The 144179-nt window shown below is 39.5% G+C and overlaps 1 protein-coding gene and 1 pseudogene across 2 annotated transcripts; one reads left to right on the top strand and one right to left on the bottom strand.

Annotated features, from left to right (window-relative positions):
- Positions 1 to 25796: 25796 nt before the first annotated feature.
- On the bottom strand, positions 25797 to 136662 carry ST8SIA6 (ST8 alpha-N-acetyl-neuraminide alpha-2,8-sialyltransferase 6; the record flags this gene model as incomplete). The annotated part of the gene is made up of 8 exons (XM_081147696.1): positions 25797 to 26346; positions 28324 to 28416; positions 31486 to 31598; positions 35074 to 35218; positions 63533 to 63619; positions 92321 to 92410; positions 135909 to 136004; positions 136571 to 136662. 8 exons carry the CDS (start codon positions 136660 to 136662, stop codon positions 25887 to 25889), a joined length of 1176 nt encoding a protein of 391 aa, XP_081003822.1. The 3' UTR covers positions 25797 to 25886.
- On the top strand, positions 73253 to 82237 carry LOC308562798 (adenylate kinase 4, mitochondrial pseudogene; annotated as a pseudogene). Its single transcript has 3 exons — positions 73253 to 73309; positions 74366 to 74449; positions 81733 to 82237. The product of its transcript is annotated as an adenylate kinase 4, mitochondrial pseudogene (transcript).
- Positions 136663 to 144179: the final 7517 nt, after the last annotated feature.

Here is a 144179-nt window from a genome sequence, read left to right as displayed (position 1 = left end):
ACTCCACCAAAAAACTACTAGATTTAATAAGTGAATTCAACAAGGTAGCAGGATACAAAATTAACACCTAGAAATCGATGGCATTTTTATACAGCAATAATGAACTTTCAGAAAGAGAAACTCAAAAAACAATACCATTTACCATTGCAACTAAAAAAATAAGATACCTAGGAATAAACTTTACTAAAGATGTAAAAGACCTTTACTTGGAAAACTACAGGACACTGAAAAAAGAAATAGAGGAAGATATAAACAAATGGGAAAATATACCATGTTCATGGATTGGAAGAATTAACATCATTAAGATGTCCATACTACCCAAAGCACTCTATAAATTCAATGCAATTCCAATTAAATTCCAACAGCATATTTCACAGATCTAGAACAAACACTTCAAAAATTTATATGGAACTGAAAAACACCTTGAATAGCCACAGCAATCTTGAGAAAGAAGAACAAAGTTGGAGGGATCACAAAACCAGATATCAAGTTACACTACAAAGCCACTGTAATCAAAGCAGCCTGGAACTGGCACAAGAACAGAAATATAGATCAGTAGAACAGAACAGAGAACCCAGAAATTGACCCACGCCATTATGGTCAATTAATATTTGACAAAGGAGGCAACAACATACAATGGAGTAAAGACAGTCTCTTCAATAAGTGGTGCTGGGAAAATTGGACAGCTACATGCAAAAAAATGAAAATAGACCACCAACTTACACCATACACAAAAATAAACTCAAAATGGATAGAAGACCTAAATGTAAGTCACAAAACCATAAAAATCCTGGAAGAAAACATAAGCAGTAAAGTCACAGACATTTCACATAGTGAATTTTCACTGATACATCTCCTAGGCCACAGAAACAAAAGAAAAAATAAACAAATGAAACTACATCAAACTAAAAAGCTTCTGCACAGCAAAAGAAACTATCAACAAAACGAAAAGGGAGCCGGCTATATGGTAGAACAGCCAATGACACATCTGATAAAGGGTTATATAAGAAATTCATACAACTTAACAAAAGGAAGACAAACAATCCAATTAAAAAATGGGCAAAGGACCTAATAGACACTTCTCCAAAGAGGACATACAGATGGCCAAGAGACATATGAAAAAATGCTCATCAGAGAGATGCAAATTAAAACCACAATGAGGTATCACTTCACACCTGTCAGAATGCCTACCATCTAACAATTCAATGAACTACAAGTGCTGGCGAGGGTGTGGATAAAAAGAGAAACCCAGGCCCAGCCGGGCGTGGCTAAGCGTCAACCTAGGATCCAGGCGATCAGGGTTCGGGCTGCGGGCTGCAGCTGATCAATGACTCTCTCATCATTGATGTTTCTATCTCTCTCTCTCCCTCTCCTTTCCTCTCTCTGAAATCAATAAAGATATAAAAAAAAAAAAAAAGAGAAACCCAGTACACTGCTGGTGGGAATGCAGACTGGTGCAGCTACTATGGTAAACAGTATGGAGTGTCCTCAAAAGATTAAAAATTTACCTGCCATTTGATCCAGTCATCCCACTTCTAGGGATATATCCTAAGGAACCCGAAACACCAATCACAAAGAACTTACACACCCCTATGTTCATAGCAGCACATTTTACAATAGCTAAGATCTGGAAACAGCCCAAGTGCCCATCAGTAGATGAGTGGATAAAAAAACTATGGAACATTCAGACCATGGAATACTATGCAGCTGTAAAAAAAAGAAGGATATTTTACCCTTTGGCACAGCATGGAGGAAACTAGAAAGTATTATGCTAAGTGAAATAAGCCAGTCAGAGAAAGACAAGTACCACATGATCTCACTGATATCTGGAATATAATAAACAAAATAAACTGATGAACAAAATGGATCCAGAGACATAGAAGCATGGAACAAACTGAGGGATCTCAGAGAGAAGGTGGGGAGGGGCAAGTGGATGGGGAGAGATTAATCAAAAACTTATATGTTTATAAGCATAACCCATGGACACAGACACTGGTCTGGGGAAGGCCTGTAGGTGGGATGGATGAGGGGCGGAGGGGATCAATGGGGGTAAAAACGGGACATCTGTAACATTTTCAACAATGAAGATAAAGAAACTTAAAAAAAAAGAAAAAGCTAGAAAACATTGTTCTCAGTAAGAACATCAGTGCACTGGCTCAAGGTTCATATACATACATAACAATCATGTTCTTTATCTAAAGTGGAGAGACAATCTAGCGTACTGGTTAGGAAGGAAATTTGTTCTCTGAAATCCACTGGTAATTATACTGTGCATATGAAAAGACTTTATTCTTAGAAAATACATGCTGATTTAGGGTGAAGGATCATGATATCTTCACTTTACCTTCAAATAAATAGTTGATTCTATGTGCAGGGTTATCTGAAGTACTTATTATACTATTCTTGCTAATTTTCTGCAAGTTTAAAATATTTAAAAATAAAAAGTTTAAGAATGTAGGTTCCCCAGTCTTCTACTTGTCAGCTGTATAATCTAGTTCAAGGTACTTGTATTTTGAAACCTCAATGTTCTCATCTACAAAATGAGAATAACACAGGTGACAACCTCAAAAAATTCGATGAAATAATAACAAGAAAGTTAATGATGGTTTATCATAAATCTTTTTTTTTTTTTTAATATATCTTTATTGATTTCAGAGAGAGGAAAGGAGAGGGAGAGAAAGAGATAGAAACATCAATGATGAGAGAGTCATTGATCAAGCCCGCAACCTGGGCATGTGCCCTGACCGGGAATCGAACCCTGATTGCCTGGATCCCAGGTCGATGCTCAAGCGCTGAGCCACGCCTGGCCGGGCGTTTATCATAAATCTTAAAAATTATTTTCTACATATGCTTAATTACAAATTTTGATTTTGACCAATTAGAAGGAACTTAGTACCTACATGATATCCACTATAACAAAGCACACTGGTATAATCTTTATTAAGTGACTACCAGTGCTCAATGATATTCAATTTTTATAAATGCAAACATTATATAGGAGGCTATTATTGAAATACTCTGTTTAACTACAAAACAACTATATACATCCAAAGATATTTATTAAATAAAATTGAATGTATTGGGAATTCATGAGACATTAAAATTTATATGGAAACTGGAGTTTTTAGTAGTTTTTAAAAAAACAGAAAAGACAAAAAAACTGGAAGGACAGTAATGTTTCCTTAAGTTTTCCTAGAGGTAGTAAAAATGCTAATTGTTCTTGGTATCTATAGGCCATGAAGCCATTTTCTGTTATCACTGTCATGGTGGTGGGAGAAATATTTTATCAACAAAGAAAATAAGTATCAACATCTCCTCTTGGGTAAGCAGATACCAGGGTTATAATAAAATCAAATGCTATTCTTCACACAATGGATTGCTTTTCACATCCTCATGAGAGCTACAACTACTCTAGCAACTTCAGTCTAACTTTCATTCTACTTGTAAATATTTTGACAAACTGACAGTACTTAAATATGTTAAGACAATGAAAATGATTGGTTGCCCTGACTTTAAAATACTGAACATATTAACCTATGAAGATATTCTGTGGGGAGATACATCTGCCTACATTTTTTAGCATTGGAATAGAAGGACATTAAGTATATTTACAGCCTTCAAAGAAAGCTGGCATTAGAATGGCCTGAGGAGTCCTGGAACTGACCACATAGCCTTCTTATTATGTGCCTTTTCTAGAGAACTGCACATTCAGAAAACAAAATCCATTCACTCTGGAGACAAAAAGCATTAAAAAATCCAAGAATTTCTCATGAAATTTACACTCCAATGAAACCAGATACCACTGTTCTCTTGACTCTCAGAGAGGTGGAAATATATCTCTAAGGGTTTTTAGAACCCCAACTTTAAACTTTTGACTACATTATATGGCCCCACCAAATCCTATTTATGAAATTCTAAGTTCATATAACATGGGTGGCCACATATGTTACCATTCAAACTGGACATTTCTGAGAATGAAAGGGGATAAACTGGACTGACTGGGCAAACCAGGGCATATTATTATTAATAATCAACTTTCAATGAACTATTACTTTAACAATGCACTATGGAAGCATGCATTCTCTTCAGAGTATACTACATGATCAACAATCCATCTACGACTTGATCTACAGTACTACAGTGCTGCTAATATATAAGAACTTGCATGATTCATAGAAGAGCAACTTGGGTAAATACCTAATGAGAAGGTTACCATTCTGGAAAGCCATCAGCACTGGGTACTTTACACAAAGTTGTTAAAAGATCACTATATTTACCCAAAGATAAGTAAGCCCAGAAAGTGTACTATACAGTAAAGTCTTAATAGCTATTCCTAAGACTCTGCACATGAGCAAACATTTCATTTCACATATTTGATGAAAATTAATCAAGACACTGTCTTACAAGTAAAACAAATAAGAGTACTGGATCCCACATATTACAATTTGATTAACACAGAAGAGAGATCAGTGCCTAAATTGAAAATTCAAAAGGTGTCAATCATATAAGAATTGTTTCTGGAGTGAATGCATTTAATGTCTAGTAACTAATTTCATGGAAAAAATTTAAATGTCACATAGCATATTTTCTCCATGATCAGGACGTCATACTAAGAGCTTCATGGCTTGAAAGACCATGAAATGTGGAGTCAGGACCACTTGGGTTCCAACTCTAGTTCAATCACTCAGTAGATGAGTGACACAGGGAAAATTACTTACAGCAAATATGGTTATATGCCTGTCTAACATCTACTTCTCCCTTCCTCTTTCCCAACAGAACCCTGAATTTGTTCAGGTGCACACTTGTTCCCCTTGATGCCCATGTATCCCAGGGACTGGACTAATTTTAAAGGTTAACTCGATATTCCATTTATTCCCTTTGCCAATGATTAGTTCAGAAATATACATGTAACCAATTTGAACTAATGAAAAACAGAGAAAGGTTTGCTGGGACATTGGAGGAAAGTCCTTCCTCCTTCTGACATAGTGTCATTTCCTCTTCTTTGGATATGTATAGATGTATATAAATGAGGCCTGAATGTACTGCTTTTGTTCAATAATTAGTTTTAAGATGATGTCAACTCACAGAGGTAAGCTGGATTAAGACTCTCACAGGGGTATGGAGCCAGAACCAAAGTTCTTACTTACCTTGTCTCTGGACTTCTAGATCTGTGGGCAAATAATTTAAGACATTTTGATAGTGCTTTTTGATATTTTCAGCTAAAGGCACTTTGATTTTCCTGAGTCAGTTTTTCATCTTTGAAAATCAGATTGATAGCTACATTGCAATCTTGCAAGAACTTATGATAATACATGTAAAGTATTATGCACAGTCCCTTGGCGCAACACGAGCTTTCAATAAATGGCATCAGGCTTGAGATGCTGGTTGACTGGCACACTGAGTGCCCACTATTAACTTTGGCAAATCTTTAACGGCCTTAATATTTCATTGCTCACTTTTTTATATCACATGAGGCTGGTGAAATTAACCTCCAAAGACCACATTGTAATAGCTGAGGTAAGAATTTTAAATCTCTTTGACATCCTCAAAAGACAAGGAATAGAGTACTAATGGGTTAGCATTTTATTGGATTACACACACATATATATACACACACAAACATACACACACATACAACTTAAAACAAATAAAATCAGGCTAAGAAAATTAATTAATTTATTACATTAGATGGTCATTTTTAAAGGAACTCAAAAGAACGCAATGTATTGGATACATCAAAAAATAAATTTCAAAACGCATATAATAAAATATGTAAAAATTTTTAGCATAAGTTTAGTTATAATTCATTAATTTTGAAAAACTAAAAATTGGAACCTATCAAGAATAATAAAGCAATCAAAAAATAAAACCCAATGTGATTAAGGTAAAATTCTAAAATTTTAAAATTTTGAGTAGTCTTATTTTTTCTAAACAAAACGACATCAACAATAATAAAACTAATGACAAGATAAAATATTGATTAAGCACTCAGGCTTTCGATATGCAACCTGAATTTGAAACTTGGCTCTGACACTTGTATACTATATAACCTTGGGCAAGTTTCTTAGCCTCCTATAGCCTCAATTTTCTTACATATAAAATGGTGATAATAAACTGTACCTCATATACTTAGGTTTAAATAAGATAATGTAAGCCAAGTTCTTATGTAGGTGCCAAGTATATAGTAGAATATTTTTATTATATTCTTATAATAAAGTCTATCATAGAACCCTGGGTTTAAAAAAATGAGTACAAATTTCAGATGGGCAAAGGGAAACCTTGGAAGAAACTTCCAGCAACATGAACAAAAAGACAGGTGGCAAACACTATGAAAATAAAATCATATGGGAATTTCTCCTTCTGGATAAGACAGAGTAATAGGACTGGATTTAACCTCCTCTCTGAAACAACAACAAAATTCAGACAAAATATATGAAACAATGGTTTTCAGACAGTGGACATTGGGCAACTCAAGGCAGTGATAGTTGACAAAAGGGAAATATATGAGGTGAGCCCAACAATTATCCAAACTTGCTGCCTAGAGGGTCTCCAGGCAATAGCACAGGAAGGAAAATTGAGGCAGAGTCCAGTGGTTTCCATGAGTTATAGATATAGGAGTCTGTGTAGGCCAAGGTACACCCACAGTAGAGAGGAGTTCACAGTTAAAAATATCAACTGAATACTAACCAGCACATGTGAGTGAGGAAGCTACTGGAATCTGGGAAAATAATTACCAAAAGGAACAGAAGGAACAACCCCTGATACTTAAAAAAACAAGGGATAATTCACATATCCACCAGACAAAAGGGAAAACTTAGCAACATGGGGTACTGAGTAGGGAATCCTAAATATATTCCCTCTGCGTGGGAAAAAAATTACCCTAGGATAAATGCTGCTCTGGTTCCACCTGACAAAGACTAAAAGTAAACATCTGAAAGTAATAAACTGTTTACAAGTAACTTAATTGCTTCTCAGAACAAATATTAACATATTTATTAAACTACTGAAATAGTCAATACCCACAAAGTAAAATTTACAATATCTGGCATTCAATAAAAAATTATCAGACATTCAACGAAACAGGAAAATACAATTCATATTGAAGAATCTATCAGTAGAAACAGATCCTGGAATTACACTGATGATAGAATTAGAAGAAAAGAACATTAAATAGGTTATAATATGTTCCAGAAGGCAGAGGAATGATCATATATGTTAAATATATAGACATGCAAAATATAAAAAGACACAGGAGAGGAAAGATGGCGGCCCTGCGAGAAGCAGGAGAGGCCCCAGCTCCCAGCCACGGACTCGATTTGCTCCTAAAATCCTACGGAGCCAGCTTGGAAAAACCTGAGACACATACCTGAGTGGACGGAGCGCGAGTGGGGAGCACTGAAGACACATCACGGAGTCCGGTAAGAGGGGGGCGTAGGAAGGGGGAGTCCCCCTGAAGCCTGTGCTGGGCTCCGAGCCCCGAGGCCTGGAGGCTGCGGAGCTCCCTCCCCTCGGGAGCGTGGACGGCATCCAAAAGCGGGGACCCCACACCCGGAGCGACGAGAGGGGAAGGAGCGCCCCGCGCACAGGGCAGAGGGACCCCGGGAAGCGGTGAGTCCACGAGGAGGGGACGGCGCCTTCCTAGGAAACAAAGCTTCTAGTGGTGGCTGCGACCAGCGTCTAATGCTCAGGGTGCCCACCATAGGGAAGGCTGTCCCAAGGTCTGTGGTGCCCAAGTGGTGAGGGACCAGAGGACTGCGCTGAGCAGCCGCACACGGGGACCCTCTGCCTCCCTGGGGGGCATCGTGTTGAGCCCCAGAAAGCACTGAATCTGCGTGGCGTGGGGGAGGGAAGGAGCCCTCCCGCCCTGAGCTCCTGACATCGAGAGGCTGGGATCTGTGACCAGCCCTGAGGGGCCCCGTGGTGGCGAGTGAAGCCGCCCCAGCTTTGCCGAGACCAGTGGTGGGGGAGCTGCGTGGAGCTGACTTTGGGTCCCCTCCCGCTGGGGGCCTTAGTGCGCGGGCAGCGGGACCTTGTGGGGCAGACTCTCTGCCTGTGTGTTGCTTTGTGCTTTTGTGAGTCTAATTGGGGAACTGGCTCCCACCTACCCAGCATGCACTGCACAGACCGACCAGCGGAGGCTGGGGTTGGGGTCTGCATAGTAGACGGTCTGAGGGGCGGGCCTGATGCCACCAGCCAACCAGAGCTGAGCAGGGAGGGGCGGAGCCCGCCGGCCTCTCCTGTAGCCAGGAGCACCGCCACCAACAGGAAAGGGGCCGGTCCCACTCACTGAGGCCCCAGACACCCCGCAGGGCACAGTCCTGAGGGGGAAGGGAGAGCAGCTCACAGGAGGACTTTACAAGAATAAGACTCTCAGGGACTGTGGTTCGGGAGCTGGAGGAAACAATGAAAACCCCTGCTGGGGGCCGGGCAGGCAGAGGGCTCACCAGAATGTGTTTTTAATCAAACCCACTGAGCCCAGGCTGCTGAAACAGCCCATATAGAAAAGGCAACAGGCTGAAATCAATCTGAAGCTGCAGCAGGACAGAGCCTGGGGAACTAGAATCAGAGGACAGGGTAGGGACTGAGGAGCTGGCAGTGCGGCAGAGACTAACCCCTGCAGAGTGAGCGCCCGACAGCGACACCTCTAAGGGGAGTGATACCCTGGGCTACACTAGCCACCCTGCACCCTAAAGACTCTACAGAAGACTCTGGACTAAGACCAGGCAACTACAAGGTTGCAAAATAGCTGACAAGAGGAGGTGGCCCACGGAGAGCCTCAGATCAACCATCTACCTGAGGACACCAGAGCCAAACCTAGACGGCTCCTCACATTGGGTGATACACAAGCACCTCCCAGGAGAACTGAAATCAGCACACAAAACAGTGACCCTCAGACAACATAAGTTGCCCAGAAGAAACTCACCTGATTGACTATCTTTTTCTCTTCTGATTTTTTGTTTGGTTTGGTTTTGGTTTTGTGGTTTTTGGTTTTGTTTGTTTGTTTTTTGTTTGTGTGTTTATTTTTTCTCTTTTTTCCTTAGGAAGAAGAGAAAGGGGAGAAAATTTGTTTTCTCTTTTTTAAATTTTATAATTTTTTAAAATATATATATTTTTAAAACATTTTTTAACTAAACTTTTTTCTCTTTTTTATAAAAGAATTTTGTCTTACTTAGCTTGTTTTTAGTGTTTTTTTTGGTTATTTGCCTTTGTTTTGTTTTGTCCTTGCTTTTACTATCAGGACTTTCTTGATATCCTTGCTTAAAGACTGGGACTTTATCATTATAACCAAGTTTACTGCTTTCCTCTATAGTTTCCCCCAAATCTCTTACCGGACTCCCTCCCTGCCTGGGCTATATCTCTCTCTCTCTCCTCTCGATCCATTGGCATAACTTTTTTCTTTTTCTTTTTTCTTTTTCTACTTTCCTTTCGTTCTTTTGTTATCCTCCCTTCTGTCTTCCTGTCTTTTTGTTCAATTGGTAGTTTCTCTTATTCTCTTTATTGTATTTTTGTTTTCTCATTTTCAACAATTATCCTATTCCTATTTTCTCCCTTAATTTTTTGCTGGCCCTTCTTTCAGAATCTTTTCTCTACTTCTGTTATCTCCCAGTAGCTTCTCTATTTTTTACATTTTAGTTTATTATTATTTTCTAAATTTTCACCAGTATTAACAACAATATACCTCTCTCTCTCTGTTACTTTTCTTTCTCTCTTTTCTTTAAGAATTTGTGTGTGTGTGTGTGTGTGTGTGTGTTCTCCCTTCACTATCCCAATCTATTTTCACGTGGGTTGTTTTCATTGTGACTGTCAAGATATTTCGTTAAGATACCTCTTGTTTCCTGGAAGTTTAGTTGTGTATTGTCCTGCCTTGCCAGCACCCGTACAACAGCTTACATGACGAGGTTGGGGCTGAGACACAGTTAGCCAACCTGAGAGGAGGGTCCTCCCAAGGACTTATCAACAACAATCTAGACCCAACCACACCAGGAGAACACAAAGAAACCACAAAAGGGACACCTATAAGAGGGGCATGCCTAGAGCAAAGAGCTCAGAGGTATAAGGAAAACACACCTCTGGTCTCCACTGGACCCACAAGACAAAATCCCATCCCACAAGACTGGGAGACAGCAAATATATATAATATATAGATACAAACATTAAGACCTACAAAAATGGGGTGACAAAGAAACAACCCCCAAATTAAAGAAAAGGAAAAATCGCCAGAAAAACACTTTGATGAGATAGAGTTAAGCAAGTTATCAGAAACGGAGTTCAGAGTATGGATGATAAAGATGTTCAAGAAATTCAAGAAGACACTAGATGATAAGATCTAGGACCTTAGCGAAAACGTGAAAAAAGAGATACATACCATAAACAAAACTCAGACAGAGATAAAGAATGCTGTATCTGATATCAACAATGCACTGGAAGGAATTAAAAGCAGGTTCAATGAAGCAGAGGATAGAACAAGTGACTTAGAAGACAAGGTAGAAAAAATCACACAGTCAGTGCAGCAAATAGAAAAAACACTTAAAAAGCATGAACAGACTAAAGGAGATTTGGGACAACATCAAGCAAAACAACATTCGCATTATAGGAATGCCTGAAGGGGAGGAAAGAGAGCAAGGGATAGAGAACTTGGTGAAGGAAATAATGAGAGAAAACTTCCCTAGGCTGGCCAAGGAGAAAACCACACAAGTTCAGGAAGCACAGAGGGTTCCAAACAAGAGGAACCCAAAGAGACCCACTCCAAGACACATCATAATTAAAATGGCAAATGGCAAGGACAAAGAGAAAATATTAAGGGCTGCAAGAGAGAGACAAGCAGTGACCTACAAGGGGACCCACATGACAGCTGATTTCTGAACAGAGACTCTTCAGGCCAGACGGGAGTGGCATGAAGTTCTCCAAGTAATTAAAAGCAAGAACATGCAACCAAGATTGCTTTATCCAGCAAGGCTATCATTTAAAAATGAATGTGAAATAAAGAGCTTCCCAGACCAAAAAAAAAAAAGGCTAAAGGAGTTCAGTACCACCAAACCAGCATTGCAAGAAATGCTAAAAGCACTGGTTTAAGAAAAATAAAGAATAGTGAGAGAAAGGTACATCAGCATAAAGGGGAAAAATGGAATTAAATAAGTTTCTATCAATAGTAACCTTAAATGTAAACGGAATAAATGGTCCAATCAAAAGACATAGGGTAGCTGAATGGATAAGAAAACAGGACCCAAATATATGCTGTCTACAAGAGACCCACCTGAGAGCAAAAGACTCACACAGGCTAGAAGTGAAGGGATGGAGTAAAATATTCCATGCAAATGGAAAGGAAAAGAAAGCTGGTGTAGCAATTCTGATTTCTGACAAAACAGACTTCAAAATAAAGACCATAACAAGAGACAAAGATGGTCACTATGTATTACTAAAGGGATCAATCCAACAGGAGGAAATAACCCTTATAAACATTTATGCACCCAATATAGGAGCACCTAAATATATAAGAAATTTCTTGGTGGACGTTAAGGGGGAGATCGACAGCAACACAATCATAGTGGGGGACTTTAACACCCCACTGTCAGCACTGGACAGATCATCAAGACAAACAATCAACAGGGAAACCCAGACCTTAAATGACTTACTAGGCCTAATGGATTTAATTGACATTTACAGAACATTTCACCCCAAAGCAGCAGAATACACATTCTTCTCAAGTGCACATGGAACACTCCCAAAATAGACCACATGTTAGGGCATGAGGCAAGTCTCTACAAATATAAGACTGAAATCATATCAAGCATCTTCTCAGATCACGATGCCATGTAACTAGAAATCAACCACTATAAAACAATTCAAAAATATTCAAACACATGGAGGCTAAATAGCATGTTATTAAACAATGAATGGGTTACCAATGAGATCAAGGAAGAAATCAAACATTTCATGGAAAATAACAAAAATGAACAGTCAACAACCGAAAAGCTATGGAACACGGCGATAGCAGTCCTGAGAGGAAAATTCATAGCATTACAGGCCTATCTCAAGAAACAAGAAAAAGATCTAATGAACCATCTAACACAAAAACTAAAAGAATCACAACGAGAACAGCAAGAAAAGCCCCGGGGAAGTAGAAGGAAGGAAAAAATAAATATCAGAGCAGAAATTGATGACATAGAGACTAAAAAGACAATACAAAAAATCAATGAAACCAAGAGCTGATTCTTTGAAAAGGTAAGTAAGATTGATGCACCTTGAGCCAGACTCACTAAGAAACAAAGAGAGAGGACACAAATAAATAAAATCAGAAATGAAAGAGGCGATATAACAACAGACCCAACAGAAATACAAAGGATTGTAAGAAAATACAATATAGTTGAGCAACTATATGCCAACAAATTGGACAACATGGGGGAAATGGACAAATCAGTAGGATCATAGAACCTTCCAAAGCTGAATCAAGAAGAGGCAGAAAACCTGAATAGGCAGATAACAACTAATGAAATCGAAGCAGTAATCAAAAAACTCCCAGCAAACAAACATCCTGGACCAGATGTTACAGGAGAGTTTTACCAAACATTCAAAGAAGAATTAACACCTATTCAAACTATTCCAGAAAATTCAAGAGGAGGGAAAACTCCCAAACTCTTTTTATGAGGCCAGCATCATCCTAATCCTGAAACCAGATAAAGACACTACAACGAAAGAAAATTACAGGCCAATATCCCTGATGAACACAGATGCTAAAATCCTCACTAATATACCAGCAAACTGGATCCAGAAATTCATTGAAAAGATCATACATCATGACCAAGTGGGATTTATTCCAGAGATGCAAGGCTGGTACAACATCGGCAAATCAATAAATGTGATACATCACATAAACAAAATGAGTGACAAAAATCACATGATCATATCAATAGACGCAGAAAAAGCATTCGACAAATTCCAGCACCCATTTCTGATGAAAACTCTCAGCAAAGTGGGAATAGAGGGATCATACCTCAACCTAATAAAGGCCATGTATGACAGACCTACAGCCAACATCATACTCAATGGGTAAAAACTAAAACCATTTCCATTAAAAACTGGAACAAGACAGGGATGTCCACTTTCACCACTCTTATTCAACATAATACTGGAAGTCCTCCCCATAGCCATCAGACAGGAGAAAACATTAAATGTATTCAAATTGGAAAGGAAGAAGTAAAACTGTCATTATTTGCAGATGGCATGATTTTGTATATAGAAAATCCTAAAGACTCCATCAAAGTACTACTAGATTTGATAAACGAATTTGGCGAGGTAGCTAGATACAAAATCAACATCCAGAAATCAATGGCATTCTTATACACCAACAATGAACTTTCAGAGAGAGAGAGAAACTAAAAATGCAATACATTTACCATTGCAACTAAAAAAATAAGATACCTAGGAATAAACTTAACCAAGGATGTAAAAGACCTGTGCTCGGAAAACTACGTGGCACTGAAAAAAGAAAGAGAGGAAAATTTAAACAAGTGGAAGAATATACCATGCTCATGGATTGGAAGAATTAATGTCATTAAAATGTCCATAGTACCAAAGCAATTTATAAATTTAATGCAATTCCTATTAAAATACCAACAGTATATTTCACAGACCTAGAACAAACATTTCGAAAATTTATATGGAACCAAAAAAGACCCCGAATAGCTGCAGCCATCTTGAGAAAAAAGAGCAGAGTGGGAGGGATCCCATTACTGGACTTCAAACTGTATTACAAAGCCACTGTAATCAAAACGGCCTGGTATTGGTACAACAACAGGCATATAGATCAATGGAACAAAACAGAGACCCCAGGAATAGTCCCACGCCATTATGGTCAGTTAATATTTGACAAAGGAGGCAAGAGTATCCAATGGAGTAAAGACAGTCTCTTCAATAAGTGGTGCTGGGAAATTGGACAGATACATGCAAAAGAATGAAACTAGACCACCAACTTTCACCATACACAAAAATAAACTCAAAATGGATAGAAGACCTAAATGTAAGTCACAAAACCATAAAAATCCTGGAAGAAAACATAGGCAGGCAGTAAAGTCATAGACATCCCATGTAGTGTACTTTTCACTGATACATCTCCTAGGGCAAGAGAAACAAAAGAAAAAATATGCAAATTGGACTACATCAAACTAAAATGCTTCTGCACAGCAAAAGAAAACAGCCTCAAAATACAAAGGAACACCACAGTCTGCGAAAACATATTTGCCAAGGATGTATCTGATAAGGGGCTAATTTCCAAAGTGTACAAAGAACTCATATTACTCAGCAAGAGGAAGACAAACAACCCAATTAAGAAATGGGCAAAGAACTTGAATAGACACTTCTCCAAAGAGGACATACAGATGGCCAAGAGACACATGAGAAAATGCTCAACATCGCTAATCATCAGAGAAATGCAAATTAAAACCACAATGAGGTATCACTTCACACCTGTAAGAATGGCTGCCATCAACAAATCAACAAATGACATGTGCTGCCAAGGGTGTGGAGAAAGGGGAATCCTAGTACACTGCTGGTGGGAATGCAGACTGGTGCAGCCACTATGGAAAACAGTATGGAGGTTCTTCAAAAAAATAAAAATGGAGCTGCCTTTTGAGCTAGTGATTCCACTCCTAGGAATGTATCCTAAGAATTCTGAAACATTCATCAGAAAGAATGTATGTACCCCAATGTTCATAGAAGCACAGTTTATAATAGCTAAGATCTGGAAACAGCCCAAGTGCCTATCCGTAGATGAGTGGATAAAAAAGCTATGGGACATTTACACCATGGAATACTACGCAGCTGTAAAGAAGAAGAATCTCGTACCCTTTGGGACAGTGTGGATGGGCCTGGAGAAAATTATGCTACGTGAAATAAGCCTGGCAGAAAAAGACAAACATCACATGATCTCGCTTATACGTGGAATCTAAAGAAATTAATAAACTGATGAACAGAATAGATTCAATGACATGGAAGCATAGATGATGCTGACGAATGTCAGAGGGATGGAGGAGGGCCGGTGAGTGGAGGGGGAGAGAGTAACCAAAGAATTTATATGCATATATGGACAACCCAAGGACATGGACAATAGTGGGGAGAGGGACTGGGGAGGGGAAAGGAACGGGGTGGAATGGGTCATTGGGGAGAAGAAGGGACATCTGTAAAATTTTAAATAAAAATAAAATTTAGAAATTAAAAAAAAAAGACACAAACCAAACTTCTACAATGTTTGAAATGGAAACATACTGGATGGGATTAACACCACATTAGACATTGCAAAAAAATATTAGTGAAGTTGAAGATAAAAGAATAGGAACTATACAAAATGAAGGACAGACTAGGGAAAAAAAAGAATGAATAGAGAATCAGTGAGCTGAAGAACAAATTCAAGTAACTTAATTTATGTGTAACTAGAGTCCATGAAAAAGGGGGTAGGGGGAGGAGGAGAGAAAGAAAAATATTTTGAAAATAATGCCAAAATCTTTCCAAATTTGATGAAAGCTATAAGCCCACAGATGCAAGAATCCAAAGAACCTCAAGTACAAAAAATATAAAGAAAAGTACATCAACACATAATTTTAAAAAGTGCTCAAAACTAGTGATAGAAGAAAAATTTTAAAGGAACCAAAGGTAGAAAAAAAAGATACAGTATGCGCAAGGAAACAAAGATAAAAACAGCAGACTTCTTTTTGGAAACAAAGCAATTCAGAAGAGAGTGGAGCAACACCTTTAAAATACTGAAGGTAACATACTGCCAATCTAGAATTTCATACCCAGCAAAAAAATATTTTTGAAATGAAGGCGAAGTAAACACTTTTCAAACATACAAAAGAATTTATTACCAGCAGTTGGGCTCTACAAGAAATGGTAAAGGAAGTCCTTCAGAGAAATAATACCGAACAAAAGTGGAAATATACACAAAATATCAAGAGCACTGAAATCAGTAAATAGATGGGTAAATATAGTTTTAAAAATTTTTTTATAAAGAGATAACTGACAGTTTAAAGTAAAAAATATAATAAGGTATTGCGTGGTTTATAATGTATGTAGAAGTAAAATGTATGACATTAATCTAAATTGCATAAACACCAAGTAAAAGGTAAATGTTCAGATTGGATTTTAAAAAAAGGCAAGACCTAACTATATGCTGTCTATAACAAAACCACTTTCAATATAAAGAAACAAATTTGTTCAAAGTAAAAAGATAAAAAAAGAGATATCATGCTAATTCTATATAAATAATTGGAGTGAGTATACTAATACCGGACAATAGATTTGAGAGAAAAGAATATTACTAGCAATAAAGAAGACAACTTCAGAATGATATTAAGGGAACAAAACTGTATGTTTATCATGAGAACATAACAATGAAGAGAACATAGTCTTAAACATTCATGCATCTACTAATTTATCAAGAGAACATAACATTTATCAAGAGAACATAACAATCTTAAACATTCACGCATCTACTAATAGAGCTTCAAAATACACGAAACAAAAATTGATAGAGCCCTGGCGACCAGGTGGCTCAATTGGTTAGAGCATTGTCCTGATACATGAAGGTTGTGGGTTTGATACCTGATCAGGGCACATACAAAAATCAACCAATGAATGCATAAATAAGTGGAACAACAAATTGATGTTTCTCTCTCTCTTCTCTCTCTAAAACCAAACAATAAATTAAAAAATTGATGGAACTGCATGAAGAAATAGATAAATCTACAATTATAGTTAAGAATTTAATATTTTTCTCTTAATTGACAGAACAAGTACACAAATATCAGGAAAGACACAGAGGACTAGAACAACAATGTAAACCTATGTGATTTAATTGGCATTAGCAGAACACTACACCCAACAACATCAGAGTACACATTTTTTTTAAGTGCACACAGAATATTTATCAACAAAGACTATATTTTTGGTCCATAAAAATAAAGTCTCAATGAATTTAAATTGATTCAAATCATATGAAGCATGTTAATGACTACATTGAAATTAATTTAAAATAATCTATAGTAACATACCCGAAACAATCCAAAAATATTTGGAATCTAAATAACACACTTTCTAAAAAGGCCAAGGTACAAAGAAGATATCAAAAGTCAGAAAGTTTTTTGAATTGAATGAACATGAACACATGACATATCAAAATTTGTAGGAAGCAACTTAAGTTTTTAGAGGAAAATTTATTGCACTAAAACCCATGTTAAAAACAAAAGGAGGTCTCACCTCAATTACCTTAAACAACTATAAAAAGGAAAGTAAATGAAACCTCAAGAAAGGAGAAGTAAGAAAATAATAAAAATCAAAGCAGAAATCAAAGAAACCTCAAAGCTGGTTCTTTTAGATGATCATTAAAATTGATAAATCTCTAACCATACATATGAAAGATAAAAGAGAGAAAACAAACACAAATAACTAATATGAGAAATGAGATAGGGGACATCACTGCAGACTCTACTATATTAAAAAGATAAGAGAATATTATGAACAACTTTATGACAATAAAATCCACAGCTTCAATGATGGGTATAAATTCTCTGAAAGAAACAGACTACCAAATCTTAAAAAGAAGTAGATAACCTGAATGGCCCCATATCTATTAAAGAAACTGTTCATAATTAAAATTTTTCCTTCAAGGGAAATTGTAGAGCCAGGTAGCTTCGCTGCTGAATTTTACCAAATATGTAAAAAAGAAATAATAAAAATTTTACATAAACTCTTCCAGAATAGCACCCCCAAAAAACTTCGTAAAACAATAAAATTGGAGGATTCACAGTTTTATTTAAAGTCTTATTATAAAGTTACATTAATCAAGATAGTATGGTATTGGCATAAAGACAAATAAATCAATGGAGCAGAACAGAAAACACACAAGTAAACCCAGATATAAATTAGTTGACTTTCAACATAGGTGCCAAAACAATACCATTGGGGAAGTCTCTTCAACAAATTCTACTTAGACAATTGAATGCAAAATATGAATTTTGACCTCTGCCCCACACCATAAACACATAAAAATGTAACTCAAAATGGCTCATGGAACTAAATATTAAGAGCAAACTATAAACCTTTAGGACGAATGCATAGGAGAAAATCTCAATGATCATGGGTTTAGCAAAGATTAAAAAAAAAAAATTTGTTGACTTTAAAGAGAGGAAGGGAGGCAGAGAGAGATACATCAACTGATTGCTTCCGTACACGCCCTGACCTGGGATTGAACCTGTGACCCTTTGGTGTATGGATGACATTCCAACTAACCGAGCCACATGGGCCAGGGTGAAGATTTCTTAAAGTTGATACTAAAAATTTAAAAATCAATAATCTAGACTTTAGTAAAATTGAAATATTTTGATATTCAAAATACACGATTAAGAAAATGAAAAGGCAAACCAAACACAGACTAAGAGAAAATAGTTGCAAAACATATGTCTGACAAAAGACTTGTACTAGAATAAAGATCTCTTATAATTCAATTATGAGAAGACAATCCAATTAAAAGTGGTCAAAATATTTGAACAGACACTTCACCAAAAAAGATATACAAAGGCAAATAAATATATGAAATACAATCATAAGGGAAACTCAAATTAAAATCATGAGACACTATACACCCAACAGAATGTCTAAAATTGAAAAGACTGACCATACCATTGGCAGTTATAAGACAGTCAAGGGGATGTAAAGTACAGAATAAGGAATATAGTCAATCATATTTTAATAACTATGCATGGTGTCAGGTGGATACTACACTTATCATGGGGATCACTTTGTAAGTTATATAAATACCTCATCACTCTGCTGTACATTTGAAAGTAATATACTGCAATACTGAATGTCAACTATAATTGAAAATTTAAAACAATTTTAAAATAAAAAAATAAAAGACTGAACATACCAAAATTTATGAAAGATGTGAGGCAACTGCAACTGATATACACTGTTGATAGAAACCCAAAATGTTACAACCACTTTGGAAAACAGTTGGTAGTTTTTTAAAAACATGTTAGACATACATTGACCATATTCCCCAGCCATTCTAATCCTAGATATTTGCAGCAAATAAAAATATATGTCCACACAAACATCTGTATATGAATGTTCATGACAGCTGTATTTGTAACAGCCCCAAACCAGAGACAACTCAAATATACATCAACAGGTGAATGGATAAACAAATGATTCTGTAGCCATATGATAGAGTTCTGCTCAGCAAATAAAAGAATAAACTACTGATGTACAAACAACATGAATGAATCTTATTATGTTGAGTGAAAGTAGCACAAGAAAACATTTTGGGGTAATGGACACACACATTGTTTATTGTGGAGATGGTTTCATGGGTGTACACATGGCTTTAGAGTCAGACAGGTGTGAGTTTGAATGCTAGCTCTGCTCTTATAACCTTACAGAAGTTACTTACCCATTTGAGTCTCAGCTTCTATATTTATGTGGTAGTAAGACTATTTTATGTATGGATAAGAATATATGTGTCCAAGGCTTGCTCTGTTAAACATGATGACAGATATAAAGTACCCCGCATAGCACTGGCATAACATAACTGTTCATTTCCATATAGTATGTATTATCTTCTCCTGCTCATTTGTATTCTATCTCCCCCCTTCTGTAGCAATACCTCCTTAGCACTTCTATTTTTCTGCCAAAGGATGTCTCTTCTCTCCTCTTGGAAAACAGAAAATTTATTTTTTATGTTGTTTTAGAACTACTCTTTTCAAACGAACATATGTTATTCCTTCTGACCTTATTTTATTTTAGCCTCAAATTGAGAGTTAACCATTAGGCTCTTTGTTCATGGCATTCTCAGTAGCCACTGTCTCTGCAAGGCACTTTTCTTGTGTTATTTATTCATTTTTTCCCCTTTATCCCTAAAACCACTCCCACCGCTCTCTACTAAATGGGCACTGTTCTATGTTTAATATATACCCTTGAATACGTATGTGTATGCATGTGTATATGTATGTGTGTATGTATGTCTAGGCTGTAATGTATTCAAGTGGCATTGTGCTATAGCTCTTATTTTTCCCTTTACACTATATTTTAAGGATCTATCCTAGCGGCTCTATATACATCCAGTAAGTTGCTTCTAACCGCTGCTATGTATTCCATACTATGTATTCATCAAAGTTAACTCATTAATTCCCTGAGACATAGACACCTGTGCACCCAAATTCCTGCTACCACAAACAATAATGAAATAAGTATCCTAGTATTAGTCTCCTTGTGGACCTTTATAAGAAGTTCTCTGGGGCATGTATGCAAAGGTGGTATTGCTGGGCCATAGGACAGACGAATAATTAATTTGACTAATTCAGTACTTCCAGACTGATTTCCAAAATGGTTGAATAGGTTTAAACTTCCACCAGCATTTAGAATTAATGACCTTATTATTGCCAATATAATTAATATAATATATAATATAATATATAATATAAATCTTTTAATTTTTATTTCTCAGATTCTAGTAATCTCAAGCATCACTCTATCTTATTAGCTACTTAACATTTCCCTTTGTAGACCACATGCTTATTCTTTGTTCATTTTTATACTGAGATTCCTGTCTTTTACTTTATGATTTGCAGTTCCTAGGAATGTTTCTCTATTTATATTAATGTCATTAATTTACACATTGATAAAAGCTATTCCAGTCTGTCACCAGCCTACTCACTTTGTTTAAGATGCTGCTCATTGACTAGAAATCTGTCATTTTAATATAGCCAGAGACATCATTTCTTGACTGAATTTAAAAAAAATTATTTTTAGGTTATATTTAAGAATTACAGCCCGTCACTAACAATTTAGTTCTATTAGCTTTACAGTTTACCTTTGAACTTGTCTTTAATCTATCTGGTGTCCAACTTTTTCTATTGTGCAATGTAGGAATTTTTCTCCATATTGTGAGATAATGTTCTAATACCATCTACTAAAGGGTTTGTCTTTCCTCCATTATGTGAGCAATGCATATTTATCATATGTCATTCACATTTTTTATTAAAAGCTGAATGGTCTTAGAAGAGATGACCCAGATAAGATACGATGGACAAGAGAAATTTCCCTGCCCATACATCTTCAAAAGGGTAAAGGTGACTCTTTGCCATGGAGTCAGCCTTTGAAGCCACATGCAAATAGGAAACTTGGAACTCACCCGCAGCTCTAAATGACTTTTTTTAAAAAAAAAAAAAAATCAAGAATAAAAAAAGAAATAGTCTTATTAGGTCAAATGCTTAAGATATTTTATGTGACTTTCTGCAATTCCTTTACTGTTTAAGAGCATAACAATGTGTTTCACATCATGTTACATAAATAAAAGTTCTGCTGTAACTATCCTTCTGCAGTAGCTATTTAGGATGTGAACAGAGCCATTATCCACAAAATTTTCCAGTTTCCCAAAGATTCTGGAGATTCATGGAATGGTTTAGGGTACCTGACATCATAATCGTATTTAACTGGTAAATTTTTTGTAAGCAAGGGAAAAAAAATCTAGCCCCAAACAGGTCTGATTTATGGCTTAATTCAGTATTCTATACATAGAAAGTCCTCAAAAAAATGTCCTTGTATGAATACCTAGCTGAGAGCCCACATATTTACTGGGTTGAAATTTACATGTAGAAAGAAATCTTCTTTCATGAAAGTTATAATCTATTAGGCTTTGCCTTTTGTTAGGAGGGAAAAACACCAGAGACTTCAAGTACTAGTTTAGCACGTGAAATTTAAATCTATACAATTGTTTATGGAGTCCTTTTCAGAAACCATAAAGCCCTGTGGACTACATGCTTCAATGACTATGTCTGCCTTACCTTCAGATTTGGGTGGAAATTCTTTTAGAATCTTGTTATTCAGTTACATTGCCCAGTGATGCTGCTCAACAAGCAGAAAATAGAATCAAGAAAGCCAGTATTTCCCTTAAAAACTGGTGGCATGGGGTTTTAGGAGCCCGAGTCTCAACTAAAGGTGTAGTACTCTATAGCACCCATGTCCTGGATGTACTTGAAGTTTAAGAGCAGATCAAACTCAACCAATCTAACAACATTTAAGCAATGCTCGTTACACCTGGAGAGTGTCACAGTCAGATCTGGTAGTGGTTCATGTATAAATCTATAAGATGGAGTGCATAGTTTTCCTTTCTGTTTTGATCTTGGCGGAAAAACTTGTAATAATTCACCATTACAGAACAAAAAGAACTGTGACTTACGATTTACATTTTTCATAAGCTGATAGTTACATAATAAAATTCATGCTCTCTTTTCCTTTAGAAAAAAATTTTAAATTCTGTTTAGGAACAAAAGGACATTATTGGCACATCACAATGGAACAAGTAGAAGGTCATCCTCTGCCAGGGAAGAAATGCTCTGATGTGAATAAGGCCACCTACTCTCTTTATTTCTCCATAGCCCACTGACTACACTACAGAGAATGAAGGAGAGTTTCAGCTCATGGCAGGTAACTACAAGGTGTTGAGATTTCATAACAGCTACAGACCCACTTGGGAAACAGATAGAAAATACACATGTTCTTTTTGACTAATATGAATCTAACTGGGATTGTTGTATAATTTCAACATGCTTTTAGAATGACAACACAAATGTTAATATAAATGTTAAACAAGAAATCAACTTCAGTTGTGTTCAGGTTGATAGGTCTACAATTTTCTCCACAATTTAAAAATTTGTTTTCTACTGAACTTTTACTGGAACCATTTTGAATATTTCTGAAATCCTGATCAGTGGCATTGAAGATTTTGTTTCATTTTATATTCTAGAAAAAATTTCCAAAGTTAAAAGAGCAAATTATATGGAAAAAACTTAAGTAAGCTCTAAATTTACTAATCATATGTAATTTTTATTAAAATAACTAATAAAGTCTCTATATTTATATTTAATCATTTATTTCAATACATACTTTTACTCAATTATTTATTTCCAATACCATCAAAGAAAAATGTTTAAGTTCTTACCAGGACATATTTGGAAAGAAACATTTTACTAACTGTAAAATATCGGAATGTTTTGATCTGTTTTTAATAATCCATTGCTAGTAACATGATGGAGACATTACCAATACTGCTAGCAGGTTTTAAAAGCTAATGAAAGACAGTAGGAGGAGTAAAAATCAGCAACCTATTCATCACCACAAAAAGAAAGAAAATAATTAGACTTTATGTAATTAGAAGCATGTTTCTTTTGGAAAATATTTACGTATGAACTTTTAATCAATTTATGGGCATAATAGGTTTCATTTGCTACAGAAGAACAAATGAAAGTATAAACTGAGAATAGCATCACAAATGTCAACTACAATCAAATTAAAGATGTACTTTATGAAAATAAGCAATTTATAGCAGGGTGTTTATATAAGTGAACATTTAGTAAAACATTTATCTAGCTAGGTAAGAATTTAGAATTAAGAATTGTAATTAATTCAGCATGCTGCCCAGTCTATTCCACTCCTATTTCTGCTCACCTTGCAATGATACAAAGACAAGCAGGAAAATATGCACATAATTGTTATAGGCACCAGAAACACCAGAAAAGGTGCTATTGGACAGCCCCATGAGTTGAAGGGAGCGGGCTGTCCCCTCCTCAGTTCTTGTCAGATTCGTAGAAATAAATTCAAATGAGTGATCCCGGATGACTGAGTTGTAGAAAAGACAATTTATTAAAGAAGTAAAGCAAAATTTATTAAAGAAGCAAGGCAAGCAAATCTATACATCTGGCTTATGAAGCACAGATGGACTTCCCAGCTAGTCTTGAGAAGTGAGCTTGGTAGAGGTTTGGTGTCTTATATTTTTCTGTCTACAGGTTTTTAAATTCCTCTGTCATATATCTCGGTACAGATGAACTCTTAACATCTCCCTTTTACTTTGTTGTGGCTGTCCCAGAATTTATGAGAAGTATCTGGTGATTTTATCTTTAACAAGCTCAGAGACTGTTGGCTTCTCTGTTTAAACAGTGAGAAGAAAACTCCCTCTTCTTTCCTTCTTCCCCAAAATGGCTAACTTCTTTGTTTAGTAGGTGAGATAAATCTCTCCCCTCTTTCTTCCCCCTCCCCCCTCCTGCCTTAAGAGTTCCAGGGTGATTTAAGCTATATATTCTCTGGTTAGAGAGAAGAGGCATTAAAATTCCCCCTTCTTTCTTGCATTCTTTGGTTAGTGAGGAGCGGTATTAGACATTTGTTCTCAAGATTTTGCTGCAAATTGGCTACAAGCTGTCTAAACTGTTTGGCCTTCTTTAATTTTGTGTCAGTGTTTGTGTTCCTTCTGCCCTGGACTTTTCCTAGCTTTTTACTATCCTGTAACATAATTACTTAAGTCAAATAACTTATTCAGTAGATGCCGGGATGATATGTGTGTTTCTTCTTAATCCTTTCACCTTTTTCACCCAGCCCTGCAACCCCCAGGGATGACCCATATTAACACGTGTCATCATAATGTAAGGGAGTGGTGTGAAAATGCTAATATTCCATATCTACACAAGCTTCGTTTTAGATTGATATTTAATTGATTAGTCTTATTTCTCATATAAACATACACCATTCCTTATGAGAATTAAGTTTGCATGTTTTAATCCTTACAGCTTTCCTATAAAATCTGTTAGGTTGGTATTATTCCCACTTCACAGATGTGGGCGCAGGCCAGCACCCCCACACTCAGTATCCTACCCTCATGTAGAAGTTTTTTGGGGCAAAGACCATGATCTACCTTCAAATGTGTTAGTTTTGATGAATCTAAATCAAGGGGACAGCTTTTTTCTCTATCATATTCCCTCTACCCAGGATTGTCTTCATTTGGTAAAACCTTACTCATCTAGGTTTAATACAGAGATCACCTCTTCTCTGAAATAGATTCCACTGAAGTAGATTTAATTATTTCTGCTTCTTGTTCCTCATAATTCTCTATCCATAACTATTGTAATAACATTGGTCACACCATATCATAGTTGATGACATGCATGTCTGCTTCCTCCTGCAGGACTTAGTCATCTTTGTATCCCTCTCACAGAGCTTGTTGCAGGGTTGGCATGAAGTAGCTATTCAATAATTTTTAAAACATAAACTGAGTAAGTGATCCCACAGACAAGTCAACAGGTAAGAAAAACTGGATGTTGTAACCATTCATATCCTTGAAGTAGATATTGTCAGTGAGAGAGGAAAAGACTTAAGAGTGAAGCAGGAAGTTAATATAAAAAGTGATTTTAAAATGTAGATAAAGAAAAAAAAGAATCGGCCTAAAATCCAACCAACGCAAGTCATCACAGCAAATGACACAAGTGAATGTAATCAGAAGCAGGCATATTAGCATACAAAGGGAAGGATTTCATTCCTGAATAATCAAGGGTTTCTTGTTTAAGCACATAATTTTCTTATATGCACTCTAAGACAGGAAGAAATAAAGATAAGAAGGATATTATTGATAATAGAGAGACCTGCCCGAGGAAGAACATCCGTGAGTGCTGGCAGTTCAGGTGTTCTCTCCAGAAAGGGTTTCCAACACAGCACACCTTTTATTATCAGTTAGGCGAGGGTGGAAATGTTGTTATAATTACCAATAAGGAAACAGACTTTGAGAATCTGCCTCAGGCAAATACTTCATTAAGAGTTTTCATAGATTTTCACATTTTCCTCATAGGAGTTAGACATCCTGGTCCCCATTTTACAGGCAGGGAAACTGAAGATCAGAACAACGGAATGAGTTTCCAAGGTCGCACACTTAGTGGAGAACTTGGATCAAACGAAATTTCGGGCTCCTCCTATTACACCTTACAACGACCAATTTTTGTGCTCGGAAACACTGTTACTCACCTAGAGCATTACATTAAAACTATTCCCCTCTTCAGTCACTTTGGTTAGGCTGTTTAACATTTGCTGAATTGTAACTGGAGGATTCCTTTCATGTGAAGTTGGAGAATGTGGCCGTATTCTTCGGGCATAAAGTGGAAATTGAGCTTCGGCAATCTGTTGTCGTAGTAGTGATGGCTAACGGGCGCGTGCTGCAAGGTTTTAGAGAAGGGCCAAAACCCATAGAGCTTCACCGTCTCACACAGCTCCACGGCCACGCTGGCAATCATCAAGCCGGAGGACAGGCGGTACTCTTTCACGCCTTTAGTTCTCCAGAAGCTGGCCAGATTCTTCAGGTAGCTGGGATGGAAATATATAACCTTCTGTCTTGCATTAGACTCGTTCAGAGCGTCGTACACTTTAAAGGAAGGAGCGGTGTTGATCTTGAAGGAAAACGCTGGAAATAGAAGAAAAGCGTCTCCATAGGCTGCAATGTCCTCCAGAAATTCTTCTTTCTTTTCGTTTAAGTTCTCATATCTGCCAAATTAAAAAAAAAATCATAATAACCACATTAATCATCAAAGTAGTGGTTTTGGTGACACAGGCTAAATGTACCTCTGGCCAAAAAAAGGAACCATGTATATCCCTGTATATAAAAAGGACAAACCACAGAGTCAGACAAAATGCACAGTATCTTGTAAATATCAAGGGTTAGGCCTTAATCTCTCTTTCTTGATATTTCTTGGATTTAATTTCTACTTTCTTACTGGGCTGTACCCTTACTGGACACACATTTCTTACATTCTTTTTTTAATTTTATTTATTTATTTATTTATTAAATATATCTTTATTGATTTCAGAGAGAGGAAAGGAGAGGGAGAGACAGAGATAGAAACATCAATGATGAAAGAGTCATTGATCAGCTGCAGCCCGCAACCCGGGCATGTGCCCTGACTGGGAATCGAACCCCGATCGCCTGGATCCTAGGTCGATGCTCAACTGCTGAGCCACGCCTGGCCGGGCACATTCTTTTTTTAAAATATATTTTTATTGATTTCAGAGAGAGGAAGGGAGAGGGAGATAGAGACAGAAACATCAGTGATGAGTGAGTCCTCATTGATTGGCTGCTCCCTGCACGCCCCCAACTGGGGATGAGCCCGCAACCCCGGCATGTGCCCCCACCGGGAATCCAACTGCTATCTCCTGTATCCTAGGTTGACACTCAACAGCCAAGCCACGCCCAACCGGGCCACATTTCTTATATTCTTTGATCTTCAATCTCAGTAATTTTTTCCTAAGGTTGCTTTGTGATGTTGAAACACCTTCCAAGTTTATAATGATGAAATATTTTCTCAAACATAAGACATTCTTAAAATATCTACACATTTTAAAAAACTCATTTAACTGTACTCTTTGTGCACCTTTTGTAAATATGTGATTATAAAAGTTTCACTTAGAAAACCTAAAAAAATACACACAGACACACACACACACGCACACACACACACAAACACTTTTTAAATTTCCTCCAATTTACCCAGCCGGGTGTGGCTCAGCAGTTGAGCATCAGCCTAGGATCAAGGCGACAGAGCTTCGATTCTGGTCAGGGCACATGCCTGGGCTGTGGGCTTGATCCCCAGGAGGGGGCGTACAGGAGGCAGCCGATCAATGACTCTGTCATCATTGATGTTTCTCTCTCTCTCTCCCTCCCCCTTCCTCTCTCTGAAATCAATAAAGACATATTTAAAAATAAATAAATAAATAAATAATAAATAAATAAAAAACAAATAAGTAAATAAAAGTTTCCTCCAATTTAACTGATACCTCTACATGTTTAATTTAAATAATAATCACACAATTGTGTGTATTTTGAAAGTAAGCTTTTGGGAGATGGATACAATGTTTTATATTCTCTTAACAGACACTAGAACTATTTGAGGGGTGTATTCAATTAATAATGATTATTAGTTACTTTTGATTAAACTAATACAGTAAAACTACTGAACAGAATTTTTATTAACCAACCTACATTTCATGGTTAATTATACTGTGGAAAATGAAATATGGGAATAATTCTTTAGTAATATACTATCCAAAGTGAAAATCAAATTTTGCCAGGTCCTCTTAAGACTTGCTCTCTGAAGTTTCCAAATAGATTAGGTTTTATCAAGAAAATACTACCAAGATAAAAAAGTAACACTAACATTCTAAAAGAAAATAGAAAAAAGTAACTTCCCTATTGCAAAAACAGATGAAGAGATAGTAAGTTTTCATTTGATGAGCAACATTCAGCTTAAAACATCAGAAATACAACTGGTCATAACCTAACTTATTATGAGCCATAACCTTGATAGAAATTTAAAAATTACAAATATATTCTTATATATTTCTCCCAAAAGCCATGCCAGCTGTATTACAAGTCAGTCTCAGCAATAAAATTGGTGCTCAGACTAAGAAACATGCTAAACAATGAACAAATGTTCTTGAACTGTTATGTAAATTGGAGGTACTTACTTTATTTTTATGATACTGGGATTTACAGTCACAAGGTTGGTTTTATTGCCAACATCTTTACTAACAATTCCTGTTGTTGGGGGGAGGTTACACCTGAAATTTAGAAGAAAATTATTTTCAAAATACAACTTGAAAAAATAAAATACACACACACAAATACATTCATACATATATGATCATTGTCATATTTTTTTCTTTCTATTGAATTTATTGGGGTGACACTGGTTAACAAAATTACACAAGTTTCAGGTGCACAATTCCACAACACATGATCTGTGCACTATATTGTGTGTTCACCACCCCAAGTCAAGTCTCTGTCCATCACCATTTATCCTCCCATACCATCCTCCACCTCCCTCGCCCATTATCACTTTTTTAAATTTATTTTTAATATGTCTTTATTGATTTTGGAGAGAGGAAGGGAGAGGGAGAGAGAGATAGAAACATCGATGATGAGTCAATGATCAGCTGCCTCCAGCACTCCCCCTACTGAGGATTAAGCCTGAAACTGAGGCATGTGGCCTGACTAGGAATGGAACTGAGATCTCCTGGATCACAGGTCTATGCTCAACCACTGAGCCATGCTGGCTGGGCTTTTTTAAGAAAATCATTGCTGTTAAGAGTTCCTCAGAACTCATCTGATTTTCATTTAAAACTATTTAATAAGTACTGAACTCTTAGTTGATTCCACATTGCATAAAATATACAAATTTGATAAATATTTCAACATTAAGGCCTTTATAAGTAACAAAACTAGAAATGACAATTAAACCTTGCCTAGCTTTTGGGGAGTTCATACTCCTCTTATTAAAATTATTATTTATATTAATTATATTCCCACAGTGGTATGATGACCATTTTACAGATTTTAAACATTGAGGCATTGTGATGAAGGTTATAGAGTCTGCCAGAACAAAGATTATATTAAAAAAAATGAAAATCTCCTGATTCCCATATGGATAGTTTTCCTACCAAATCATGCTGTTAATAAAATCCTAATGTTCTTTTAATGATGTTTAGTACTCTTTTACTCAAAAGAGTAAATTTGTTTTTAAATTGGAAAACAAATTAAAAATTGTAATTTTGAGTAATTTTATTCCTGTCACAAAAAGAGGGGAAAGTTAGTTATGACTCTTTAAGTAACACTTACAGAATTTCAAGTAGACTAATTCTTTAAAACTATACATACAAAGGGAGTATCTGAGTATTTCCTTAAGAAAGGCAACTTAAAGTTCAAGTGTTCTGAATAATGAAGTTGAAAATTCTATTCCATGTTCTATTAAACATACAAACAAATGAAACATGCACATCCTACCTTGATAAAAAGATATATCCAAAAATAATCAAATATAGCACTTCAGGAAAAATACTAATCAGAGATAACAGACCAGAAATGACCTCATTAGTGGGCTTCCTGTAACAAATCTACTTTCTAGGACAGTCCAATGTTCTGTTGAAGAATAAAAGGTTATTTCCATATACAGTAGTATCAAAGGAAACTTCTAGAGGAAACCTTGGGTGTTGTATACATACAGTAGTATAGGAAAGCCACTCATCACCTTTTTCCTTACATTCTTAACTGATAGGTCCCAATCTTTTAAAATGAAAAAAAAAAAGTAATAAAAAGTAAAAAGATTGTTTTATAAAATGTGAACATGTACAGCTGAAATAAGTACAGGCTTAAAAACTAAGTAAATTTTAATGACACCAATCATGTCTAGCTCTCATTTTGCCTTTTACTTTGAAAGGTAAACTTCAAAGGAAAATCTATATGCAGAAAGATACCTGGAATCTAGAGTCAGGAAATGTAGACTCTAGAAATATATGCATTTATTTTAAAGTTATAAATTAAGTAGCTGTTGAGAATGAAAAAAAAATTTTTAAACTAAACTTGTATCTCCTATATTTGCATAAAGTCAAATGGGTGTTTAGGCATGATTCCACAGATTTTAGGAATATTAAGTCTATAAAAAGTTTATTACAAGAAGAATTATTTATCTTCATGATGGCCTTTTAGTACTGAGTGCTTTAACTAAATGGCTAAATCACTCAGGTGTTGGCCATTTTAATATTCATCATGAGGAACACACCCTGTAACTGTTGGACTGCTGGGTCTGTTGTTCTGTCATTACCTTCAGCATAAAAATTTTAAATGAGATTAAAGTGAAGGAAGAACTACTGATCAACTTCTTTTCTATTTGCTAAAAAGGACAGCATTGAATTAATAAGGATCTAAGGATCTCCTCTGAAGTATACAATCAGTGTTCCTGAAATAGGAACAAAGAGATTTCAATATACTTTTTTAAAAGGTGCATTTCAGCCCTGGCCAGTGTGGCTCGGTTGGTTGAGCGTCACCCCATGTACCAAGAGGTTGTGGGCTCCATCCCTGGTCAGGGCACATGCTGGGGTTTGTGGACTCGATCCCTGATGGGGGGCGTGCAGGAGGCAGCCAGTGGATGTTTCACTCTCACATCAATGTTTCTCCCTCTCTCCTTCTCCCTTCCTCTCTCGAAAAATTAATAAAAATATTTACTTTAAAAAAGGTGCATTTCAACTGAAATCCATCCTCCCAGGGATGAATCACCTTTCCTTCATATTCGGGAAGTGGAGATGCCCTGTAACAGGGCTTATGAGTACAGGCACACATGGAAACCACTTTTGTTTCTATTTTTGCAAGTTAGCTAGTACTGAGATATGTTTAAAAAGAGCATAATTTAGAAGCTGCGCACATTTTTTAATTTCAAGTCAGAAAACTCAATAAACAATGATGCTGCATGGCTGTACAATGCCTAGTCTAGCATTTTCCCTCATATTATCTGAGGACAAAACTTTTAAAAATGCTCTTTGCTCCATAGAGTCCTCTCAGGGAGCCATGATATCCTTAATACACTGAAGGCTCTGACAAATCCTGCAGTGCAGACCCCCTTTACCATGATTTTACCCAGAGCTTCTGAAATGTAAATGATCACAGAACATTTTATTCTCGTATCGGCATTCGGAGGAACTAATGATCCACTTACCACTGCAGGAAAGCCTACCACAATAATCTGGAGACTTAAACAATACAGCTCAAAGGTCAACATTTACAGAGTATCTTTATACTGACCCTGTAAAATATCCAACTGATCTTTGGGTCAAAGAAAGCAGCTGAGCAGGTCTTACCTAAAAACGAAGTCAGATTTATCTATTTCAGCTCCGCAGCCAGACTTATTCAGAATCCCCCCATTTCCAACCACTGCACACTGATTGTAAGGGCGCTCCACAAAAGGCTGCGACTAGCAGGAAGAAGTAAAAACTGCCATGAAATATCTTACTTTTAGAACCATAAATATCATTGGCTTAATTCAAGTAGCTTAATTTTTACACATGCTAAGGAAAGGGAAAGAACAAGAAAAGGAGAGGTAGCAATACCATATAACATGTCGATCAACTTATGACTTAAAATAAAAAACTCTCCTAAACCTGTTATTTCTCTGCAGAGCTATATACAGCATATCACATACAATAGAATGAAATAATACAAAATATATTTGTATATGAAATGTAATATAATGCAGTTTACATCACATAATTAAATAAAATTAGAATGGCAAAATCCAACATTGTGCCTTACTAACAGGAACATTTTCAGCAAAAAAGAGGGGGAAAAAAGCAATTGGCAAGTCATGTAAAATCCTCTATTCTGGGAAATAAAATTAGTAACTAATTTAGCAAAATTTCCCATGCTTCTTAAATAGTTAGGCCTTCAGGCTCAGTGACGATAGGAGATTTATGCCTGCCATCTCCGCAAATGACCAGCCATGGCATTTCAGGGAGGCCTACTCACTCTGGGGTGATATATTTCAAATTCATTTCCCAGGCGTGAATCTTTTAAAATTTTTCCAAGGGCCCAACTTGCCTACCCTGAAAGACTCCCACTTTCACCAAATCCTCCTCAGTCTGAAACACAACTTTTCAGTTCAACACTACAGCTCTCCTTTGCTGGTCACTTTCCCTGAAGGAACAGCGTGACCTTCACCAGCAGCAAGGGTGCCAGTCATATTCTACAATGACAGGGTCCTGATTCACCTATTTTTTTTCTTTAGAATTTGAGTGTAAGTCCTCAAGGCAGAGTGTGTTTATTATTTTTCAGTGTTCCTTATCTTTCACTGCAGACCTAACATAGTGCAATGTGTGCAGTGACTTCTAAATAAGTGCTTGCTGGCTCAGTGTCCCACCCCGGTGCAGCACCCCCGCACTGTGCTGAAGCCCACTTGTGAGGAGCTTGTGAGAGCCAACTGATATATACTCAGGAATTTTGTGAGTAGGCTGTTAAACCATTGGTAAATTAAAATTGGCCACGGTGGGGGTATTTACAGCACTGAAATCGGCAGATGCTACAAGTCAGGGCACCCAACACCCCAAAGCCAGTTTACCAGCGCTACTAGCAACACCCCAGGGCCAGTGTGGTCTGGGCAGCCCAGCAGACCCCTGAATCACTGTGACGGCCACCTGTTCCTGATGGTGCACCTCGGAGATATCTAGCAAGCAAAGAGAACTCTATTTCAGCACTTCTAGATTTGTCTTTAAAAATTACAAATCATAAAGTGCTTATCATGCAAGGCAACCAAGTGAATAACTCATGAAGGCATTTAATCCACACAACAATGGTATAAGCATTTTACAGATGGGAAACTGGAAGCATGAGTTAAAGCTAGAAAGTGGCTGAGCTGGGATTCAAACCCATGCACCAGAGTCCACGCTCTTAACCCCTACACATTACACAGCTCCTGACATTCAATGCCTAAAATGTTAACTTAAGCACATGCTTTTTTTCTCTTTATATCCACAATGCTTAGCACATTGCCTAGCTCTTAAATGAATGGTTCCTAAATACCTCAGGGAATCTGAAGTCACTAAACTTCTAGCTCAGGATATCTTCAGACAGTGTTTACTAACTGGTACTACAATAAATTCTGAATTTTATAGATAGAGTAGAATGCAAATATGCTCTTTATGGCACAAAAGAAAAGATTACTGAGGGGAGCATATATCCAATTAAGCAGTCAAAATAATGTATGTTTTTCTCTGGTTTTTTGGTCAACTGGGGGAAAACATCCATATGCTTTGGGATCTAAGTGTTCAGGAAGAGTTTAAATAAATTACAAACATCAATATTCCCTAACATAAACCTCCTAAGAAAATGCAAATTGGTCCAACTCCAGTGTCTGTGCATTGCTCACTCTGGTTGAAATCCAACTTTGTTGTTTTCCTTTGCAAGTTACTTAGCAAAGTTTTTGGAGAAAGTGATTTCACATTTAATCAAAAGCATCTATTTAGATCTCTTGCTGCGCTACCCAGCAGTTCTGAGCTGAGTGCAGCAGAGCAGAATTGAGCAGGGAGGACTGGAAGGAGGCAAGGTGGGAAAGAGGCTGGCTCCCCCAAGAGCCACATCCATGGAACCTGGAATGTTTAAGCAACACAGAAACTGCTACGTAGCTTTGCAATTGCTGCTGGATTGACTTCAGAAATTTCTCCCCCCAATTTTTAAAAATCAATTATAAATTTGGAAAATAAATGTTGTGAATTGCATTCAGAATTATCCAACCTGTGTCAAATTATTCTTTTCAAGGTGCAAATTAGAAGCAAGAAGTACTTGCTACTCCTCTGTTCTGGTCAGTCCAAAGCAAGAAAAGCACTAGCAAAAGTTGCATAGGTGAAGGGGCTGCTCCTTGGGGAACTCTCCCAGGCCTTCCTTGATAGGAAATATATTTTTTACTTATTTATCTTTCCAATTATTGGTATTTCAGTACATCCTGAGGGCATTTTATAATGTTTTATGAGTTATTCTTTGCCCTCCTTGTCTTCCAAAAAATGTATAACTTTTTTCCTATTGTTTCTATTATTTTCGTTTATTCCCAAAAAATTATTCTTTCTTTGAAATGTAATAATTTTTAAAAATTGGAGCAACTTATATGACAGTAAATTAGTTGTAAGAAGTTAAAGGTTCAAAAAATTTAATTGTAAAAATCTAATAGTCTACACTTGGTAAATTGTATATATTAAGTGATCCTATTTTGACCATATTGATTTGGCCTAATTACTTTTAATCGAGTCAATTACAAAAGATTCCTGAAAGTGTGTTTCTAAGCAATGGTATGTTCTTCTTGACAAAAATTACCCCCAATTTTGGATTTATACTAAGGGACAGATTTCTTCTTGTAATGATACTGTATCATTGCTCATTAATTAATTTAACAAATATACTAAGGAGTGTTCTAGGAGGTTGGGATACATCAGTAAACACAGGAGGCAAAAATCTGTCTATAGAGGTTAATGTCTATTGACCAAAAATTCTTACATATTTTCTTCCCAAAGGTTAACCACATAAACCTACAGTTCTTTGTAAAGGAATTGACTCAGTCACCCAAACTGACAACTGGAAGAACCTTGTTCCAGGTGAAAAATGGTCCTCTTTCCAGGCCCCAGTAATTACTATGCAGAAAGCCCAAGTAAGTACCTCACCTCATTCAAGGATGAGTCATGAAGACTCGAGAAGTGGGAGAGCTTATCATTTAAGTTATAAATACCAGCCCCTGCAGAGCCACCAGGCATTCAAAAGAGCCTTTTAAAAATGGGCCATGTATCTTATACAAGAGTATGGTATTTTAATTAATTAACTCCTCCATTATTATAAGTTGTAACTTGAAGTGAGAGAAAATTCACCTGTGGAACAATGACACAAATAAACCACAACAAATCTTTACTCACCACGGGGAACATATTAAAAATGTTCTCTCTAATTAGGATTGTGTACTGACGTTCCGCCTCGTAAATCATGTTAGTCCCAACTGGAGTGTTTTTTTTCGAGACAATGAGGTTTTGGACAGCATTACAACAGGAAGCAAGTTTTTCTCTGCAAAAAGAATAAAGGTGAGCCATGGAATAAAATTAAGAGACCAAAGATAGAGACGACCACGGGAAATGCAAAAGGATTTTGCCATACTGACTTTCCGAAAGAGGAGAAATCATTCAGAAAGATGACTTTTTTTTTCCTTCTTAATATATCTTTATTGATTTCAGAGAAAGGAAAGGAAGGGGAAAGGGAGAGAGAAACATCAATGCTGAGAGAGTCACTGATGGGCTGCCTCCTGCACGCCCCCTACTGCGGATCGAGCCTGCAACCCGGGCATGTGCCCTGGGCCGGGAATCGAGCCACAATCTCCTGGATCCTAAGTCAATGCTCAACCGCTGAGCAACGCTGGCCGGGCCAAAGATGACATTTTTATCTCATTTCATTTTAACTGGCCCTGGATGGTGAAATGGTGACTTGGTGGGCTAAAATAGCAAAGAATGTCAGAGACTCATACGTAGGTAGGGCCGGCCCTCTCACCAACAGAAAATACTCATAAATACAATGATTTAAATATAACAATTTCCTCCTAATGGTAATGTTATAACATTAAAGAGAAAAATAACAGAATACATTATAATTATTTTATAATAATTCTAAAGTACAGAAACTAAGTTAAGAACAAATAGTCACCCAAGCAATATGCAATCATTTATTATGAGACAAGTCCAATGAAAAGAATCATTACAGTGATTTTTCTCAAGCTCTAGAGGCATAACTTACAAATACAAATTGTATTTAAAGTGTGTAACTTTATGTTTTGATATGTATATACCTTGAAATAATCACTGAAACCAAGCTAATTAATATGCCCATCACCCTCACAGTTATTATTTTTTCTTTTCTTTTGAACACTTTTTCAAGTCTACAATGCAGTATTGCTAATTACAGTAACATTGCTGTACATTAATACAGTGAATTTTTAAGTGAAGCAAATTTAACGTTGTCATTCCTTTCTTATAGAAACCCCGGAAAAAGTGTAAGGCAGTACCAAGCTATATTTCAAAACTGTTACTCTGGAGTGAAACACTGTCATTAAAATGAAGACCCAGGAAGGTCCTTGCCCAGGTCCTCTGAGCTTGCCCCCACCCTCAGGCTTTATATTACGTTTCTTTACATAATTCTCCAGGGATATAGATCCCATAGCATCTCTTGGTAATTATCCCAGACTTTAATCAACCTTAAAGTCAAGAGATTCTTCCATTTGCACAAGCGAACCAGTACTCAACTTAAATACATTTCCCTTATTAGTTTTTCAGAGGCTCTCCTCAGGAAAACACTTCATGTAATTGAAAATGGTAAACAAGCAAAACTTGGGCCTTTTCAATCTTAAAGAGTTTTATGGAATTTCCTCTTCTCTCAGATTTTCCTCAGAGGAGCAGTTTTTGGTAATTTTAGTCATCCTGCTCCTCTTTAAACCTGTACTTATTTCTCCGTATTATTTAAACATGAAAGCTGGATCCAATCATAGCACAAGGAACAGTGATTATTCAGTGAGCAGAGCTGACTGTACGCAGTGCTGACACCCTACATTCATTCCCTTTTTTATGGCTTTTTGGTCCTGAAGGGTATACTTTCGTACATGTTCCTACTGAACTGTTTCCTTTGAAAAAATACAACATTCTAAACTGTCACGGTCATTTTGAATTAGAATCCAGGCTTCCTGAATTCCAATAATTCTCATGGTATAAAAGTCAAGTGCTGTGGTATTATCTGTACCCAGAAATCAAGATTTTCAACAATACTTCTTATCAGGTCATTTAAAATAGTGCATTATCTTCTTAACTGAAGCCTAGCGCCTGCTTAGCATCCTCCTTGCATTTCAGAACCTAAAGATTAGCAAAAGAAAAAAACTGTAAATGAAAGGATGCATAGTCAAAACATAAAACTAAGTAGTTTTTAATTATAAATTTAATTTCGTAAGGATTCATGTGGCATCAGAAATCCTTATGTGTTTTATGATTTCACTTATATGTGGAATCTTAAGAACAAAAACACAATTGAAACAGACTCGTAGATGCAGAGAACAGACTGATGGGGGTTAGGGGCTGGGTGAAAAGTTAAAGGGATTAAGAAGTACAAATAGGTAGTCACAAAATAGTCATGGGAATGAAAAGTACAGCCTAAGGAATATAGTCAATAATACTGTAATAACTGTATGGGGCCAGGTGGTACTTCAAATATTAGGGGGATCACTTTGTAAAGCATGCGATTATCTAACCACTCTGCTGTACACCTGAAACTAACACAAAATAATATTGAATATAAACTAAAATTGAAAAAAAAAAAAAAGAAATCCTTATGTTTATCATTTTAAATGTCTCTTTTAGGCTTCATTTGGAGAAAAGGTAATGGAATAAATTCTCATTTAGCTTTGACAAGTAATTTAATTTCTCTAATGATAGTCAGTGCTTAAAAGCATATTATATCACCAAAAAACACTAACCAGAGTACCCTTTGTGGTTTTTTAATATTAATAGGTTTTGTTCTGAAATTATATTTTTAACATTGCATTATAAAATTTTTAAATCTACAGGAAAGTTGAAAGAATCTAAGTTTTTACTCTGTCTTATTGTGTATTTATCCATCAATCCATTGTTGTAGTTATTACAATTTAAAGTAAACTGCAGGTATCGGTACACTTTACCCCTAAACACTTCAGCATGTATGGCATTATTTTGTTTATATATTTTGGGGTTAAGTTTACATACAATAAAGTCATAAATACATTCAGTGAATTTTAAGAGCTACATGTATCCCTGTTACCCAACCCTCTATGTATCAAGATATAGAATATTAATAACCCCTAGATAATTCCCTCATACCCCTTCCCGGTCTATCTTCAGTGCTCCCCCGTCTCAAGGCAACCACATTTGTGATTTTTTTTTTTTTTTTTTACCAAAGATTAGTTTTGTCTGTTCTAGAATCTATATAAACAGAATCATACAGTATGCATGCTTTTGATAAACTCTTTTTTCTCTTGGCATAAATGTTTTTGACATTCCTGTATGGAGCTGCGTCGTAGTCCTTTCCACTGCTGGAGTGGGGTTCCACTGCACGGATGTGCTCGAGTTTAGGTTAGCCGTCCCCCTGGCACTTATAAAGAAATCGCTATCAAAAGTCAAAGTTAAACACCTAATCACTCATAATAACCTCCCCCCCAAAATAGCAAGACATTTCTGAAGCCTGCCTCTTTCACTAACTAATGGGACTTTTTAAGACTTTTTATTTAGTGGCAGAATTATAAATGTATGTTCTTTGTAACTTCCCAGCTCATCCACGTGGTAGAGACCCCTGTAAAAGTGTTAGTATAAAGCCAAGCAGTTCAGAACAAACAAAACGAAATGGAATTTTATCTCTGTTACTCCATTTCTCATTGTTACACGTGGACAAAAACTTAACATTCCTGAGGGCTCACCCCTCCCCTGCATGAGAAAGTAACTTTTAGGTGAACTCAAACAACAACCTGTTCCTTACGCTTGGTAACTTTCACTCCCTGCAGGGAAAAGTAACTTTTAGATGAACTCAAACAACAACCTGTTCCTTACTCTTGGTAACTTTCCACTCCCTGCATGGAAAAGTAACTTTTAGATGAACTCAAACAACAACCTGTTCTTAAATTTGGTAACTCTCCACTCCAGCTCAGAAAAATCAGTGAGCTCCAAAAAGTTCCCTCCCTACATCCTCTAGTCTTCCTCCCCAACCACTCCGGGCTGATGCCATTTGTGGCTCAGCCCATCTGCATTCAGATGCCCTAATAAAATTGCCTTTACCTTCTCTTCTGGCCTCATGTGTTCCTCCTACACAAGCCTAACACTCATCATCCCCCAAACAGTGGATTCTGATCCTTGGTGACTAGATATGCTCACAATAATGGGCATGGAAATTTTCTCCCTCTTGTATGAAAAGAGCAGGAAACATCAAGAAATGAAGGACATGATATTAACTAGATATGATGGTTAATTTTATGTCAACTTGACTTGGCCAAGTCGATGCCCAGATAGCTGGCAAGACATTATTTCTGTCTATGAGGGTGTTTCTGGAAGAGATTAGCATTTGAATCAGTAGACTGAGTCAAGAAGATTGGATAAGGCCAATCAATCCATTAAGGGGCAGAGGAGGGTAAATTTGCTCTCTGCTTGAGCTAGAATATCCATCTTCTCCTATCCTGGGTCATTGGTGCTTCTTGTTCTCAGGTCTTCTGACTCAGACCAGGGTTTAACATTGGCCTTCAAACTCAGACTAGAACTTAGAACATCAGCTTCCCCGGGTCTCCAGTTTGCAAATGGCAGATAATAGGGCTTAGCCTCCATGATTACATGAGCCAACCCCTAATAATAAGTATTTATCCAAGTGGTTCTGTTTCCCTATAAAACCCTAACAAGAGATATTGGTGCAGAGAAGTGGGGGTGTTGCTGTAACAAACACCTGAAAACGTGGAAGTGGCTTTGGAACTGGATAGTAAGTAGAGATTGGAAGAGTTCTGTGTACATGCTAGAAAAGGCCTAGACTGTCATGAAAAGAACTGTTAAGGCAATTCTGGTGAGACTTCATAAAGAAGAGGAGAGCTGTAGACAGCTTCCATCTTCTTAGAGAAAACCTCAGTGATCCTGAGCCGAAAGAACACTAGTAGATATGTGGAAAGCAAAGGCCATGCTGATGAGGTCCCACATGAAAATGAGGAACGTGTTATTGGATAACAGAGAAAAGGCGATCCTTGTTATGAAAGGGCAAGAACTTGGCTGAACTGTGTTACAATTCCAGTGTTTTGTAGAAGGTGGAAGTTGTGAGCAATGAAATTGGATACTTAATTGAGGAGGTTTCTAAGCAAAATGTTGAAGAAGTGGTTTGGTTCCTCTTGATTGCTTACAGTAGAATGCAAAAAGAGAGAAATGACTTGAAGACAGACCTGTTAATAAAAAAGGAAGTGGAATTTAAAGGTATGTAAATTCTCAGCCTATCCATATGGTAAAAATGAGAAAGTATACTCAGGAGAGAACACCAAAGGTGGGTCCAAGGTTATATTTGGTAAGGAGATTAAGGTGGGTGTGAACTACGGATTTAATAGCCACACCTGCAGGAAAAATGCCAGTTTGAACTGAAGGGGAATGAGATGGGAAAGAATGAAGGAAAGCTGTTGTACTTCTTGGATTTTTTAAGGATGATGTCATAGGGCTGTTTGGCTACAAGCACATGCAAAGATTCAGAGATCAATAGGGCTTTCTCCTCAGTTACAAAAGGGGAGACCTGCTTTCAACAGGCCAGATGGCCTCTGCCATGAGGCCAAGGCCACTGAAAAACATGGGGATCAGGATGCAGAGCAGAGCTGCAGGGGCAAGACCATCACCACAGTGGGTCCGAAAGGCAGAGCACAGAGCTGAAGATTATCTTTAGTATTAAAATCTCATGGAGTTGGCTTTACTACCTTTTGGACTTACTTGAGACCTGTCAGCCTTCCTTCTTTCCTATTTCTCCCTTTAGGTATAGGATTGCCTATCCTATGCCTGTCCAACCATTGTATTTTGGAAACACATAAATTTTTTGCTCTCACAGTTTGACAGCTGAAGAGGACTTTGCCGCAGAATGAATGGTACCTAAAGTTTCACCCACACCTGATTTAGATGATATTTAGATGAGACTTTGGACTTTAGACTTTGGAATCAATGCTGGAACAAATTTAAGACTTTTGCGCTGTTGGGATGGAACGAACGTATTTTTCTGTATGAGAAGGAAATGATTTTAGGGGGGCCAAGGGCAGAATGCCATGGACTAAACATTTGTGTCTTCCCCGAACTCATATGTTGACATCCTACTTCTTATGTGATGGTATTAGGAGATAGGATCTTGGGGAGGTGATTAGAATTAGATGAGATCATGAGGTGGAGCCCTCATGCATGGGATTAGTGCCCTTACAAGAGTCACAAGAGAGCTTGCTTCTTCTTTCCGCTCTCTGCCATTCAGAATACAAGAAGGGGGCTCTCACCAAACCCAACCAAGCTGCCACCTTGATCTCACACGTCCAGCCTCCAGAACTGTGAGAAATAAATTCCTGTTGTTTATTAGCCACCTAGTCTATGGTACTTTGTAATAGCACCTAAAATGAAACACTAGAAGACATGCTGTGACCGCAACGCCTAAATTGTCTATACTGTGTGGTTTCACATTCCATGATAGTAAATATCCAACTGGGTCAGTATGCACAAACTTTACACTTCTAAAGCACTGTGCACTCTCCAGAGCATTTTCACACCCGTTACCTCATATGATTCCCACAACAACCAGGGAGGAAGAAAATATTATTCCCATTTTAGAAATGAGAAAACTGGCGTTGAGAGAGGTGAAGTGATATGACCAAGGAATACAGGTTTTAAATGACTGGAATCTACGTCTTTTGACATTCCATTCTCTGTAGTTTACACTAGAGTATGTTGTAGTTGGGGGTGGGGGCCTAATGCCCTCATTTGAGCTTTTTGCTTTAGGATGGTTTCCATAACGGCACCATAACAACACAGTAGTCTCCCAAGTAATGTTGGTAGCACCTTGTTGACAACTTGCCCAGACACAACTGAAAGCCTGCAAAAAAAATAATAATAAATCTCTGATAAGGGGTTAATTTTCAAAATATATTAGGAACTTATACAACTTAGCAAAAAGAAGACAAACAATCTAATTTAAAAATGGGCAAAGGACCTAAATAGACACTTCTCCAAAGTGAACATACAGATGGCCAAGAGATATATGAAAAAATGCTCAAAGTCACTAATCATCGGAGATGCAAATTAAAACAATGAGATATCACCCCACACCTGTCAGAATGGCTGCCATCAACAAATCAACAAATGATGAGTGCTGGAGAGGATGTGGAGGAAAGGGAACCCTAGTACACTGCTGATGGGAATGCAGACTGGTGCAGCCACTTGGAAAACAGTATGGAGATTTCTCAAAGAGTTAAAAATGGAACTGCCATTTGACCCAGCAATCCTACTTCTAGGAATATATCCTAAGGATCCTGAAACATGAATTAGAAAGAATCTATGCATCCCTATGTTCATAGCAGCACAGTTTACAATAGCTAAGATTGGGAAACAGCCCAAGTGCCCATCAGTAGATGAATGGATAAAAAAAATTGGTGGCACATTTACACCCTATGCAGCTATAAAAAAGAAGGATCTCTTACCCTTTGAGACAGCATGGAGGGACCTGGAGAATATTATGCTAAGTGAAATAAGCCAGTCAGAGAAAGACAAGTATCACATGATCTCACTCATATATGGAATGTAATGAACAAAATAAACCGATGAATAAAATAGATCCAGAGACAAAAAGGCATGGAACAGTGTGACAAATTTCAGAAGGAAGAGGGGGTGGGGGGCGAGATTAATCAAAGAACTTATATGCACATATGCATAACCTATGGACACAGACGATAGCGTGGAGAAGGCCTGGGGACAAGGCAGGGGCTGATGCCAGGTGAAAAGGAGCATTGGGGGGAAAAAGAGGACATCGGTAATACTTTCAACAGTAAAGATAAATTTTTTAAAAAAGCAAATACTATATGCTCCCCTCTACCACCAAGAAAGAATAGGGACCCTCTGCATTGCATTGAGTTCCAAAACTGAAAACAGTTCGCATACTTTCAAAAGTGCTTAACTCTCAGGAAGTAGGCAGGTCCTGGAAGAATCAGGCTTAACAGTGATTTTATAAAGATAGAATCAAATATACAAAATCATCTTTGCATCACAGTTGGTGTAATAAATCTACTTTTGAAAAAGGGAATTTTGTTAAAATTGTGAAAATTCTACCCTAGCTGGTTTGCCTCAGTGGTTAGAGCGTCGGCCACAGAACGAAAGGTCCTGGGTTCTATTCCAGCCAAGGGCATGTACCTCAGTTGCAGGCTCCATCCCCGGCTGTGGTTGGGGTGTGAGTGGAAGGCAAACAATTGATGTCACTCTCTCACATCGAAGTTTCTCTCTCTCTCTCTCCCCCTCCCATTCTCTCTGAAAAAGCAATGGAAAAAATATCCTCTGATGAGGATAAATAAATAAATAAATAAATAAATAAATAATAAACTAAACTAAAATAAAATTGAGAAAATTCTTTTTTCTCTTACCCTGTAGGTGTTATTTCCTTTGTTTTTATTTTTTGTTTTGTTTTCGCTATTCATGTCAAGTCTCTAGTCAAAATTCTTCCTTAGTTCTAAATGGGATGCTTCCTGGATTTCCATGAAATATTAATGACTGCATAAGGTTTACAGGGTGCAACACACTATAGGACACTGAATATTAACAACCTAACTGCCCAGGCCCTGAGCTCACAGGCATCTCTTCTTTTTATCAAACTCTCTAAGATTCTCTAATGAGTTGTGGGGCACTTAGGGTGAGGCAGAGGTTACAGGCACTTTCTAAGTATCAAAGAGCTACCTTTCAGGGGGACCTTCTGTAAGATTATAATAAGGTTCCTAGGAAAAGGAGTTTTAAAATATAAGCACCTTCAGAAATTCAAGGGACTTATTTACCACCCTAATCATTTCCGAAACAGTCACATTTCTTTTTCTTCACCAAAACCACAGGGCTTAGGCCAAGCAATGCACCAATTACCTTTCTCCTGTTATGCCCTCTTTTTTGCCTTTATTCTGTCCTTACCATATATTATATAATTCATTGGTTGACCGATAATAACAATATCAAATATTTATTTAGTGTATTGTCTCTATATGCTAAACATTTTACGTACATTATCTCATTTAAGCCTCACAATAACCCTACAAAATAGGTACAGTTGATGATCATTTTACAGTTAAGACAACTCAGGCTTATAAAAGGTAAGTAGGTCACACATCACATCATTCATTCATTCATTTATTCATTCATATTTATTTAGCACCTGAGTAGATGTTAAACACTGTTGAGATGTACTGTCTAATCATTGGTAAATAAAATGCATAGTCTCTGCCTTCATGGTGTTTATGAGGTAGTAAGGAAGAAAACAGAAAGCTTTATAAGGACAAATTTTAAGGTTAGCAGAATATGCCACCCACTCCCAAATATGCCACTTTGGTATACTGATTATCTTGAGCCCTAGGTACTAAGAAAACAGCAAATGCAGAAAGAAGTTTTCTCTGAACTCACTCTATCTGCTTAGAGACAGATTCTCCCAAAGGAGCTCAATTGTCATAAATCCCCTGCTGAACAGTTACATCAACCAGGGAAGATGGGCTCTGATCACGAGAGAGGAGACGAGAAGTCCACACCACACCGAGACAAACTTTGTCACAAACTGTTATACCTATCTATTCTCCTAAGGACCCTCATCTTTCCTATAAATCATTTACACTCCTATAAAATACCTATAGTCCCCTCTCTCCTTTCCCTATTAGGATGGTATTTACATCTGAGCTCTAAGCCACCTCGGGGAGTTCCTCCGCTTTCCCTGGTTGTCTCCCATGAACACATGAGATCTATGTGTCAGTGAACTTCTGTTTCTCTCTTGTTAAGAATTCAGAAGGGTAGAGGCAAAATTATTTTTCCTCCCCTACGAAGTATAATATAGTAAGTGGTAAAGTTGAGATTCAAACCTAGGATTCAAACCCTTTAGCCTAAAGCCCACTCTCAGTCAATGCCCTACAAAGCACCATAGTGTGCAATGCTCCCTACAAAGGAATTAGGGGAAGATTAAATGAGTAAAATGTTATTGTTTGAACTACCATATCTTACTGCCCAACAGATTTTTTTAGAATCCTCAAGTTCATAATTGAAAGCACATTTAAAAATTAAAGTAAGAGTGCTGTGGTCTCAGAGTGCCTTTTATATTCTGTAGGTGTTGGTATCACACCATGTAGAAGACCTCCAGGCGGCCTCCATGCACAGCCACCATGCCCCAGTGACTGCTAGACTCTGGGTGAGTGTGTGTGCCTGCATGTGGGCTAGTGTGTGCAGCTCTGCAGAGTGGGGGCATGGGGAAGAGAGACCAAGAATCACTTGGTTTCGGACATTGAGAATAAGTCATTCCTGGTCAGAGGCCATTTAAGGAGTAATAAGATCTGTAGGTTTTAAAATGACTTGATATAACTCAGCAGTGTATACTGGCTTACTAAAATTCAAATGTTATCTGAAACAATACAATTAGAAGAATAGTGGCTAGAAGAAGTGGGGAGACATTCTACTTTATGTTACTCAAACTACACTCAATGAGCTTCGGTCTGCTGTTGAAACTTTGCTTTCAAAAGTATATTAAGAAACCGGGGCCTAGCCAGGCTGGGCATGGCTCAGCAGTTGAGCATCGACCTAGGATCCAGGCGATCGGAGTTCGATTCCCGGTTAGGCAGGGCGCATGTCCCGGTTGTGGGCTTGACCAATGACTCTCTCATCATTGATGTTTCTATCTCTCTCTCCCCTTCTCCTTTCCTCTCTCTGAAATCAATAAAGATATATTTAAAAAAAAAAAAAAAGAAACTGGGGCCTGTCAGGAGAGAACATCTGCATTGATAGAGGAATTGAAATCCATGACAGATGAAGACTGATAATGCCCAGACCAGCAAATAACAGATTCAGAGAGACTCAACAGCTATCTTCAAATACTATACCTACTTAGGAGGAATTAGATTTAACATGTAACTTTAAGATACAACACTAGGGCCAATGCCTAGAACAGTTCAGCACATATTTACTGACCACCCATTGAGGAATGGTCATGGTTCAAGATCAGGAGGATTACAACCTACAGATGATTAAATACAAATTTGAATAACATGTGGATGGGTCCTGCCCTCCAGGAGCTTACCAACATTAGAAAAGACAGACACAAAATGTAACTGATATTTCAATGTAATATTTTAAGGTGAAGAGGTTATGGTAAGAGCACAGGGGAGGGACACTTCAACTCACCTGGGGGTCAGGGGAAGATTTCATGAAAAGTGTTAGAACGGTGCCCAGCACACAGAAGGCACAGGATAAACATTTTTTCATGAAGGAGTAAACCTGTTTGGGAATGATCACTTGGATAATGGAGGATGGACGGTAGCCAGAGACCAGAGAGTAGACGACGACTGGAGGTGAGCAAGCATCTGTTATTGTACAGTTCACCTAAAAAGGGCCTATACTAAACGAGTGGCTTGTGAGTGGAAAGGGCAGGGGTGGAATGGGATTGGGGGAGATTTGAGATCTATCTAGTAGGAGGTGAAAGAACAAGGATAAGGGATAAAGAAAAGCTGCCAGGAGATAAGACAATGGCTCTGAAACAATGATGCTCTTCTCAGTCTCCCCCAACTCTCATCATTCCTCAGTGGAATTCATTAATTTACCAATATTCACTCAAAGCATTCTGTGATCCAGGCACTGTGCTGACCCTGGGACTATGTCAAAGAGTAAGAGACCCTGTCCCTGATCTCGTCTTGCCCCCGGGAAGCACAATTTAGAGAAGTAGAAAATGGAAAAAGGCTTCTGAGTAAAGCAATAAAGGTGGTTAAAGGTTTGTTCACTGTGTTTGAGAAGGCAAGGTCAACAATATAGGGCAATCTTTTTTGTATAAAGGGTCACTGATCTGCAAGGGAAGAAATCAACACAAGGCTGTATAAGCAAAGAAAATAGGATATATTGTATTCATAAGGTTCTAAAATTTTGAAAAGAACAGAAACTATTTAATGAATTCAGAAACTTTTTGAATTGTTAGTTTTCATATTACGGGTAACGGCAGATGAGAAGTGGAAAGGTGAAAGAGAAAGAGCAAAGTAACTGTAGAGAAAACAAGAAAGAAAAAAAGGAACAGATGGACATGCCACGAGACAAAGAAAAAAAAGAAAAGAGACAGATACACAAAAGTGAGGCCCAGAGGAAGAAAACCCTGAAAAAAAGCAGAGGAGATGAAGACAGAAGGTAAAAGGTAGTCACACACAAGCTACCAGGATGTAGAGACCCAGAAACACAGGTTTAGAGACAGAACATCTAACAGAAAGGGGACAGAAAGAGAGCCATGAAACAGAGGACCAGATAGGAACATGAACAGCAAAGCATGAGTTTGAAGTTCAAGTATAATACTGCATACATAAGAATAGCAGATACATGCGTGGCTCTTCCTATGCCCCAGACACTCTTCTAAGCACTTTACATAGTAACTTATTAATCGTCATCTCAGCCCTATGAGGAAAATGCTATTATTATCATTATTTTTTTATTCTCATTTTGCAGATGTGGAAGCTGAGCAACAGAAAGACTAAATTATTTGCCTGAGGTCACACAGCTAGTAACTGACATGACTGAGATTTGAACCCAAGTCTTAATGTCTGTGTGTTCTTAACCACTGCCTAGCCTCTATTATACATAAGGAACCCATATAACAGACACACAGAGGGAATAAAGCTACCGACACAGCCACTGTCACAAAACATGCAGATAAACTCCCTGACCGTCATGGGAAAATGTCTACATCTGAGACATTTTGCAAATTGTGATGAAATATTTTCAAACTGTGCTGAATTTTCACAACTATCTGCATTATAGAGTGAAACAGTGTCCAACCAAGACAGCTCCTAAGAAAAGAGTCTGACACTAAGAAGGACAGATATACACAGCAAGCACCCAGAGGATAGAGCCAGAATTCAAGTTTAGTGGCATAGAACAGTGTTCAGGGTAAACTGAAGATTTCATTCATCCATTCATGTGAACATTTATTCAGCAAATCAAGTTCTTACTACCTTTCTCAGTAGTAGGGATATAACAACAACAAAAAAGAGAGTGAATGCTCATGAAGAGCTTGTCATCTAGTAGGAGAGAAATAGCAATGACATCAGTCCTACACTGCAAAGGGGGACCAGAAAGTGAGGAGCTGGGCTAGGCCATGCCAGGCTTGCTGTATACCACTGATGCATAAGAAAAACCCCCTGCAAGGATGACACTGTAGCCCAATGGGAACCTCCTTTTATGATAATAGAATAAACCTTTGAGACTGACATGCCTACCAGTATAAAGAAGGGAGTCCACACTTTGGAGTCTGGGCTCCTTAATCACTCCCCAAGGGCTGCATAAACTACAGAATTTTAGGTGGTTCTCTGAGTTGAACAATCCACTCGTTTGAATCCTTTATTTCGCATTTATGTTCTGCTGGTTCAGTAATAAAGCAAAGTGAAAGCAAGTTTAACTGAGTCTGATTCCACATTCATGCAAACCCAAGGACCTGGGCCAGCACTGAGGGCAGGAGTATACGAGAAGGTATCCAATCCAGACTTGGGGTGTCAGGGCTCAGCTCCCCAGAAGAAGCAAAGCTTAAACCAAAAGCCAACAGATGAGTAGAAGTTAGCCAGGCAAGGCAACAGAAAGAGGTGGAGGGGTGAAGAGTGTCTGAACAGGGTATGTAAAAGCCGCAATGGGGGGAGGGGGGAAGGAGAGGGGGAGGGAGAGAAAGGAATGGTCAAAGAAATTCTGTCTGTATCAGGAGGTAGAGTACTAGGTGGGGGACACTACAGAACTATGTCATGAGAAGTCTTATAAGCGAGACAAGGTAAATAATTATACTTTCCTCTAGGGAAAGGGCAAGTCATTGAAAGTCTTAGTTATGGTGGTGACACAATGAGATACAAATTTTAGGATGTGCACCCTGGCTTCACTGAGGAGCACAAATTAGGGAGGGTCTGAATAAAGGTGGTATGCTCAATAGGAGAATAGGGCAGTGACCCAGTGCTGTAGACAAGTCTCCGAAGATGGCCACCATCAATTCCTTCTTTCCCTAGACACACATGTTACTCCTCATCAACATAAAAACAAATAAATTGATGGATGACAGACAGCAGCAGGGTTGGCAGGATGGGTGAAAAAGTGGAAGGGGTTAGAAGTACAAATTATTAGTTACAAGATAGTCATGGGATGTAAAGTACAGCATAGGGAATATAGTCAATGATATTGTAATAACCATGTACGGTGTGAGATGGGTACTAGACTTGTCAGAGTGATCATTTTGTGAGTTATATAAATGTCTAATCACCATGCTCTACACCTGAAATTTATATAATATTGTATGTCAACTGTAATTGACAAATAAAAAGTTTTTTCAAAAACAGAAAGCAAATGTTACTCCTCACGTCAAGAAGTGCAATTTAAACTCTTCCCCTTGAATCTGGGTTGAATTTTGTGACTACTTTCACTAAGAGAGCCACACAGAAGTGGTGTTCTTGGGCTTCCAAAGCTAGGTCATAAAAAGTCTTGTGGCTTCTGCCTGGGTCTCTTGAAATACTCACTCTTTGGACACTGCCTCAGAGAATTCAGCCACTTATTGTGTGCAGTTCAAGTCACATGCAGAGGCTTCTTTGAAGGTGCTCTAGATGGTAGCCTTACAAAAGTCAATGTCAACTGCCAGCTGTGTGAGTGAGTGATCTTGGATGTCCAGCCCAAGCAAGGTTTTTGATGACTCCAGCTCCAGTTACCTCTGGACTGCAACTGTATGGAAGTCCCCAATTAAGTGGTCCCCAGCTAAGCCCAGTCAGTCCACAAAACTGTGAAAGAATATTAAATCATTGTTTTAAGCATCAAGTTTTGGGGCAGTTTATTAGGCAGCAATAGATAACCAGAACACCAGTTAAGAGATATTTAGGTAAGAGTTAATAGATAATTAGAGCAGCTATACCAAGTATGGCTCTCCAAAGAAAAAGAACCAATAATTTACCTACCTATCTCTATCTATCATCTAATCTAAAGATACTTATTTTAAGGAATTAGCTCACACAACTATGGGGACTGGCAAGTCTAAAATCTGTAGGTAGCGTGGCCAGCGTGGTTCAGTGGTTGAGCATTGACCTATGATCCAGGAGACCGAGGTTCAATTCCCAGTCAGGGCACATGCCCCATAGGGGGGTGTGCAGGAGGCAGTCGATCAATGACTCTCTCATCATTGATGTTTCTATCTCTCTATCTCCCTCTCCCTTCCTCTCTCTGAAATCAATAAAGACATATTTTTTTTAAAAAATAAAAAATAAAATAAAATCTGTAGGGCAGGCAGGCTGGCAACTCAGGCAGAAGTTGATGCTGCAGCCTTGAAGTAGAATTTCTTCTCTTCTGGGAAACCTGAGTTTTGGCTCTTAAACATATCTATCAGCTGATTGGATGAGGTTCACCCACATAATCAAGGTTAATCTCTTTTACTCTAGGTCAACAATCACATCTACACTGTACCTTCACAACAATACCTAGATTAGCATTTGATTAAATAACTGAGTACTCCAGCCCAGTCAAGTGGACATAAAATTAACCATTACAGTAGCTTAGACTAGAATAGCGGGGGATAGAGAAAAGTAGATAAATTTAAAAGATGTTTAGGATGTGAAACTGCTAACGTTTGGTGACTGACTGGCATTGGGCACTGAAGGAGAAGATGCCAAGGGTAATACACAGGTTTCTGATTCAGGCCACTGGGACAGGGCAGTGCCTTCTCTGACACAAGGAGGGATGTGGCCTCTTCCTAAAGAAGTGGTGACCTATTATCGTTTTCATTTATACTAAGATTCATAAAGGGAAAAGGGGATCGCATTGCAGCAGTAGAACTAATCTAGAAGTTAGATTGTGCATAAGCAGGGTTGTGAAGTCTCTGAAAATAGGAAAGCTATTCAAGCACCTGGCTGCTTCAGATGCTATTCTGAATGAGCACAAAGCTATGATCAGCTTGACCTCTCAAGGTCCCTCCTGGTGTTCTAGGCGCATGATTGGGCCCTGCCTTTTTTAAATTGTTAAGTCAATTGTGCATTACATAAATGTGGAAAACACAAGTTCTAAAAATACAAAATCAACTGTTAAGATGAATGCTAAGATTTCTGAATATATTTTACTTTGCAGATTAAAAAAAAATCCAGGTCACTGCCACTATTGTTCAATGTGTGAAGAGAATGTAAAGAAGTCATTTATACCAAACCTTTGCTGACGGCGTTTATAGTTCTATTTAGTTAGATATTTTATAAGGAAGGAAAAGAGAGGAGTAAGAAACTATTTTTCTCCAGAAGTTGTCTGGCAACATATTTAAGATTCTGAATTAACACTGAACCCTACGAAAACAGAATTTTATCATTGCAATGCTGAATCAATTTTATGTGTAATTGCACCAATATGCCACTCTCTGAAGCATTTCCTAAGAACAATATTTCCAATGCATTTTGTGTTTACACCCCTTTCTTTTATAAAAGATCTCATTATTTCACAATCCCTTAATTTACCAAACCAAAGCTTATTTGTATTTTTCAGTAAAAGGCACACTTATGTATACAAAGGGCTCCTTCTGTGCTAAGGATGGGTCTCTGTCCCGCACAGATGGGAAGACAGATAGGAGGCCAGCTCTACTCACATTAATTTAATGAGCCTGGTTCACATGCACAAATGGGCCCTAAGTGCTCTTAGAAAGCCACTCCGAGCCAGTTACAGCTCACACTTTTCCAGGACAGCTCTCAAGGCTCAGTGTGGAATTCATCTTCTTAAGTTTTATGGCTTCAACCCCAAACTCACCTTCTGTTTCTGCCTAGACTCTAGGAACTGTGCAATCATTTTCCTGCCTTTGGCCTCTGGCTTCCCTACACATCCTGACTTTTCACCTCTGACCTCAGGTTTTGCCCAACAGGTAAGAATGATTCAATCCTACCCTGAGCTGCCTGCCCTTAGTACCAATGGGGGCGAGGGGCAAGAGGCTAAATAATCTGCAGAAAGGAAGGGATGTGGAACTCCGCTCTGTCTGTAATCAGGCTACTCCAGGTCATTCCGCCTTGGACCTCAGAACGTGCTGCCAAACACGGTTTGACCAGCCATAGATGGTTCAGATAAAGGTAAGTCTTTTCCTACTCCAAATAATATACTGGAAGATTGTAACCTAGGAGGCTGAAGCTTAATATTTTCTGTTCTCTGCGACCTATTTTTCCATTCAGAAAAGATCAAAGAAAGTTCAAACAGAACAAACTCAATAGGAAGTACTGTCCTTATTAAACGCATGGGATAATCTCCATGAAATGAACCACATGGGCCAAACTGGGGCTCAGAGATGTTTACATGCTTCCCCAGGAAAAGGATTGGAGCTGAACTTGTTATTGCATAGAAGCAGCTAGGAAAATTCCAAGACTAGGGGAATAGGGAAACTGAGACAGATAGTAAAAGAGCAGTTTTGTGGCCACCTAGTAAATTCTGTCTTCCCTAAACCAAGGACACTTAGAGTAAATGGTTTGTGTTAGATTGGCCAGGTACAGAATCCCAGGTCAGAAATTAGGGTACAGAAACTCACCAGGGCAGAAAGCCCCAGATGCGTAGCAAGGGACAAAACTGAGAAAACAAGAACTTTGTCCCCAAGGTAACCTATCCTCCCCTAGCATATGGCTGGTCATGCGATTTAGATCCCCTGAGCATTTCTCCCTAAAGATAACATCCAGGCCTCAGTTGCATTTCAGCTCTAGGCCCAGACAAGCAGCAAAACCAGACAGGTGGCACCTTGTGGCTGCCTCAGGACCAGCTACATTGACTAATGACCCCCTACCTTGGCACCAACCAGTGGAGACCACAACTCTGAAAGAGCACACCTGGAAAGCTGATGAATATTCTATTGAGACACTCCACTGAGACAGCCCTAACATTTCCCACCTGCAAGAAACAGATAAATATGCTTAGGACAAAAGACCCAGCGAGTGCCCCCCTCCCCCTGGGAGCACTCTAGCGCCATCTCCTTCTCCCCTCTGAAGAGACCCTACAAGACCAGCAGCCAGGGGAGCAACTGGCAGTGGCAGCTTGTCCCTGGCTAACCCCCTAAACTTATCTCCAAGGCCCCTTCCTCTCTCTGACTTCTCAGTGAGCCAAAGCAGCCCAGCCTAGGTTCTCCTATTACTTCTTCTATGCACCTTCCTTATTTCACTGTCCCAAGTATATTTTTGCTGCAGCCAATAAATTCTTGCTTTCTTTTCTACAGTGTCTCTTGATTGAAATTTTTCCCTCAAGAAGACAAGAACTGAGGTTTCCTCTTCATCACCCAGTAACAAACTAATTACAGCTTTATTGCTACTCAGGAATTTGCTATGTTTATTCCAGACACCAGGAGTTTAACTAGTTTTAGTAAAATATTAATTGTAAATTAGGAAAATGATATTAAACTGAACGTAATAATAGCAATAGTTTATTGAGGCTAACATATAACAGACACTGCATGGAACATTTTACATATTGAATATTCATTAAAAACTCATGGAGGAAGTATCATCTTCATTTTACAAATAAAGAGACTGGGCAGGTAAAGTGGCTTTGCCTAATAATTATAATGATAATGCTACAAATAACCATCTGTCCAAATTCTTCCTGCCAAAGGTAAAATGATGCCTTTAAGATGTTCTAGCAGGAACTCAGCCACTCCCGGGGGAGACTGAATTTAAAATAAAAAAGACTGTGGAAGACAAACAAGAAAGGTCAATAAAAAGATGCATGGAGCCACCTTGAAGCTGACTTTATGCTCCTGAGCCCAGAAACCTATGTTTTCCAACACCTTGTTCCTATATTGAGCCTTGATTTATCTTTAGAATCATCTAGAAAGATTCTGGGTTCCTCATGATAAAAATATTTTCCCATCGTTATTTTGCACTCTTTAAAATACATGGATCACAGATTATCCAAGTCTATAAATTAATCACACACAGAGAATGGAAATTGATCCTGTGATTAGTGTTATGAAGAAGAATCTCATTATAGGACAGCAGCAGTGACTTGACCAGGTTGTTCAAGGAAGGCTTTCTTGAATAAAGGCTGGCTAATTTGGAAACTGAAAGATTAGTGCACATTAACTAGGGGAGATGGGGAGGCAGAAGGGACAGCATTGTCAATGCTCTGTGGATGAAGCAAGTGTAGTACATTTGATGAAGTACAAGACCAACACAGATGGAGCAAAAAGAGCCAGATGGAGTGTGGTGTGTTCAGAAATTAGGTAGTGAACAGGCAACACAGGACCTTGATGGAGTTTAGTTTTGGTTTTGAATGCAATAATAATAATAAAAAGATTCCAAATTGGTTGGGGTGGAGGTTGCAGTAGTGGAAGTGAGTTGTAACCCAGACTGTAGTCCAATTTCCATTTTTTAAAAATCCACCTGGCTGTTGTGTAGAGAATGGATGGATACCAACATGGCATATGATGACTAGGGTGGAGGTCACCACAACAGTCCAAAGGAGAGGTAATGATGAAGCAAATTCCAGCAACCGTAGTTAGTCATGGATGCCACCTATGTGCCAGCAGAGATGCCCATGTTCTAGAGAGAGACTTCTAAAACACAGACAGGACTTGAGGATGGATTGATATGGGTATGAGGCCGGAGCTGAAAGGTCAGATGCAGTGACTCAAAAACCAAGGGTGAGACTCTTTCAAGCAATGAGGAATGGTCTGTAAATTCAAAATACTGCTAAGGGTGAGAGGTCGAGCAAAATGGAAATGGAAAATGTCCTTCGGATTTAGCAATGTGGGTCACTGCTCACCGAAGGTGAAATGTTGAGGTTTAAAGATGTGGGTGAGAGACAGAATAAGTACAGACAACTCTTTCCAGGGTTTGGCTATGTAGTGGAAGAGAAAGAGTCATGTAAGAAGTGAAACAAAAAGTGAAATCAGCTGGCAAAATAAAATACTGAGCCCAGCCGGGCATGGCTCAGCGGTTCAGCGTCGACCTGGGATCCAGGTGACTGGGGTTCGATTCCTGGTCAGGGCACATGCCCAGGTTGTGGGCTCGATCAATGACTCTCTCATCATTGATGTTTCTATCTCTCTCTCTCCCTCTCCTTTCCTCTCTCTGCAATCAATAAAGATATATTTAAAAAATAAATAAATTAAATAAATAAATAAATAAATAAATAAATAAAATAAAATACTGAGAATTTAGAATTGGCTCACAATGAATGTATATTTCAAACTAAAGGAATAGTTTGTTATTAAGAATACAATGATCAAAGAATTTCAGTGCTTTTTAGGGATTGCAAAGGCATGAAAACATGGTTTCAGTCCCAACAGATTAGAAGAATTAGGGGCTTTAAATAGATACCTAATTTAAAATACAGTCATCCAAGAGACTGAACTAGCCACCTACAACACTGGGAGAAATTCCAGCAACCCAGGGAGGATCTGTTATTAGTGTGTGTGGCTATTGGGCTGGCATCATAGTGAAATGTAGGATAGGACATTGATAGTTACCCCCGGCACAGGCTAATTTATGACACTAATTACACAGTGAAGTTTTATCTTCAGTTTCCTGGCTCTCTCACAAACTCAGGAAGTGGGGTGGTCTGTATGTTCAGAATTTGGAAGTCAAACTTTGGTGAGTATCTTTAATGCATCCAGTTAGAATGGAAGACATAACATTCAGCAAAGCCATTGATCATTCGCACCTTAATATGAATTAGCACATCACGTATCAGTGGAGAACTGGCACAAAGAAACTGGAGTTTTTGAGGAAGGATGAGGGAGAAAACATTGGAAACATGGAAACTTGACATCGTGTGGTGTTCCTGGTCCCTGGAGGCATTGCATTGAGAAGAAAAAGAGATGTGAAGAAGTTGGGACAATTTACAAAAAATCCAAATAGGAAGGTGAGGGGAAAACCCAGGCACCTGCATCTTGAAATACATGTGACATATAAAATAAATGAATGAACGTTCACATACTTTGCAAATTTGCTGAAGGTTCATCCTGGCTATAGCTCAGCCCACTCAAAGTCCTGCTTCATAACCTGGCAGTCCCAGAAAAGTCCAGGAGGGTATGTGATACACGTTCAGTATGGAACCAGCACAAGTTTCAGGCTACGGAAGAGCATGAATAGGCACCAAGTGCAGTCAGCAGCTCAGATGATGGAGTGTTTTCCCTTGTTGGCTCATGTGCAGACTGATATGTTTACATTTACCAAAGATCAGCTCACGTCTTTGAGTAAAATGTATAAACTAAACCTAGGTAAAACAGAATATAAAAGAACATGATTGTCAAAGCAAAGGACAGGAAGGCAATTGAGATGTAAACTCAGAAGTAAAGGAGCCACGCTGACACACTGGAGAAAGCTCTGTACGCTGAGACTTTGAACCAGTGTTTAAACCAGGTAAGGTACCAATGAAGACACAGCCAGCAACACGGGATCAGAGGGTTTGAAAGGCAGGGCAGTCTAGAAGGAGGCTTATCTCACATGGGAGCATAAAGCAATATAGTTAATACTGCGTACAACGTGGGAGATAAGTTTTGAAATAGAATTTAGAAGATCAGTGAATCCCACAGGGGTTTGATGCATATTTATGGCAAAGTTTATGCTCCGAAGACTAAGAGAGTTACCAGTTTCTAAATGGACAAGGGCCCGTTTCTGTTATTAAATGCCACAGGCACAGTGACACGGTGTGGTTTCTGTTGCTTTTCTAAATGCACGGGCATGCTGTATGGCGTGACAAATAGATGATACGACAGGATATTACAGTGAAAAATGGTCTGCATGCAGAGGAAACGAGGAAAAGAAGCTTTTTCAATCTGACAACTGACCCAAAACACCCATCACAAAGTGCACACATCTCCTTAAATTAAAAAATTATGTATATGTATTTCTTTGAGCCACCATCAGAGTCACCCTGCATGACTCATAAACAGCAAAAATTTAAAGGGTCTCAGGAGGAGAGGAACTCTGCTCAGAAAAATAAACATGGTCTTGTAAAAATCAAAAGAATCCCCTAATACAGATGATTTTTACTTCTCTCAAGAAATTTGTGCTATAGCATAAAATGCCTGAGACTTACAGTGTTCAATAAGCGTTAGCTGAATGAAAAAAAAAAAAATGCTAACTCAAATCAAACTATAACTATTGCTTTTGGAGAAATATATCAGAAAATAGCTGAAAATATTATTGGTTAAACAAAGTTTGGTTGTTCAGTTCTATGATTTCTTAAAAAATATTAACTTATTCATTTACTTACTTGCAGAATTTATATCCTCTCACACAGCTAAATCATTGAATGTCACTGTTTTAATCATGTCAATGTCACGTAGCAAGAATTAACATATGTGATACAGTATGTAAGTATATTTTGTTTATACTGTATTTTTTCCAAGCTGCTTAAATAAAAACGAAAGTAACACATTGGCTGTTATTTTAGAAATATCCATGAATCTACTAATACGGCATTGGAATCTTTTCCTATATATCCAACACAAAAAAAGCCAAAGGAATAACTTTCAAGAAATCATAATCTAATCAAACCTGAGGGGATAATTCAAGATTTAATAAAATGGCTGCCATGTGATAATTATCTGTAACAAAGTAATCAGGCACAAAATACCTGTCTTGCAAGTAATTTGAAAGGCATCTCATGGATGAGTCTTAAAATACCTGTATTTACCTACTAGCATTGTCTTCTGCCACTAAGTTTTCAATAAATATGTGACAGATAATATTCAATGATTTTGGATTTAAACTCACATGTGCGAACACATGGGGACATCTAAAGAAATCAAGTGGTATTAGAGGGTCCAGAAGAAAATAAGAAACGAATGGTATGAGGACTTCTGGGAAAAGGTGAAAAGTAAGCCCTGTTGCTTGTGTACCTATTAGTTTTCAGTAATTGATTACTCAAATGAACACATTTCTTTTAAGTTAGAAAACAATTTACGAAAGCTAATGCAGTAATTACCGTGCAAGTTACCTAGGGAATCTAAGACTAATTATTGAAGCTCAAAGATCTTTTGCTTGGATAAAACCTGCTTACCAGAAGTTTCCAGAGCTTCACAAGGTAAAATAGAAGTGAGAGAGAAGAGTGAAGGATGTTACATATCATATTTAATTTAAAGTTAAGCATCTCTATGTAATTCTCAAATATCTGAGTTCAAGAAAATGATTATCCATCAGTTTCGAAAAATGAGAGGAAGAGACTGTGAAGAGCAATAATTTCTTTAACTGAAGGGGGTCAAGAGGTAAAATATAAAATAAAAAGAAATATGAATGGCCAATAAACACATGTCAAGATGCTAAATGTGACTAGTTATCAGGGATATATAAATTAAAAATACCATGAGATAGCAGTCAGGCTAAAATTCTAAGTTTTGACGACTCCAAATGGTAGCGAGGATGTAGGACAAGAGGAATTCTTATACATTGTTTCTTGGAGTGTAAAATGTTATACTTACTTTGGAAAATAATTGGACAGTTTCTTATAAAGTTAAATATACAACCACCCTGTTAAAAATTGCTTAAACTGAAATCCAGGTATTTTTCACAAATTATTATATGTGTATCAGCTTGTGTTTAAGGAAAAAAGCTGAAATAGAATCAATTATGATTTTAAAAGCAGAAGTCAGACATCTCAACATTCTTAACTTTATACAAGTACATGTACAATAAATTAAATGACAAAGGAAAACCAGGGAGAGTAGGACATCTTTGACTCTTACTTAAATCCTTCTTTAAATAGGTTCAATTAAGATCTCACAGAAACACCAATTCTTTAAGAAACTTAGAATGTCCAGATTTTCGGGAGGGGTAAATCAGAGAGAGCCACCCTAAGCTTATGATAACCATGCTTACTGGAAAGGTGAAACAAGCAATAAAATCCCAAAGTAAACAAGGCCTCGGGTTCTGAAGAGTTCTTAGAAATATTTCAGTCCAGTCAGGGGTCCTAGGCTCCTGGAGAATCTGATGAAAGTTAAGGATCTTTTTCCAAGAAACACACTGTTTCACATACAATTTCAAGGGCTACATGGAACCACTGACACAGACTTCAGCTGTTTTCAGGGAAAGGCTGTGAAAAGTTAGGGACACAAGCTCCAGCTCCAAGTTCTCAGATGCACAGTTAGGTGCTGAATGAGTAAAAGCTTAATCATCTATAAAAAGAGGGCAAACACTGTTAAGTGGGGGGGAAGGGGGGAGATTGCTGAGAAGATAGGCTTTTAAAGGGCCATATTTCTTACATGAAGTAACTTTAAACAGCACTCCCCTTTCTTTTTCAGAAAAGTCCATTTTCTCTTAACATTTATATTTCCCCCAAACAAAGACAATGTCTTCTGCATCAGGTCATCCCAACGGCAGCTCAAACACAGCCTGTCCAGACGAGCTCATCTTCTCACAAGCCGTCCCCCTTTGAAATCTGTCTACTTGTCAGTAGCACCACTATTTTCCCAATCAACCTGACCTAACCGTTCCATTTGTCTTCAATTCTTTCTTTTTCTCTTCCTCCAATTAGAAAAATATGAATTAATAACCAACTAAGTGCTGCCAATTCTTCAGTCATGTAACTACAGCTAAGCTATTTATCGGTACCACCTATATGACGGGCACTGGAGATACAAAGGTAAGTAAAACACACGTGACCCCGAGGAGCTCACAGTCAAATGTCCCTTCCTTGGTATTTTTACCACTATGATTGGTGTTTTAGATCTTCATCATTCTAAAGTCACCTTTGTACAATCTGCCCCTGACTGCTCTGCTCTCCTTCAGTCTATTCATTTCCAAGACTGCAATTAAAATAACATTTTGCTGACTGACACAGTCTCTAAAATAATAAATTCACCATGTGATTTCCATGCTGGAAATATCTCTGTTGGGTTCTGGGTGTCTACAGAAAGCCTGTGGACTTTACTCTGATCACCAGAGCCCTGTGTATCATGAGGAGCACCCCTACTGACCTACAAGTATCCCCTTTATTCCAGGCACACTCTAGTATAAGTTCACTGCTTTAGTGAAGCTGTCCTGAAACATTCATGTTTATTCCTGGTCCCATCACTCCCATATTGCTCTCTCCCTTCCTTTCTACCCATCCTCAGAGTTACAGCATGAGTCCTGCCCCTTTCCAAAAAACATTCCAAGAAATCATATCCCACGGTGATCATGCATTAATATATTACAGTATTTGTATAATTCACTCATTTTGACACTAAATCATACATATTCATAATTGGGGTTTTTTTGTCTCTCTAAACTACAATTTCTTTGAGATCAATAAGAAAAGCATGCATTTTTCTTATTTACTTTCATGCATCCATTCATTTAATATATATTCTCTAGGGTCTTACATTGCACCCTGCACGGTACCAGGCTGAAGGGGTCTCCTGTGCCAAAACAAGGTAAACCCGAAACAAAGATTTGTTGATAAATAAAATGCATCCCTTCTGCTAGTAAGTGGCATATTTATTTAAGGGAAATAATTCATAAGAGCTCTTATCTTTGCATCATGTGACCACAGAAATCCCATAATCTTCAAATAGCCCCTAGATATCAGCTGCTGAGAGTTTCAGCAATTTGCAGATGGATTTAGAAAATAACCACTTGCTTCTATTCAGAATTTAATGTAACTTTTGTGATTTCTACTAAAAGAATAGCATCCCCTTTTTAAGGCTCACATTTCACTTTTCTTCAGTTTGGTATAAAATGCTGAACATAAATAAAATGAAAAATAATTTAGCTACTTTACATCTATAATAATATGGGACATTTTATAAGTAAGCCAGAAACTTCCCAGATTTGGCCAGCTGTATTAGTAAAAATTTAGGAGAGTGGGCGGTTTATTATGATTTACTTGCACAGACTTCTGTTGAGGGTTTATATAATTTATTTTCCTAAAATGCCCATAAAAAGAACATTACAATAAAATAAATATTCAAGTAAATAAATAAATAAATATCACCATGACTGTTCTCTTGAATAACAATAAGCAATAAGTATTATAGTCCCAGATGTTTACTTGAATAGACCCTGAGGGAGAGACAGGCCACTGGGTGATCATCATGGTTACTGAGGCACTTTTTATACCGAGATGATACTAAATGGAAAATGGCCAGTCTGTCTGCATGCCATTCATCATCTATCCAGCTTCTATCCATCATAATTTGTAGCAGTGATTCTCATGCAGTTTGGGATTTGAAGAGACTCCTGATTTTTATTTTAAATTTAAAAAAAAAAAAAAAAAGGAAAGAAAGAAAGAAAAAGTCTGTAAAGAGAATTCTTTTTTTAATTGAGCCAGACATTATGTGTGAAAACCTGCAGAGGAAAAGCAGCCCCAGATGGTGGGCTCACTTCCCTCGGTTTCCCCTTCTTCCGGATCTTCTGTAAATTCTCCCTGCCTCGACTGTAGCACACCAGTGCCCTCCAGCAGGTGTTGAGTAGACTTTGTTTTGTTTGCATTGTTCTCAGAGGCTCGGCCTGCATCAATTTTAGAGCCAGACTTTGATTATTGGTGTCACTACTCACTTAGTTTTTCTAGCTAATTATCTTGGATTGATCCTCAATAACTCAATTCCTTAATATCTTCCTCTTCCTTTTTTGCCTGTTCTGCACATGTAGAAGGTATCTCAGAATTGGACTCCTTTGCCACTCTTCGACCCTGTGACCTTTTAGGTTGTAGTTGCCTGTGCAGTTTTCTATCTGGTCTCCTTGTCAGTAAGGTCTCTCAAATCTAGTTTGAGTAAGACTATATATTATTCTGTTTGACCTGCTATAACAGAACACTATGACTGGGTGGCTTATAAACAAAATAAATTTAAATATTAATTTATTGATTTGAGAGAGAGAGAGAGAGGAAGGGTGGGGAGAGAGAGATACTGGTTTGTGTTTCACTTATTTATGCATTTATTGGTTGCTTTTTGTATGTGCCCTGACTGAGGATTGAACCCGCAACCTTGGCATATTAGGATGACCTGCTAACCAACTAAGCTACCTGGCCAGGGCAACAATAGAAATTTATTTTTACAGTTCTGGAGGCTAGGAAGTCCAAGATCATGGAGCTGGCAGATTCGCTGTCTGGGGAGAACCCAGTTTCTGGCTCACAGACGTCCGTCTTTTTGCTGTGTTCTCGCATAATGGAAGGCTTGAGAGAGCAGTTAGGGGGGGTCTCTTTTATAAAATCATTAATCCCATTCTACTCTAATAACCTAATCATCTCCCAAAGGCACCACCTCCAAATACTGTCACATTGGGGATTAAGTTTTCAATTTATGACTTTTGAGGGGACACATTCAGAATACAGGGTGGAGCAAAATCACGTTTACAGTTGTTTATATGGAAAATAATACAATTAATAAATAACAATACAAGAGTAAACATTGTGTTTTGCATACTCACAACTGTAAACCTACTTTTGCCCCACCCTGTACAACAGACTATAGCATAAAACATCCTGGAAATGAAACAGTTAAACAGGGATCCCCTTTCTGGTCCCTCATCCAGAAGTGACAGGAAAGATGCTACAGGAAGTCACAATATCCACATGTCTACTCAGTGGAAGGAAGATATTTATTTTTAGCTTTGACCCAATCAGAAAGTTACTTTTTCACTTAATGGGAGCTGACCAGAACCCCTCTCAAAATAGCAGCAGAATCAAAGGCAGCTGGCCCAACAGCTCCAGTGTACACTGACTGAAGGTGGGACAGGCGGAGCCCCAGCACCATGCGAACGAGAAGAGCTACCTTCCCACAGTAAAGAAAGCCAAGCAGCAGAAACTTCTTAGAGAATCTTAAGGGAAAGCAAAATGTCCTTAATAAGATTTCTAAAAGATATGATGCTTAAACTTTGAAAATATGAACCAGTAAAAATAAAAATATATTTCTGGCTTGTAATATAATAAAAAAAAAACTTCACACAAGACAAAACCTGTGTTGATGCACAGCAAAAAATCAGAATGTGGGCAAAGCAGAGTAGAGCAATACAGACCCAGCAAGTACAGAGGCCATGGCCTAGCTGCAGGTATTAGGGGGAACGGGTGCCAGATAATTATACATGCACACTCCACAGCATACTATTTTAACATAATTTATCTCTGTCTGGGTGGCCTCCAAGTTATCCAAGCACAGGATAGCTCTATAATTGTCAAATGACAACCTGGTCTTGTCAGGTTGATGACTCTTCCTCAGGTTATTACCTAGAGCAACTCACACTCCTGAATGTTGCTGGTATTAGAAAGGAAATAAGAAAAACTGTAAGAGAATGTACAGAAAAGAAGTTTTTGTTCTAAAGTGATGAGATTATGGATTTTTCCCCCTTTCTAGGTTTCCCAAACATTCCTAATGCTTAGTACATTTTATTTACAAAATAAACAAACACCAAATATAAATGGTACAGAAAATAAGCAATATGCTATAAAACATAATAAAAAGCATAACAAAAACTTCCTTTTTAAAATTGGGAATTTTATAATTAATTCCAGTAACAAAATTACAAATGTCTGTATAAATGGTGAGGATGGAGCACCAGGTGCCTCAGGAGAGGGTCTCAGAATGAAATCATCCTGAACATCACTCGGCTCCTCCTACTTTTCTTTTTAACAGCATGGTGCTTGTCTTCCCTACACAGCAAATGTCCATTTTTTCATCTCATATTAGTTATGAAGAAAACTTTACCTAAAATTCTTATATTCTTCTGCTCGTCGTTTCCATGAACAGTTCTGTATATGCATCACAGTCTCAAGAAAGTCATCCTCTGAATACCTAAGAGGCAAATGTTAACGAAGTTAGAAAATAAAGGTCTCACCTACTGTTAAACACATATATACATGTTCTAAAGGACACTTTTAAAATATGCTCATTTTAATCCTCTAAGTCTTTTCTAAAATAAAAGAGAAATAAGTAAATATGTATCCATTTCAAAATTTCTAGGAACATATAATTCACAAAGAATTGCTATGCTGATTTAAGAATGAGTAATTTACGCATATCATAAGTCACATCTAGTATTACAAACAAGGACAGCACACCAACCCACATTCGTAGCTTATGGCCATTTCATCTCAGCTTCAACTCATCGACAAATATATTTTTATAGATTTTTACCATAAATATATAGTTTATCTTTTTTTTTTTCAGAGTCTAAGTTGATAGATTTACCTTGTGATATATAGATAAAATTTCTCCAAAATAATCATCTGAAATATTCATTCTGAACAGTACATTAAAAAAACAAACTGGGCTCAATTAAGAGAGATGTATATTGGCATAAAAATCTATAGGCACAGTGGTACAGTTTGGCAGGATCCCAGTCCCCAGTAGATTTCCTTCTACCTGAAATTCCATCATTAACTATTAATTCCTTTAATCACAGAACAGCTTTTAGTCTTTAAGGGTTATCATTTAAAATGCAAATATCCTTTTGGGTGAAAAATCCCTTAAATTTTCTTGGAACTAATATCTTAGTCATTAGTTGCCAGCTATTTGAGAACAAGGGTCTGCAACAAGAAGATAGAGTATATGTTGGTGAGTGGGTGGGGAAGGAAGAAGACGGTAAAGAATCTTGTTGGGAAAATCACTCCCCCCTCAGTCCCCATACAGCAAAATTCAGCTCCTCCGAAGTTATCTCAGAAAGGAGGTATTTGTTATAGATGGGGATGGCAGTCCACCAACCAACTCCTTTGCCCCTGAAATTTACCTACCTTTTGGGTTTCTCTCTCTTTTCAAGGTTAATAAAAAATATTTTCCCTTGTTTCTCATTGACCCAGCTAAGAATAGCTAAAAAATCTTTAAAAAATTAGCTAAATATGAAAAAAGAAGCAAAGCAAATAACTACCATACAAAAAATTAAAAATAGTTTTACCTGTGCCCTGGCTGGATGGCTCAATTGTTTGGAGTGTCGTCCCATATACCAAAAGGTTGTGGGTTCAATTCCCAGTTGGGGCAAGTACAGGAGGCAACCACTCCACGTTTCTCTTTCACGTTGATATTTCTCTCTCTCTCTAAAAATCAGCATAAAAACATATCTTTGGGTGAGGATTAAAATAATAATTTTACTTGCACATAAGCTTCCAACCTTAACAGATTTAGTAATTGCCCATGGGCTCTAACACTGGTCCTAGTACACCAAGTATCTTGAAAAATATATACAGTAGCCTGAAATCTTTGTCTAAGTGTGACTCTTCCCAGCTGGAGCAAAGACTGCTGGTCTGTACATAGTGGTAGACTCCCAGAAACCCTGTGCAAGACAGACTGAATGAAAAATTTACAGAGAATCATTCAGTTGTGAAACAACTTCATGTAGCCTAATATATGTGAAATGATAGTGCTAGCAAGAAAGAACAGGCAAAAAAATTTTCTGAAAAAATTATGCTGGAAAAATTTTCCAAATCTAAGGAAAACTATAAACCCACAGATTCAAGAAGCTCAACAAAACTAAAGTGCGCGCGCACACACACACACACACACACAAAACAAACAGGTGGAAAAATACACCAAATACACATAATAAAATTTCTTTAAACCAGTGATGAAGAGAAAATCTTAAAAGTAGTTAGAGAGAAAAGACACATTATATACATAGAAAGAAAGATAAAAATTACAGCAGACTTCTTAAGAGAAACAAAGCAGTAGAAGGGAATGAAACAGTATCATTAAAATACAGAACATGATTTGGGGAAACTGTCAACCAAGAATTTTATACTCAGCAAACCTTATAAAAAAATGAAGGTAAAATATGAACTTTTTCAGATATATGAAGCCTGAAGTAATTCATATCAGCAAACTTGCAGTACGAGGAATGCTAAAGGAAGTCCTTCCGGCAGAAGAAAAATAAAACCATATTGAAAACTGGATTGACACAAAGTAATGAAGAACACTGGGAATATGTAAATATATACAAAATACTTTTTCTTATTTCCTAGGTCACTTTAATAGATAATCTGCTGTTCAAAGTAAATATAACAATAATATATTGGGGAGTTTATAACATATATATAAAAAAATGCCTAACAACTCTAGGATAAAGGCCAGAAAAGGGGTGGGATGGTGAGCAGGAAAATAGAAGTTGTATACATCACTTGAAGGTGGATGGTGAGAAGAACAAAATGTATAGTGTTCACCTAAAGCAATCCGTAAAAAAACCCAAAACCATAAAAAGGTTAAAATGTAATTATAAAATTAAGTCCAAAAAAAAGCAGAAAAAGAGAGAAAGGGGGAAAAAAGCAGGCAAACAGAAAACAAAAATGGTAGATTTAAACCCAACCATATGAATAATCACATTAAATGTAAATAATTTAAACACAGCAATTAAAAGAGAATGTAAGATTGGGTTTTTAAAAAACAGGAACCAATCATATATCAAACACAAAAAATCCATTTCATAAAAAAAAATGTTGAAAGCAAAATGACAGGAAAAAATGTATCACAGTAGAACTAATTAAAATGAAGTTGGAGGGGCTATATTCGTATCAGACAAAGCAGATTTCTGAGCAAGGAATATTACCATGAAAAAATAGGGTAAGAGCATAAATTGATGACAAAGAAAAATTTCAATAAAATTAAAAGCTGATTCATTGGAAAAATCAATAAAATTGATAAATTTCTTGCCATACTGATGAGGTAAAAGAGAGAATATACAAATGACTAATGTGTGACCAGTGAGAGAGGTTGTAGTACTAACATTTCTACAGACATTAAGAGTAGAACAACAACTTTATGCCAAAGAATGTAACTTGAAAGACAAAAACCACCAGAGCTCACTCAAGAAGAAATTGGTAACCTGAATAGTCCAATAATTATTAAATTGTGATTAAAATTCATCCTACGAAACAAACAAAAAACAAAACGCCATGCCCAGATGGCTTCAATGGAAAATTTTATGACTTCTACACAAACCCTCTTATAAAATTGAAGTCAGGGAATACATCCCAATTTTTTAAATAATAAGAGTGTTACTCTGATACCAAAACAAAAAAAGATATTAAAAATAAAGAAAAAAAACAAACCAATATCCTTCATAGACATAGATGCAAAAATCCTCAATAAAATAACAGAAAATTGAATCCAGCGATATATACAAAGGATAAGGCATTCTGACCAAGTGGGTTATATCTCAGGAGTGAAAGGTTGATTTTATTTGAAAATCAATTGATGCAACTCACCATAGTAGAATTAAAAATAATAATCATCTCAATACAAGAAAAGATAAAATGCATTTAGCTTAATTCAACATTCAGCCATGACAAACACTCTCAGCAAACTCTGTATAGAAGTGATAAAGGACATCTCCAAAAACCACCTTCAGCTAGGATCATACAAAGTCCTTTGTGAAGGGCTGAGTGTTTTCCCTCTAAGATCAGGATCAAGGCAAGGATGCCGACTCTTACCATCTCTGTAACACATTGCACTGAAGGTCTAGCCAGTGCAATAAGGCAAGGAAAAAAAATAATGCCATCCAGATTAAAAAGGAAGAACCAAACTATTTTTATTCAGAGAGAATATGATCATCTGAGAAATCTACAAAAAAGCTATTAGAACTAATAATTTAGCAGGTTTTCAAGATACAAGATCAATATACTGAATCAATTATATTTAATACACTAACAAAAAACAACCTGAATTAAAATTTGAAACAATTGCATTTATAATAACACCAAAAACATGAAATACTTAGGAATAAATTTGATCAAAGATGTGCAAGACCCATAAACTTACAAGTACAAAAATTGCTAAAAGAAGTTAAAGACCTAAATGTATATAGCCATAGCCCATATCCATAGGTTAAAAGACTCAAGATTTATTAAGATTTCAATTTTCCCCCTATTGACTTAGATGTTTGGTGCAATTTAAATAAAAAATTATAGCAGTATTTTTTGTAGAAGTTGAAAAGTTGATTCTAAAATTGATATGGAGATTTAAAGATCTGGCAGAGCCAACAGAATTTGAAATTAACAACAAATTTGGAAGAGTTGTACTATCTGATTTCAGAACATACTACAGTGCTACAATAATCAGAGCAGTGTCTTATTTATGTCCAGATAGATAAATAAGTTAATGAAAGATTAGAAAAACCAGAAAGAAAGCTTTTCAACAATGTAATTCAATGGAAAAAGAATAATTTTTTCAACAAATGTTGCTAAAATGACTGGCTAGATATCTATTTTTAAAATTCTCAACTCTTCACTCACTCCATCTACAAATATGAACCCAAATTGTACCTTTAATCTAAATGTAAGAACTAAAATTGGAAAACTTCTAGACGAAAACATTAAAAAATCTTAATAATCTTGGGTTTTGCACATCTTTGCACAAAGTGTACAAACTATAAAAGACATTTATAAATTAAACTTCATCAAAATTAAAAGGTTACTTTTCAAAAAACACTGTAAAGAAAATGAAAATGCAAGTCACAGACTAGAAAAAAATATTTGTACAACACATAACCTGATAAAGAACTTAAATCCAGGATACATAACGAACTCTTAAAACTCAATGATAAGAAAACAAATTAAAATTGGGCAAAATGGGTTGTGGGCTCAATCCCCAGTTGGGGGCATGCGGAGGCAGCCGATCGATGATGACTCTCTCATCATGGATGTTTCTCTCTCTCTCCCTCTCCCTTCCTCACTCTGAAATCAATAAAGATTTTTTTTTTTAAGTTTTAAAAAAAATTGGGCAAAAGATTTAAATATATTCCACCAAGAGGTGATGGATAGGTGGCAAATCAACACATGAAAAGATGGTCAACAACATTAGTTACTAGGAAAATGTAAATTTAAATCACAATGAGATACCACTGCATATCCACTATAATAACTAAAATAGAAAAGACAGACCATACTGAGTTTGGCAAGAAGTGGAGTAACTGGAACTCTCATACACTACTGGTGGGAAAGTAAAATATACAACTACTTCAAAAGCCATTTGGTAGTTTCTTCAAAACGTAAACATATACTTACCATGTAAGCCAGCTATTCCACTCCAGAGTCTTTATTGAAGAGAAATGAAACCTATATTCACACAAACACTTATACACTAACGTTCACAGCAGCTTTATTTGTAACAGCCCCAAACTGAAAATAATCTAAATGTCCATTCAGCGGTGAACGGATAGACAAATTGTGTATAAATACTATGAAATATTGTTACTTTTACTTGGTGATGAAAAGGAATGAATTATTGATACCTACAAAGACAAAAATCAATCTCACAGTAATTATGCTGGATGAAAAAAAGCCAGACCAAAAAAAAGAGTACCCAATGTAGATTCCATTCCAGAAAATGAAAACTAGTCTACAGTGACAGAAAGTTTATCAGAAGTTACCTGGAAACGAAGGCTGGTATGCAGTGGTAGGGGGAAATGAAGAAAAGAGTATGAGAAACCTTTGTGAGTGGTAGGTATGTTCAAATTTGATTGGAGTGTTGTGTATACATATGCCAAGACTCTTCACACTATACATTTCAGTTATAGTTTGCTGTACATCATTTATACTTCAAAAAAGCTTTCAAATGTTTCTATTGGGCTAAAAATTATATTTTCCATTGTGATATAACTAAGATAATAAGAAATATGTATCAGTCATTGTTAAGGATCAAATATCTAAAATTCAAAATTATAGTTACAGTGAACCTACAGTATATTTAAATGAGTATGCTTTTTAAAAAATGTATTTTGCAATTACAGTTGACATACAATATTATATTAATTTCAGGTGAACAACATAGTGATTAAATACTTATATACCTTACAAAGTGATCACCCCAATAAGCCTAGTATCCATCTGACACCTTACATAGTTATTACCATGTTATTGACTATATTTCCTACTCTTTACTTTACATCCCATAATTATTTTAATTGGCAATTTGCACTTCTTAGTCCCTTCACCTTTTTCATGAATGTGCTTTTTAAAGAGTTCCCTGGGTAGCCAATAAGCTGCTACTTCCTATGTGTTCTCTGTGACTTGGCCAATACTCCTATAATAGCCTTTCTCACATTGAATTTTATTTTGTATTTACATGTTGGCTTGTAGACTGTCTCTTTCCCTGCAGGATCCTCAAAGTCTAAGCATTTCTAGCCTAATACAATCCCCAGCTGACTGTTCTTGTTAAAACAGGAAATACATGTTGAAATATAAATATGAAATATAATGAGGTAAAAAAACTACACTGAATAAATTCAAAGCAACATTTACTTCTTCCATGGATTATGGCTTCTACTTAAGAACCTTCCCCAGTGCTGACTTTCACTCACTCTTTCTATTCACAACTGTAGTAAAGGCTCACCCTCCCTCCTTCAGTGAACCCGCTGAGAAGCTCAGTCTAGAGCTCAGTAGCTAGTCAGTCACTTCAGCCAGTCCATTAACCCAACTCAAACTTCCTACTTTCCCAAGTTCTTAGCATAAAATAAAAGGGGTGTGCATGTGTGTATATCCTGTTAAACTTTACTTTAAAAAAAAAAAAATGAGTAACCCATACGTTGACTGTCCCATTTCGTATTTGAGCTCCCTCAATAGTGATCAATGTGGAATTTGCTGGAGATTTCACTCAGGAAATGGAGAAAGGAGATTATGTTGCTAGGTAACAGAGACTGCAACTTTTAAAAGCAAAAAATACAGTAATTCCCTATGTCTTTATGGCCCACTCCTGGATTTGAGAGTAATCTCTTCTCTCAACCCTTTTTTTTGGCACAGGATAAGTGTAGGGATCCTCTCCTTCCTCCCTCCATATTGAGCTCAAGTTAGCTCATAGGAGCTTGTGAGAGCTGCCTGTTAACTTTTCAAGAATGTTGTGAGCAGGGTGTTAAACTATTGGTAGCTTGAAATTTGCCAAGGTAGAAGTATTCATGCTACAGGAATCAGCGAATGTGACAAATCGGGGCTCCCTCCTCCCCAAGATAGTTGTTAAATGTGAACTAGGGAGGTGCTGCTCCTGCACTTCGCTGCAATTGGGCAACCTGTTGGCCTGGCTCAAAATTTTTCACGCTTACCCCAGTCTGAGCCTTGTGGAGGCCTGCTGAGAAGGCCAGGTGAGAATTTGCTGCCACTGACTTATCAAGTGACACTGACTCAGTCTGGTTCTAAGCCTCAGTTAAACAAAACTACCATATTGGCTTCAAAGAGCAACTACTATTTCGGGAAATTAAAGGTGACTTTATTTCCACTGAGATTTTGATCAAACGCTCTTAAGTATAGTATACTTCTACTTTGGCTTCCCTGAAAAGCAAGAGTTTGTGTCATTTTGAAATCACTCTTGCCTTTCTATCAAGCTTAGTCTAGAACATTCAAATTACCATCCACTGCCAACTAGAATAAAGGTGCATTGTAAAATACGGATGGTCTTTAAACATTTTGTTTTAATGATATATATCCCCCTATAAATTGTAGCGGGCTCTAATTTTACTTAATATTGAAAGATATCTATCATAATGTATCTAATTTTACTAGTAAGTTAGGTGCATCAAGGGGCTTATGACTTTATAGCCACTGATATTTAAAACCAAGCCATATATTACAGCAGGCCTAGCTATTACAAAAGACGAGTTATTCCTGCCCATTTTACCTTCAGAAGACGGTGCTCAAGTTAGTTACTTCCTGAGGTTGCTGTGTTCAAAGAATCTTTTTAATGTTCAGTTTAAAAATAAAGCACTACCCTCTGATATAATAAAGGGAAGACTGAATAAGAAATCGCAAAGGGACTTTTTTTCTACATATTTGCTCCTTTCTACTGAAAAATATATATCATCAACCAGTTATTTTAGAAAATTGAGATAGCCACAGTACCATCATGATTTGTAAGGTGGGGGCATGGTTGGAGTGGAAAACCATCTGAGAAGGAGAAATCACACGTGGGCTACAAGTGTGGACTAATTTGTGCGATAAATGTGTCTCTATAGAAATTTCCTGTTAAATAAAATGCTCTGAAATCACATCATACCATCTGTAAATTTACATTTATAGCTGGTTTTCAGTTACAAAGGATAGCCCCCACCCCACAATCTTGAGGGACAGCTATTCCTAAAGAGAATAGCCCTGTTTTTATGGATGATAAAACTAAAAGTTCTGCGAAGACAAACAGCTTCTCAATATTGTATTATAAGTGGATGAGCTGAGAATTAAATTCATGTCTTTTGATTCACAGTCTGGCTCTCTTGCCAATATATCATGCTGCATCTCATCTATTTTCATAATGAAACTGAAAATTAATCTCATCACAAACATTTTCTGGTCCCAAGACATACAATAAATCATATTAAATAATGCAGCAAGTTACTTCTAAAAGAATAAATAATGTCTATTTAAATCATTATTAATAATACTCAAAATGAGATACAAATTATAAATAACATACTCTTTGGAGATGAAGACTCACATTCTGTGACTAGTTCTATCTCAATTAAGATAATATAGGGTTTTAAAAACATAATATATGGTTAAGTTAATCATTAAATATTTATTGGGTACCTATTAGATGCCTAGAAGTTATCTTGAGGATATTAATTCATTAGTCCCATTTAAGCAGCTGACATACTGATTCAGTTTTCTATAACATCTCTTTATGGTAAAAGCCAATCTTTTTTATCTATTGAAATGGGTGGAGGTACCCCAATAATATTAAGTCAGTAGATTTCTAAGTAGTGTTCTGTGAGATCAAACAGTCTTTTGTAGCTAGTTTCTACAAAACCCCAAAGAGCTTAGGTCTACATGAAAAGAAAGTCTTCAAATCAATACAGTGCTATAAGATTTTCAATCAATACAGCCAATCCTTTCCACTGGGCAATACTTCTGAAAGAAATGTTTGATGAATGTATTATGGCTAACAAAGAGAGATATGCAGCAGGAAGGCTGAGTTGAACCATGAATAGTGCTGACAAACTGACATTTCATCTACTAAAGGTAGAAGAATTCAGTTTACAATGTATTCAGCTTTGCATGATATGGTAACTTCTAATTAGAATGCTGCAGTTATTCTCAATTGGCACGAAAGAAAAGAATCTCAAACTTGTATTCATTCCATACCTTTCAGTTTCCCTTCAACAAGTAAAGTATTCCAAAACTGCTTCAGGAGTTCACTCCTAAAGATGCCAATGTTTTTTTTTCAGAGCCCCAGTAAAATCTCTAAATTGCCATGTTTGAAAAAATCAGATAATGATTTTTTTAAAAAAAGAACACATTCTCTGTCCTGCACAATTAACTTTTGGGGTTTTATATTAATTGTATGTTTAAGACATGTGCTACGAAATACTGTAAGCTGAGACTAACCTTAGACCAAGAGGGAATGGGGTATGCAGTTACAAAGGGGTGGGACGGGGTAAAGGAAAGGCTACACATGTGGCGAAGCGCTGCAGGGCTGGCAGCGGGCACGGAGTAGGCAAGCTCTTACCGCCGCCCTAAGTCCATGGGCTGCTCAGAGAAAGCCGTAGCTGTCGATGTAGGAGGCCGCTGGACAGGAATGGTATCCTTCAGTGGAGGATGCAGTCATTCCGAAAGCAAGCCCACAGACAGGAATCCAGGGGAATAAATACCCTAAACTTTGTCTCTTCCCATTTCCTATGCTCCTGCCAATGACTCCCACAGGCTGACCCTAACCCCAAGCCAAAGGTTAGAAGAGTCCAACCAAAGTAGCCCAAGGAAGTCAGCCTTCTACAGCTCGCAGCAAGAACAAAGAGGGTAGCGAGTAGATCTGAGAGGTTAAAAAGGAAAATATACCCCAAATGGAAACCTATCCATGGTTTATACCTATCAGAATGATTTGGGGTAACTGAATTTACTTCAGTGGGCTAGTTTTATATAATAGAAATCAAGCAGTACCTCAGAGCAAAGAATATGATTTTAAGTATCTCCTTTGCAAGTATCGACGACATGCAAATACATCACCAGGAGAGAAAGAATGAATAAATGCAGAAGGAAGCTGCTCTTTAAGGTTTTCATATTTCCTCTCCAACACAATCGCCACGAGTTCTGAAGATGAAAAAGTGATGACCCACTTTTCAAGTTTATAGACCTATATCTCCAGACATAAGAGGATATCTAGAGATGAAAATACTAACAATTCAGAGATCTTATACTGCCGGTTTTTAGAACTAGGATCCTATATATTGGAAGAAATCTGAAAGAACCAATAAATTTAGGGTTTCTCCATTTCTTAAAGAATAATATTTTATAGTTAGAGTGAGTGCATGGAGAGTACACCTGGTAAGATTTCTAAGCGAAAAATCAGTGGCCTTTCAAATTCTCCTGATTCACATAAGCAGAGGTGTTTTCTCCCTCTGACTACTACCTCTCTCTTTAGCAGATATCTTTTTGTTTTCATGTATTTACTCAATAAATACTTACTGGGCATCTGCAATGCGTGAGGTACTGTGCTAGTGACCAATTACACACTAATGAACAAAATATATATTTAAAAAAACCTCCACATTCTCATAAAATCTGTACTGTATTAAGGGATGAGAGACAAAAACCAAAATGTATGGGCTGAACTGTGTCATCTAAAATTCTTATGTTGAAGACCGAGTACCTCCACAAGTGGCTGCATTTGGAGATAAGGTCTTTGAAGAGGGGATTAAGTCAAAATGAGGCTATTAAGGTGGCCGTAAGTCAATCTGACTGATGTTCTTATGAGAAAAAGAAATTTGTACATACAGAGAGACACCAGGAGCGTGGCACAGAGGATATGTCAGGGCATGGTGAGAAGGTGGCCACATACAAGCCGAGGAGAGAGGCCTGGGAGAACCCAAGCCTGCCAACACTTTGATCTTGGACTTTTTGCCTCCAGAAAAAATAAATTTCTGTTGTTTAAGCCATCTAGTCTGTGATAATTTGTTATGGAAACCTAGCAAACAAATATATTAAATAATACATAAATTAATAGCAGGCTGACGTACAATGTGGTTAGTACTGTCCAGAAAAAGCCCCCAAAGAGGGAAACAGAGTATGTAAAATGGAGTTGCCATTGAGGCGGGTGGTCAGGGAAGACCTCACTTGGAATTAATAGTTGGGCAAACACTTGAACAAGGTGATCAAGTTGTGCACATATGGGGCATGGGAATGGGAAGAGCATTCTAGGCAAAGGGAATGACAAGTCCAAGGGCCTGAGGTAGAGTCAGGCATGGTATGTTCAAGGTAAAACAAGATGGTTAAGGTGGCTAAAAATCACCCACTAGTCACTCATGAATTCACTTATGAAGGTGGCAGGAGCTGAGGTCAGAATGGCATCAGCTGAGAGAGCCGATGGCACTGGCCATGCTATTTAAAGTGTGGACTTCAGACTAGCAGTATTGGCATCATATAGTGAGGCTGTTAGCAATGCAGAACCTCGGGCCCTGTTCAAGACCTACAGAATCAAAATCTGTATTAAAATAAAATCCCCAGGTGATTTGTAAGCACATTAAACTTTTTAACAGCTTTACTGGGATATATTTCATATACCATACATTTCACCCATTTAAAGTGCACAGATCAATGATTTTTAGAGTGCTCACAGGTGTGTACAACCACTAGTAGTCTATTTTGGAACATTTTTATCACCTCAAAAAGAAAACCTGTACACTTGTATGATTGTAAAATCTCTTTTCATTCTATTAACATTTTTTCTTTTATTTATTTACTTATTTATTTAGATTTTGAGACAGTGAAACAAGGAAAGGCTTAGGACAGGAGAAGCAATCAGAGAAAGCTTAGATGGGGCTGCTTTGGCTCTCCAGAAATCTTATAAGAAAGAAGTGAGCCTAGGCGGGAAGAGATTAACTAAAGAACTTATATGCATATATGCATAACCCATGGACACAGACAATAATGCAGTAGGCCCGGGGTGTGCGGGGGTGGGCAGAAGGGGTCAAAGTGGGGGAAAAGGGGGACATATGTAATACTTTGAACAATAAAGATAAATGAAAAATAATAAATACATTAAAAAAAAAAAAATGAGCCTAAGTGGGGCTGCTTTGGTTCACTGGAAAGTCAGAAAAAAGGGACCTCGGAGACAGGTTCAGGGCATTAGCCCAGGAAAAGCTGTGCTGCTCATTGCTCCCCTGGTTGCAAGTCTTGTGGGGCCCTTGGAGTTTGGGAGATGCACGCCTGTGGAGGAAGAAGAGGGGGAAGGTAAAGGCGTGGGCATGCTCCTGGGAGGGAGAGTGCACCACCATTTTTTGTTTTAAAAGTCTATTTTGTCTGATACCCGTATAACCACTTCAGCTTTCTTGTTGTTGCTGTTTGCATGATATATCTTTCCCCATACTTTTTACATCTATTTGTACATTTGAATGCAAAGTGTGTCTTCTGTAAATAGTATATATTTGGATCATGTTTTTTTAATATGTTTTTATTAATTTTTTTCGAGAGAGAGGAACAGAGAGTGATGGAGTGATAGAAACATCAATGAAAGAGAAACATCAATTGGCTGCCTCCTGCACTCCCCCTGCTGGGGATTGAGCCCACAGCCTAGGCATGTGCCCTGACCAGGAATCAAACTGGTGACCCCTTGGTTCATGGGTCAATGCTCAACCACTAAGCCACATTGGCCAGGCATGGTTCATGTTTTTTAATCCACTCTGACAATCTCTGCCTTTTGATTGCATGACTTAGTCCATTCACATTTAATGTTATTGTCATATAGTTATCTACCTCTGTCATTTTACTTTTTGGTTTTACATGTAGCATGTATTTTTTGTTTTTCTAGTCCTCCATTACATCACTCTTCTGCCGTAAGTGAATACTGAATATTTTCTAATGTAGCATTTTAATATCTTTAATAATTTTAAACTACATTTTTTAGTTAAGAGTGGTTTAGTCTAGAGTGGTTTACTCTAGAACTTACCATATACATATAACTTATCAGAATCAGCTTCCAATTTATAAAGTTTAATTGCATTGATACATAGAGATATTACTCTTATATAGCTCTATTCCCTTTTTCCTCTTTTTGTGGAATTTTTGTTACATAATATTACATTAATGTTATAAACCCAACCACACATTGTTATAATTACTTTATTCTTTGTAGTCATTTCCTTAGCCCACTACAGCTTTGCTTCCACCCACCTCCTTTATGTTGTTATTGGCAAATATATTATATGTTTATTTGAGAAGTGCTTATAAGGGCCTTTCAGGCTACTCTGAAGAATTTTGTCTTTTATTTTAAGTGAACTAGGAAGGCACTGGAACAGAGAAGCAACCTGATCTGATATATTAGAAAAGTTTCCCTCTGTATACTTTGTTGACAATAGTCTCTAAGACAGCAGGGGTAGAAGCCAGGAGACCAATTAAGAGATGTTTGCCACTGGGTCAAACGGCAGCTCCATTTCTAATTTTTTGAGGAACCTCCATACTGTTTTCCATAGTGGCTGCACCAGTCTGCATTCCCACCAGCAGTGGACTAGGGTTCCCCTTTCTCCACACCATTCCACTCCTAAGAATGTATCCTAAGAATCCTGAAACATTCATCAGAAAGAATATATGCACCCCTATGTTCATAGCAGCATAATTTACAGTAGCTAAGATCTGGAAACAGCCCAAGTGCCCATCAGTAGATGAGTGGATAAAAAAGCTGTGGGACATTTACACCATGGAATACAACGCAGATGTAAAGAAGAAGAATCTAGTACCCTTTGGGACAGTATGGATGGACCTGGAGAATATTATGCTGAGTGAAATAAGCAAGGCAGCGAAAGACAAATATCACATGATCTTGCTTATACGTGGAATCTAAAGAACTTAATAAACTAATGAACAGAACAGATTCAATGACATGGAAGCATAGATGAGACTGATGAATGTCAGAGGGATGGAGGAGGGTGGGTGGGTGGGGGAGAGAGTAACCAAAGAATTTATATGCCTATATGCACAACCCAAGGACATGGACAATGGTGGGGAGAGGGAAAGGGGAGGGGAAAGGGATGGGGTGGAACAGGTCATTGGGGAGAAAAAGGGACATCTGTAATATTTTAAACAAAAATAAAATTAAAAAAAAAAAAAAAGATGTTTGTCACAATTCGGGAGTGGAATAAAGATGGCTTGGACCAGAGTGGAAATGGTAGAGTTAGTAAGAAATGATCAGCTTCTGGATATGATTTGAAGGCAGCCCATGAGATTTAATGCCTGATGTTGGGATGGATAAAAAGAGAAGAGGCAAGGATGACTTCAAACATTTAGGTCTGAGCACTGGAAGGACAGGCTAACCGTTAACTGAAGTGAGCAAGACTACTGGAGCTCACAGTTTAAGGGGAAGTCCAGGAGATGCTGGGAGATGTGTTAGGTTTGAGATTCCTTACAGGCATTGATTGGGCAGAGGTACACACAAATCTAGAAAGTGGTGTACGCAGGAAATACAAATTTGGGAATCATTGGTTTGTAGGTGATATTTAAATCCATAAGACTAAATGAGGACTGAAGACTGAGTTCTGGGACACTCTGGTGTCAAAAGTGAGGGGTGATAAGGAGGAATCTGCAGAAATGAATGTGAAGAAATGAATGTGTTGTAAATATTTGACTTTTTACACACTGTGAGCTGCTAAGAAGTAGAAATAACCTCTTCTTCATTGTGTCCCTTACGCCAGAGTTCTCAGTCTCCTGTTCTCAACCATGCATACTTCGCAAAAGCTCCCAGTGAGTCTGATGCACACCTCCAGGTTGAGAATAAGTGTCATAGTGTTGGGCACATAGAAGTTGCTGTGTGTTTCTGAAACTGAAATTTAACATATGATTAGCACATAAAAATATCAAAAGGTTGTCCAGCCGGCATGGCTCAGCAGTTGAGCATCTACCTATGATCCAGGAGATCGCGGATTGATTCCCAGTCAGGGCACATGCCCGGGTTATGGGTTCAATTCTCGGTGTGAGGCATTCAGGAGGCAGCTCATCATTGATGTTTCTATCTCTCTCACTCCCTCTCCCTGAAATCAATAAAGGTATATTTTTTAAAAAACAACCACCAAAAGGTTTCAGATATTACTTTTGAACTATGATGATCATTAGCCATGAGCTACGATCTTATCAAGAGAAGCCACACTGATCCCCACGTTGTAATTAGGGTAACTGCTGTGCAAGCTAATGCTACCTAAGTATACTTACATTACAGAAGCTTAAGCAAAATAAGTAACAAATAGTGAGGAAAGTGTATAGTATTTTTGGTATGGATCACTTTTGAGTAGCTTTACATCCTAAAGTCAAATGCCTTTCTCTTCTTCTATTTGTGGCTTGCAATTCTTCTCTTGTTAAGAGTGGTACCATAGCCCAGCTGGACATGGCTCAGCGGCTGAGCTTCAACCTAGGATCCAGGAGATCGCAGCTTGATTCCTGGTCAGGGCACATGCCCAGGTTGCGGCTCCATCCCATCGGGGGCGTGCAGGAGGCAGCCGATCAACGACGACTCTCTCATCATTGATGTTTCTCTCTCTCTCTCTCTCCCTCTCTCTTCCTCTCTCTGAAATCAATAAAGGTATATTAAAAAAAAAAAAAAAAGAGTGGCATCGCACAGTGAAAACATCAGTCAGAATTTCATCCAAATCCTGGCTCTGCTATTTGTAGCTGTCTGATGTTCTGCAAGCCATTTAAACTCTCTGAGCTCATTTCTTTAACTTATGGAATTAGAATAATGAAACCTAGTCTGAAGAAATATTATAAGGACTTTAGATGCATTTAAATTATCTCACATACAGTAGGCCCACACAAATGGAAGTTGTTATTATCACTATTGATAATTTTGGTAATAATTATTATAATAAAAATATAATAATGTAAAGAATTATGAGTTGAATAGTCAATTATTTATCCATGGCTATGTAATAAACAATTATTATTGCATAGTTTCTGTGGGTCAGGAACTCAAAAGCAGCTTAGCTGGTGGTTCTGGCCCAGCAGCTCTCATTAGGATGCAAAGTTGAGATGTTGGATGGAGCCAAAGGATCTACTTCCAAGGATATTCACTCACATGGCTGACAAACTGGTGCTAGCTGTTGGCAAGAGACCTTAGTTCCTTGCCACGTGGGCCTCTTCATGTCCTCATGACATGGTAACTGGCTTCTCTCAGAGCCAGCAACCCAAGAGACAGCAAGACAGGCTATCAAATTCTTTTATGACCTAGTCTTAAAAGTCACACATCGTTATTTCTGCAAAATATCATATTTGTTACACAGGGCAGTCCCCTTCAGTGAAGTAGGGGGAAAGCATGTGAATATCAGAAAAAAATCATTGGGCGCCATCTTAGAAGTTTGGCTACCACAAGTAGTAAATAAACTATACCTTTAACATTACCTATTATACTATTTGAAAATATTCAACAAAAGTAAAATTTGCTACCTTTCTCTGTACCACTTCTAAAATTGCAAATAATTCCAATTATTCCTTAATGGCCTTAAATGTGGTTATTTTTATTGTCATTATCTTCTATTAAAGGTTTCTTTCAAATAACTAGTTATTTGAACAAGCAGGAGGAAGCTTTCTGATGTGAATACATAATTAACACTGTAATATAACTAGGAAGTCAGTATTTCATTTTCCTGAGGGAAAATGAAGTTTTGTTTCCACTGACAAACAGTTAAAATAATATAATATACTATCTCAATCTTGCAGCATGGAAAAAATGATATTAAGCAACTCTGATCAAATATTAAGAAATTCAGATTAGGATTATGCTGATTATCTTCCAGCATCAACAACACAAAAATATATAAATTAGAACAATTTAAGAAACTATTCCTTCAAGTTCTTAAATTGTATGATTGTTTCTTATGTATTCTTTGAGGTACAGAGAGATGGTTAAATTACATTTTAATAGATTTGGCATAATTTTTGTTTAGCATAAATGCAAAAAATATTCCTTGATATCAGCTCATCTGCCCCAAATTAAAAGTTATATCAGCATACACAGCCACTGCTTTGGTTACCAAGAGAGATTTCCTGAGGTACTATGGATGTACTATGTTGGTATGGATGGCTGTTTTGTGTTAAAATCTTCTTTCTGACCTCTGTACCAAGGAAAGGAAGAAATACTAGATTTTGAAACTCTTAAAAGCTGACTAGGAAAGGTAAGTTAAAGGGTCAGAGGTAAGAAGGCAAAGTATGGGAATTAGTTTCAGAAGCAATGAAAGTCACATAAAGTTGAACAGAAACAAGTCATATATCATTCTATGTCAAGAAAATCTTGTATATAACCAAAACTTGTTTTCCCTGACAGACAAGCTGAAAGTTAGGAATACCTGCTTTGTTAGCAGACTGTCAAGTGATATGCTCACATTTGTGTTTTCTGAAGTCTGATCTGCCATAATTTATACCTTTTCTCTTCAAGCTACAATTCAGATCATGTTGTACTCTCCAAGACAATAAATAGTGAAGAGAATTCAGGGCCAGTCTTCAATTCACTTTGCCTTTCACCCTGCAAAAGGGCACCTTCTAACTAGCATCTATATGGCATCCCATTAAGATGTTGACTTTCAGAAAATTCTATTGTTCTAGGTTATTTGAAATGGTATTTCATGAACTAGGTCATCAAGCATACACACTCACCAAGTAGTGTATGGTTCAAGCCACATCCAGCCTATGCAAGGCCGGTGTTCCAAACTGAGAGTTTGGATCTTATCAAAAAGCTAACTGAATGCAAGTCAATCTTTCATGCCGTAACGTTTGCACAAGAAGCTATACGGTAGTGGTTTGCACTCTGTTCCTGAGAAGATCTCTAAATCTCTCCTTTCACTAGAGACATTATTTTAACTACCATAGTGTTTAAAAGACATGGGAGTTGTAAGTGTAGTGTCAACAGCTGGGCCCTGAAGTCCTGGAATAAGATCCTGAGAGCAAGGCTCCCGACAAGTCCCCAAGCCAGTGGAGGGTGTCAGGAGCAGGCACAGAAGAAACAAAGTTCCTGGGGCCCCTCTGAGGCTGCAGTCTGCTGCCCGCGTGGCCGTCCCACTCCTCCGAAGGCAAGATTCGGGCAAGGGCACCGTGTGCCAGAGAATCGCCCAGAACTTTGGCCACCAGCATCCCTCCAGCGGCAATTTCTTGCCGGAGAACACCAAAGCCAACTTGGAATGGCAAAGCAGTACAAAGAGAGAGGTCTTTTGGTTCCAGATCATGCGATCACAAGCCTGATGATGTCAGAGCTGGCGAATAGGTAGGATCAGCACTGGCTACAAGATGGTTTTCCTAAAACATCCATTCAGGCTGGAGCCCTGGCCAGAGTCTGAGCCCTGGATCTAGTGGTCACTCTGAACATTCCATCTGAAACTCTCAGAGATCGTTCCAGCCAACCTTGGATTCACCTTCCTAGCGAAAAGGTGGATAACCTGGACTTCAATCCACCTCTTGTACCTGGGGCTGATGATGTCATTGGTGAACCACTGGTCCAGCAGGGGGTGATAAACTGGAAGCAGTTGCTGCCAGGCTAAGATAGTACAAGGATGTGGCAAAGCTGTCACTGAACTATACAAGAGCCAGGAGTTCCCACCAATGTCCTGGAAAGGAGACTAACAACATCTGGCCCTGTGTTTACATGCTTTTCTCGAACAAGATCACACCATTCAGTCGAAAGCAGCATGCTGAGCCGACTCGTTGGAAGAACCGGGAAGACAGTTGTTGTTTCCATTGTATGTGTAGTATGGTGCCACTGCCCCAATTAGAAGCTAGCTGAGAGAGCATTCTAATTTATTTTATTTTTTATTTTATTTTTTAATATATCTTTATTGATTTCAGAGAGAGGACAGGAGAGGGAGAGAGAGAGATAGAAACATCAATGATGAGAGAGTCATTGATCGAGCCCACAACCCGGGCATGTGCCCTGACTGGGGATCGAACCCCGATCGTCTGGATCCCAGGTTGACGCTCAACCTCTGAGCCACGCCCGGCCGGGCAGCATTCTAATTTAAATGGTGAACTGACGTGAAAACTAATGAGTAAAAGGAGTCAATAAAGAGGCTCTTCTCTGCCTTTTGAAAGAACAAGCACCTACCCACGTGGAAGATGTCTCTGCATGTTTCGAGCCTTTCACAAGACAGTGAGAAAAAGCTGGATTTCAAAGAGCGTATAACCCAAGCTCTAGCTGATTTTTGACCGTCATATTGTTGCCATAGTGGTAGCCTTTTTACCCGTGATGGTGGTGGTTTCTGGTTCTCCCCACCCCCTAAAGGCTGTTGAACCATAGCACCAGTAGGCCTGAGAGTGCCAAGGGCAGTAACCTGGGCTTTGTCCCACGTCCTCTGGTATTTGCCCCCTTGGAGACAATGAGGTTGAAGCCAGTGAGCAACTTGAAATGGTTGCTTCTCTAACTGAGTGACTGTATCCACAATTTATTTATTTTTGTTAGTTGTGACATCTCCCTTTCTGCATCCATGCTCCATAGAATCTCTCCTTTTCAGACACCCTGGAATGAAAGGATTGGCTTCTGCTATTTTTATTAGGCTGTGTTTTTTTATATCTGTTTCCTCCCCTCCCTTTCTCCCTACAGATACTTCTGCTTTCATCCCTCTGAAATTCCTTTCTAAGAGCTGAGAGCTAGGGGATGGTGTCAGATCACTTCAGGCACCAGGAACTGAGGTCTTGGAGGGTCTACTTGACCTGCTGGTCTGACTCTCATGAGTGGACACCATTCCTTTCTTTTTTTTTGTGGAAAAATAAAATCCTCATGGTCTTTTGTAAATCCTCAAAAGGTAAGAAAAAGTCACCTACATAAATGTTAAAAGATCACATCTTATATATAGATGTAAAGACCATATGGAATTACTGCACTAAAAGAATAGTTTACTTTTGTTCAAGATAAAAAGAAATGTATTTTGAAAATGCTGCTAAATGTTGATGCTGACAGTGTTTTTCTCCTGTGAGTGAGCCCAGCATATAAATAGTAAAGGGAATAGAGCCTGTGGGGTTGTAGAAACACGTTGCACTGGCTGTGCCTGAACTAAGTATGACAGCTTTACAGTTATGAGAAAACAAAACCTTAATTTTTTTTCTATTCCAAAGATTTTATAGGGTGGCCATAAAGTCTAAAAATACAGATAATACTTTTGTCATTCGTTGTAATGTAATATCAATAAATCATTTATGAAGGATTTGCTTGGTTTCCAGACTTGGTGGCCACCTTGTGTAATTAATTCTTGCTCTCCTCTGGGAAGGACAATGACATTTATTCCAGTTGCTTTAAGACTAAGTATCCCTCTTCCTACATTGTGATTATCTCCGGCGAGAGTCCTTGACTATTCCTGGGAGGGACCTCACTGTAATCATTGCCTTTGGAGTTTTGGGGAAGAGGTATAGGAAATGGGAAATGGCCTGATCCCTGATCCATACTCTGCTCCTCCACCCTTCACTCCCTTCCAGCAAAATAGGCAGCTACAGCCAGTGTCAGGGTCACTCAGTGTGCCTCACAGTGATTGCTGTTTCTGAGATTGCCCAACAACCCAAGGGCCCTTTGCTAGGTGAGACTAATAAAAGACAAGTACCTTTTCCACGCTCTTTGAAAGATGATTCTTGTTTCATGTTCAGTGGCTTAAATAGATCTATTTCTGGTTTTCTTCAACAAATTCCTTCAATGATGTAAAAACTTACGTTTTTAAACTTAATTTAAAAAAAAATACTTCGAGAAAAGTAAAATTCAAGGGACAGCTTTTCGTGTTTTCTATTCTACTGCCACATGCAGTTCCTTCGCTGCCCTGCAGAAATCATTTGGATGGTCTCTAGGATTCCCACCTGTACTCACACGCTGGGATCCTAACCAGTTCCCAATTCATTTTGCCCTCCATTCTCCTGACGGGCTTCCCGCTTGTTTAGAACTTGAAAATGTTGCTGCTGAATACCCTTCAACATGAATGCAAACATAAAATAGGTTCCATTTATCAAAGGCCTACCAAGTGATATGTGCTGTTTTAGAACCTTTATAAATACAGGATGGGACAAAAGTAGGCCTACAGCTGTTCATATGGAAAATACTATAATAATTAATAAATAATAATACAGAATAAACTGTTTCGTGGACTCACAACTGTAAATGTACTTTTATCCCACCCTGTATTTCATCTCTCAAGCACCCTATGCGATAGGCATGACCCCACATTTACAAAAGAGGGCAAGGTCAGAGACGTGAAGGGCGTTGTCTAGGCTCCTGCTGCCATAAACGGTGCAGCTAGAACTCACACTCAGGTTCTCCTGACTCTGCAGCCCGAGTCTGCTCCTGGATGTAAACTGCTTGTCTCCTGTCCCAGGCAACCCAGGGTGCGAGCCTGCTTGGTTTTGTTTGTATTTAAGAGTGGCCTCGCATCAAAAATCGCAGAGTTCCCTATGGTGACATTCAACTGGATATGATACCCTTCTTATTTCCCCCTTTGCTTAAGCAAAGGAAGCTGCTAGAGGAAAGGCTGAGCCCTTGATCTTCCCTCCGTAACATTTATAAATACAATGAAAGGCTGTTAAAGTAGGCTGGCCTGAGTCCAGGCTAACCTATGGAGAAGACGAGCTCATGTCCCTCACCAACCCTTTTGTGTCCATGATTCTGTGGCCTTTAAAGGGACCTCTACCCTCCGCCACTCTCAGCCAACGTGCTCACACATAGGCCTGGGCTCCTGGGAGCTCTCCAGATACTACTTGTTCTTCTTTTCTGAGATCAGAACAAATCACGCCCTCGCTGCCACCCCAAACAAGGCCCTGATAATAAACTGACCCTTCCTAAAGTTCTGGCAGGTGAACCAATGGTAATACCCTGCACCTAACACAGGGTAACCCTGACTTTATACCATCTCCCTATAACACGCTGCACATTAGCGTGATTCTGCATGCCAACTTCACACCTCAGCCTGACATCTGATGTGGGGGTGCTGCTTACCACGCACAGTTCTGGCAGAACCAGGGGAGACTGGCTTCCTGTCTTACGCACCTTCCCCGGGGTCACTCTGCATCACCCTCTCGGAGCCAAGCTCAGATGAGCTCCAGCTTCAGCCAGGGTGTGCCCCCCCACCCTAGGTAGGGAAGGGAAAAGGTAAGAAGAGCAATGGGTGACAGAGGTGCAGCTGTGGCCTTTTCCTGCAGACAGACCTTTTTGAGACAGGATAACTTAGGATGGAAAGATGCCTGTGCAAACCCTTAAATAAGGCTTTTATAAAATTGAGTTCACTGGAAACTGAGTTCAGTATTTGACTTTAGCTGTCTGTCTAAACAATTTACCAGCCTGCTGGGGTCTTTGGTCACATCATAGAGACCATAAATTTCCAAATGTTATGGTACAGACATTCTGAACAGTTTACTGGTTATTGCTATTTCATGCTAAGCGCATTACATGCATTGTCTAATTAAATCCTTAACAATTACCCTAAATGATAGATTTTAATAGATATTATTTATTATCTTGACTCCTTGTATTTAAAAACTAACATAATCCTGTTTACTGAACTTGTATTTTCATGTACCCATAGGGATTAATCAGGACATTCAAAGGGGCCTTTCTTGTACCTTTCTTTAGTTTGAGCTCTCCGTTCTCATCAATAGGTCAACAGAGTGTTTGCTCCCGGCTGGAATCTTTGTTTTCGGTGCTCTGGTGCTGACACAGGGAATGGGCACTCGATGGGTCCTGGTGGTAGTAGCACACTGTGTATGCAGTGGGCATATGTCTCATCTGTACTCTGCTGGGTTACAGGATCTCAGGAGACATCCGTATCTACCAGATGAATTTTGTTTATCACCTTTCATTTAACAGATAGCGTCTTTTCTTGCTACATTTAATTTTGCCAGAGAGGCCAAGGCAGAGTCACATTCACAGTGTGAATTGCTTCTCTCTTCCCCTCCATTTTTAGTAACTCCCTTGTCTACGTGGTGTCTCAAAAGAAGAATGTGGGCTGGTCATAAGTTTCTGCATGTAACTGACCCAGTCTGGCTTCCAGGAGAGAAGTGTGCAAGACCCAGGTGTCTGGGAACCATGAAGCCATATTTCAGCTATGAAGAAAAATCTGCTTCCTGCATCTGTTGAGATGTATTATAACCACAATTGTTTATAAATGCCATACCTTATCTTTCTTTTAGCAAACTGCACAACTCTTGTCAAAATAAATGCCATTATCTGTATGATCCCCCAGAAATCCCCCAATTTAATTAGTGTGTGAGAGAGAGAACAAGACAGAGATAGAGATGATAAAACATTTCCAAAAGGGAGAAAGCTCTGTGTGGCATGGACGTTCCTTCCTTAGTGATAATTAGGCTATCCCAGGAAGTTCAGTACCTTTGAAATAAAAGAACTCCTGTTTAAAACTTCAAAGGAGCAGTGCACCTAGAAGATTCTCCTTGCAGTTAGTGTGTGTCTAACTCCATTTCATTAAACCTTTCTTTTCTTTATTTTAAAGCTTTGGCTATAAAGCAGAAATGTACTAAATAATAAAAAAACTGATTTGTATTTAATTTAGAGAAAAGGGAAGAAAAACGAAAACTCAGTCTTCACGTAAGCTCCAATGTATCAAGTTTTGGAGGCCTTTTCTAGTTTTATGAGAATGTGTACCACTGATTTTTATATACTCTTGCTTTTGAGATAAGCAGGTCTCCGGGGAAAGTTGTTGCATTCCAATGGCATTTCACTGTGATCCCTTCTCAAGCTCAAATCAATTCTCTAACCTAATGACAAATTGTCTCTTTGGTTTACTGTCCGGTGAAATGTCAGCTCCACTTTCCCAGAAGCCACTTGTTTACGATGAGTCAGTGCTTTCCCTCAGTGTGAAAGTCATTGGCTCTCTTGATTCGGGTGTATGTGCTTAATTCAAAGTATCTAAATCTAATCTGTAAGAGTTCTTCTACGTGTTAATTGTATTATTGATTATTTTTATTATCTTGCTTGAAGCTTACTCATACTTTTTGATTTAATAGAAATAAATTTTTTTACAAAATAGACTTCAAAGCAAAGTCCTTAACAAGAGACGAAGAAGGCCACTACATAATACTAAAGGGGTCGGTCAAACAGAAGGATATAACCCTCATAAACATATATGCACCCAAAGGAGCACCTAAATATATAGAAAAACTCTTGGAGGATTTTAAGGGCGAGATCGACAGCAATACAGTCAGAGTAGGGGACTTAAACACTCCACTGACTTCACTGGATAGATCTTTGAGACACTACACTCCCCAACTCCAACCATACACCAACTCCACTCACATTCTATTGGCCAAAACCAGTCCCATGACCACAGACATCTAGGTGGGCAAGTTCCAAACAAAGGAAGTGATGTGTGTCTCCTCCAAGCTGTGTGTGCTTCTCCATAGCATCGTCATCTTCAGCAGCAAGCCTGGGATCATCTGCTGAGGATGGCTGCACTGTAAGATGGAAGGTGCCAGAATCCCTAAGTCAATACTCAGAGGAAAGCTGCCTCATCGAGAAAGAATATCTATAATGAATGTTGCATGAGAGAGAATAAAATTTTGTGTTATAACATTGTGTTTTAGGAGATTTTGCTAGAGCAGTTCATCTACCCCCGACCAAATGGTAGACACCAAACAAGTATAAATGTAAATTTTCTCAGGATCCAGGATCGCCTGGGAAAATGGAAGAGCAGCACAAGGAAGAAAAAGGCATAGACAGGGAGCAGAAAAACTCAGGAGGCGAGGAATGACTTCATTTCCTGGGTCAACCCCTAGGACATATCTGCTCTTAGAAAAATCAGTAAATTTTTGGTCTGAAGCAATGTGGACTAAAATGGACAGCTTGGTTATCCGTACAATTATCGTTTCGCTAAAAATATAGTCGGAAAAATTACAAATAATCTTTGCCATGTTGAAAATAAGCAAACGAGCAGTGCTAGGGTGGCGGTGTAGCATTTTTTATACAGTATAATATTTTATCTGGGAGATAACCTGGTGAAAAGGATTCGGCTGAAGAACAAACCCAGAGAAACATTCAAGGGGAAAGAATAAGGTAGGAAAACAATGAAAAAACTGAAGATTCAAAGTGTGAGAAAGCGTCAGAGAAGTTATAAAGTGGTTTCAAGAAAGGAGGAGAAGGTTATGGATTTCAGGATAATTTTTTTAGAGCTAGAAGTTAGAGATGGTCGAAGGACAGCTTTGAAGACGACGTAAGAAGTATATTTATTCATTCGTTTATTAAACAAATATTTACTGAGCAACTACTATGTGCTGAGTCTGTGATAGGCACCAGGGATAGGAGAATTGTGAACAAGCACTTTGGAGTTCACCGTCTTCTCAAACAGAGAATAAAAACCTGTGATACATAGTATCCTATTCCACTAGTCCTCAGAACGGCAACTGTTGATTCAGAAATATAGTCAAGGCCAGTTGAGAAAAAGAGCAGTGTTTCTCTCCCGCTGCAACTCTGTCTCCCTAAATTCTATTGTAGCACCTTAAAAGGACAAATTGGCTGAAGAAAGAGAAAATTCTAAGACTTCAACAGACCATGACAAAAATAGAGCTAAATAATTATTTCTAGGAAAATGAAATTACTTTTTATCACCACTCACTGAATAGCTTTCCTGATTGTTCCCTGTAAGTCTGTAATAGCACTGGTCACGGAACGCACAATTCCTGATAACAGACAATACGACCGAAAAAATTAGTTTCCTGTGTACAAAATAACATTCACCACAATGGACAATTCGTGCCTGCTCTCTCTGAACCTTTGCCGAACAGAATACCAGCGCAGGCTAATTGCATGAGCCAGCTGAAAACTGTTATGTGTACTGGAAAGCCATCCCCCTAAAGAATAGCAGAGAATAGGTCTTCGTACCAAATACAAAACAACAGAAAAAAAGCGAGAGCGCGAACATGAGAGCAGATGCACAGGCATTCTCATTAACACACTGCAGTTAACCATTTTTGTGGATGCACATAAAAGAGTTGTAAAATTATCTGCCTTAAAAAAGAACATCTTCCAGGATGCAAGAATTTTCCCCCCTGCTGACTCAAGTGTTTTGCTCCAGTGCACAGTATGGATCAGCCTTACATTGGGGACTTTTGTTACTCTGAGGTGCACGACAGTTCATGTCAGAAAGAGAGTTGAGTCAAAGGCCACTTTCGCACACTGATTCACATGTTGGGCAAGGAATACAACTGGCTTGTCACAAGGGGAGGCAGAGCAAGGACCGACTTTTCCATTCTTCACGGGGCATGCTGCCATTTATCTGCAAAAGGTTTAGAATTCAAGTCCCTCGGGAAAAGTTTCAGAAAGAGCTCAACAAACAGCAAACAAATGGCTCTAACAGGATCGAAACAGATGTGTAGCACCATCTATAATGCATGAGCTACTTTAGGTCCACTCCCAAATCCAGTGGATTTATTGTTTGATAGCAAGTGTTCATTCTAGCCCAGCTGTGGTAAGCAAGGGTCCTGGCAGGAATGATAGCCCAAATTGTGTCATTTAAGAAAAGCTTAAAGAAGGGATATTTCCTAAAGGCCTGGGCCAAATGTAGGGAAATCCAAGTACAGTATCAGGGGACTATTTACAGCCTATACCTAAGCTAAAGATTCCAAGGGAGGGGAGGGGAGGGCAGGGCAGGGCAGGGCAGGGCAGGGGAGGGGAGGGGAGGGGAGGGGAGGGGAGGGGAGGGGAGGGGAGGGGAGGGGAGGGGAGGGGAGGGGAGGGGAGGGGAGGGGAGGGGAGGGGAGGGGAGGCTCCTAACAAACGTCAGGGCCTTCCTTCATTTAGGATGCAACACCATCCTTCAGTAACCGGCCTGGAGCAACAGCCCAAGAAGAAAGAGTCTTTCCTTCTTCTCTTTTTCTGATCCATTTCTAGTGCTCCTCTCTGGGTCAAATCCAAGGAAAACCAGATGACAAAGGAGCCTCTAGATGAAAGTCCTTGTAGGCTGGCCTCGAAGAGCAAAGCATGACCCAGACTAAAAACTACAGTGAAGAGAGAAAGTGAACCAGATGTGGCCAATGGAAGGTCCTCAGCAGTCGGCTTCTCCAGGAAGCTTAGGGCCCAGGAGTTGGAATTGAAGGAAAAGAAAACAAACATTTTAACAGGGCTATCCTTTTGTAATAACTTGAGTTAACATACACCAGATGCACTCAAATCAGAGATCTCCCCCAGTATCAGGCTTTCCTAATAATTTCAATGATCCAGGTAGCCAAGAGTCCCAGACAAAGCAGAGAGGAGCCTGGGAAAGCAAGGGTGGCTCCCTGGTCCTATTTTCCTACACTGGACATGTCCCTTGGCTCAGAATAGTAGGTGAGGTCTCCGAGTGAGGTCAGAGGGGTTCCTTGCCCAGCAGGAACATTTAAACTATGGTACATTTCCCTTTATACCCAGAGACTTGGATGGCTTAGGAGCCACTCTCCAGGGAGACCTGCCTCATAAATTCCGGGTTCCATTTACTGTAAGTAATACTTTAGCCAGGGAACAGCCTGTTAGGGGCTTTCAACCGATAAGGTCTCTTTCTCCTAGCAAATATCATTAGCCTATAACACAGAGATGCAGTTAAAAAGAGATTAGACCAGGTTGCCTTCCTTGGTTTCTCTCCCTCACACACGCACATACATACACACAACCTCCCACACCCCTAGGGAAGGGAGTGAAAAGATTTTAGGCAGCCTTTTTAACTCCTTCCTCTCACAAACACTATATTTAACATTAAAAGTGGAAGAAATGTGTGTGTGTGTGTATGAGAGAGAGAGAGACAGAGACAGAGACAGAGACAGAGACAGAGAGACACTGAGAGAAAGACAAAGAGGGAGGAGAGAAAAGGAGAGGAGAGGGGGGAAAGAGAAAGAGGGAGAGAGATTTTTAGGAAGAAAAAGAGAAAATATATAAAAATATGGAGAAGAGAAGGTCACTGAGTGTCCCTTGCATGAGACTGGCATGAGGAAATCTGCTATGCCTCCTACTGTGCATAATCTTCCCACTTTGTCAGGGAAGCCCACAGAAAAATGCAACAGCGATCAGTTTATTTGAGGGAGATTACAGGTCTAACCACATGCCCCACCCCAAAGGCACCTTCTTGGCCAGAGTGTCAGCCTCTGTTCCTTCCAGATATGAGCAAGGAAGGGCCTCTGCCCTCTGACTCCTAGGCGACCAGTGGCTCTTCCATGTCTGAAGCTTTGTAGCTTTTAGATCTGCTTTTCCCCAATTTGGAGAAGATAGTGTCAGGAACTCTCTAAAAACACAGGATTGTAAGCAGGTGTGGGGAAGTCGAGAGTGAGCCACAGCTGGACTTGGGGTAAATCTGCTGACCTTCTGCGATTGTAGCAATTTAATACAAGTGTGAATTTTTCTAAAATCAGGTCCAGAATGTTTAGAGGTTTCTCAAAAAGTTTGAAGGCCTATAGAAGTTTAGCCAGCAGAACTACACAGAGTTCTTAGTGGACGTGTGGACCCAGGGACAGATGAAGAGTCCTGGCCGCCAGGGTCTGATCCTGGGCTGCACTGTTCTGCATCTTGTCATCTTCCGCCCCCAGGGAGCATCCAAGCTCAAGGTCAAGCCTGAGCAGGAACACAGCCTTATTTTCCAGATGATTTCAAAGATGCTATAAAATATTTTGAATATAAAAGAGTAGAACTTACCTTTTAACCACGTTAAATATCCTCTCGAAGTCATTTTGCAGATTTGTGCATCTCTCTGTCAGCTCGAGAGGCGTCTTGTTCAGATAGGTGCTGTTTCACAAAAGAGATTTTAAAGAAAGATTGATTTAAAATGAGCTTACAAGATGTTGTTAACAGAAATCAGATTTAATTGCTAAAGTATGCTCAAATGAAGTCTGGTTTTTATTCCATTATTATTCTCCATGGAAAAGGAAATTAATATTTTCACTTCTGGAGGGTCTAAATTCAAAAAAAAAAAAAAAAAGGAGTGCACACTATAATGTCAAAAAGAAAAGAGCTCCTTGTGGGAGACTTTATAATTTTATGTTTTCATATTTTGAGGTTATTATGTACAATGAATGAGTTGTTGAATAGTTTTAATCATCGTGTGTGTGAGCAGACTTTATTTTTAAAAGATGTTGTCTCTGGTAGGAGGCATGCAGACAAAGGAGATCAATAGTTCTCTCTAAAAACAACGCAAGGTAAATTTGGCCTTTTATGATTATAGTAACTGTGATACAGGGCCTGTTACTATTGCCTTATGAACTTGAAAAACTGGAGTTGGAACAAAACCAAATAAAAAGGCAAGGCCCTGGCCTGTGTGGCTCAGGGGTTAGAGCGTCAGCCCACACACCGAAGAGTCATGGGCTTGATCTCCAGTCAAGGGCATGTAGCTGGGTTGCAGGTTCTATCCCCGCCCTGGTCAGGGCGTGTGCGGCCCTCCCTCCCTTCCACTCTACCTAGAAGCAATGGAAAAATGTCCTCCAGTAAGGATTAACAACAGCAACAAAAAAGCAAGGGGTTATGGAGTCAGGCTGCCTAAGGAGCCTCATGGACATATGCATGCTACTTAACCACTCCGGGCATCAGTTTCCACATCTCTAATCCTTCCCTCATAATGTTACTGTCATGATATGTAGTGACACAGAAATGGTTGTAAAGCACTTGGTACCATGCCTGATATAGTCAATGCTCAAAAAGTGCCACATACACTTCCCTTAGCCTTCAAATTGTGCATACAACTCTGACTACCGTTGATGCATTTATTTAACAATCCTGAAGATATTTGCTGAAGACAACTTAATATGGGCTGGGAGCCAGGCACCGGATGCTTAGGACATGGGGGTAGATAAAGCAGACATGGTCCCTTTCCTTACTGGAGATTGCAGTCTGGTTAGGAAGAAAGATATATCAACAAAAATCCACACAAACGAATATAGTATAGAGCTATGAACTGTGATTAGGGCCATTAAAACAGCAGCAGGTGCCTTGAAGGAATATAATGGGGAGACCCCTGCACACGGAGGGGCCTCTGAGATAGTGTCATTTAGGTGGTAATCTCAAGGATAATCCAAATGAGCTAGATGAAACTTTGGGAAGTGGGGGGAGAGACATTCCAGGAAGAGGGAAAAACATGTGTAAAGGCCCCAGAATGGGGAGTAACCCAGAATGCTTGAGGAACTGAAAGAAAGCAAGTGGGGTTCACGGCTACAGACTAATGGCGTTTGGAGTAGTCAGTAGGGGCCAGAGCAGACAGGCCTGGTAAACCAGGTTGGGAATTTATCTGAGTAAGGAGAAGCAACAGAAGGCTTGGGGCAGGGGCGTGATGTGACCCAGTGTACGTTTTAAGGGGTTTACTACACAGAGGAATAAAATAAGGGGAAGTAGGACAACAGAAAAGGTGGTAAAGTTAGGAGGCTTCTGCTGGGTTCTAAGAGATATGATGGCGACTTAGATGTCATAAAAAACAACATCCAGTTCACAGTTGTTTTACATAACGAAGTTCTGTTACTTGCTCATGAAATGCCCACTGCATGGCGGAGTGGCTCCTTAGGGCAGCCGGGCCTCATGCAACGTGAGGGTCCGGACAGCTTCAGTCTTGGGCACCTTCATTTCAACAGCCTGCTCCCATCCCTGCTGCGGCAGAATGCCCCACAGGCAGTCTTACCCTGGGTCTGGGTGCTCTAGCCCAGCCAGAACTAGTCACATGCCCAACCTGCCTGCGGGGAATCAGAAAAGAGTGCCCATCCTGAGAGCCCCAGGAAGAGAGGGGACTGGGACACCGCCGTGGACGGTGGCACCACACTGTCCATCCATCAGCCTGAAGAGAAGCTGATTTAAGATCCATTCTGGAGATAAGACTGACAGGACTTCAAAATAAATTGGATACGGGAGGTGAAGGATCAGGAGGTGTACAGGTAGAGACATAAACAAGAAAGTTCTCTAATATTTCTCAGAAATGCCTCCTAGAAACACAGAGTCCATATGGGCTCACAAAATCCCTCTTTATCCTGATATGCTTCCTGCCCTCCCCCACTGCCTTCCCCCTTCTCCCTCCTTCTGTCTATATGTCTCACCTTCTGTGCTTCCTGAATGTATTATCATACTTTCCAAGGATTTGTTTATTTCTAATTGGCTGTGTATTTTATTCAGGCAGCACCGTTAATGAAGTGAATTACCAAGCCAGCAGTGCTTTGAATTATGATGGCTTTGCAATACTGAATTGTAAAACTGTAACGAGCAGGCACCCATAGGGTTTAATGTCATATAACTTTCCTTAAATTGGAGAGCATCTTTGTTAATAAAAAGTCAAAACAGTTCTGCTCAGCTAAATCACAGAAGACCCATGGAAGGCAAATGAAGAGTCTGGGGTAAGGTGGCCAGGAGAGAATGAAGTCATAGGAAAAAACAGGGTCTTAGGTGTCAGTAGGACCAGACTTTGAACCTGGGCTCCACTCTCTGACTGTGGTCTTTGAACCTAAGGGTTTCCTTTTTTAAATCTTTACTCAATAAATTAGGTATAAAGATGCTATAGATTGAATGTTTGTGTCCCCCTAAATTTATTTGTTGAAATTCCCCAAGATGATGTATTAGGAGGCTGGAGCCTTTGGGAGATGATACGATCATAAAGGGGGAGCCCTTGTGAATGGGGCAGAGACAACTTGATTGAGATGAAAGTAGGAATTCCACAGACCTGGAGTCAGAGGCAATCTGGTGAAAAAGGAAATTGTACAAGATGAGTAGGGGCTGACTTATAACCCAGGAAGGCTTACTGGGGGTCAGGTTAGAAAGTCCCATCCACAAGGACTGGATATCAGGGAGAACTTGCCATGGTAGAGGAAGCTATGGAGGTAAAGCACACCACAGCCTGCTGTGGGGAGCTCACGTTCAGTTAGAAGAAGTCCAGGATATAAATGGAGAGGGACTCCCTAAAACTAACTGAAGTTGGTAGTCTGAGTATTTGGGTCTGGGGAGAGAAAAAGCACAGGAGTCATGAGGGCTGCCAGATAAGTTGTAAGAACTAAAATCCCCAGGGCCAGACTCCTGTGGGTTCAAAATAACAATTATGTTTCTGTCAGCTCTGATACTTTTACATTTCAATTTTCTGATGAAAACCCCTTATAACAACATCTTATCAGAATTAGCTAAAGAAGAGAAAAAGGATCAGTCCATGTGTAATCTGCAGAACTATACAGTTGTGAGTGCTCCCAAAACAAGTCACGGGAGGAACAGTGGCCACCCTCTTGGAGGTGTACTGGGACTTGGTGGACCAAGTTAGAGCCTAAAATCTCCCAGCCCACACTGCTGAGAAGGCTCCAACTGCCCCTTCAATGCCTCTTCAACTGCTCCATTATAAGATCACAATCTCTGCCCACTTGTCACTATGTAATATTGCTTGTCTGCTCATTTGTACCATTTGTAGCATCTTACCAGCACACTCAATTTCCAGTTCCCTTGACGTTTTATCACACTCACCCAGCAAATCTGTGATAAGAGCAATAGAACTCCTGGAATAATACATTCCTATACCTAAGCCCCCAGGACTGCTGGGGGAAAATAAATCACACAGTAGGTGGGTTGGTGCTTTGATAAACTCCTGGTGTCCAATTTGCTTGGCCTTTTGTTCACCTTGACAATTCTATTACGTATTGCCAGCTACCTCCCCCTTCCATTTCCTTCAATAGCTCCTTTCCACATTCACTATTCTGCAGTCTTCACTATTCTGTGTCTTCCTAACTTACTTAATCATGCTTCCTATTTCTGAAAGAAAAAAAAAAAAAAATAGCGCTGCCTGGTGTGAATTGATGCTTAGCCATAAGCCATCCTCGTCTTCCATCTCAGAGAAAAAAGTCTCTCTCCTTTTACAAAAGGACAAGCCACCTGCCAGCCTATCCCTCCCTGTCCCCTCTAAGATCCAGGCCCATCCTTTCATTTTTTCTCTTCACTGAATCTTCAGCCTTTCCTTTCCACCATCTCCTCCTTCTCATGCTCATTCTCTACCGTCTCAAAGTTATAAACAAGCCAAACTCATTCTGCTATTCTCTTCTAACTGATGCCTTGCCCCTCCTTCAAACTGCAACCTACTACTGTCCCTTTGCTTTACCTACAAATCCACTAAGCCATTCTTTGGAAAGCATCTCCAAATTTAGGGCACATTTCCGTCTTCTTCCTTCACTCCCCAGAAGTATGCGAATCACTGACCACTCACTCTGCAGCTGTTCCCATCACAGTCCTCTCTTTGTTTTTCTACCTCTGACTGATGATTAGGGTCCTTTTGCAGGTTCTTCCTTGGACCAGTCCATAGTGTTGGTGTCTCCCATGGTTCTTCTTTTTCTGTATGTTACTTTAAAGCAACTGGTTGGTATTCCGTTACAGCATTTCCCAGGACTCACTGCCTGCTTGCTTCTCTAAACATCCCAACCAACCTCTTTTCCCTTCTGCTCCATCCTCACTGCCCCTGAGATGAGTGGCCTCATGTACATTTGATCATGTCATGTCCCTGCTCCAAGACCTCCCAAGAGCCCCATCAGCCTCAGAACATGCTCCACACTCCTTAGCTGGACATACAGAGCCCCTGACCATGACTTATCTTTTATTGACCGTTTGCTAAACATTAAATGATACAAATTCCTTTTTCTCCATTCCTTGCAAGCCATGTTATGGATTCTGACTGCTTTCATTATTTAATTAGAGAATTTATTCATTTAGTACTGGCAACCAAGACTTCAGGTACTTCAACCAAGTCTTTCATCACTTCAGTATGTTGGAGGGGGAAAAATCTTTAGTAAGACTGGGGGAAAAAAACATACACAAAAACAAACATTTCTTCTATCATGATCATCTGTGTGGTTGACCTGCTTTTTAGAAATTTTCTCTTTATAGGCCAGTCTTGAGTTAAAAGTGATTGGTTTACAAAGCCACCAGGCAAGATTTCACAGAATAGCAAGAAGCTAAAACACTCCTGAAAAATAATAAATGATTCTGATAATGCAAAGAATGTCTCACAAACAAACATGATTTGGTCCCTACAAAACAACATCATCAATATTTAGTGGGCATCTCCAAGGACCTCAAACAGAGTTTACATCACCTTCTGAGTATAACTTGTGGTTAGTGCAATCACGCAATCAGTCCCCTGGACAAGTGAAACATCCCTCAACATAATCCGCCTGTAGGTGACTAAGAAGTTTCAAGAACATCCAAATTCTATTTACAGTGGCCATAAAGGGGGTAAAACTTAGTTGCAGATCTCAATGAAAAGCTTAAAACCAAATTATTACTCTCTTTGAAGAATTTCTTAGCAGATGGGAAATGCAGCCTAAATTGGAAGGCCCAAAGGGTTAGAGCTCTTCCATATACTTCTCCTGCTCCTTCCCCTTGCTGACCACCAGCAGAAAGTCCCCTGTAAAGAGGTGTGACAGGCTGGTCTGCCTCCAGCACAGAGGCAATAGTGGCCACCTGTGTTCTGACTTCAAGCTCACTGAGCAAACTACTAACTATAATGTGCCCCCTCCATGCAGTTTTCCTGAGAGAAAGGCATGCATCCAGCCCGCTGCATAGTTTGATTACTCTATCTAATTGACTAGTATTTTGGTTTATAAATTGCCTGCCTATGAGCTTGGTTAACACAAAAATCTGCCTTTGAAATACCAATCACACACAGGAACTAACAAAATCAAGTCTTGGTGCCTACAGAGATGGGCAGACTTTGGCCTCTTTGTTCAGTCATTCACCAGGTATCAATGGAACCCATACCATGTGCCACTAAGAATGGTGGCTGCTGGAAATAAGACAAGGAACAAGACAAGTGTCCCTGTTGCCTTTGAACAAAAAGTCTGATGAGGAGGTCAGATAGGCAAATACACGCTTACCATGCTGAGTTTGCAGAATGAATGCTGGCTATTTTCCGTAATCATATTAATCTCAAGAAACCATGAATCTGTGTTTTGGTAGATAACATTTATTTCAAAAAATATAGAAACTGCTTGTAAAATGACCACATAAACTTCACCTTTTATACGGGAACACTGAAGCCAACTGAACTTGCAAAAATTCTGCAAATAATTTCTGTTGACTTGGCTTTCTCTTAATTTTTACTTGCTTTTAGTTGCCCTTGACAAATAATAATTAGCTAGGTCTTTACTACTAAATTAGCTGCCATAATGTATTCCAGCCCCCCTACCATTGTTGAAAGCCATTTACAAAAATGTAAACTCATAAATATCCTACAGATATAAAATGAGACACTTTAAAGATTTTATTTTATACATAATGAGGGAACCAGGAGAAGCCAAAGCACAGATACATTTATAAATCAGGACTACTGAGATGAACCTGCAAATGGCGGCAAAATTGGGAGAGGGACAAGGAAGTCAATTATACATCTACCAGATAGAACGTAATTTGCATGTTTATAGACAAGAATTATTTTACATTGCTCTAAGTTACCTATAAGTTACAATGTTGTAAAATTGTTCCCAAAGGATTAGAACCAAATAACTTAGGAGTGTGTGATCTGAACAATCCAAACTTATCCATTGAAGCACAAAATTGTCCTAAACCATTAACAGTATTACTGCCTATCACTGTAATGTAAAAGGAGGAATCCACAGCAATGAACCTGATAGACACTCACTTCCTCTGAATTTCAGTCCCTTCCACTCTGCTGCTTGCCCTCAGAGGAACAAGTGGGCCTGGCTTCCACATGAGTCTTCGGAGCAAACCAGAAGCATTACGTGAGAAGGTTGAGGTGAGGATTACCAAAAGGGCAATTTTGGTATAGAGATTTATTAAAATTTTAAATTCAGGAGAGCAAGAATAGGATCCTAAATAGGAAATGGAGCCTTTGGCAAAGTAGAGATAAAACTTTTAAGGGAGCTCATTCGGAAGAAAACAAGTGACATTCACTGGGGCACTCATGTCTCATTTCACAGGTCCTTAAGTGCAAGACCCTTGGGGGCCAGAGTAGAACTCATCTACAGTGCAGCTTTCTGAGTCTTTTATAACCCACCTCCAACAGTGCTTTCTTACCCTACATAGCCAAGATTGTTCTGAGCTCTCTTTGAATTTGAAAACCTTGAGTAAACTGAGTATATTTTTAATACCAATATCCACATTCCTTGATGCAAAAATTCTGATATACCTCCTGGTTAAGGGTGAAGATCACAGTCACAACATCTACTGGATGGTCATTAGGTGTCCGGCAGTGTTTGAAACACCTTATGCAGCTATCGTTTCATTTATACCTCTCAATGAAGACCATGTAAGGACTGCATCTACTTATTGATGAGGACAATAAGACACTGTAAGATTGAAGAACATACCGAAAAGTACTCTACTGGTTAGAACTGAAGTGGAGTTTCGAACCTAGACACCACAGTTCTCTGGTTTTAACCAATGTGCTATTCTACCTCCCCTTGTAGGGGAAACGAATCCTTCAATGGAGAGCTACTTCACTGTCTACAGCACCCTTCCTCTGTCCCCCCTTCAGGTTAACTGATTCTGAGTCTATGGTTGCTGACAAAGATTGTCTCCTTGACCAAGATCTGGTCAGGCTCCTCTGAGACGTTTTTCAACTAAGCCCAACCTTTGGGCATGGCCTTAAGAGCCACATTTTAGCAAGAAGCTTGCTAAGTCAGTTTAGCCATAATTCCTCCTCCTCCACATGTGCTCACCCTCAGTATCTGACTGAATCCGTCATCCCTCACCATCCCCAGGTGCTATCCGATCACCCTGGCCTGCCTTCGGCAAGAATCTTGTCAGGCCTGATTAGTTGAATCACTTCTTGCCCTTGATGCTCCCTCTTAGTAATTTCCCATTGTTAAAAATACAAGGAGCAGGCCCGGCCGGGCGTGGCTCAGCAGTTAAGCATCGACCTAGGATCCAAGCGATCAGGGTTCGATTCCCGGTCAGGGCACATGCCCGGGTTGCGGGCTGCAGCCGATCAATGACTCTCTCTCATCATTGATGTTTCTATCTCTCTCTCTCTCCCTCTCCTTTCCTCTCTCTGAAATCAATGAAGATATATTAAAAAAATAAAAATAAAAAATACAAGTAGCAGGCCCAAAGTTGAGTCACATGTGCTAAGCCCCACGTAAGCAAACCAAGACTTAATACCTAACCTAGTTGCAGTCTCAGCCTCTAACCTGTAACCAGTCAATCTGGAATTACGTGATCAGCACGAGTGAGGGAAGTGGCCTGGCCTTATAGACCACTCTTATCCCCCCAGGAAAGTGGCCTAAGCATAAAACAATCTACCTTTTGCACTCCTTAATAGAAAACGCCCTTATCCCACTCTTTTCCCGCCTTTAGAAGACTTTCCTTTTCCACAGCTCTTTGAAGCTCCTCTCTCTCTGCTAGATAGGATGCTGCCCGATTCATGAATCCCTGGATAATTTAAAGCCAATAAGATCTTTAAAATTTACTCAGTTGAATCTTGTTTAAGGCCATCCACTGACCCCTGGCCTGCTCCTCTGCTACACATTCCCACATTTCCTTACTGATTTTAGAGTAGAGCTCAATCTCTGTCCCCCACTGCACCACTGTAATGGTCCCTATACCTATCGCAATAGAACTGAATAAAAACTGAATAAAGTCTGTCTTACCATTTTAGCAAGTGTCATGAATAATTTTTTTCTTTAACAGAGCTACTTTGCAGTTCTATAAATTGTAGCTAGCTGACAGCAATGCAAAAATAATTCTTGTCTATAGGCATGCAAATAAGTTATGTCCAGTGGAGAGATGACTCTCCCCCCCAGTGGGAAAATTAGTTTGCCTCCGTTTGTGCATACATCCCAATATCCCTGACCTATAAAGGCATCTGTTCCTTTGATCTGGCTGTAACACCTGACCAGTTTTCTCACTGATGAGCTAAATATAATCTTTAAAGTGTTCATTTTCATACCAGTATGAGAGACATGATTTTATTAAAATTACCTTTTAACACTCTGAATGAAAGTGCTGAAAATTTTTCCCAGTTGAGTAAACAGACGACCCTGATCAAGAACATAAACTTGGGTGCAAACTGACCAGAGTTCAGATCCCTGGTCTGCTACACACTGGATTCTTAGCACCAAGGAAGTTATTTAACCCCTCTATGCTTTTAATTTCATTCCCAAAATGGAGATAATACTATCTCTGCAATAGATTTGGTACAGTTTATAAGAAATAATGCATGAAAATGCTCTGATTGGAACAGAGGGCCCACTTAAGCAGTACTCAGTAGGAGTCCTCACAGGAGTACTCAGCAAGTTGTCATTGTCATGGCAGGCCTCTTGAAGCAGTGCCTCTCAAATCCAATGTGCCCATGAATCACCTGGGATATTTATTAACATGCAGACTCTGGTTCAGGAGATCTGGGTGGGGCCTGATATTCTGTATTTCTAACAAGCTCCCAGGTGTCGCCAATCTTGCTGGACTGAAGATCACTATTTGAGTAACAAAGTCTTAAAAGGCTCATGGATCAAGTTCTGCCCTGATAGTTTTTTCATAACAATCTAGGCTTTCAAGAAATGTGTCACTGTCTTATGGCTAGAAGCATTAGTGGGGAAAACAAAGAAATGGTCTGAAAAACTGTAAGAATAAAAAGAACTAAGTTACCATGTTGCTAATAAGTGTTTGCTGTTGCTCTTGTTTGTTTAACTTTTCAGATGAAAAGCTCAACAAAGGAAATACTATTTATGGTATTGAGAACAGTGGTACTGAGTAGGGCTCATCCTACTCAGAGCTCCACTACAGAAAACACACAAGTAGCCTCCCCTTGGCCCACCAAACAAAACCCTCCAATGGACATTGTTCAAGCAAACTGTGTAATAGTTGAAGGATGCCAGCCTTTCCTAAGAAAAGGTCAAGGGTATGAATTGGAAATATTTTTAAAATATCAGTTAAAATCCATATTTAAGTGTCCATATTAGCTATGCAACCCCAATTAAAAAGGTTTTCATCCCAACCAAAAAAATGAATAAATTTCTCTGTGAACTAAATATTTCTTCAAGAAAACTTGGAGAAGTGAATACTGAGATAAGAACTTCAACGAGAAAATAACTTTTATCTGTATTCCATGTTGACTCTATGGTAGTGTTTGAGATAGCCATATAGTCACCTGATAACACTTAAGAATTTTAAAATACTTAAAATAAGTTTAGTCATCAAAGAGTGAAAACTCTTATAACCTGTAAGTCACTTGTTCATTTTTACAAATTCATATTTCATAGTCATTTTCAAGATAGCATTAGGTCCAAAACTAGGGACCTCGTGTAAAGAATTTTATGGAATCTTCTCTTTTGAAAAATGAACAAAATTTAATAGGGTAGTAAAACAGTTTCTGATCAGAGCAAGGAAAAACAAGAAATGAGAACTGGTTCCAACACTGGGTGCCAACGTGAAGAAGCTTCTTAATCAATATGGGGGCTCCAGCCCAGCCAGGTGTGGTTCATGGACTGAGCACTGACCTAGGATCCAGGAGATCATGGTTTGATTACTGGTCAGGGAACATACCCGGGTTGCAGGCTTGATCCCCAGCTGGGTTAACAAATCAATGATCAATGACGACTCTCTCATCATTGATGTTTCTATCTCTCTCTCCCTCTCCCTTCCTCTCTCTGAAATCAATAAAGATATATTTTAAAATATATTTATGGAGGCTCCACGGAAATTGGATAATTAAAAATAAAAACTGCAAAAGCTCATCACTGAACACATGTGAGCAGAATCCTAATTTACCGACTTAACATTCAAAACTGGTGGATGTTTGTTTGTATGTCTTACAAAGGCTGTTTGGGTTTACTTGTGGAATTCGGGTGAGTGACATCGAAATGAAAATCAGTGCAAAAAAATCTTGAAGAAATCATGTCCAAACTTTTGGGGACACCTTAGATATGAAATAAAAAACAAGAAAATATGTAATAATAGAATAAAAATAGCAGGTGGAACATCTCATCTTATAGTGGCAATTTTATAAACGTGAAAAGAAGCAAAAGACCCTGTCATAGATAATAATGATTTTCCAAACTCTGAAATAAGACAGAAACTGCTTTATTCTGTTAACAGGAAGCACACAAGAATCTCCCTTTCAATCAAAATTTTTTTCCTCTGACCCATGTTTTGCAAGACAATGAAAAGCTATGAACTAGAATTTGTTCAAAATCAACTTCTAGAATTTGCCCTTGACTCACTGTCACACTGTTTCCATGTCTGTCTTTGACGTGATTGCAATCTTTCTCATCTATTAGTAGCCCCCTAACATAATTTTTAAAAATGGATGACTGGATAAATGATAACTGGATCTGAGTTACTTTGAGATTATACCTCATCCAGGGAAATATAGATTCTAGAGATGATCCAGTTGAAAAGAAAGATAAAATTCTAGAAAAAAAGTCAACAAAGAATTAGAACCAAAAGGGTCTTCCAATCAACCCCCAGCTAATTATGTTTCAATTAACCAGAAGAACCAGTCTCTGTTCATTCTATTTAATTGAGATTTTACTGTATTTAAAATGCCGTTGTCCAAATGTTCTTACCAATATTAAATAAAAGTGTAAGAGAATTGGGTAACCAAAATTACTTTGTTTAGGTAAACTGTAATTATGAAGGGTTATGAGAGCACCCTAAGAGACCTATCCATCAAAAAATGGAACAATAACAGATGAAATTCAACAAGGAAACAGCACAACATAATACTCTTAGAAAAGAAGAAATACAGTTATTCCCATGTGACGTTGGGTTCTGAACAGTGTAGTCAGTCAATCAAGTCTCATTTCACACAACTCAGGAGCAATAAACCTACTCAACAAAACTGAACTCTAGATCACATTAAAGTGTATTTATCTCATATCTGCATATCCACAATTTTCCAGCTGATAAAATATCAAGCTTGGAATAATTTTGAATCTAGTTAAATCAGAGCTACTTTGTCCAGTTACAGATTTTTATTTTGGGGTGGCGGGGGAGGCGGGGGTTGGGTGTTTTATTTTTGCTTCACTGTCTTCTGTTCATACTTGGCAGAGCCATTGCACTCTGTGTCTGTCTGCAGCAGAACCTCTTTCCCAGGACATCTCAGGTTCTTTAAAGCACCTTTCCCCTTGCAGAATATCCGTTCTGCTCTTTAATTCCCAGCCCATTTCCTACTCATCTGAAAAAGTAGTTTGTGAGTAGGATCACACATGGTAATGAGTTCTAGTGAGTTTTTAATGTATGACAATTCACAATGAACATTATTTGTACTTTAAAAATGCTTTTAAGGAATGTTTTTTCCAACTCTGTTGCCTTTAAGCAGAACCAAAGAGAACTCCACCCCTCCTCCGGTTTAGTGCAAGAATTGCAATCACTTTGAACCTCTGGCCCCTTCACCTCCCTAGTGCATTCCTGTGCCTACCCAATTCTCAACTTCCCATCCCATGTCTCATTCCCACCCGACAGATTTGCCTTTCCTGATTTTCACCTTGAGGATCTCTCTTGGCCATGGTTAGCAATCACTGTGACCACCATGACATCCCCAACATTTGGCTCTGGTTGATCTGGACAACACCTCTCTTCCTCTTACCCCCCAGCTCTGGCCTCCCAAAGCTTCACCCATCCCATCAACCCACCATCAGCCAAGTCAGCCCCAGCCCCTCTTGATTGGGTCTCTGAAAAATTAGTAGTCCAACCAAAGGGCCTAAAGTAGAGATTCCAACTCTGAAGCAGATCCCACATTTTGGACAGAGCTGGGCTCCTCAAGCCATCCCAACGGAGTCATCATTCCTTCATTAAGTGTCAGACCACAGGTGAGACCTAACAAAGCCAGCACAAGGATAACCCTGCGTAAGGACAATTGCTGTGAGTCCTTAATTTCAGCCGAGGGGATCCAACCACTGCTACATCAAAACGGCTGCATCAGGGTGTCCTCCTTCAGTCTGAACCTTCATTTTCCTGATATGCGGGCCTTTCAGGCACTTTGTCTGAAAAAGTTTTACAGGAATGGGACTGTCATCAATGTTAAGTGCATATTAATATAAGAGAAGCAAGGAGAAGCTGAGATAAAGGCACACACAGTGCAAGCATTTTGTTATGTAACAAACCTCTTTTTTTCAATTCTATCAAAAACTGAATGCATTTTTAATTCAAGAACTATAATATTCAGAATGATTATTTTTGTTACAGCTGCGGCTTTTTCCTTAGGCAATGAATGCTTCCATCTAATTCAACTACTTATTATCTTTTTTCTCAACTCTTCTATTTCTTTTCCAGTAATAATATATATTTTCTCAACTTTTTAAATCTCTTTATTAGATACAATTGCATGTAATTTGGAACTTAGAAGTCTTATCTCATTCTCTTTCTGCCTGAGCAATTCCAGATATAAAAATTGCAGACTGAATATATTTCTTCAAAGTTCCTGTAACTTTTTACTTAAGATTTCTGAAATAAAAATTCTGACTCTTTAACATCTTCTCCATCTAGTCATTGCTGGCATCTGGAAAGAAATAAAAGCCTTACTTATCCAATGTCCACTCTGAAACTTCTCACTTAAGGACTGTCTTACACAGAAGTACTGACCATTTTGCCAAGGGAGCTGGCACAGAGCTAAAAATAAGCAGAATCAACCATTTCTGATGCAATTATTCAGCAGTTCATAAATCCAGTGTATGAGTGACAACTGTAGTGGAAGGAATGCTTTAAGGAAATCAAGATATATGTGTACTACATTACTTTAGTTTACCAGGCTGATAATTCACCTTATAGTTTACCAAGTATTTTCATTTGATCCTTATAGAATAATCCTATGAAGTGAGTATTCTTATCACCACTTTCATATAATAAATATAATTTATTACTGTTCATTTAACACATTCTATTTGTCCAGCTCACTTATTCTAATATGCCCCCTGCAATAATTCTTTAATCTCATTGAGACTCCTCTCCAATACACATCTCGTATCTTCATTTCTCTCCTTCCTAATTCATGCCCTCGAAATGATCTTTAATTCTCTTGCTTCTCCCTCTTGCCCATGTCTGGCAAATTCAAAGCCCCCAAAATATCCAGCTCTCTGCCACCTGGGCCTCCCCCTGAACAGCCAAATCCTGCTGGACAAAAACCACAGAACTCTTCACTGTCAATTCAGCTCTACAAACTTCAAGTGGGCATTAAATGATACCTGGAAATACTGTGCTTGAGTAAGGAGACCTACACTTCCCTAATAAATCCCATTCTCTTCCCTCAATATCATTAGTCCACTTCTTCTCTTCACTGCCCCAGCCTCCCACCCTTGCCCCCTCCACACTCACACTCAGCGGATGGTTTTACCCATGCTTTACTGAGAAAAAGAGGCTCTCAGAGGGCAACACTTTTGTAAGCCTTCTACTGTATCCCAAACCTGTCGGTCTGGGGCCCAAAAGTCTGCTCAGGCTGCCATAACAAAATACCACACACCGGATGGCTTAAACAACAAACATTTATTTTCTGAAGGATAAAAGTCCAGGATCAAAATACCATTGGGGTTGGTTTCTGATAAGGTCTCTCGTCCTGGGTTTCTCACTCTGTCCTCACATGGCCTTTTTTTCTGGGTGTGCACATGTGGAGAGGGCACTTTCCAGTGTCTCTTCCTCTCTTATAAGGACCTTTTATATTAAAACAAATCCTGTTGGCTTAACCCCCAGCCTAAGACTTCACTTAACCTTAATTACCTTCATAAAGACCCTGTCTCTAAATACAGTCACACTGAGATCAGGGCTTTAGCATATGAATTTTGGTGAAGACACAAATCAGTCCATAACAGTGCCCACCTTTTCCGTCTTACCAAGTGTTATAACAGAAGAAATGTCACTGCTCCCAACAAAAGACAACAGACCCCAATGTGCTCCAGATCCCACCCTTAATTACCCTCTTCAGAACATCACTGACCTACTCATCCCTTCTTTCTTTTGCATAGCCAGTCTCTCTCTCTCTCCTCTGGTCGTGCTTACAAGCATTCAAACATGTGCTCCCCTTGACTCCACAATCCTTCTCCACCTCCCAACTCATTTTTCTACCTCCCTTTGAAACAACAGTTCTCTACAGAATTTTCTAAAATCAATGCCTTTCTTCCTCAATAATTTATTCACTTATCAGACCACACAAATCTGGCTAAAACTGTTTGCCTCAAACTCCTCCCATCGTCCTTGCTCCAAAGTCAATGGTCTCTTCTCTCTTCTCATCTGACTCAATTTTTCTGGAACATTTAACCCAACTAACCACTCTCTTTCTTAAAAACTCTCCTCATATTGGACCCATGACATCACACTCTCCTGGTTTCCCTTTACTGGCTTCTACCCCCCTTTCAAATCTATAAATGTTGGAATGCCTTAGAACTTGCTCCTGGATCATCTTCTCTTGTCCAGCTATTTCTAATGCTAAGTGATCTCATTCCCCTCCTGACTTTGAATACTGTCTCTCTGGTGGTGACACCCAAATTTAGATGTGTAGCTCTGACCTCTCCCTTGAGCTCCAGACTCATTTATACAGAACCTATCTGACAGTTCCACTTGGATGTCTGTCAAGTGAAGCACATCCAAAATATAACCCTTGACTTCCTTCTCCCTTTTGTCTTCCCATCTCAAAAAATGACAATAAACTGCTCAAGCCAAAAATGTATCATCCTTGATTTCTCCCCTTCTTTTACCTCCTACATCAAGCCTTTTGGCAATTCTACCTCAGATCCATTTACTTCTCTTTGTCTCTACCTTTATCCCTCCAGTCCAAGGCACATCATCTCTTGCCTGGACTGGCCTCCTAACCAGTTTTTTTGCTTCCATTCCTGCCCCACTGCCATTCACTCTCTACGCAGATACCAGAGGAATCTTTTAAGAACTTAACTCATGTTTTGCCATTCCTTTGCTCAAAACCTTTCAGTGATTTCACTTACTATTAGAATGAAACTCAAAATCATCACCAAGGCTTGTGTCCCACAACATTACCTGACTTCCCAGGTCCCTCTTAGTATTATTCTTTCTCTGCTCCATTCTTTTTTTAATTTATTGGGTGACATTGATTGATAAAATTACATAGGTTTCAAGTACACAATTCTGTAATACATCTGTGTGCTCTCCATCCCATGTCAAGTCTTCGGCCACCATCTATCTTTCACTTTACCCTGTTCTACCTCGTCCATCCCTCTTTCTCTCTGGTAATCACCATATTGTTGTTTGTGTCTATGAGTTTTGTTGTTGTTTTTTTCTTAAACCCTTCACATTTTTCACCCACCTCCCCCAACCACTCTCCCCTCTGACAGTTGTCAGTATGTTTTCTTTATCTATTAGTCTCTTTCTATTTTGTTTATTAGTTTATGTTGTTCATTAGATTCCATATATAAGTGAGATCATATGGTACTTGTCTTTCTCTGACTGGCTTATTTCACTTAGCATAACAGGTCCCCTCCATGCTGTGTCAAAGGGTAAGAGAGCCTTCTTTTTTATAGATACATAGTATTCCATGGTGTAAATGTCCCACAGCTTTTTTATTCACTCATCTACTGATGGGCACTTGCGCTGCTTCCAAATCTTGGCTACTGTAAATAACATTGCAATGAACATAGGGGGGTATATATTCTTTCAAATTAGTGTTTCTGGTTTCTTCGAATATTTTCCCAAGGTGGAATTGCTGGGTCATAAGGCAGTTACATTTTTTAATTTTTTTGAAGAAATTTTATGCTGTTTTCCACCGTGGATGCACCATTCTGCATTCCCACCACCAATGCATGAGGTTCCCTTTTCTCCACATCCTCACCAACACTTGTTTGTTGATTTATTGGTGATAGCCATTCTGACAGGCATGAGGTGATATCTCTTTATGATTGTAATTTTCATTTCTCTGATGATTGGTGACATTGAGCATCTTTCCCTATGTCTATTGGCCACCTGTATGTCCTCTTTGGAGAAGTGTCTATTCAGGTCTTTTGCCCATTTTTAAATTGGATTGTATGGTTTTTGGTGTTGAGTTGTATAAGTGCTTTATAAATTTTGAGTATTAACCCCTTATCAGATGTATCATTAGGGAATTATACTCTCTTATTCATTGGGTTGTCTTTTCATTTTGTTGATGATTTCCTTTGCTGTGCAAAAACTTTGTAGTCTGATACAGTACCATTTGTTTATTTTTTCTTTTGTTTCCTTTGCCTAAGGTAATATATCAGAAAAATATTGCCACAAGAAATGTCCAAGATTTTACTGCCTATGTTTCTTTCTAGGGTTTTTATGATTTTCAATCTTATATTTAAGTCTTTAACCCATTTTGAACTTATTCTTGTGTATGGTGTAAAAAGATGGTCTAGCTTCATTTTTTTGCATGTATCTGTGCGATTTTCCCAACACCATTTATTGAAGAGACTGTCTTTACCCCATAGCATGTTCTTGCCTACTTTGTCAATTATTAATTGACCATAAAAGAGTGGGTTTATTTTCTGGGCTCTCTATTATGTTCCATTGATCTATATGTCTGTTTTTATGCCATCTCTGTTTCACTCTTCCTGCTTCTCAAACATGCCAGACCCAGGGTCTATATAATCACTGTTCCCTCTGCCTTAAACATTCTTTCTCAGCCTCCAAGTGTTAACTTAAGTGTCAAAGTGACACTTTTTCTACTCTTCATCACTGAAGCTGACCCATACCCAGCAACCAGTACTGACTTTCTATTTCTGTCGTACCACTTATCACTACTTATTTGCCCAAGAGGGCAGAGCTTTTGTCTGTCATGCTCTCTGCTATATTTCCAGAACCAAACACATATCTGGGACACAATGAAAGCTCCCTGAAAGAATGAAATTGATCACAGACTCTGTCCCTCCTCCAGGCTGAGAAAAGCAGCCTATAATTGCTTCCCCAAGTCTCCATTTGTCCCCACCCCGTGTATCACTTAAGGAGACCTGTCTCACCCAGACTGGTCCTGGGCTCTTCATGTATCAGCTGGAGAATTGACAGAGTATTAATAGGAGAAGATAAAACCTAAAAAGCTTAGGAAGGAAAATACCTGGAGAAACCAGTTGTTGGTCAAAAACAATAAAGAATAAAGATCTGGGTGAGTAGAAGGAGGAGGGAGCACTGGGGAAGGAAGGAACATCCATCTGGTCTCGGTGGAAGTGAGAGAGCTCTTTCAGCATTTGTCAAATTTGAGTCTCTCGAGAGGAAGGGAGAGAAAAAAACGAAAAGAGTAAATAGGATATGAACAGCATAGCTGAAGATTCTGAATTGGATTCTTTTTTATACATTTTAAGAGAAAGGAAAATAAAGATGGAAATTTTTTTCCTGCATACTGAGTTATGCTTCCTTAAGTATCAGCCTGGGGTTGAACTGCATGGGCCCATGATTCCAACAGAGTTGCATATATATGAAGAAATTGAAGTTCTGAGAGATTATGTGACATAACCACAGTCATTCACTTAATGGTGGCAAAGTGAGGAGTCAGACCCCAGGCTGCTGCCTGTAGGGCCTTCGCTTATAGTCCTACACCACCTGCTTCCCCCCAGAACAAGACACAAGGTTAACTGGATGTCTCTTGTTTCTGCTACACAATATAGCCTCTTGTTTACTATTTTCCCTTCAAACTGCTCCCAGCGATTTCAGTCAAATTCACCAGTTTATGATCTAAAGAATATATCTTTATGCGCCTTCCAAATATCAAAATAACATGTGTTCCATTTTTAGTTTGCTCTCACCTCTCCTCTTTTCTGTCATTCCTTTGAGATTAGCAGTAGTGGGTATCCAATCACACGTGTAAAGGACAGAGCTCCTGGCAGATCACTTGTCTCTCTCTGGAGAACTGAATTTACTTCAAGTGACCAGGTGATCTCTGGCTAGCTCTTTACCTGTTGCGGGTTTCCATTCTTTCTCTGCTGTGCAAGAAGTTTTCTATTTGAAGATCATTGTTCTTGAAAGGGAAGTTGGAAGCCAAAGAGGAATGGAGCAGTTCTGATGTCCCCACCTTCGGAGAGCAATATCTGATCTGCCCCAAGCAATGAGCATATCCTTTCCTTGTTTTCTGCCTAAAACATGACTACTGAAAAACACCAGAGGTTCACTGTATTCTTTAAGCCTTTTTTTATAACCTCCTTACATCTTCACGCCACTCTTTCACATACAGCTTTGTTATCCATCCTTACTCTACCTTTCTGCAAACCTTTTCTGAACTGGAGATCATCCAGCCATGCTACTGTATAAGATGCTTCCCAATTTTTTCATTTGCATTTGTAGCATCAGAATTTTATTTTTAAAGTGTTTTTCCACCTGGCAAGGCTTAAATAAACACATATGTTTTCCAAGCAGATAAGAATGAGATTTTAAAATAATAACTATAATATAGTTAATTTTTTTAAAAAATTATGGTCTCAAAGACTGAGGACTATGAAAATGCTTTATAGAAGAGAGAGTGAGCTTTTTTATTATGGTGAAAGTCATGTGGACACTTGTAGCACCTGGGACCATCCCCAAACTCTCTCTGAGGGTCATCCAGGGCACAGATACTGATAAACACCTCTTGGAGTCAGATTGGGTCCTTAAATAATCAAGTGTTTATTTCCCAAGGAACCCAACATCTAACAATCCTTAATACAATAAAAACTGTATAGTATGTAGTTTAATTCGTCTGTGCTTTTGCTGTGTAAAAAAAAAAAAAAAATCACATGTATAAACTGTACAATTAACTAGACCAGAATGAGCAAGATCCAAGAATTGAAAGGATGCGTACAAAGTTAGAACAAGTCTTAAATTGAATTTTATTTCCTTTTTGGGACATTTTCCATAGGTAGATAACCTCCAAAGTATAAAGAAAACAAGTGGAGAAATATAAAGGCTCTGCAATATTTCCTTTATATCTTCCTTTTCAGAATCTATTATAGATTATATTATAGATTTATTAATTATAATAATATATAACTTACACTTTCATGGATATAGATCATTTCAATGTCAAATCTATTTACATAAAGTACGAACAGCTAGGGGAGCAAAATCTGTCACCCCAAATATGTCTCTTTGGCAATGAGGGTTATTCTTAAGAAACAGAAGACTCAGGAAGTTTTTAATTTTACTCCCCCTACTTAACTGCCTAAAAAAATTTAGTTAGGGAGCCTAAACCAGAAAGAGAGCCATGATCAAAGATAACTCCTTTTACATTGGAAAGGTTTCTCTGCATGATATAGCATGCACTGCACAATGTTTACCAAATATTTTCTCTTCCCATCTCCCAATAAATTGTCTCCTTCCCCTATGAAATTCCAGACCCATACCCCTTCTCCTTAGCTCAGGATGACATATAAGCCTCAATAACCTGACTGTTCAGGAGCTGCCCATGACTTAGTAAGAAATTAAATTTGGTTTTCTCCTGTTAATCTGTCTTATGTCAACTTAATTATTAGGCCAGGCAAAGAACTTAGAAGGGTATAAAGAAAAATTTTCCTCCCCAAAAAGCACCTAACAATAATATCAAGTCCCTCATTTCACTTTTAATCAAGAGAACGCAATCTTTAAAAATATGTTTTTATAGATTTTAGAGAAAGAGGAAAGGAGAGGGAGAGAGAGAGGGAGAGAGAAAGAAACATAGATGTGAGAGAGAAACATCGATTGGTTGCCTCCAGCATGTTCCCTGACCAGGCAACCTGGGCATGTGTCCTGACAGGGAATCGAACCTGTGACCTTTCGGTGCACAGGACGCCACTCAACTGAGCCACACCGGCTAGCATGAGAACACAATCTTTAAACCAATAGGAACAGTCTTAAATCATGCCACAAGAAGAGGAACTTGGTATTTTAAAAACAAAACAAATTTAAAATCAAGAAAAAACTTCCAGACAAAGATCACATCGAAAGAGTCTACTATTCTAAACTTCTATGGAATACGATTTTTAATCTCCAAAATATTGAATTTATGCTCTGAGTTCTCCCTAAAGCAACTCACACAAGTAGAACTGTTTTATAGGACAGAATTTATCCAGTGAGAGGCAATTACTGTGAATCAGAAAGACAAAATTTATATATCTCTATCTGCCTTCCCACAACACTGATCTTCTCTTTACCAAACGGCAGCCACCAGCTACTTTCATCATTAGCAGCGGGTAATGCACCGCTCCATGGCAAACAGAACCTTAAATAATTCTGCTCCTCCCTTACCACCATCCAGGGACTGAACAAGGAAAATGCATTGACGTCGTTATGGCTCACGACACATTGATTAATCAGGTAATACACACTCTAAATACTTAGTGAAATGGACTGTAAGAAAACTATTTGGCTGACTCTCAGGGGAAACCATTTATCTTCTCCGACTTTAATGACAGTGCTGTATCTATGTCTTTACAGTCAATAGTACTTAAAAATTATCTGAAATGCCTGGGTTTGATGGATTCAACACCACTTAAAGTCCACTAAATTTGGCTAAAATTTTCCAAAAAAAACCTCTCATGAGCAATATGAAGCATGCTAAGAGACAGAAAAGGGAATGATAGAAAATATAGAAATTGTTCAACAATATGGACTAGACAAGATGATGGACAGTCGTAATTTCACTTTGAATAGAGCTGACTGGAAGATGATAAAAATCCCTTTCAACACAACAGGAAATAAATGTACTTGGGAGCAATTCTTAATAGGACGCTGTTGCCATTCATTTGGCAGTGCCAGAGACCACGAGACTCAGAGAGTGTTTGGTAACAAAAATATGTGCCTGATATATTATGCAGCCAAATTAGCAAGTAATTAGGTAGAAATATTGAAACTACACCAGAAGCAGCAGCCATCCCACAAATTCCAACCATATAAAACAAATAAGCAGAAGCCTGTGAAACTGACTGTATTTACAACTGCTCATTTCTGTTTTCTAAATCCTAATACTCTTCTCAGGGGAACCTTCTTGAGTCCTCCAGGGTGGACCCCCCTTGTCATATGTTTTCATAGCCCCCTATTTTATTTTCCTTCACATAATTTCATATTGCTGGGGTCCTGTGAATACTGTTTCCCTCCCCCAACTGGACTGTCAGCTGCACGAGGACAGAGACCCCAAGACTGTCTGGTTCCCTACATTTCTAGTGCAGTGGATGATATGATACAATGCTCTAAATATACTTTTAAAATGAATGAGTAATCTTCTGGGTACATTAAAGGTTTTCTCTCATTTTCTAGTCTCTTTTTGGTTGTTACTTGCATTGTTCTCTAGATACTCTTACTTTCTCTTCTGGGGAGAATACAACAGCAGATGGCATGGCTAGAACAACCTGACATTTACAGGAAAGGGACACCTTCCTCCCACCCCTTCGTACTATGCACACCAAAATAGACCACTTGCTCAAGAGCATTCGGACCCTTGTGATGGATCCCAAAGTACATAAGCAATCATCTTTAAAGGAATCTTACACCTTTGTCTGAAATTATCTTCAGAACCACACAATATATATTCTACTAGGCCCTTTAGAGATAAATAAAGTGATGCGGAAATCACAGGTATTGATTGAGCTCCTACTCTGTACCAGTTATGATAAGAGTATCCAAAATCAACAAGAGATACAGCAAACTTTCATTGGATTCTTTGGTCCAGATGCAGTTATTTTCACACCTCCCAACTTCTTGCTTTGAAACAATATCCCCCTATCAACCTTCTCCCCATGCCTTACACTGATATATTACCCTTAACAACTTTTGTAGCATTATTTCCAAGTTCTGCTTTTGCCTGATTGTCACTGTAACAGACACTATATTTCAATTCTTCCTATACCCACCAAATGATGTGTACGTGTGTCAGTCATCTATTAACGTTTTCATTTTAAGATTTTGCCCTATTGTCAATTATAGAAGATGAAAAATTAGATTTTCATTATATAAACATTTTGACAGGTCTAACAGGAGAGTTCTTTTTCATCTGTTTATTCATAGCTTTTTCAATATCTCCATTTTTTACTTGCAGCTTGTATCTACCAAGTATTAAATTTTTTTGTTTTTCTTTTAGAAAGATATAATATCTAGTATCACCAGTATTATCATAAATAAGTGGTGATTTAAAGAGCTACCTCATCTTGTCACCAGTTATTTGAGACTTAAAATTGGATCAATAACTTAGGACATTCTTTCAGAAATTACAAAAATTACTGATCACTATGTAAGTGCTCTGGTAGCAGAGCATGCCTGATGTCCACATCTGGTTGTCTTAGTTCGGTTTCTCCCAGAAGCAGGCCATGAGCAAATAATGAAATGTAAATATTGTTTGGGAGATGAGCCAAGGGAAGACCAGAGGGGAGCGAGACACCCTGCAGAATTATACCTAAACTAAGGCCCAATATTATGTGTGCCTTGACATGTAGGGAAAACTCGGGGGGAACCTCGAACGGCCTAGCTGTAAGCTCCCTCCCCATCCTGCTCCCACAGATAAGGTCCCCTAGCCAAAGAGTCCTTTTCATAGGACCAGGCATGTTTTCTGTCTATCCCTGAGTAGGAGTTTCAGCTCCCTGCCAGCCCATGGAATTTTTCCAAACAAATCAATCACACCCTTTCTCGAGAAACAATGGGCACCCCACCCTCTTGGCAGTACAAAGCCTGCCTCTCTCAGCCCCTGCTTGTATGTAATGTTCCCAAGTACAATCTCTGTGCAGCCCTGTGTGACATACTGTGAGTATATGTGACAAATAAACTGCTTTCCATTTCATCTATCCTTGTTGTGTGTTGTGTGTCTGGTCATCTCCATAATGCCAGGGCAGGAATCCCTCCCTCATCAAAGGGGTGAAGAAGAGAAAATTAAAACAGATAAGGTGGGCACACAGAGAAATATATAGACCTTGTAATGTAGAAACCCACACCAGAAACCTATATGTTTGTATTAACCATTGTCACTCCAATAAATTTAATTTAAAAAATTAAAAACAAACAAACACAGATACAGAGAACAGACTGATGGTTGCCTGGTAGGACGAGGTTGGGGAATAGGTGAAGGGATTAAGAAGTGCAAACTGGCAATTACAAAACAGTCATGGGGATGTAAAGTACAGCACAGGGAGTACAGTAAATAATATTGTAATAACTATGAATGGTGCCAAGCGGGAACTGGAAATATCAGGGGGAGAGTCACTTTGTAAATTACATAAATGTCTAGCCACCAAGCTGTATACCTGAAGCTAATATAAAAGAATATTGAATGTCAACTGTAATTTAAAAATAAATAAAAAAGACACAGAAGGGGATGCAGTGAATAAAATGTGTATTATCAAGCAATTAGTACCATGGCTATTGGATAACAAGCTAAAACCCTCTGGAGAGTTCTGGGAGTCAGCAGAGAACCAGGCTCAGAGGCAGCCCCTCCCCATGTGGTAACAGAGCTGAGGTTTTTTAAAGCCAACTCTTGTCAGTCAGGAGTTGATGGCGCCGCCCAGGGCCATCCATTCTCCCACACATGGGGCATGCTGCAATGTGCGCAGGAGAAGTCACAGCCAGCCAGAGCAGCCCTCGGGCGCAGAGCAGGAGGCCTGCAGGTGAAGCTGCCTGAAGCACTGCAGTTGTAAGGCCTGAGGGCAGGTGCGCAGAGGCCCTGCTACCCTGGGAAAGACGATGGTCTCATTACTCAAAATCCTGTCAGTTCCAAATTTTTTCAAGAAACTCACTAATCCTCACACAAAAGACTTCATCTTTTAGTACAAAGTTCTATGCATGGAAAGTAGATTTTTAAAAAATATGTCTTTATTGATTTCAGGGAGAGAAAGGGAGGGGGAGAGAGACAGAAACATCAATGATGAGTCATTGATCGGCTGCCTCCTGCACGCCCCCTGCTGGGGATCGAGCCCTGACCCCGGGCATGTGCCCTGGCAGGGAATCGAACCTCGATCTCCAGGATCACAGGTCCATGCTCAACCGCTGAGCCACTTCAGCCAGGCTGGAAAGAGGACTTTTAAAGGAGGAAAAGAAAAATGTTGAATGCTATGGTTTGATAAAGTAGAGTGACTATTCATTCCTCCAACCTCTAGCATTTAGAAATGAAGTGTTCCAGGCTGGCCGTTCTCAGATGTCAGCATGTATCAGAATCACATGGAGGGCTTGCGTCTCAACTTCAGTCTCTCACTTAGTAGTCTGGGGTGAGGCCTGAGAATCTGTATTTCTAACAAGCTCCCTGCTGATACTGATGCTGCTGGGCCAGGGACCACCTCTGGTTCTAGGCCAAGGCTCTGCTGCCAGGGTCCTCAAATGTGGAGCTATTGAGACCTGTGTTAATAAGGATGTGATATAGTCAAATGATATCAGAACAGGCCTCTTCCACAGTGGGATGGCCCATCTAAGCACGAGGTCAAATCATAGAAGAAAACTCAGCAGCTTTGTCTTGCAGTATTGTAATTAGAGGTGGCAATGAGATTTCCTTCATATAGATCAAGTTCATGGAGATGGTCCAGGTAAAGGCACATAAGGATAGCAGTTGAACCTGCATTCACCCAAGATCTTCTTGTACGTGGCCCTCTCTTCCATGGACAGAATGACGACAGGTTTCCAAAGGAGACAATACTGAGAGCTGGAGTCAGGTAACTCTTTCCAGGCAACACCTAGGCACTTATTTGTTGATATGGGGATGCCTTGCTCTTGCCTTTCTTCTTTTATCTCTTCAGTCCAACAAAAATCTGTTTTTTGCCTTTGGAAATAGCCTGGTATCTTGGTCTCATGGAAATCCACTTACTCATGAAAAGAGGACAACCCTGACTAGCACCTTATCTTTCTGCCTCTGAATTCAAGTGTTCAAGAAGCTATTACCAGATCAATTATTGCTTGAAAAAGAAAGAAGAAACTCCTGAAATCTCACCATGAGGTGACTTATGAAAGCTCATCCCAGTGGTCTCCTGAGGCATGACAGAGCATACTGATGCAAGATCCGAGGAAGTCTTTTCTCCCCCAAATCTCTGCTGGAACTCAGAATTCAGTCCCCAAAGGAATTTGACTTCAGAAGCTCCATCTTCCACACCATTTATTGAAAGAGCTAGTCTCATCGTTCATGCAGTTTTCATTTTTCAAATGCTATGTGTGCCTCTTACGTGATAGGTCATGTGCCTTCTACAAGAGAGTATTTAGAATACACAGACTGGCCCGGCCGGGCGCGGCTCAGCGGTTGAGCGTCGACCTAGGATCCAGGCGGTTGGGGTTCGATTCCCGGTCAGGGCACATGCTCGGGTTGCGGGCTTGATCAATGACTCTCTCATCATTGATGTTTCTATCTCTCTCTCCCTCTCCTTTCCTCTCTCTGAAATCAATAAAGGTATATTTAAAAAAAAAAAAAAAGTTAACCTTAGAATACACAGTCTGATAGGTTTAAGAGGCTCTTGCAAGGGCCTAGATATTCTAGTAGCTCTATCCAACCCATCCTTTCCCAGGGAGGGACAGGACCCTAAAGAGACTGCTGATGAACTGTAACACAGCTGCCAAGGACCCCAACACTGAGCTAGAATCCTGCAGAAACACCTCGGTGGAAATAGACATATGATACTGTTTGCCAAGAGAGGGATGGTGCAGCACAGAACCATACGGCTATGATCTGGAGGAAGAAATGTTGATGGTGGAGAGCATAGGGCACAAACTACAAGAAGAAGCAGGAAGAAGTCAGGAGTAGGGGAGGCGATTTAATGCAGAACCTGGAACTAGTGGGAAACAGTAAGACCTCAAGTGGCAGGTAGCCCAGGGAGCACGCCGTGCTCGGATGAGGTAGGAAGGCTCTGGATGGTCTATTTCACAATTTTGGCTACAAACCAAAGGTGAGGCTGTGAGGGCCTCTTCCTGCTGCCTGCCCTGTGGAGACAAAGCCAGACACCTTGTAGGAGGTCAGCCTGAACAGAAAGCAGGCCAAGGAGACATGGGATCCCTAAGAAGGTTTTCTCTATGCCTGTGACACATCCTTCCACTTGTACAAAGAAAAGAAACAAGCTCATTTTGCTTATTGTCAAAGTGTTTCAAGGTATTGTTTTCACTTCTTCATTTTCAGCTCTATTAACTTTAGCATTATCTCTACCAGTTTTCCTCACTTACTAGTCGAATGACTAAATCTCCCTGAATGTCCATTTCTTTAAATGCCATAACACAGATACTCTAACACGAATTCCACAGGTTGACGTGATAATAAAGAAAACAATACGTGCGAAGTGTCAAGCTGGGCCTGTCTCACTGTGGCTGAGTGTGAGCTGTCCTCACTCCTTCACCTCCCCTCCAGCACCCTGTCCTCTCATCATTGCCCTGACACTTGTTTTCTCTCTGTAGAGCTGGAGTGCATTACAAATCCTAATCTACTTTCATGCATGCATTCATTCACTCATTCATCGTATGAATATTTGCTTTTGTTTATGATATGACATTCAGTAAATGCTGGAGATACAAAAATGATGGGCAGCCACTGCTTGCCCATAGATCTCAGTCTCCCCAGGAGATGGGCAAATAAAAAGTTAATTTACTCGAGTGTGATAATGAGTGATGCCAGAGAAACACGGAGGGGGAAGTTAGAAAGAGGGAGGAAAGGCAGTTGCGAGGGTTTCCCAAGGGAAGGGGCAGCCGAGCTAGATCTCCAAGGAGGAGCTGAGGAATCAGCCAGGTGGACACGGAGCAGAAAGAACAGCAGTGTCAAGGTACCGAGGACAGAGAGTAAGATGCCTCTGAGCACTAGAAAAGGAGCTGGGAAGGAGCCAGTGCAGAACAGGGAGGCAAGGTGAGTGAAAGAAATGACAGCCACCGCACTCGCGCCATAGCAGTCAAGGGAGGGAATCTTCGAAGAAAGGGGTGGTCAGGCCTGAGGAAGCAAGTAACACAGGGATTGGGTGTTTGTTCGCTATGTTGCTGAAGATCTCAGCAAAAAGGGTGTCAGAGAGCAGCCAAGACAGAAATCAGTAGTCTGCTGGAACTTGGGAAGTGAGCTGAGCTGAGCATAAACATATCGTGCGGCTCCTGTGGCCTGCGCTGCAGTGCCATCTCCAGCACCTCCGTTGTGTTGGGGGAGCCATGGTTACCCTAGAATCTCGTATATTAGCCCAGAGTGTGCCGCCGTTGGCTTACGGCTAGTATTCGCAGATCTGTCTCTTTATATACATATTTCATATTTTAGAGCACATCTATTGCTCTTGCAATTTATGATCCCTTACACATTTATAGAGCCAGTTTTTCCTTTTAGATATTCCACTACCAGTACCTGGCATACTCCTGTGTACTTGTTCCACCTCGATCTGGACCTCACATTTTACAGTCTGGGGCTTCATCTAGCATCTTGTATTTTGTTCTGTAGCACCCCATCTCTTCCCAGGGTCTATATTCTTTATAACAGGATTATGCAAAATACTTGCTCCATGTGACCAGGGGCTCCCCCTTGTGGCAGGCAGCCAAAAGCCACTTCTAAAACCCTTTCCTTGACCTTCATCTAACACAAAGGCAGGAAAACCAGAACATTAATCTATCTAGACATTTTTGCAGCTTGACTGGACATGTGACAATTATGCCCCGAAAGATTTGGGCATTAAATCTTGGGGTAGGGATTTCCTTTCCAACTATAAAGGCAAAGCCTCATTAGGAAAAAGCCCTTTGCCCTCAGCCTCTTCTTCCCAACTGCAATACAGAGCATCCAGGGGACAGCCACCATCTGCAGATGTGAGGACAAGGACCACATGCTGAGGCTGGTGGAGATGAGGGATGAAGGAACTGAGGACTCTGATGACACTGGGGAGCTGATGCACCAGCCTGGACAGCTACCTTGCTAAGTGAGAAGCATAAACCCCTATTAGTACCTGCTCTGTTATTTCTTGCTAAAGATGATCTACTCCTGGAAGCAGACACTTGGTTGGTGTTCGTTGTTCTGTGAGGTCCCTTGTGTCCTTAGAACTCTCCCCCCTCCATGATCCTCTCAAATGAGCCATCCCTTGGAGGCTCCAAGTGTACACAAATGAAACAGCCCATCGGTGCATTGCTGCCTCTAGTGCACCCACGGCTACTGCTGAGGAGACCTACAATCAGATAACCCTGAAGTCTGATCGATGGGTTTCTGGATGTTCCTGACTCCTGGGCTAAAACCACAGAAGGACCCAGAAACGTGCCTGCGTGAGAAAATACAAAGGTACATAGGTCACAACTACGACAGTGGGTGTATCTCCTACGCAGTAATATAGAGTTACTGAAAGAGGGGAGAAGTGGGGGAGGAGGAAGGAGAAAGGGGGTTCAGTAGCCGCCAGTGAAGAGCAGGCAGGGTCCTGAGGCCCTGATAACGAGGAAGCAGCCTGTGAGTGTGACGGGGTTAGATGATGAGAGGAACTACCAGGACATAAAAGGGAAGATGGGGCGCAGCATGGCTCATTTAGAAATGCAGATTCCTGGGCCCAGTGCAGAGATTCTGATGCCGCAGATCTGAAGTGGGGCCCTGGAATTTTCCTTTCTAGTGAGCACCGCAGTTTGTAATTATGCATGTCTTAAGTCTTTGCTAAAGGCTATAAACCATGAGCTAGTGAAGGGCAGCCTGGACTGACAGTTCTAGGGAAGCTTGCTGAGTGCGTAGCTTCTCTGGGCCTCAGCTGTAAAATGACTAAATACATGATTCTCACACTCTTTCGCTGTAAAACCTTTTTTTAACTAATAAGATTTAATACAAATATTTAATATATCTAATCTATGAAAAGGTGCATCTCTGGCTGAAGCAGAGCGGGACACAGGAAAGGCCACCTGATCCATTTTACCACGTCACCTTCCTCTGAGGAAGCCTAGGCTCTTGGCACCATCAGGCCAAGTGGCCTCCTGAGTCTGTTCCAGTAAAGACATGTGACTTTAACAGAATGACTTAAAAGTTAGAGGAGGTCTTTGTGGTTCTTGTTTTGAAGGTCAGGTAGATTCCTTCTTGACATGGTGGATAAAGAAAAGAAAGTTGGGGATATATATTAAAGCATATTTGTAACCTTCTTTGGCTTCTCATAGCTGATGTCTGGGGGAAAGTAGCTGAATGTCAGTGGGGTTACATAGGATATTTCTGGAGTCGTCATGGTCTAGTGGTTTGAGCTCTAAATTGACATAATCTTTCTAGAATGGACAAAATAACATATATCAAAGCTTTAACATTGTTAATACCTGTTGACAGGGATTATCCTTCTAAAATCAACCCTGGTGAATAGTATCTGTGAAGTAAAAAAGGTACAGGCACAAATATGTTCATTCGTTCATTCATTTATTCATTCAACAAACATTTATTGAATATCTACCATGTACCAGGTGCTGTTCTGGGTGCTGAGTGCAGAACAGTTACAGTGGGGGTGGGGAACATTAAACCTCCAATCCTGCTCTTTTGGAGTATACATTTTGTAGGGCGAAATAGACAACCAATCATTCAATCAACAAATATATATCTTATGTTGATAAGTGATGGAAGTAGAGTGCATTATAATAATGAAAAATAGAAGAGAATGAGTCAGCTATGAAATCTCAGACAAAAGAAGAGTAGTCAGGTAGAACATATTTATAAAGAATGTCTAAGTTCCCAATATTCAATGAAAAAAGGAAGATACAAAATTGTGTTTATATATGTATATAATACATGTGTGTACGTGTCATATATAATCTCAACTATATTAAGTATATATCCACACTTATTCTCGATGAAAATACATCCATATGATAAAATTAATAAATTGTCTTTCAATGGTGAGATAATAGCTAACTTTCATTTTCTTTTTTACAGTTTTTGTTATTTTCTAAAAGTTCTTTACAATGAATTCGTAATACTTTTATAATCACAAAAACAGATTTTTTTAAAAAATACTTTAAAAATCACTTTAGAGCGGCTTATAATAGCATGTCAAAGGGAAAATAATGCCAAATAAAAAAACTGTCCTACTCAAGAAAACAAAGTGGGCACACCAAGTCACAAGTCACATAGCCCTGAGATGTCCGAACTCTCGGCTAAGCACATTTGCTGAAGAGAGGCATTAAAGCTGGGAACGAAATCAAACTGTTTAAGTCATGCTGTCTCAAAGATCCCCCAAACCTGGAATTTGAAGTTGCACTCACCTTAAGAATATCTGAATTTCCAAAACTATGTTAAGATCTGCCATCTCGACTCAGGTCATGGTATTCTTTCCATGAAAGTCCCCCTCCACCTTACAACTAGCACACGTGAATTCAGGTCATAAGAAGGACAGGCCAGCCCCATTATGTAATTCCTCAGAATGAATGAAGTTAGGTCTGATTATGTTTTGGCATTACCGGCTGACTTGTGTTCTCCTACCCCCAAAATCCATACGCTGGTGTCCTAACCCTTAGTACCTCAAAATGTTACCTTATTTGTAGATAGGGCCTTTAAAGGGGTACTTAAGTTACAATGAGGTCACATGACTAGTGTCCTTAGAAGAAGAGGAAAGGGAGACACAGACAGACAGGGAAGACCATGTGAAGACAGGGAGACCATGATCATCTGCAAGCCAAGGGGAAAGGCCTTGAACAGATCCTTCCCTCACAGCCCTCAGGAGGAACCAACTCTGCCAACACTTTGATGTCAGATTTCTAGCCTCCAGAACTAAATTAAATAAAAATTAATGAGAAAATAAATTTCTTTTGTAAAGCCACCCGGTCTGTGGTACTTTGTTACAGCAGCCATAGCATACTAAAACAGTCCACAATTGCACGTACAGAAGACCTTGACTGAGCCCCTCACCCCCCAATTCCATTGAAATCACCAAGACAAGGATTCAAACTCCTCATGTTTCTCCTTAAATCTCCATCTGCTCCTATCATGTGGGTTTTAACTAAGGCCTGACCATGACAGTCTCTGTTTGGTTTCTCAGTTCCTTCCCTTTTCAATCAATCTGTCATCTGCACGGGGGAGATATTCACAACAGATTCTAACCACACAAGAAACAGATGCTGGTCCCACAGTGCAGGCGAAATACCCACGGTGCAGGCACCTGCTCAACCAAGTAGCCACCTCTAGTGACCTGGGGAGAACGTCAGGGGACCAGAGCTGCAGCTCTGCCACTACTTGAATGACTGGCACGGATGTCCTGGCTAAACCTCAGCCTGGGTTGTGGACCCCTGGCCAGCCCCTGAAGCCCTTTCTCTGCACTTGGTCTGTTCTGCACCCTGTGGCTGCTAAACATCTGACTTCACTAAGTCTGACTTTATAGTCTAAAGGGATTCAAAGATCTCCTCTGGGCTGGCCTCCTGCCTCCCACCATAGCATATGGCTCCCAGGGTCTCACCTCTACATGTCCCTGAGGCCCTCCATCCCTGCAAGTCTCTGTCATTTGTGACCACTCCCTGCCATCTCTTCAACGACTCCCTAAACATCTGGAAAGATCACCTGCATTTAACATGGGACAAAATGACTTACCCCTGTTTCTCCATCTGGAGCATAGCCTGGGAAATCAGTCAGCTTCCCCTTCTAGCTATGTGGCCTGGGACAAGTAACTAAACCCTCTGGGTCTCAGTTTCTCCTTCTGTACAATGTGAATGCTAATAGTCCTACAGAACAGTGTTGCTGTGAGAATTAAACGGGGTGGTACAATAACAAGCTGCTACACCTGGCACGTGGCAACAACTCAATAATTGCTAAACCCCTGATCTGCTTTTTTCATGTCTGTTTCACACAATGTATGTCTGGCTTCTTTCACTTAGCATAGTGTTTTTGAGGTTCATCTGTGTTGTAATATGTATTCATATTTCATTCCTTTCTATTGCCAAATAGCATTTCATGTATCGATATACCACACCTGGTTATGTATTCACCAGCTGATGGACATCTGTACTGTTTCCATCGTTTGATGATTATGAATAATGTTGCTACAAACGTTCACGTACGATGTTTATATTTATGTGGACATGCTTTTACTTATCTTGGGTAGATACCTAGGAGTGGAAATCCTGGGTCATATGACAAATTTATGTTTAATTTTCCAAGAAATTATCAAACCATTTCCAAAGTAGTTGCACTTGGACTTCCACTGGTGACTGATTTAGTGCCAGCAACCTCTAAGTCTCACCTCCCACCTGTCTGTCGCCTCCTGCAAAATCCTAGTGAAATTTACTCCAGCAGCAGCACCAATCCCCTGTGTCAGCAGGGGAACTGTGAATGAAACAGAACTATCACTGTGTGGCCTGCTGAGGCTCATCCCCCAGAGGAAATGGTTAATTAGAACACTAAGAGCACCAAAAATCTTTGCAGTTCTTCCTGTGTTGGATCTTCTATAAATATCCAGATATTCCCAGGAGCTAAAATGAAAGTGTTAACCAGTCCTAAGTGGTTTACCCCCTCACCTCCTTAGGATCCCAAGGAAACTCTTGAGTCAATGTAAAGGTCATTGACAAGATTATGGATCCTCCTTAATGCTCCCACATTTCAACAAATAACCAAGAGTGATAACTTAAACCACAACAGTTGGTTAGGTAGCTCAATTGGTTAGAGTGCTGTCCCAATACACCAAGGTTTTGGGTTCAATTCCCAATCAGGGCACACATAAGAATCAGCCAATGAATGCATAAATACATGGAACAACAAACTGATGTCTCTCTCTCTCTCTCTCAAATCAATAAAAATACAAAAAAGAAAACAGCCTGGTGGGGTGGCTCAGTTGGTTGGAGTGTCATTCCGTACACCAAAAGGTTGTGGGTTCGATACCCAGTCAGGGCATGTATAAGAGGCAACCGACTGATGTCTCTCTCTCTCTTTCTCTCTCTCTCTAAACTTAACAAAAACATATCCTTGGGTGAGTATTTAAAAAACAATAACAACAACTGAGATTAAGATTCCTTACACAAGAAGGCTTATAAACACAGATGCTCTTCGATTTATGATGGTTTTATGTCCTAATAAACCCATCCTCATTAAAAACATTGTTAAGTCAAAATGCATTTAATACACTTTACCTACTGAACATCACAGCTTAGCCTATAGCCAGTTCTTACTGAATGTGTATGCTTTCACACCATCATAAAGTCAAAAAATTGTAAGTCAAACCACCATAAGGTTGAGGGCTATCTGTATCATCATAGGAATGATAAATTCCCTGAGTAGATCCTCTGAGCTATTGATCTAGCTAATATGTTTTATTCTTCCCTATTTCTCCAGCATCACAGCCACAATTTGTATTCACCTATGAGGAATCCCAGCATACCTTCACTAAATTACCTGTGGGTTATATCTATATCCCCACCATTTATGCCGACAGGACCCCCATGGGCTTGTTCTGTTCTTTAGCACCCACTTACAGCCGTATCCTAATAATACAGGGGTGGGCAAAAGTAGGTTTGCAGTTGTTTGTACAGAAAATAATACAATAATTAATAAATAATAATACATGAATAAATTCTGGCCCAGCTGGCATGGCTCAGCAGTTGAACATCAACCTATGATCCTGGAGACAGAGGTCTGACTCCCTGTCAGGGCACATGCCTGGGTTTTGGGCTTGACTCCCAGTAGGGGGCATGCAGGAGGCAGCAGATCAATGACTCTCTCTCATCATTGATGTTTCTATCTCTCTCTCCCTCTCCCTTGCTCTCTCTGAAATCAATAAAAATATATTATTTACAAAAAGAATAAATTCTGTGTTTTGTGTATTCACAACTATAAACCTACTCTTGCCTGCCCTTGTATTCTACTGAGAGGAGAAACTCATGAACCTATTTCACAAGATGTTCATACTGTGGTCCAGACTTTGACTAACTGTAGCTAAGTCACTGTACACCCAAGAGATCCACAACTTCTGTCAGATTTGGAGGCTTCATTTGATCCCCAAAAGGCTGCTCCATACCATCTCCAATCAATATCCCTGCTCCTAACACTCTCAAACAAACCCAACATCTACTTGCCTATTTGGCTTCTGGAAGCAACATATTCCCAATCTACACATTTCATTAAAACCTATTTAGGCAATCAATCACAGGAAAATTGGCCTAATCTGAACAGAGGTCACCTCAACAACAGACCCTTGAGGCCACCCAAAAAGCCAGCCAGGTAAGAATGCCACTATTTCCACTTGGTGATTCCTGTACTGTGGAAGCCCTAGCCACTAGCTTTCTGGAGCCTCCTCGCCCAAGTCCATGGATCCAAGAAAAAGCATCCCTTTCCTGGTCCAGCTGGCTACTTGCAGGGTCCCCTAAATCCAGGAGAAAGGGAATAAATTTATTTTACAGACAACAGCACCACCATCACATGTGGTGGAAGCCACTGAAGAGCTTCTTCTTTCACTTCTATTACCAATACATCCTTGATAAAGGATGGGACCCAAGTGTCAGTCATTTCAACACTGGAAGATACCCTCAAAAAAAGTACATTGATTGTCGATATTTTACAGATTCCTGGGTGGTAGCTAATGGCTCTACTCTTTGTTCTAATCTATGGATCAAACACAAAACAGACTTCACATTCAAGATTGTTCACTATGGGACCTTCTACACTGGGAATATATTGCTGCTCAGACCTCAAGTATTATAAGTAAAGTCTCCCATGTCTCAGCTCCTACTACACATCCCAAGGAGGAGGCTCATTTTAATGCCCTAGCCAACCAACTTGCTCACATTTTTTTTTTTTTAATCCTCACCTGAGGATATTTTTTCCATTGCCTTTCAGAGAGAGTGGAAAGGAGAGAGAGAGGGGAAACATCAATGTGAGAGAGACACATTGGTTGGTTGCCTCCTGCACCCTCGGGATCGAGCCTGCAACCGAGGTAGGTGCCCTTGCCTGAATCGAACCCGGGACCCTTCAGTCCGTGGGCCGGTGCTCTAACTCCTGAGCCAAACCTGCTAGGGCTGCTCACATTTCTTAAGGAAACTCACAGAGCACTTCCATTCCCCCAGCTCTAGGGCCTGGTCATTGTGGCCTCTGGACTGTTAAACATGGGGCACCATGGCATCCCAATGCCACTGGCTCTAGCCCAAACCCTAGCTTCCCAATATGGTTTTTGTGCCCCATTCTGCTGCAACATCATGGCCAATAAGGATCATATCCTGGAGCAAATGCTTTTTCTGTCACTAACGCATTGATTTTATTGGACTGCTGCCCCAATCTGCAGGAACAAATCATTGTGCCTTTATTATGATTAATACTTATGTGGGTCTATTTTGGGTTTACTCTCTCCAGTATGCCACTGCTGACACCACTAAGTCTCAGCAAAACTTCCTTAGTTACCTGTGGGCCCCCAGATATTATCTACTCTGATTGGGGTACTCATTTGGTATAGGCATGGGTCCTACAAGGCATCATTTTGAATGTCATTTCTTCTATTGTCTACAGGCAGCAGTGTTAGAGGGGATCCTAATAAACAGACAATGGCCTAATCAAAGAAACTCTCTTAAAATTGCAAAATTGACGATGGTCTTCCAAATGGATGTTTCGTTTGCTCTCTGCTTTAGTTACCTTGAATTCTTGACTTTTAGGTCTTATGAGATTCTACCAAAATGTAACTAGGATCCTTCTTCTCCTCATTCTAGCCTTAAAAGGGACTACTACTCACCTACGGAGCTGTAAAACCCAAATAGAATTCCCCTTCCCACTTAATAACAACCCCCATTCTGCTATCTCTTCTCAAATCTGGAGCCCAGATTGAGATGGATAATACAGTGGGACCCACAGGAAATGAAGGCCTTAACCCCCCAAACAAGCTATTCTATATGCCAAAATAAATCTGTCTGCCAAAGCCTGCTGTCCTTCCCCAATATGATGGTTTTAAAGGTTCCCCGATCTGATGGTTTTAAAGGTTGGCTAACTGAAAGCCTCTGTTTGTAGGAAGCAGAAGTCTTGGTGCCTTCTTTTAAACTACAACAGTGGGTCTCATCACAGTTTTTGGTATAACAGACATATTTGGTATTTTCAGACTCAACACTCCCTGTAACTGTGTGGATCTTTCAATGAGGAACAGAAGATCCTGAATTAGTTCCTAACACCAACATTCTTAAGTAGGATGCCAGCTCCACTCCGTTATTGATTTGAATGGGGGATTGCTACAAGATTCGAGATGCAATGCCCATGGCTCTTATAATAAGAAGAAATTGCTAAACAATTCCTGGAGCCAAAGGAATACTGATTTTTAGTCACTCTTATAATAATTTCTCAAATGTAAAACTCTGCCTCAAGGTCTTAGGGCTATTCATGGACTTGTAAGCGGTCTATAAAACTCCTGTGCACTCACTAGTCTCTCTCTCTGTTCCAGGTATTTTCCTGGAGAATGATCCTCCCTTATCCCCACCTCAGGACTTCTCTGCTTGTGTGAGTAATAAACCTTTTTTTGGTTATACCAAAGCACTATGTCATGAGCTTCAGTAGTAGAATCTAACCTTGGGAGAGAGCTGCCCTACAACATGGTGGAGTTGCTAGAAAAACCATCATAGAAGGTATGAAGTGGTTATCTCATTGTGGTTTTCCCCTCATGACTAATGATATTAAGCATTTTTTTCAAATGCTTATTAGCCATCTGTATCTCTTCTTTGGTGAAATATCTATTCAAATCTTCCACCCATTTTTAAATTGGGTTGTTTTCTTCTTGTTAGTGAGTTAGTTGTACGAATTCTTTATATATTTTGTACACAACTCTTTTATTGCTGTATGATTTTCAAATTTTTTCCCCAGTCTGTGGTTTATCTTTTTATTTTCTTATATGTGTATGCAGAAGCATGAAAGTTTTAAATTTTGATAAAATATAATTTATCATTTTCCTGTATTGTTTATACTTTTAGTGTTGTTTCTTTACCTATTCCAAAGCCATTAAAATTTCTGTTTGCTTCCAGAGGGTTTATGGAATAGTACAGTTTAAAGATTATATATTAGAGAGTTCTAATGTTTTTACAGTAACTAACAAGACAATGGAAATTACTTTGCAATAATTTCAAAGCACAGGTTATGCCTATGAAATTACCTTTAGAAACAATTACACCCATGGAGACGAATGTTCCCAGTGACTGATTATTTACAGCACATTCAAAGTATTCTTAGTACTTCATGAAACAAAATTAAGTTTTTTAAATATGAAAGTATAGACAAGATAGATTTAACTTAAGTATGTACACATAAAGACACTACAGCAATAACCATCTGTTAATGGTAAAAGAAGCTATAAAATAAGACATCAGGACACAAGAACATTTTCCTCAAGTTTGTTCATGGCCTCAGCAGCTCTCTAAAGAGCTTCTTTTTCTGCCACCAAATGAGAGGTTGTAGAACCTCCAAACCCTTGAACCACAGAGCAGCTAAGACTAGTGGCTCTAAAATGAATCACTGTACCTGGCAGACAAAGAGGTACATTTATTCCCTTTTATTCTCTTCATATTCCTTCCACTGTGCCCAAACCTCTTTTCTCACTATCTCCCATTAGCACTTAATCTCTCAAAATATTCGTGCTTCTCTGTACTCCCCCCAAAAATAATCCCTCCCCCCAGGCAGACAGGCTTCCCTTTGCTGTTTCAAATTCATCCTAATGCCTGTTGGCTCAAGGAGAGTGTCTACTAAGGGGCACAGTGGAAGGAATATGAAGAGAGGCCAGACAACATTAAGGCAGCCTTGATTTATGTTTCGATGGACCCGCCTTCACTTTGGCATATGTGTGTGAACATGTTATAAAAAGAAACCCTCAGCCTCTTTGTGAAGAGACGCCCTGTCGAGGAAGTAGCGGAACTTAACAGAAAATAAAATTCCACCTCCAACCACCTCCAGAGTGAGTGAGGCCAATGAAACACCATCATCTCCTCACCCACCTACCTTCAAGCTCAGCCTGGCTTTCCTGTCCACGTGGCATGTGCCCACAGAAGCCCTCTCCCTGGGTCAGCTGGCCTGGACAACTGTGTCCGACAGCTCTCCCCACAGCAGAGCAGCTGAAGGTGTGACACAGGCGCCCGAGAAGAAAGGGGTGCAGAAGGACAGTCTGGGAAGCCCCACTGAAACCCATCTCCAAACAGGGACAGGCAACTGACACCAGAACAGAAGTGGAGGACTCCCTCTAAGCCTTGAAAGAGAAGGGCTGCAATTAGGTGCAGGATTAGGAAGCAGGTAAAGAGGCAGAATGCAAGATTTAAAGCCTCCTTTTACATTATTTCAGAAACCAGACTCAAGGCAACGTTAAAGAGTGCTGAATTTTTAAAAACAGGACACATGTAGTATCGTTACTTCTAGAAGCAATGAAAGACAGGCACAAAAGTGAATGGCAGCATTCTCGAAAGTAAAACTCAACAGCCTCCATCAGTTTGGAGGGTGGGCGAGGGGAAAGGAGTGAGGTGAAAAGCAGCTGTTCCCGGGCTCTGCGGAGCCGCGTGGCCCTTTCTTCAAACTTGGTTCACACTCAGTTTGAATTTTCTGAAGTTCGTAGTTCTGAGCCCAGTGTGAACATATATAGATAACAGGAAAATGTTGCACAAAACATTATTACAACTTTTACTATAAGGTGGTAGAGAGTTTATAGTGCCTCATTCTCTCTCTTCCCTACTACATTCTTAGAAAAGTACACAAGTCTACGCAAAACGCAACCTCACATAGATGCTTCAGAAATTTGGGAAAGAAATACTGCTAACAAGAGAGTATGTGGAACCACATGGAGTAACTGCTAGCAGCTGATGTCAAATTTTACCTCTGAAACAGAGCAGGTCAAGGGAGAAAAAAGAGAGAGAGCCTTTGATCTTGGCGGAGAGCTGCCCCAACCAGAAAATCAGGTGGCTGCTCCCACACACAGGCTGCTTCCTGAGGCCGTCTGGGTGTCCCTGGCTCATTCACTGCTCTCTGTCTACACCCTCCTGAGATTGTACTTCTATTGTATTACAAAGCGACACTAAAGGAATGGAAGGGAAATCTGCCATCACAGCCCAGGGACATGAAGGGGGTGGCAGATTTCAGGTGACATTGGTCATGCATCATTCCTGGCAGCAGCAGAACTCCAGATTGATTAGGATCACCCATGAATATGTGCGCTTTCTGACAGCCATTGAATCAAGACATGGGAGCAGGAGATAGCTCTGAGGTCCAGTATGTAAAAACTCAAATGACACACACAACAGTATGATGATTACCAGAGGGGAGGGAGGGTGGGGGAGATAGAAAGGCCCAAAGGAGAGAATAAATGGTGATGGCAGGAGACTCGACTTGGGGTGGCGAACACACAATACAACATGCAGGTGATGTCTTATAGAGCTGTACACCTAAAACCTATACCATTTTAAAACCTAAACCAATGTCACCCCAATAAATTCAATCAATAAATAAATACTCAAATGAGGAAATTTTAAGTTACCTGTATTTACCACAACTTTTAAAAAACTCAAATTAATAAGTTTTATATTATGAGTCTTTTATCACAATGTTTTTAATTCAAATTTTTAAGAAACAGACATTTATTTAAGGGCTCCATGGTTCAGCCTTTCATGTGGTTTATTGTCCAAGAAGGGAGAATGCTTCTTAGTGGCCACCACCAGGAGCTCTAAAGTGTCCTGTCTGAGAGCACAATGCCAGAGTGAGGCCTCCTCATTTGGGGAAATCTAAATGAAAAAACAAGCCCCCCCAAATCATAAAACTTATTAAAAAAAGATTCTATAACTTAAGGGGAGAATATTGTTCTTAAGATATGGAGAAAATACTACTTTTGGGGAATACATACTATAAGAAATCGATGTGCTAAGGGGCACGCTGAAAAAAACCTGTAAAAATAAAAATGTCATAGATTTACTCTTTTACATAGAGCAAAACGGAGAATTGACTCTACAGAAAAATAATTCAGCAATGTAGTGGGCAAATTTGAGGAACCATTCCGGAGGGCAGAGGTAAAGGGCAAATTAAGAAATTATAACTTCTTTATGTAGCTCAGTAGTCTAGATTAAATTTTGCACCCCTGATACATAAATAATCAAAACCATAGATGATGAAAGAGATACAAAATAGTTCAAAAGACAGTTTTTAAAAACACAACAGAATGATATAAATTTTAAAATCTTAATAAAATGGACCACATTCAGGAAAAAGTATGAATTACCTATATTAGCTCAAGAAGTATGCCAAACAGAAAAGAAATATGCCAAAAAAGCTGAAAAGTTCATCAAAGAATTGCCTCAAAAAAGGCGGAGGACAGGATAATTTAATTAGTACATTCTTACAAACTCTCCCCAAGGGGCAACCTCAGAAAGTATAACAAACAGTACATTTTCTGGACTTGGAAAAAGATGGAATGCTCCCAGTTCATTGGGAAGCTAGTGTACCTACAGTACACAGCCCTGCAGAAAAATCAAAGTATAGGCCAACATTTTTCTCAAAAGCTTTGTTATTCCAGGATTTCTTAGTGCCTCTGATCTGTGAAATTCCAAAAGGAGGGCTGTGGGAGGCAATGTTGTTCCAGCCCTTGAAGATTTCTTCCAGGCTTCCCCAGACCCTTCTTATGACCAAGCAGGAGCCACACAGGAGCCCTGAGTCATGCAACCAGATTAAGATGACCCAAGAGCCAAGAATATAGGAAGGGGGAGGGGGAGGACAGGAAGATCAACCAAAAAACTTATATGCATATGTGCATAACCCAAGGACACAGACTATAGTGCGTGAAAGTCTAGGAGGGGGGATCAATGGGCGGGAAATGGGATAACTGTAATACTTTCAACAATAAAGATAATTTTTTTAAAAACTGCTAAAATAGTAAATGGTAACAAAACACATTTACAGACTCATTAATAAGAAGGCAATTAGGTCTTCTGGGAGAATTCATTTCCAAAAGAATGCTAAAGCAAGCTATAAAATGCAAGTAAAATTGTGTTTTGACATGAATAGTGTACACTGTCTCTTACATCATAATTTTTCTCTTGAGAAAACTGACAAGAATCTCTGTTCTTAAATATGAGCACAAAACATAGCAAAAAGAACACCAGTGATAGTGAATGTATTCTAACTCCCATTCAGTATATTTGACTGTCCTATCAATGAGCTCCTTATTACAAACACACTTAAGTTATCCTTAGAAGAAAAAGAGAAATATAATACAAGAAACTGCTGTACTAGTAATGTCAAAGAGAATAAATACTACTTCCTGTATCCACATATTAACATATATATCAATGATTAGCACGTATCATGTTTGGTTCCTCAATTAATATGTTTACCTTTAAATATTCTTACCCAACAGGTTTATGACCAAAACTATTTTGCCTTATTTTTATTCTCTTATAAAAACATTTCTTTCAGAAAAAAAGAATATACAGAAGACTACATAGAGGAAAAGAAATTCACAAGAGATAGAGGAAAAGAAAATGAAATATATTGCAATATATAAAATTGCAGTAACAGCAATGCTGAGGCACGAAGTACATTCTGCTGGTGAAATGCAATTTGATTCAAGTCTTCTAGGAAGCAACTGGCCATATGTATTTAGAACCTAAAATACACTTACTCTTTGACCTAACAATCCAACTTCTATCAGTCCATCCTGGAGAATTAATTTAATATTAAGATTTACATACAAGAACGTACTTAATAGAAGTTGCTATTATTAATAGCAAACAAAGCAAAACAAAACAGAAAATGATCTAAATGTCTAAAACTAGAAATAGTTAAAAGGATTATGGCATATTCATATCATGAATTATGCAACAATCAAAAGCAATGTTTTCAGGAAAAATTTAATGATATGAATATGTCTGTTTAGAGGGAAAAAGGCAGAACACAAACTACAAAGTATAATAGTAAATATATTTTAAAATATATGTATATAGGAAAAACTACTGGAAGAATGTAGACCAACACCTTAATATGATCTCTGGGTCGTGGGGCTCTGAGTGAATATAATTTTTACATATTTCTCATGTTATCTAACTTATTGCACCAAGCATCTCTTACTTTTATAATCAGAAAAATGATAAAAACCAAATAATTACTGCACGTGGATAAAATACGCATGGGAGTGAAAGAAAGCAATTTTAAGTCTCCATGCACTAAGGACAAAAACATTCTCAGCACCGTGCACGGAGTTCCACCCTTCCAAATGTGACTGTCACACCGGAGCACTTTAAAGCATAAAGACAGAAGGCAAACCAACCGAACCCCTCAGTAAAGACAGGCTGAGCAGCTCCTCCCCGGGGTTTTCAACACACCATGATCAAGAGGGGAATTCAGCACCAATTTTTTTAAAGTGCAGCTGTTTTAAGATACCCCTTGGTTCCAAAAGCCGCAGGAACAGGCTCTACAGGGGAGACTGAGGGAGCGAGGAGTTACACGCTTCTGTGTGCACACACATGCTCTCTCTCTCCCTCACACACACACACACGCGCACACGCACAAGCGCGCGCGCACATACATATATTCACTCAAACGTGTCATCCCAGCCAGACAACCGGAGTCCTGCAGGCGCGGCCGCACCGGGTCCCCGCCGGGCACCGCGAGTACCTGTTCGTGGCGCGCTGCAGGGTCTCGGGGCTCCGGGGAACCCTCAGCCCGGAGGAGATGCCGTGGGTGGCCTCCCTGCTTTCCTCCACGAAGAGTCTGCAAAGCCAGGAAGAAAACTAAGTTGTTACACCTCGCGGGGAGCAGTTGGCTGGCGACCCGCGCACCCGCTCGCTGCCTGGCCGGGTCTCCCCTGCGCGCCCCGGCTCCCAGGGCGGCTCCCGAACCCCGGCGTCCAGGAGGCTCAGGGCGGGAAGGAAGGGAAGGGAAGGCGCGCACTGGGACCAAGAGCCCAGGACCCCGGTGCAGAACCCGACGGCAGGTCCCGCCCTGCTGCTCGCTCACCCGGAGGGACACGCGCTTGGGCCCTCGCAACACAGACCCGTCCCTCTCCACCCCAGCCGGTGCCCACGCGGTCCAAGTGTCACCCTTCTGGTCCCCTACCCCTGACTCACCCAGAGCTGCCTCCTGGACTCCCCTCCTCTCCCTCCCCAGCCTCTGGCCGCCGCCGCCCCTCGGCTCGTCCTAGCAGCCGCTACAAGTCTGCGCGCCCAAGTCAAGCGCGTCGGCTCGTGGGGTCCCAGGAGCGCACAGCAGGGTGCGCGGCGGGGTGCGCGGCGGGGTGCACGGAACCCGCGGTGGCCAGCGCGCGGCGGGCGGCTTACCTGGGGCGGGCGGGGGCGTCGGTGGAGCGCCACAGCAGACGCAGCAGCAGCAGGCTGCCGAGCAGGGCCAGCAGCGCGCTCCCCTGCCGCATCCTGAGCCACAGGCGCGGCCGCTGCCGCTGCCGCTGCCGCTGCCGCTGCCGCAGCCCGGGCGACGCGCAGCCCTGGCAGCCCAGGTTCGCCGCTCCCGCCGCGGCCGCCGCCGCCGCGGCCCCGGCCATGCACACCTCCAGGGTTCGCTGCCTGCGGGAGAGGAGACGGCGGCGCTCAGCCAGGGCCACGCTCGCGGCCAAGCCGGCCCAGCCTGCGGGGTCTTTGGGAGCCGCGGAAGACGCGGCGCCCCGGCTCTCCCGCTTCTCCCGCGCCGCCGGGGACGCCGAGCCCGGCGCTCCGATCGCGGGGACGACGCGCCGAGCTCGCTTCCTCTCCTCCCCGGGCGCTCCGAGCTGCCGCGGGCTCCGGTCGCCGCCGCCGCCGCCGCCGCCGCGCGGGGTCACCTGAAGGTTGGGGCCCGGGAGCTCGGCTCGGCGCTGATTGGGCTCCAACTTTTCTGCGCCCTTCCCCGCTCCCGAGCGCGCGCGCGCTTGTCCTCGGAGCCCACGCAGCCCACCTGTGAGCGCCGCGACTCCGTCGGCGTCCGGGCGGTTGCGGCCAGGGCCAAGAGGGGCGCGAGAGGACAGGAAAGGAGCCCACTTGAAAAACTTTGAAAACTGCCGTCGCTCTGCTGGATCGTCCCACGCAGGAAGGCTACCAGGAACTGGGCGGCCATTGGGTAGATCCCGGTGCCCGGTAGAAGAAGTAGCCTCCCCCGGCTTAAACGCAGAATCGGAGGCGCAGAGACGCGATTTCTGGGGCCAGGCAATCTTCAGGGGTCCGCAGACTACTGCCGGAGGGCCGAATTCGGCCCCCTGCCGGTGTTTGTAGTTTTACTGGAACACCCCCGTGTCTGTTCCTCTGTATTACCAAGGGCCGTAATGATCTACAGCTGCTTTCATGGTACAAGGGCCACAAAGATCATGTGGCCCACAAAGCTAAAAAGTATTTACTAGCTGCCCCTTTTCAGAAAAAGTTGGCAGACCCCTGACCTAAATCACACCAGCCTAGATTCTGTTGGTTATCATCTCATCTATTAATTATCTCATTTGTTGCAAGAGAGTGATCCGAAGGCAATGTGAGAGCCTGGCTCCCCAAGTGTTTATTGGGGAGTGGGCTTCTCCTGTTTCAGCCCTAAGCCATCTGGCTCCATGTGTAGCCTGCAGGTTTCCCAAGCTTCCACTGTGCCACCTCCCCAGGTTTTGCCCCTGACTCGACCCTTGAGGAATATCAATAAACCATAAACTCCATAATGTTTACATGCGGGCTCATTAGACTATTCAATCTACTTTTGTATAGATTTCAGATTTTTCCAGAAACAACCTTTGGACTCTTCCATCTTGTGGGTACCTCAATAAAGGTCCTTTGAAAGGCTTTAGTGAGTTAACTTCCCCAAGCAACAAAAATATTCATATTTCAACTGGAGTCTCTTAGGGGCATAAGGTCTTAACCTGGAAGACCAATGTGAGAGCCTTTGGGGAGCAAATAGGCCAGACAGCTCAATAAAGCTGAAGCCAGCAATGTCATCGCTGAAAAAATAACATCAAGAAGAGGAAAAAAAACAGCTGTCTAGTTTCTTTTTGCTAATTCTGCATTCGTTCTAATTAAAAATATATAGTTGAAAACATACCAGAACTTTGCACATAGTAATTGATCAGTAAATGTTTGGTCAATGAATAACACAATTCAGAAATAAATAAAAAAAGACACGATTCTTAAAGAGAAAGGAGCAAAAAACTGAAAACAAATATGATTTATTAGAAATATGATTTCCTTCCATAGCTCACTATTGCTGCTAGAATATATACTAATCAATAAAGAAAAAGTTGCTACTTTTATGTAAGAATGACATTCTTAGGGATCCAGCTGCTCAACTGAGTATGGTATAATAAAGTAATGCTATCTTCAGTGCTAAAGTAATAAAGTGATCCAATTCTACACGTTTGAAAGCTTAAGCATTCTGTTAGCTAAGTAGGATATGGCACAACCATCTTGAAAATGAAAAGTCTGGATTTGGAAGATAGTCTGAATGGAAAACTTGTCTAGATTTAGAAGATAATTTCAATTGTATTTCTCTTAGAGGAGAAAGAATTGCGCAGACAACTCACACTGAAGATGGTTTGCAGAAAAAGAAAAGGGCATCACTGTATTAGCCAGGAAGCTGCAAGTTTACCTAATTTACTAAAGTTTAATATTTCAACACAGCTGGGCACAAGGCAACAACAGAAGAGCCAGCCTGGCACTGGGATCCCTAAATGCCCTTGCTGAAAATTAAGTAACTTTTCTCAAGCCAATAGCTATCAGCAGGGGACTCACAAAAGCCCATTTTAATTGGAAAACCAAGTGTAAATTTGCAATGAGAATTCTGAACTAGGTGCTAAAATTTGACAGTAGGGAACTTTACGGCAAGCTTTGTCATTGAAGACTTGGGTTGGTGAAATATGAATTATCTTGCTTATCCTTGAGAGATAAAAGAAATCGACAAAAACCCAATTCCTAAATGTTATCAGCCGTTGAACCAATACTGGAAAACTGTACATTTGGTAATTTAACACTTAGAGGTTTGACCAGCACCACAAAGATCTATGCCATGTAGTAACCTGAAATACTACTGAGGTTTAGAATAGACCCAGAAACTCAGGCTGATGTGCAGAAGCCCAAGAGGTGCGCGGACCTACCTGGCTCACCCATTCCGCCCAGCATTTGCTTCCCGTTTTTCCTATGTTGTTCTTTATTATCATCAAGAATGCCCTCACTTTCATTAAATAACTTTTTAAATAATGATTGCGAGGTTTTGATATATAAAAGACATCTAAGTAATTTTAAATCTTCCTGGAAGTTGGGTTTCTTATTTTTGGTATAAGATTTTAAACATTTCCATGTGCATGATTTGGGGATTCGTGGAAAAGAATCAGTTGTCTACTGTGTCCACTCTACACCCTTGGGAACTCTCAGTACAGGGAAAGGAAGGAGTGCTGTGAGAAACACAGAAAATTGATCTGCGAAAGAATATTTTCCTTCATTTGGGTGACATTTTTCTCTCTTTGTCTGGAAAGAATGGTTTCTGATGTCTTCAGCCTGTTGGATTGGTTTTACTAATAATAGAGATTTGTGAAGACTGCAGGACAATAGCACGTTTATAACTATTAATTATTTCCTGGGGGAGGAAATTCATAAGGATATTATAACCAAGGTTATATATTTTCAATAAATCATAGGATATAAATATAAGTAGAAATAACTTCAAGGAATCAATAACCTTCTATAGGGGTATGTTTTCAAATATGTTTTATTCAAATTTGATTTTGCCCATTGCTAATTGAATGCAAAAATGGAAGCAGTTTTGTATATAAAGTAGTTTTAAGTTTAAAGATAGAATACCTAGGATGACATATAAATTACATGTAAGGCTTATGTATGTAAGAAATCTAATTTGTAGTTAACTAAATTACAGAACAATAAAATAAGAATTATTAGTCACATAATAAAATAGATTTTTAATGTATAAAACATTCAACCATCTAACACTCCTCTCCCTGAAGTCTACTTAAAAGACCATAAAGGACCAAAAACAGAAATGGAAACTATTTATCCTGAAACTATAGAACGTCCACAATCCCATTCCACAAACTGCAAGGATGTCTGTTAAAGATGAATCAATTAGAGAATGCCAAGTTCAAGACTCATCTCCCCTATTTGTGACCTTAGATTTATAGGGGGGGGAATGAAAAAGTTTTTGAAGACCCTACTAATATTCAATTTGGAAGAGCAAAAGTTGGAAGTAGGTCACCATAAAAATGAGTAGGTGACCAATAATTCTGTTTTCAGTGAATTCAGCTTTCTAGCCAGAGGATGGCCTAGAGATAATACTAATTTTTTAAAATATATTTTATTGATTTCAGACAGAGGAAAGGAGAGGGAGAGAGAGATAGAAACATCAATGATGAGAGAGAGTCATTGATCGGCTGCCTCCTGCATGATCCCAGGGGGTGGAGCCTGCAACCCCGGCATGTGCCTTAACCGGGAATCAAACCAGTATCTCCTGGATCATATAGGACAATGCTCAACTGCTGAGCCACGCTGGCTGGGTGAGATAATACTAATCTTTTTTTATTTATTTATTTTTATTGTTGAAAGTATTACAGATATCCCCTTTTTTTCCTCCACTGACCCCCTTCACCCCACATCCACTCTCTGCCCTGGGCCTTCAGCACACTATTGTCTGTGTCCATGGGTTATGCATATATGCATATAAGTTCTTTGATTAATCTATCTCCCCACCCATTCCCCCATCCCTGCCTTCCCACTGAGATTCATCAGTCTGTTCCATGCTTCTGTGTCTCTGGATCTATTTTGTTCCTCAGTCTATTTTGTTTATTAGATTCCACATATGAGTGAGATCATGTAAAACTGAATCAGGAAGAATCAGAAAAGCTCAATAGGTTAAAAACAACTGATGAAATCAAAGTAGTAATAAAAAAACTCCCAACAAACAAAAGCTGTGGTCCAGACAGCTTCACAGGGGAACTTTCTAATTCTTTAAGTTGTAGGGTTAAATACTTTCCTAAAAATTTTTCTTGCTTTTTGAGGTAGGCCTATAGTGTTGTGAACTTCCCTCTTAGGACATCTTTGCTGTATCCCATAGATTTGGGGTTGTTGTGTGTTCATTTTCAGTTGTTTCCAGGAAGTTTTTTATTTCTTTCTTGATCTTAATGGTAACCCATTCATTGTTTAATAATGTGTTATTTAACCTCCATTTGTTTGAATGTTTTTGAATATTTTTACTGTAGTTGATTTCTAATTTCATGCCATTGTGATCTGAGATGCTTGATATGATTTCAATCTTCCTGAACTTATACTTTTTTTGTGTCCTAACGTGTGGTCTATCTTTGAGCATGACCCATGTGTACTTGAGAGGAATGTATATTCTGCAGCTTTGGGCTGAAATGTTCTGTAAATATCAATTAAATCCATCTGATGTAGTGTGCCATTTAGAGTCACTGTTTCTGTGTTGACTTTTTGTCTGGAAGATCTATCCAATAAAGCCAGTGAGGTGTTAAAGTCCATGACTATGACTGTACTGCTGTTGATCTTTCCCTTAAAGTCCTTAAGGTTATTATTGATAGGTCCTTATTTATTGCCATTTTAATTCTTTATATTCTATGTTTCTCTATATATTTCTACTTCTAGTTACAGTAGCCCCTTTAACATTGCCTGCAATGCTGACTTGGTGGTGATAAATTCCTTCAGCCTTTTTTTGTCTGGGAAGCTCTTTGATTCACCATAAATGATAGCCTTGGTGGATAGAGTAGTCTTGGTTTCAGATCCTTGTTTTGCATTACCTTGAATACTTCATGCTATTCCCTTCTGACCTGTAGAGTTTCTGATGAGGAGTCAGCTGACAACCTTATGGGAGCTCCTTTGTAGGTAACAGATTGCTTTTCTCTTGCTGCCTTTAAGATTCTCTCTTTGCCTTGAATTTTTGGCATTTTAGTTATGATGTGTTTGGGTGTGGGCCTCTTTGGGTTCTTCTTGCTTGGGACTCTCTGTGCCTCCTGAACTTGTGTGACTTTTTCCTTGACCAGATTAAGGAAATTTTCTGCCATTATTTCTTCAGACAGATTCTCTAAACCTTGCTTACTTTTGACAACCTCTGGCATTTCTATGAGGTTAATATTGTTATGTTTAATGTTGTCCCACTCCTCCCTTAGACTGTCATCCTGTTTTTTAATTGTTTTTTCTTTTTCGGTCTCTGACTGAGTGATTTTTTTCTATCCTGTCTTCTAATTCACTCATCCAACCCTTAGCTTTCTCTAATCTGCTGTTTATTCCTTCCAATGCATCCTTTATTTCTGCTATGTCATTCTTCATTTCTGACTGGCCATTTTTCATAATTTCCATATCTTTTTTCATGCTGTTGAGCATCCTTACAATCAGTATTATGAACTCTATATCTGATAGATTGCTTATGTCCATTTCAGTTAGCTCTTTTTTTCTGGAGACTTCTCTTGTTCTTTCATTTGGGGCTTGTTTTTTTGTCTCCCCATTTTGGCTGCCTATTTGGGTTTGTTTCTATGTATTAGGTGGCCTCCTAGGACTCTCTCAGTCTTTTTGGATGTTCTGTGGTGCAGGCCAACATCAGATGCTGTTTGTGACTGGCCTTGAGTACCTGTTTGGACTTACCAACAACCCAAAATTTGAGGTTCCCTCTGTTGGAGCTGGGTACATTTGGACAGGACCAAGACATACACCAAAGTCTGCTTTTCCAAGGCCCAGGTCCAGAAGCAGATCAGGCAAAGACTCAAAGCCCCCTGATGTCTGCTTCTGCAAGCAGGCTGATTAATCTGGTTCTCTTAATGAGCCTCAGGCTGTAGAAAATCCACCAGTTAGGGCCAGAGATTTTCCAGCAGGGTGGGGCAATTGCTTCCCCCTCAGGGAAAAGCTGCTTGGAAGGTAAATGTCTGCCTGTGAAAGATGTCCTCTGCAGTATGGGGGAATGACTTGGCACTAGAATCCATAGGGGTGCCCTCTAAGTTCTATCTCCAGAGCCTACAGCCCTAGATTCTGCTCACACAGCTCCAGTCCACTCTGCCCTCCTTCCGCTGGAGCCTAAGGTGAATGGCTTCACACAAAACTTTGTGCATTGACCCTTTAAGAGGGTGCCTGCATTTCCAGCCATCTTTCCCTGGCAGACAGAAATCCAGCTGCTTTTCACAGCCAGATGTTATGTGAGCACCTTTCTCAGTGCTGGTGCTCTTGGCTGGGAAGCCCAGCCTGGGGGTTAGGCCCCAGAGTACTAAGTGGGAACCCTCCACTGCTGGATATTCAACCCAGACCTTCAGCTGCTGCCTGTGGGAGTCCAGGCAGTCCTCTCATGCTCCGCACTTCCTACCCGTCTCTATGTGATCTCCACTTTTCCTTCTTGGTTATAAGGTTTCTCTCCAGCTTGTCATCAGTTGCAGTTGGCCATTCAGGATGGTTTTTCTATATTTTAGTTGTGATTCCAGTTTGATCCCAGGAGAGTGTGAGCGTAGCTCCCACTCAGTCTGCCACCCTCTTTAATCTCCTTGAGATAATACTAATCTTGAAGTGAGATGCTACAAACAAATTTTGTAGCTACTGATTAAAGTCAATTTTCCAAAGAGAAATTAGCAATGAGTCTACACATTTAATAATTAAAAGGCCTTTGAACCATTAGTTTTTATACTCAATTGGCCTATCCCAGTGTCTCTTGCCTAATTCCAGATTTTGTAAGATGAGGCAGAACTCTAATTGTTTTAACAGATTGGAGGTTGAGGATTGTGTGTGCAGAAGTAACATACCCAAAACTGCCATATATCTGTCCTCAGCATTTTTCCCCTCACCTCAATTTCATACAACCTAAACTATAAGCAGATAAATAACTCAACAAACAAACAAACAAACAAAATAGCCAAAACAAGCCCTTAATGCAAAACTAAGTTTCAACAAGTGGGCAAATAGAAAGGATTGCCAAAGATTTTCATTCACAATATTC

The sequence above is a fragment of the Miniopterus schreibersii genome (genome assembly GCF_964146895.1).
Source record: "Miniopterus schreibersii genome assembly, chromosome: 1".
Classification (NCBI taxonomy): Eukaryota; Metazoa; Chordata; class Mammalia; order Chiroptera; family Miniopteridae; genus Miniopterus; species Miniopterus schreibersii.
This window is presented reverse-complemented; position numbering and strand designations above follow the sequence as displayed.